The sequence below is a fragment of the Apodemus sylvaticus genome, chromosome 5 (assembly GCF_947179515.1).
Source record: "Apodemus sylvaticus chromosome 5, mApoSyl1.1, whole genome shotgun sequence".
Classification (NCBI taxonomy): Eukaryota; Metazoa; Chordata; class Mammalia; order Rodentia; family Muridae; genus Apodemus; species Apodemus sylvaticus.
Window position 1 is genome coordinate 152,372,846 of NC_067476.1, and position 109,958 is coordinate 152,482,803.

Here is a 109,958-nt window from a genome sequence, read left to right on the forward strand (position 1 = left end):
CAGAGGCAGGCGGATTTCTGAGTTCGAGGCCAGGCAGGTCTACAGAGTGAGTTCCAGGACAGCCAGGGCTACACAGGGAAACCCTGTCTCGAAAAAACCAAATCCAAAAAACCAAAAAAAGGGGGGAAAAAGAGAAAAAAAGTAAAGGTTTTTTTCAATGCTAGTAAAAAGGAGCAAAGTATCCCCAACAGAAAGGATCCTAAACTCAGCATCGCCAAGAAGATTCCTGAAAGAGCCAGAGAGTAGCTGTTGACTAAAAGTTGCCGAGCGATCACGGAGATGAACGAAGAACTTCGGGAAGGGCCAAGTCGCTGGATCCGAGAGGCTCTGTTGAGTAGGGAAAGGTCGGGAGGCGGAACCACAGTAGCAGAGTGAAGCGTGTTGGGGGAACGGTGTTCGTGGCGGAAGAGGCCGGAGGGTTTCCGAAGCGAGCGGAAGCGGCGCGGTCAGGGTCCGAAGGAGCCAAAGGCATGGCTAGCGCGTCCTCGGAGGCGGAGGCTGAGGCGCTGGCCGCGGCGCACGAGCAGAGCCGCCTCTTCCTGAGCGGCCTGGAGCTGCTGCAGCAGGGCGCCGAGGCCCGCGTCTTCCGCGGCCGCTTCCAGGGCCGCGCGGCCGTGGTGAAGCACCGCTTCCCTAAGAGCTACCGGCACCCGGAGCTGGAGGCGCGGCTCGGCCGGCGGCGGACAGTGCAGGAGGCGCGCGCGCTGCTCCGCTGCCGCCGTGCGGGTGAGGAGGACCGGACGGGAGACACGGGGCTCCGGGAGACGGATCGGACGGGAGACACGGGGCTCCGGGAGACGGATCGGACGGGAGACACGGGGCTCCGGGAGACGGATCGGACGGGACAGACGGGGCTCCGGGAGACGGATCGGACGGGACAGACGGGGCTCCGGGAGACGGATCGGGCGGGACAGACGGGGCTCCGGGAGACGGGCCGGACGGGACAGACGGGGCTCCGGGAGTCGGGCTGGACGGGAGACACCGGGCTCCGGGAGACGGATCGGGCGGGAGACACGGGGCTCCGGGAGTCGGGCCGGACGGGAGACACGGGGCTCCGGGAGACGGATCGGGCGGGAGACACGGGGCTCCGAGAGACGGATCGGGCGGGAGACACGGGGCTCCGGGAGACGGATCGGACGGGAGACACGGGGCTCCGGGAGACTGATCGGATGGGAGACACGGGGCTCCGGGAGACGGATCGGATGGGAGACACGGGGCTCCGGGAGACGGGCCGGACGGGAGACACGGGGCTCCGGGAGACGGATCGGACGGGAGAGACTGTATTCAGATTCTCCCCTCAATTTTCTGGGCTATAATTGGAAGTCATAGTCGAGTTCGCATCTCAGGGATGTTGTGAGTGGTTTATACAAACTTGTATATTAACATGGCATTCAATAAATGTCAGACTTCATTAAATCTTTTTTTTTTTGTTTGATTGGTTGGTTTTGTATTTCGAAACGGGGTCTCGGGCTGGTGAGATGGCTCAGCGGTTAAGAGCGCTGACTGCTCTTTCGAACGTCCTGAGTTCAAATCCCAGCAACCACATGGTGGCGCACAACCGTCCATAATGAGATCTGACACCCTCTTCTGGTGTGTCTAAAGGCAGCTACAGTGTACTTACATATAATAATAAATAAATCTTTAAAAAAAATAAAAAAGAAGCCAGGTCTCATTGTGACTGTGGCTTTTCTGGATCTCACTAGGTAGACCAGGCTGATCTATAACTCAGAGATCTGCTTACCACAACTCCCGTCTACTTATTTATTTTTAACACCCATTTGCTACTCCCAGGAAAAAGTGATGTCCTTTAGAGAAACTGAGGCACAACCAGGGAAAGGGCCGGAAGTTTCACAGCCACCAGACGGCCTGACTTGGTGGCTCAGAACTGTGGCCTTTGCTTTAACACTAATGCACTTTTATCCTTAGTGGTTAATAGGTGCCAGGAGACTGGGAAAACTCAGCACTGAACAGGCCTGTACTTTTACTGCCCTAGAGGGGCAGTGGAGTTATAAAGTAGTGTTCATATACGCTCCTTTACCTTTTGTAAGCTTTACCAGACAGGGATGGGGCCTACTGATGCCCATTGATGGGTCTCCGGTTTCTAGGAAAGTGTCCTGAACCTGGTTGGCCTTCAGGAGAGACTCTGGAGTTAACAGGAGGTATTGTTACCATGTTACAGTTGTGGAGACTGAGGCATAGAGTAGCTAAGGAAGTCTTGAGGTTTCACAACTAATAAGGAGGAGCTGGGATTTGAACCTGCCTGTGCCAGAGCAAAGATAGGCCTGTAAGGTGACACCCTGCCAAGCCTCCTGCTGTGTCGTCACATAGAAACTGCTCGGACTGCAGGATGCTTGTCCTCTGGCTTCTCGTTCTGTTTACTTTTAGGAACAGCTATGAAGCGCAGGCCTAAGGAGGCTGAGAAAGGAGGAGCAAGCACTGATGCTTCCAGACTCACCTGGGCTGCTCTCAGGCCGCAGTCCCGGGGCTTTAACGGGGCGAGCGTCCGGATACATTGTATCATTTTCCAAAGTAGGGTTGGCCCGAGAAGCTGTGCACCTGTGCAGGTGAAGGCCGCCTTCATGAGGAACGCAGTCGCTAACACGTGTGTCCGTTGCAGGGATAGCTGCCCCTGTCGTCTTCTTTGTGGACTATGCGTCTAACTGCCTATATATGGAAGAAATTGAAGACTCGGTGACCGTTCGAGACTATATTCAATCCACTATGGAGACTGAAAAAGACCCCCAACGCCTCTTGGACTTGGCCAGGAGGATCGGGCAGGTTCTGGCCAGGATGCATGATGAGGACCTCATTCACGGGGACCTCACCACCTCCAACATGCTCCTCAGGCGGCCCCCGGAGCAGCTGCACATCGTGCTCATCGACTTCGGGCTGAGCTTTGTCTCAGGACTGCCAGAAGATAAAGGCGTCGACCTCTATGTTCTGGAGAAGGCCTTCCTCAGCACGCACCCCCACACCGAGACCGTGTTCGAAGCCTTTCTGAAGAGTTACGGTGCCTCGTCCAAGAAGTCCAGTCCAGTGCTGAAGAAGTTGGATGAGGTGCGCCTGAGGGGGCGAAAGCGGTCCATGGTCGGGTAGCGGAGCTGTGGTGACAGTGAAGGCCGATGTAGACGAGGCTGGACCTCAGCAAAGCATGGGTGGTTGAGTGCTCTGTGATCATCCGTCACCACCATCCATGGCTCACTGTTCTCAGGGGCGTCATGTACACAACAGGGTTTGTTCTAGGCAGAACTGGGTGGGTAGCCCAGGCTAGCCTTAAATTTATGGCAACATCCTGCCTCAGCCTATGGGCCATACCTGACTTTGCACTGATTCTCTAAGAAACAAAACAACTATGATTATACTTATTTTTATATCTTGTATTTCTTTTGTGCGTGTGCGAATGTGTACATAGAGGTCAGAGAAGAACTTTTAGTCAGATCTCTGGTTCTGCATTGTAGAATCTACCATATGGAGTCCAGGAATTGAGTTCAGGTGATCAGGCTTGGCTGTAAAATCCTTTACCCACTGAGCCGTCCCACTGGCTCACAAAACTCTCTTTATATTAATGAGCAGAATGGAGATAGGATGTGGCGTGGTAGCTGGTGGGGATTGGGCAGAATCTGGTTGAAGTAGGGTTGCAGGTAGTGCCTGGACTACATAGCCTGTCATTTGCCAGAGCAGCATGGGTTAACTGCTGAGCCATCTCTTCAGCTCCTATGATTTCTTTCTTTCCTTCTTCCTTCCATCCTTCCTTCTTCCGTCCCTCCCTCCTTCCCTCCGTCTGTCTCCTTCCTTTCTTTCTTTTTGGTTTTTTGAGACAAGGTTTCTCTGTATAGCCCTGGCTGTCCTAGAACTCACTCTGTAGACCAGGCTGGCCTTAAACTCAGAAATCCACCTATCTCTGATTCCCAAGTGCTGGGATTAAAGGTGTGCGCCACCACTGCTTAGCTAAGATTTTTTTTTAATACTATTATACATGTGGATATGCAGGTGCCTTAAGAGGGCACCAGAACCCCTGTAGCCCAAGTTACAATCAGATGTAAGCTGTCCAGTGTAGGTTCTGGGAAACACTATAGTCCTGTGGAAAGGCAGGATGCCAGGAGAAGGAATCAGATTTCATTACAAATGATTATGAGCCACCATGTAGTTTCTAGAAATTGTATTCAGGACCTTTGGAGGAGCAGCCAGTGCTCTTATCCTCTGAACCATCTCTCCAGCCTGTCTAAACATTTTAGCCAACAATATCCCTGCATTCTTCAGTGGAAAATGAAAGTATTACGGAGTTGAGGACTACAGAAATGTAGCTTGTGGGCATGTTCTCCCCTGGGATACCATGAAGTGGGAAAACCAGCGCAGGGTCATCTTCATGGAGTCTCGAGTCTGGAGAGTGGGCGAGGTGGCTGATACCCCAGTCCTGGGGAATCTGAGATGCACAAAACACTCTTCCTTCAGGCTTTCTTCAGGCTCTGAAGGGGATTAGAAAGCCAGGACAGGTGCTTTTAAGAGATGTTTAGAGAGCAGAAGACAGTCTGCATGGTCGTGTTGGGACTGGGGGGTCAGGCCAGCAAAGCTTCCTACAGACTTGGATGGCGGAGATGAACTCCAGACCCAGAGTCTGGGAGACAACTTAGCAGACCAGAGAGGGCCTGCAGCTCCCACAGTCTTGGTTCTTTTGGAGCAGTCTGTGGCCACTGATGTATTCCATTTGGGGCGTCAGTGAAGACTGGGGTTTGGCGTTCTCACCAGGTGAGTGGCTGCGTGAAGACGGGCTGGAAGGCAGTGTTCACATGAAGATGCAGTCTCAAGCCTGAGCCCAGAGTTCCCTTCAGAAGCCAGCTTCTCCTGTGTCCCTGGCTCGCTCACACCCGTCTCACTTTCCTGAGAAACCTCCCGAGACCGCAGGGATGACTCCAGTTAAGAGCTGCTCTTCCAGAGGACCCGGAGACACTTCCCAGCACCACTTAGCAGCTCACAACTGTCAGCAACTCCAGTTCCAAAAAATCTGACATCTTCACACGGATGTACAGGGAAAATACCAAAGCACATTAAAAAAATAAAAAGCCTCCCTTCTCCCCATCTTACAGTGTATACTGCTTCAGCCATTAGAGTCAGAGTCTTCTGCAGAGGCCCTACCAAAATAAAAACCACATCATGACACCTGGCTTCTACGGGGTCTGAAATACCTATACTGGACATGGCTTTAGTGTAATCAGGCACACAGACCTGTAGAAGACAGCTGAGATGGTTGAGGGCGTGAACCAGTGGGTGGTGAAACCAGAATCCTCAAGTCCAGTCACAGTAATAACTGCTGTCTTGAGCCTTCTCTGAACCCCAGTAGGCATGGAGGGGTGTGTTTAAACACTAAAAATTCCGTTGGTGAAATGCCTTGCCCATTGAGAACACATGTACTGCTTTTGCTAAGGACCTTAGTTCTCGATCCCACATTACATAACTCACAACCACCTGTGACCCCCCAACTCCAGGACATCCACCATCCCTTGGACACCATTGACACCTGCACTCACATGTGTACATACCAATACACAGACACTCAAATATGCATTATTTTTAAATCTCTCAGCAGGGCAGTGGTGATGCATGTGTTTAACCCCAGCCCTCAGGAGTCAGGGGCAGGCATCCTGGTCTACAGAGGGAGTTTCAGGACAGCCAGGGCTACCCAGAGAAACCCTCTTCCAGGAAAACAAAAACAAGGCACCATTTGAAGGTGTGGGGAGGGCAGCTGAGCTGATGCAGGGACAGATACCCAGAGAGGCAGAGAGTGTGTGCTGGGGAGGGAGCGCAGGCATGCGCCCAGACACCAGACCTCCAGGACTGGCTTCCTTGCCACGGGGAGACATTACTCAGGAAAGCAGGGGCCCGGAAGATCCTAGGGGCAACTCCAGTACTGATCAGCGGCAAGAGGGAGAAAAAACAATCTGAAAGGTGCTGGATTCTGTCTCACGTGAAAGCTGAGGTGCGCTCCTCAGCGACTGCCTGGCTTTCCAGGGACCCAAATAAATCATTCAAACCTAACCCCTATTAACAAAATGTGTTTATTTGAAAATCACATATTTATGGACAAAAAAAGAAAAAAAATTTCTTGTCTCTCTAACAGTAGAAGGGTTCATTTGTCTTAGAGATTGAAAGGATATAAATCATTTGAAATGTAAATAAATATATCAATAAATGAAAAAAAAAAGAAAGGATATCATTGGTCGTGGGAAGGAGCAAGTTCTGGAGATGACGAGGCCTCTGTAGATGGATGGACACAGAGATGGGGTCTGGTGCTCGACTGTCTCCGTTACATATAATCGGAATGGTGCCAGCGACATTGCATAGGTCTTCCTCCTCAGTTAAACCTTTCTAGAAATGATCCTCACAGACACTCAAAGGTGAGTCTCTCAGGAGATCCCAAATCCAGTCAACTTGGCGATGAACACCGATTGTCAGGGACAAGGGAGAGATGGACAAACAGCACTGTGATCTCAGATGTGTGTGGTAGTTAAAGGCAGACAGAAGAGCCAGTGACTACTCAACTGCACTGGGAGAGAAGGACTGCTGGGAGGAAAATAACCAGGGCTGAGCTGAGGGAAATCCGGCCACAATTCTCCCCAAGTCCACCGAAAGCAAAGAGGTGTTGCTTATGCACAGTGAAGCCCCAGCCCAGGTGAGAAGGAAAGTGTTCAAATACAACTCTTGCTGGTGGCCCAGTGAGATGGCTTCAGCAGGTCATCAGGGATGACTGCGATCATTACGATAGACCAACCCTGCCCTGTGTCCTTTGACCTCCACCCCCACCAGGGAACACACACATGCACTGGCTCAGAAAAGCCATGTTATTTTACAAAAGTTGTTGCTGGAGTTTTGGTCACTGGCACGAGATGAAACCACCAAGAGCAGTCAATTTTCCAGGAGATTGCACTGAGCTCAGTAGAGAGAAGAAAAAAAAAAGGTAGGAGGGAGTTAGGGGCGGATATAATTAGATACATTATATAAGTGCCGGCTAGTTTTATGTCAGCTTGATACAAACTATAATCATCTCAGGAAGGAACCGCAATTGAGAAAATGCTTCCATAGCATTGGGCTGTAGGCAAGCCTGTAGGATTTTTTTCTTAGTGATTGATGTGGGAAGGCCACCCTGTTGTGGGTGGTGCCATCCCTGGGCTGGTGGTCCTGGGTTCTAATAGATAGCTTGTTGAGCAAGCAGGGGCGGGGGGGCGGGGGGGGGGGGGAGAGGGCACGAGGCAGTAAGCAGCACTCTCCATGCCCTCTGCGTCAGCTCCTGTCTCCAGGTTTCTGCCCTGCTTGGGCTCCTGTCCTGACTTCCTTAGATGAACAGTGCCGTGGATGTGTAATAGAACTAAACCCTTTCCTCCCCAGCTTGCTTTTGGTCATGGTGATCATCCCAGCAATAGTAACCCTGACTAAGACAACATACAGGTGTGAAATTGCCAAGAGTACATTTTAAAATATTCTTTTTAAAAAATGCTGCTGGAGCTGGACAGATGAGTACCCAAGTTCAGTTCCCAGCACCCGCCCTGGGCAGCTCATAGCTGACCGTATGAGGATCCGACACCCTCTTCTGGACTCTGGGGCACTTACACTCACACACAGAGACACACAATCAAAAATGAAATCTTTTAAAGCCTTGCTACTGGAGCTCTAGTCTTAAGTCTGCATTCCAGTCTGTGCAACAGAAGAGTATAGGGCACCCACGGACACCCAGTCCGCCAACTGAATCCTTGGGCAACAACCCGGCAGAGAATCTGAAGAGGGGGATTCTTATTCCAGGGGACTGAGCAGAAAACTGGAGTCTATTACTCAGGAAGAACAAAAGAGCACACACTGACACTATTACTTAATCACTCTTGCTTATTTGACGTGATGCCTGGGTCATGGCGTGCTTAGAAGCTGGAATAGCTAGGTGGTTTCATTTTGTTGTGTGTGTGATTTTGTTTTTGTTTTTTGTTTTTTTGTTTTTTCAAGACATAGTTTCCCTGTGTAGCCCTGGCTGTCCTGGAACTCACTCTAGACCAGGCTGGCCTTGAACTCAGAAATCCGCCTGCCTCTGCCTCCTAAGTGCTAGGATTAAAGGCATGTGCCACAACCGCCACTCGGCTTGTTAGTTTTGTTTTGTTTTGTTGGGGGTTGTTTGGTTGGTTTGGTTTGGTTTTATTCTTTTTTTTATATCATTTATTTAATTGTATGATTGAGTTACAGATAGTTGTGAGCTGTCCTGAGGATGCTGGGAATTGAACACAGGTCCTTTGGAAGAACGGATAATGCTCTTAACCACTGAACCATTTCTCCAACCCATTTTTTGTTTGTTTGTTTGTTTGTTTGAGACACGGTCTCTCTATTATGTAGCTCTGGCTGTCCTGAAACTCACAGATCCACACACCTCTGTCTCTGGAGTGCTGAGATCAAATGCTCCACCATGTCTGGTGGCTGACTGAATCTGAAGTAGTCTCACAGACCTTGGACAATTCACCTGAAGCCATTCCTTATATAGAGATGACGACTGTGTGTCCTAGGCAAAGATGTGGAAGTCACACAGCCTGAGAAGTCAGCTAACACATTGTGGAAACATTACCTTGAAGATGGTCCCTGATTATTCCCCAGTGTGTCTGCACTGGTCACTCACTCCAGTGCCATTGTGTGTACACCAGGACAAAGCTGTGTTGTTTGGAATGTAAGTATTGTTCCTCATTGCATGGGCACATCGCCAGCACCCTTACCTATCTTGTATGCGTTGCCAGACTACCCCAGACTCCCCTGTCAGTCTGCAGGGTGAGCAGGTCTGAGGGCTGTTGTGAAGCTCACCTCAGCTTCCCTCTCTGCTCTCTCTCTCTCCCACCCTTGTTTTTGCATATGTCAACAGCTTCCTGCACAGAGGGCTGACCAAGACCTCACACCACTAAGGCCATGGCAGGGGCCTCTGGGAGTTCACCCTCCCAAGAGAACTTTGAACAATGCCTCAAACTCACAACCCATAGGAACTGTGGGGTAATAATGCGCCCCACTCTCATTTTCTTTTTTATTTGGATTTCTTTTGAGTCAGTGTCATACTAGATAGCCCAGGCCAACCTCAAACTTGCAGCAATCCTCCTGCCTCAGCCTCTCAGAGTGCCAGAGTCATAGGTGTGAGCTACCGTGTCTGGTTTTGTTTTTTTCTAATTATCTATTCATTCATTCATTTAGAGACAGGGTCTCTCTTAATGGCTCTGGCTGTCCTGACACTCCCTATGTGGATCAGGTTGTCCTCAAACTCACAGAGATCCGCTTGCCTCTGCCTCCTGAGCTCTGGGATTAAAGGCATGCACCACCACACCCAGTTATTATTGTTATTACTATTGTTGTTGTTCATTTTTTAATCTCACCAAGTTGCCCAAGCCAGCCTTGAACTCACTCTCCTTCTGGTTGGGTTCTGGGTAGCTGGCATCACAGAGGTGCACCACACACACACCCTGATGTATAATTTTAAACTATTAGGCGTTCAGCTCATTTGTCATATAGCAACAGATAATATACAGTGGATAGACACCATCCTTTCAAACTAAGTGCATTGCAAACTAAGAAAGCAAACAGGATGCCATGGGTGCATGTGATGAGAGAGGGGCTTCAGACAGGGCATTGGAGAGGCCCCTTTGTGTGACACTGAGCTGAAAAACTGCATGACAGGCAGGAGCCAGTGGCATGTTTACAGTCTCAGCAGGCAGTACACATCATTTTGTAACCAAAGGGCTCCAGTAACTATTTTGAAAAGAAACTCGCTGGGTGGTGGTGGCGCACGCCTTTAATCCCAGCACTCTGGGAGGCAGAGGCAAGTGGATATCTGAGTTCAAGACCAGCCTGGTCTATAGAGTGAGTTCTAGGACAGTCAGGGCTATACAGAGAAACCCAAATCTAAAAAGCCAAATCTAAAAAAAAAAAAAAAGAAAAAAAGAAAAGGAAAAAAAAGAAACTCATGGATAATAGCATCTTCCTACACTCATAGTTTTTTGTTTTGTTTTTAAGATTTATTTATTATTATATTTAAGTACACTGTTTAGACACTCCAGAAGAGGGCGTTGGATCTCGTTATGAATGGTTGTGAGTCACCATGTGGTTGCTGGGATTTGAACTCAGGACCTCTAGAAGAGCAGTCAGTGCTCTTAACCACTGAGCCATCTCTTCAGCCCTACACTCATAGTTTTAATAAATGATAATGGCTTTAAAAAGATGAGCCAAAAGAAAGCAGTGTGTAAGTTACTAATTTTAATTCAAAGGACAAACAGGCAGGATTCCAGCTGCTGTGGCTGCAGCCCTCCCCGTGGTGTGTGGGATATGTTCTGAGGTCCAGCTGAGGTGCTGAGCCCTCAGCTTCGTCCCTCTCAGGGTGTCCAGGTTCCATGCCCCCACACTGGTCTATAAGGATGAATTAGAGCCCTGAACGGATGGAGTTCTGCAGGATCCAGGGCTGGTTGGGAGTGAGGGCCAGGGGAGAGAGGTGGGGAGAAGGCCTTTTCTGAGCATCTTCCTGTTACAGCTTTTTTAGGTGAAGGCCTCTTTATCCAATAATCTTCAATGAAACAGCTCTCAGAGATGACCTTAGCTTCTGCAGATTTCTTTATTCAGGGTGGGCCTGCACACATAGACTTTATTTGAGGTGAACTAAGGGTTATATAGCTTTAGGGAAGGGGGTAGGAATATCCAGGGAGGGCAAAGGTCATTGGCTAAAGGTTAAGGTACTGAGATGCCTCATTAGCATGGGAGGCATTCTAGGAATCCAGGGTGCTTGCTAAAAGGGTTTCTTATGGGAAGAGAAGGGAGTTAGTTGTATAATTTCACGAAGGCTACGTGACATTCCACAGGTAGAGGACATAGAGGTTTCAGGCTCCCCAGACAAGGTCAGAGAAGGAGAAACCCTGCTGGTGAAGGGAGTTCCCCATTTTGCGCTGAGCTCAGAAGGCCCTGCAGCAGTCACTAGCAGGAACCACGAGGCCCAGGGTTTCAGTGATGCAGTGATAAAGTCTCTGAGGAGAAGCAACTTCGGGGGGAGGGGCTTGTTTCACCTCCCAGCGTGAGAAGGACTACAGTTCATCTTGCTGGGAAGGAGTTGCAGCATGAGCATTTGGCGGTTGATCACACCACATTGGTAGTCCACAGCAGAGAGCAGGGAGAAGGGAGGCCAGTCTGTAAATCCTCAAGGCTCGCCCAGCAACCTGCCTCCCTCAGCAAGGCTTCACGTTGTAAAGATTGCTCAATGCTCTGAAAGAAAGCACACCATGATCATGATCATTGCATGTTCCAACGCCACAGGTGGTAAGCATTATTCTGTGAGATTCCAGACAAAATGCGCGCGTTCCCTTGGCTTAGGACAGCTGTATTTCTGGAAAACTTCATTATAGTAAAACTGTACAGCTGAGAGTAGTGGAGCACACCTGGAACCCCAGCACTTGGTAAATGGAGGCAGGAGAGTCAAGTGTTCAAAACTGCACAGCAAGTTCAAGGCTATGTGAGACTCTTGTCTCTGTAAGGGGTGGGGGATGGACCCAAGCTATGCAAAACACACTGTATGCTTCTGTGCAAAGTAGACTTCATTCCTAAGTCCTGTCTCTGTTTATACATGTCTCAGCTCCAGGGTTGCCCAGTCACATGGCAGGCCTGTAATCCATAGTTCTTTCAGCTTTCTCACATCCAGACTATAACAGTAACAGTATTTCCCTGTAATAGAAACTTTTATTCATCAGATACAATTGTCGCCTTGGAGGATTACTGCAGAATAAGCTCACCCTTTCTGGTTCTTTCTGAGTTCTGGCTGGCTGGTTCATCTCAGCTGTCCTGGCTCAAACTGCTCTCCAAGCTGACTGATTCACTCTGGCTGCTCTCGGCTTCTCACTGAATTGCTCTGCTTGCCGGCCTCAAACTAACTCGGGCAGTTTCTTCTCATCTCCTGGGTCCTCCCTATTCTCTGGCCTCTGCTGCCCTGCACTGCCATGCAGTTCACTGCACGAATCCAGGAACGAACTCAATCCACTGCACCGCACTGACTCCCAACTGGCTGACCAAACCGATTGAATTCCGAGTGCTGTTCTTGAATAGCTTTTCTCCCGAAAGTTGGGTGTATTTTGTCTCTGACTCATTCTGTCAAATCTTTCTCTGATTCATCACTTTGTCTGCCCCTCCATTAGATGTCATTGTTTGGGATTCAAGGTGTGGACTAAGGGCCTGTCTGCATTCAGATCACACAGACCTAGGTCTTTGGTTGTGACTGGAGCATCTATGTTGCTGAATTAAAATTCTTCCAACACGGTTCCCCACACAGTTGCAAAATGCTGGCTATGGCACAGGCCTATAGCCCTGACTGCTCAGGAAGCTGAGACAGGATGTCACAGCTCCAGACTCACCTTGCATTCAAAGCCTAAATTAACTTAATGAGAATCTATCTCAAAATGAAAGGTAAAACAAGGACTGAGGGTATAGCTCAGTGGTTTATCATCTGCCAGGCACTTACAATCCCTATTACCGTACCCCAAACTTCAAAACACCCCTGGGGGACCTCACCTTCCTAAAGAAACACAAGAGGCACAGGAGTACATAAACCAAACCTCTTTTGGATTTGTTTTTTGTTGTTGTTGTTGTTGTTTTTTTGTTTGTTTGTTTTTGTTTTTTTGAGACAGGGTTTCTCTGTGTAGCCCTGGCTGTCCTGGAACTCACTCTGTAGACCAGGCTGGCCTCGAACTCAGAAATCCGCCTGCCTCTGCCTCCCAGAGTACTGGGATTATAGGTGTGTGCCACCACTGCCCGGCTTGTTTTTTTTTTTTTTTAAAGATGTATTTATTTTATGTATATGAGTACACTGTAGCTATACAGATGGTTGTGAGGGAATTGAATTCAGGACCTCTGCTTGTTTTGGTCAGCCCTGTTAGCTCCAGCTCTGCTAGCTCTGGCCAAAAGATTTAATTTATTATATCTAAGTACACTGTAGCTATCTTCAAACACACCAAAAGAGGGTGTCAGATCTCATTATGGATGGTTGTGAGCCACCATATGGTTACTGGGATTTGAACTCAGGACCTTCGGAAGAGCAGTCAGTGTTCTTAATCACTGAGCCATCTCTCCAGCCAGCTTTTTTTTGGGGGGTGGGGGGGAGATAGGGTTTCTGTGTAGCCCTGGTTGTTCTGGAATTCATTCTGTAGACCAGGCTGGCCTTGAACTCACAGAGATCCACCTGCCTTTGCCTCCTGAGTGTGGAGATTAAAGGCATGCGCCACTACTACCTGACTCATGAACCCTTAAAGTTAACACAGAGGAGTCTAGAAGCAGCCCAGCATCCAAGATGGAGGATGAGGCTGAGAGCTTGCAGGGCCAGTGCGAGCTTGTTACCATAGAAGAGTCAGCTCTGCAGTGGTCGGGAAGGCACCTCGACATTTTAAGTAGAGGAGTGGCCTGTTTGTCAGAGTGGATGGCAGATCTTATGGCGTGGAAACAGGAGAAAGGAGACTAAGGTGTGAGACAGGCCAGGTTCCTTTATGTTGATTCAGGCAGAGGAAACCAGGTGCCCAGCCACCTGGCTGGCAAAGGAAACAGCAGGGATTGTGTGTTTGTTTTGAAATTTATTTAAGTATTTTCAGTCCCTCTATTCTCATGTACGCCTGCATGCCAGAAGAGGGCATCAGATCCCATTATAAATGGTAGTGAACCCATAAGTGGTGACTGGGAATTGAACTCAGGACCTTTGGAAGAGCAGACAGTGCTTTTAACCATTTAACCATCTCTCCAGCGCCAGTAAATTGCAGGGTTTTTTGTTCATTTTCTTGAGGGGAGCAGGGTCAGTTTGGTAATTGTCCATTTATTGTTGACATTCTTCTCAGGCTGGGGATGTGGTTCAACCCGTAGAGCACTTGCCAAGCACTCACGAAAGTCTGGGCTTGGTCTCCAGAACCACACAATAGCTTATGCCTGTAATGCCAGCCTTAGAGAGAAAGAGGCACGAGAATCAGAAGTTCAAGGCTAACCTGGGCTATAGGAGACCCTATCTCAAGGATATAGAAAGAGATGTTCTTGTCCACAAACATCTTTGCCTTGTACTTGGTGGACTAAGAGGGCTCAAGAACTGCTACATTGCTTTCGTAGCTGTCGTCTTGTAGGTCTAGGCCTCATGTACGAGTCTGGGCCTTACAGCAAGGCTGAAGAACTAAATTTGAGTTGTCAAGGGCAAGACAGAAGAACCACATGTTGGCTCTGGTGGATGAAATGTCAAGTTTACCCTGGATTATTGTCTTGTGTAAAACTCCCCAATCTATCAGTGAGTCTCCACACAGGCTCAGTAGAGCCTGGCTCAAGGGTTGAGGTAGTTAATTGGGTCATTATGTGTTTTGAAGATGGCACTCCCCCAGAGTTCGTTGTGAGGAACCTACTGGGAGGGAGGCTCGCTATGTATTGGACACTGTGTGAGCTTCCACATTAATGACTGACAGTTAGGTCGACTGACAGAGGTGATTTTGGTTTGGGAGTTTGTCTGTGTGCTCCCGGAGTTGAGCTGGGGACTTAAAGGGCATTGTGTGGAACAAGGTCTCACAGTCCTTGGGGCTCATTCTTGAACCCCCCTTATTTCATTTGGTTTAGTCATGGGGGAATCTTACTTTGTAAAGGGCCTGGGACCCTCCCTGGGGTTTTATGACAAAGTTGTTGAAAGCAGTTAAGGGTTATAGCTTGTTTGCCCCTTGTGTCCTTGCAGTGGCCCCTAAATGCCTCAGTCTGGCCTCCCTGAGGGATGTGGGGTTCAAAATATCACTTGGATGACTGTACTCTGCTTTGAGATCATCACACATTTTGTTCTTTTATTCATTCATTCATTTATTCAATGCATACGGAGTAAAAGATTCCAGGGATTGACTGCTCTGTAACGAGCACCTCCAAGCTATCAAGACTTAAAAGAAGGGTTTGTTGTTTCCTCCGACGTGGGTTTTCTAAGCAAGCCTGCTACCCTCACTCATGTGTCTGCTGCTGTAGCCCCTGGAGCGTTGGCTGAGTATCAGCTAAGGCTGGGAGACCTGGGTTCTCTCTGTGTCCTCTTTATTCTGGGACTCTTCTGAGAAGCACACAGTAGCCCCAGAGAGCAAAGGAAGGTAGGGGACCAGGCCTCCCTGGGCCCAGCTACTCTGTCAGTGATGAGGGTAGCCCAAGTGCAGGAGCATGGAAAAATAGGCTCCCTTTTCTGACAGGAGTGTTTTATTTATTTATTTATTTTTTTCAAGATAGGGTTTCTCTGTGTAGCCATGACTGTCCTGAAACTCACTCTGTAGACCAGGCTGGCTTCAAACTCAGAAATCCGCCTGCCTCTGCCTCCCAAATGCTGTGATTAAAGGCATGCGCCACTACTGCCTGGCAAAAGTATTTGTTGTTCCCACACCGGGATTCGAACCCGGGCCGCCTGGGTGAAAACCAGGAATCCTAACCACTAGACCATGTGGGAACTGATAGGATCAGGGTGTTAAAGTCACATGTAACCAATGGAATTTACAGTCTTGACGTATTCCACCTGGCTCTGGACCAGATCCCCCAGGCAGAGAGCCCAACCAACTGAAAATACAAAAGGTGCGCAAATGCTATTATAAATATCAGCTGGGGGACACAGTGACAAGGGATATTTGAGTTGAGCATTTGAACATGGTGGCATGGGACATTCTGCTTGTGAGACAAAGCATCAGGCAGCCCTGTGGGAAAGCAGGGGCTGAGGCATCAGTGCCGTCCAGACTTGGTACGGTTGTGCCTTGGAGTGGAAGCGGCCCTGGAATTAGGTCCTGTCTTCCGCTCATGTACTGGTCATGCCACACTGGCCAGCTGAGTCAGTTTCTTCTCCTGTCTTGCCCTCCATACAGGAGGCTGATGAAAGCAGACCGGGAAAAGGGGGAGTTGTTGGTAGCATTGCCACAGACTGGCACTGAGAAAGCACATGTTCAGGTGTGGTGGCTTACTCCTTCCATGCCAGCTGAGGAGGGTGGTAAGTTATTTCTCTGCCGGTGAAATGAGCCAATGCAAGACAGATAAGATTATATTAAACACAGGTTTATTGGGAAGCTGCTCACAGGCGAGTTCACAGGAAGGAGGCAGAGAGAGAAAAAGAGAGAAACCAAAATGTCTGAGAGCCTCTGAATGAAGGGATAGGGGAAGGGCAGCCCAACCCACCCTAGGGCTGGAAAGTTCAGGGTTGGGAGCAGGGCATGCCAGGTAGGGACTAAGGAATGCCAGGAGAGGCAGGAGGCCAGGTCGGCTTTGGTATGTGAAATATGCACCTCAGTCCCTCGTCCAGGCCGAAACTAAACAGAGGGGACCTTGAGTTCAAGGTCAAGGCCAGCCTCAGACGCATATCAAAACAACCACAACAACAACAACAAAAAAAAACAAGCTAGTAAGACTCCGTTAAGTAGCGCACGCCTTTAATCCCAGCACTCTGGGAGGCAGAGGCAGGCGGATTTCTGAGTTAGAGAGGTCAGCCTGGTCTACAGAGTGAGTTCCAGGACAGCCAGGACTACACAGAGAAACCCTGTCTCGAAAAAAAAACAAATCCAAAACAACAACAACAACAACAAAAAGACGCTGTTAAGTATCCAAGCACTTGAGAGGCAGAGACAGAAGGATTACTGCTCACAAACTGGCCCCCCAGGAGCTATCTCTCCTGTGGTAACAGGACTGTGCGGATGTCCTAAGGCAGGTTCAGGGCTGGTGTGGTTTGCTGACAGGGACGCAAATCCAGAAGGGATGGACACTGTGAATACACCTTCCCGCCTCCCCTTCTTTTCCTTCCGTCCCCTCCCCTCCTCTCTCCTCTCACCTCCTCTCTCTTACCTTCTGGTTTCATCCTCAGCTCTTGTTCTAAACTTCCCTGAGCCTCCTCTCCGCCCCTGATTTCCCTGCCCTTCCTGGATCCGGCTTCTGACCATCTTTTATTCTCAGTCCCTACTCAGTCACCTCTCTCATTCCATTCTCTTCCTTTTGCCCGTCTCTCTCCTCTCGGCTATTATTACTCTCACTGATTCTTTACACGATTTTTTTTCTTTCCCCTTTACTCCTTCCCTCTTTCGCTTTTCTCAGCATATCTGTCGCATGCTCTTAGTCACCTCTCTTCCTACCTCAGGTCACCTGCACCTTTCCTTCAGGGCTGTCCACTTCTATAGCCTTTGACCTGCATTTTCTTCTCCTTCACAGTTTTCTGTCGCTGACCTGTTCTCTCTACCTGGGCTGTACTAACTGGACACGCCCCGACCAGCCCAACTCGCGTAGGCCCCGCCCCAGCAGCACAGACCACGCCCCCACAAGGCCCCACCCATTCTGGCTCCGCCTCCAGACCAGCCCCCCCCACCCTTGGGGTCACAGGGTCGACCGACGCTCAGTAGACGTAGCGACACCACCAGTCACGTGGTCACGTGACGCGTTGCAACATGGCGACGCCGTGGGGCCGGGGCGTCTCTTCCTGACAGGGCGGCGCGCACGGACGCGGCCGGTGCCGGCCGGGACGCCGGGCCCTCAGCCTCGCTCTCCTGCTCGCTCGCACCGCCGGCTCGCGGGGTTGCCGGCCCCCGCAGGCCGGGGCCATGCAGGAAAGCCAGACCAAGAGCATGTTCGTGTCCCGGGCCCTGGAGAAGATCCTAGCTGACAAGGAGGTGAAGCGGCCCCAGCACTCCCAGCTACGTAGGGCCTGCCAGGTGGCGCTCGGTGAGTGAGCCGCCCCGGCCCGGCCCGCGCCGGCTTCCCCACGCCGGCCGTTACCCTGCGGGCCTGCTGCCCTCCGCTTCTCCCAACCCGAATCCCACCCTCCCGTTCTCTTCCGCTTACTGCCCCCGTGGGGGCCGGTGTCGGGGCGGCCGGGACTGGCGCAAGGTCACCTAGCAAGTTGGTGACAGCCACGGCTGGTTTTCCAGCTTCCCTGCGTAGGGCCCTTGCCAGGACTTCTTGTCCCGTTTCCTGGTTCCTCCCCTCACCACCCCCAAGTCTCCGAAGCGGTAGCTCTAGCTCTTTAAGTTTTGCCTTTATCTGGATTGTGCTGGTTGGGGTTGTCCCACGTGAGCGATCAGAGCAGGTCAGAGAGCTGCCCACTTGGTGTTGAGGAACCCCGGAGGTTTGTTTGGAAATGTTCTTACTAGAGAACATTCGGGCTCCGAGAGCGCTTCACCTGCAAGGGTGGTAGGATGGTCTATATTTCAGCCATTGGCCAGTGTGTAAGACTTCTACTCATTTTAGGGCGGGTCCCTAAAATAAAGGTTCTGCAGAGCAAAGATACTTGTCTGATTTATTCAATGCGGTATCCTGTGCATATATGACAGTGCTTGGCACACAGTAGTTTCTCAGTAAATATTTGCTGGATGAATGGATCCATGGATTATGGAAAGACAGAAGTCTCTAGTTCCTAACTAGCTAAAAGCCTGGGAGTTGACACCAGCATCAGTCTCCTATCTTTAATTACTTGTCAAGCACCTGTGTAGCAGGTACTGAGGAGATGGCCACAGAGGAGAAATGGAGTCCTTGTTTGTCCCAGGGGGTGGGGGGGATCTTCTTATGTTCTGATAGAGCAGACAAAACAATACTAGTAAGTACTGCTGTCAGGCTAAAAGGCCAAGAAGAGATACAGAGGACCTGAGGTCTGCTTTAGGTTGGATGGTCAGGAAAAGTAGTCCTTTCTGATAATGTGACATTTGAGCCCAGTTCTGAAAGGTAAGAAATGTCCACTGTGTGGAGGTTCAAGAGGGAAAAAGTTGTGGGCGGAGAGCATCAAGACATTTGGCTAGAGCTGTCTCCCTGCTAATTCACCACCCTGTGCAATCCTTGGGATTTGGTTAAAAGGCCTGTTGTCCTAAAAGGTTGAGTAAACAGAAAGGCTGTGCTTCTCTTAGTCACTCTTCTCCATGGGTGCAGGAGAGCCCTGGAATGGATTTGTGATCTTTGCACTTCCCTGTGAATAAGGTTCAGGACTCCTGTGGGGAGCATTTGAGAGTCCCTTAGGATAAGAAACTATTGTTGGTAGAGAGGTGCTTAGAGGCCTGTGTAATCCAGAACAGCTAATCTTGTGAAATTCAGCGTTTGTAGAAGGCATTTACTGAGACCTAAATGTTAAAGCTTTTCTGTTTTGAAAACCAGGGCCAAGAGTTGGGTTTTGTTCTCTCAGGAATGTAGGGTAAGCATTAGAAAAGCATCTGTGAGGTAGGAGCCTCACTAGACCCTCCTAGACTCCAGGCTTGCCATAATACTTTGTTTTAATTTATTTTTTAAAGATTTATTTATTCATTTAATGTATATGGGTACACTGTTGCTGTCTTCAGACACACCAGAAGAGGGCATCAGATCTCATTATAGATGGTTGTGAGCCACCATGCGGTTGCTGGGATTTGAACTCAGGACCTCTGGAAGAACAAGTCAGTGTTTTCAACCACTGAGCCATCTCTCCAGCCCAAGTTTTAATTTCTTGTTCAGAAATTTTAGCATCAAACATCACATTGCTGGGATCTACTTATAAAATTGTCCTGTGGGCCATAACACTGATACATTATTAGATTTTTTTTTTTTGGATTACATTTTTGTGTAAAAGTTCAGATTTTTTCCAATGTAGACTGTAGAAATGCACATTTGAATTATATATTTATACACACGTGTTCTCATGTGTGAGCATGCATACTTACTGCATACACACGTGTGTAAGAAATGGCCTTGACAGGAGGTAATTTCACTCTGGGTTATGTGAGATTGGGGGGGGGATGCTTTGTTATTAATGATTAGGGAGTTTGCCCCCAGGGCTGACTTAAAGGAGCTATCATTTGAGATAGGAGCTTTGTGCTTAGTTAGGTGAAAAGACTTTATTTCTGAATAGTAAAAACATTGCAGAGTACCTGTGTCCCCTTACCCTGTATCTCAAGGCCTTGTCTTGGGTCTCAGTAACCTCATTTAAGAAGAGGAATGTGTGGGGCTGGAAGGGTAGCTCAGTGGATAAAGTGCTCACAGCGGAAGTGTAAGGACCAGAGCTTGGCTCCCCGGAACCCATTTGTATTTATAAGTCAGGTATGTGTGGTGGCTGCCTGTAGCACAAGTACTTGGGAGGCAGAGGTAGGGCTTCTTGGGGCAGGCTGGCTCGCTGAGCTGGTGAGCTCTAGTTCAGGGTAAGACACTCACTGCCTTGGATAAGTGGAGAGCAATCAGGAAAGACATCCAACATCAACTTTGGGCCTCTGTGTACAAATGTGTATACACACATAAACACATGAGTATTCTTCCATATTTGGCCATGCATGTATACCACATGTAAGTACAAAAATGAAGAGAAAAGGATAAATGTCTAAGTGAGGGAGTGGGTAAGAAGTATAATGTGTTTATTTTGTTTTTAAACAGAGGGATTTTTTTTGTCTTCTTTGATTTTTTTTTAATAATTTGTTTTTATTTTATGTGCATTGGTGTTTTGCTTGCATGTCTGTCAGTGTGAGGGTGTCAGATCCCTTAGAACTGGAGTTAAAGAACAGACAGATCATTGTGAGCTGCTGTGTGGGTGCTGGAAATTGAACCCAGGTCCTCTAGAACATCCAGTCCTCTTAAGTGCCGAACTATCTCCAAACCAATGAAGAATAATATGTGTTAAGATACTATATAGATTGTCATTAATTTTGATAAGAACTCTTAAGTGACCACTGAAAGCTGGAGCGTTTGATTGACAAAGAGTTATTACTGGAAACTGTTTCTGTGACAGGTTATAGCCAGTTACAGCATGTCAGGAGAGGGCTTCAAGGCTTTATCTCAGGTCTTGAGAAGCCTGAGACTTCTGGGATTCAAGACTTCCTGGATTCAAATCACCTGCCTTCCCTTGCTGTGTTTATAGTTAATCTTACATGTTTGTCAGTGTTACCTTTAAGATAAAGTCGGTTGGCATGTACAAACTCTCGGGGAAAAGTGGCTGCTCAGCAGATGCTTGCTGTTTTGATTTTTACCACAGAATCTGTAAGACTCTGATTCCATGTTTTTAACCTTGGTTAGGTCTTTCAGAAGTCATTTACTGATTTGTTTGGTTTGTAGATACAATAAGAGTGTAATTATGGGACCGGAGAGTTGGCTTCGTGGTTAGGAGCTTTAGGAGTGCTGACTACCCCTGCAGAAGACCTTGGTTTATTCCCAGCACCTGTGTGGTAAGGGGTTCACAGCAGTCTATAACTCCAATGCCAGGGGATCTAACACCCTCTTCTGGGTTCTGTGAGCCCCAGGCACACACATGATATACATACATACATGTAGACAAACACTCACAAAAATAAATAGCTCTGCTCTTAAAAAAAAAAAAAAGAAAAGAAAAGAAAAGAATAAGATTCCGTGGCAGAAGACTGTGTTCCTTACAGTGCTGATTGGTTAGATGTGGTGAAGACAGGAGTTGTCTTTTGTAACAGCAGTGATGAGCAGGGCGGAACAGGATGGAGGGACTCAGTGAGTCATTTCTTCGAGTATCAAATGCATAGGTAGATGACTGTCCAAATCGGGGCTGGTGTCCTGGTCTGGAGAAATCAAGAGCCTGTGAGAGCCAAGGACGCTGCTGCTCTTGTCCCTTTAATGAAGCCTGGACCCGCGTTACTCGTCTTCGGCCTTTCAGCCCCAGCCCTCTGTGGGGAGTTTAAGTCCATTCTTAAAACCTTCCTTTTGTAATTGCCTTATTAAGGCCCATTTTTCTTCATGTCTCTTCAGATTCTGTTCTTAAATTGTATGGAGTTTGGAAGGTTAATCAAAAAAGTAAGAGATAAAAAGTCTTAAGTGTTTTAAATTGAATTTGGAAAATTTTGTCTACAGTTTAACTGAATCAACCTAATGATCCTTGTGTGTGTGTGTATGTGTGTGTGTGTGTGTGTGTGTGTGAGAGAGAGAGAGAGAGAGAGAGAGAGAGAGGAGAGAGGAGAGAGGGGGGGGAAATCCATTTACTAATTTAATATGCACAAAGCATCTGAAAGGGCCAAGTGTCCTGCAGTTGCTAGCTGTCATGCTCAGCCACCGTGAAAGTGTAGGAACAAATGTGTACCTGTTTGTCCTCTGAGATTGACTGTGGTTTCACATTATACAGCATCTATACAGCATCTGCTGTCTACTAAGGCTCTGGATTCCGGGCACTACCGCTGTGAGCTTTAGTTTGGGTCTTACTATTATTATCACGTCCATTAAGGCCTAAGAGTTGAACAAGCTAGCCAGGCGTCACTCATCCAGTGATGATGGAGCCAGTATTTCATTGGAGTCCCCCTGGTAAGGACTCTGTGAAGTCTTTGAAAACAGTCACTGCACTCTGGTGAAATTTCAGTGAAGAGACCGTGTTCTGTAGTTGAAATCTAAGTTACATTTGAAACCTTCTGGTTAAAAAAAATTTTTTTTCTGCAATATTTTTCTCTGTTGTGCTGGGAGGTGGTTTCAGATGAGTGTCACTGAGCTAGGTTTTTCTGATGCGTGTTACCTGCATCAACAGCCCTAGCTCTGTCCTCCAGATTCGGGATTGATGACTGTTTGGGTATTCTTACAGTGGGAAGCAGAGGAGAGTAGTTTGCCCACCCAGACAAACGGGGCCGTGTGTAGCTCCCACTTATCTGAGCTGTGGAGGACGACATCCAGTCTTAGGCACGCTGCACTCTCTGTTTGATATCAGAGTTTAGAAGCTTGTGAGCCAAGGGTGGCCATCCCTGTTTGAGCGGCACACTGCGGGTGGAAGACCGACTGGTGTGGGAGGAGGTGTGGGTGGGAGTTGGGGACAACGTGGGCATAGACAGGGCTTTCTCCAGGGTTAGCTGTACTGTGAAGAGAACGAAGGAGAGGTGGATCATGGGTGGTGGTGGTTGTTTGGTTGGTTGAGCTTGTTTAAATGTCATTCAGAAGAGAAAGGGTTACAAAATATATTTATAAGCCTGAGTTGTGCGTGAATGGTCAGCATTTAGGCCTAGAGACAGTACTCAGTGCCTAGAGTTTGTTAGCATGCATGACGTCCTATTCACAGCACAAAATCCCTTTTTGTCACTGTCAGGAAGAACCTTAAGTGTGAAATCTGAAAAATATTAAAAATATTGCTACTTGCCTCATGTGGCACATACCTGTAATCCCAGCATTCTGGAAGCTGAGGCAGGAGGATCATGAGTGGGAAGCCATGCTCTGCTATTTTTTTGAGCTCCTGTCTTAGAAATGACATATGTGATCAGTCAGGCAGCAGGGTGCACTGCTGTGATGCCAACACTGGAGAGCCAGAGACAGGAGGTTGTTATATTTAAGGCCAGCTTGATTTACAGAGTGAGTTCTGGACCAGCCAAGGCTCTATGGAAAAACTTTTATCTCAAGATCCAAAAATAAATAGAGTAGTTAATTGAAATACTGTCCAGAATAAATCCTTCAATTTTTGTAAATTCTGGTGTCTGGATTAGGGATTTTGTCTGCAAGTGATAATATTTCTTAAAAACTGAACTGGCAAGGCTCATAACCTCTGCAGACCGCTCTTTAAAACAAGCCAGGCAGTGGTGGTGCACACCCTTAATCCCAACACTCAGGAGGCAGGGGCAAACAGATCTCTGAGTTTACACACAAAGTCTGGTCTACAAAGTGAGTTCCAGGACAGTCAGAGCTACACAGAGAAACCCAGTTTCAGTAACAACAACAACAACAAAACCAAAAACACCAAACAAAACAAACTTAAAAAAATCCCCAAACAGAGGGACCTGATTGTTAAGGCCACAGGCTGCTCTGCTGGAGGACTTGAGTTTGACCCCCAGCACCTACCTGGTGGCTCACAGCCATTTGCAGCTACAGCACCGCTCATGGTGCTCAGACATTCAGGCAAAACACCCATGCACACAAAAGAATAAAATTAACTTTCAAAAATACATTTCTTTGTTTTTGTTATTTGAGGCAAAGTTTCTTTTATATGTATCTTTGGTTGTCTGTCTCACACTGTAGACCAGGCTGGTTTCAAACTCACAAAGATCCACCTGCTTCTGCCTTCTGCATTAAAAATAGATTTATTGTGTGTGTGTGTGTGTGTGTGTGTGTGTGTGTGTGTGTGTGCCCACGCATGCATGCTTGTGTATAGGTGCCCCTGAAAGTTAGAAGGCAGCAGCAGATTCCCCAGCGAAAAGTTGTAGGTGCCCGTTATGGGTGCTGGGAACCAAACTCAGATCTTCTGTAGGAAGTTTGTGTTCTTAACTGCTGAGCCATCTCTTCAGCTCCCTGCAGATTGCTCTTTGTTGATAAGTCTTGTAGTCTTTCCAGGAAGGAGCTCTCCTGTAGCCACGGCAGCTGAAAGTTGTGTTGTGTTGATAATTGTGGGACGCTTTGATCCTTTTAGTGATCTAGGTTCTTGGTGCCTTGCTTCTGAGATGATGAGAATACCTATTGACCTGGCTCAAGTGAGCCAGTGCCATCAAGAAGGAGCATAGAATGGAGTTGGTGGTGGCCTGCTGTTTCTCAGGCCTGTGTGGCCGAGGAGGAAGACCTGGGTGCTCACCCTTTTCTGCCTCATGAGTTGGTCTGTGGAGCTGCATCCATGACTCTGATGAGCAAATGAATCCAGACCTATTCTCTGTACTTGTCTCAGGAGACTCTGAAGGCAGCACCCAGGCGAACAGCTAGCCTGTTCCTTATGGAGAAGAGCAGGCCTGTGGAAAGGGGCTTCATCGTAGGAACAGGGAGTCTTCACAGGGACAGCTCGGAGCCAGGTTGCCTTATCACTGTTCTTGGTGCGGACAAGGGACCTACCAGGAGACTGACTGCTCAGTGGTCTTTCCTGTGGGTTATCTCAGAAAATAGTTTTACGTTTGCTGACTCATGCTCGGAGTCTTCTTGTCAGGCTACTTACGGTTAGTTTGGGGTGTTTTGCTACAGTTAGTGGGGAGAACAGGCCTTCTGTGGAAGGATGGAAAGGTTGGCTTCCTCTCAGTGCTAGAGTTGTCAGTGCATATCTGTTGCTGTTTACCAACCTCTCCTTCAGAGGGATGTCCTTGGGTGTCACAGCTGGCCTTCTGATGCCAGAGGAGAAAACAAACAAGGACTGTGCCCTGAGGCAGCCACAGTCACACCCTGTGGCCACCGCAAGAGGCCTGCCCCTGTAAGAGCACTGGACACTTACTTGAGCATGCCCGTCCCCGCTGAGAAGGGCGCTGGCAGTGATGAATGCAGGCACAGAAGCTGGGGTGGGAGGCAGCGCAGCAGAGAGGCCAGCATAAGCCAAGGCTCTGTGAGGGCAGTGTGCTTGTGAGGAGGTAGGGGAGGATGGTCAGAGCCCACAGGGTCATGGTCAGGAACAGTTGGCTGACACAAGAGTTTGAAAAGGGTGCTGGCTCGGTCAGGCCGGGCCACTGTGCACACATCTTACAGGGAGACTAGGGGGATTGCTGCAGCTCGGGTAAGAGGCAGTTAGCATCATGCTGGTGGGTTGGAGTGATGGCCGCACGAGTAAAGTTGAGGGCGCCTGGGTAAAACACAAGAACTGGAGGGAGTGGGTCAGTCAGCTGCCGGTGGGAAGGAAGGCCACCGGAGGTACGGGGAGGGGAGGGCCCATCTGCTGAAACTAGGTGTGCCTGGGACGCCTTGGTCAGTGTCTCGCTGCTGCGGCAAGTGTCTTAGAGGAATTCCTGAGAGGCGGAACCGCTGGGACGCTGGTCTAGCAGCTTCGGCTCCTTGCTGGCTAGTTTCATTGCTTTGGTCTGAGATGCGGAAGAGCATCAGGGTGGAAGGATGTGATAGGTCAGGGGACAGAGAGATAGAGACAGACAGACAGACAAACAGAGACATAGAGGCCTGGCCCTAACTGCTCTGCTCCCTGCAGCCAGGCCCAGCTGGGTTTGCTCACTCAGCGCTGCGGTTAGCCTGTTGATAGAGTCAGTGCCCTCATGAGCTCATCACCCCTGCACAGTTGGCTCCACCATCTAGGGAAGCACATCTTTAAAATGTGGGCCCTGCAGAGGACATCCCATCTACACACCGTATCAAGCACTATCCAGTTAGACGAGTGAAGTCGCGTGAAGTCGGAGGTGACTGCATAGATAAGCCTGGGATTCCTAGAGGCTGGTCTAGAGTCTGGACCGTGTGGTCAGGGCCTAGTGCCAGAACCTGCATCTCTTTCTGCCTGGGCAGAGGAGGCGGGGTGTGCAGAGGGAGCCAGGGCAGAGACAGGTGGGAAGCACAGGGCAGATGCAGAGAAGAATTCTGGGATTGTGGGCTTGGTAAGTGGGATGCTGAGGGAGGCTAGTAAGGTGGAGCATGGAGGGAGGACGGGAGGGGGCAACAGCTGGAATGTGAATAAAAAGATGGCGCATGGCAGGCCTGCCAGGTTAGAGAAGTGGTCACTAATGGCCTCTCGAGCTGTTCTGGTGGAGTGCTGCAGGTGGAATCCAGATGGGAGGGTGCAGGCAGAAGGGAGAAGACAGAGGAGAGGGGAGGGGAGGGGAGGGGGAGGGGGAAAGGGAGAGGGAGAGGGAGAGGAGCCCAGCAGGGAGTGCAGGCTGTGTCTGGGTGTGCTGTCAGGAGGAGAGGGTGTGGTCCTCGGAAGGTTTTGAGGTAGATTCCTGCTCTGTAGTAGTGGTTGGCCTGGCACTTGTGGCAGCTGTGCTCCAGCCTCCTGAATGCTGGGCCTACAGGTGTGCTACCACGCACACCATTAGTTTTCTTTCCTTAAGGTAGAAGACACTTGGAATTTTCTAAATGTCACTGAAAAGGAATAGGAAAGGAAAAGGAGGACTTACACAGGTGTCCAACACACACCGAGCATGCGCGCGCCTGCCCACCCGCCCGCTCCTGTCTGCTGACACTCTAGTGCATAGCACAGGCTGGCTTGCAGAGCGGTCCTACTCTGCTGGGGAAGCAGGTAAGGGAGCCGACACAGTATGTCAGGGGTGACCAGTCAGTACTGTGAAGAAAGCTGAGAGTGACCCGGAGTGAAATGCACAAGGTGTCAGGGATGTGCAGTGCTTCCGGTGGCAGCTGGTGGGGTACTGAAAGGCACCTCTGATGTGGTGACGTGTGGGCTGTGGGCTATGGCGGGGAGTGAAGTGCTGTCCAGGGTTGTGGAGACCAGTGTGGTGCCTGGAGCCATAAGGATTCTGAGCTTCGTGCTGTTGGAGAGTTGAGCGAATGCAGGCCATTGGCTCCCCTCAGGGTGAGCCCCTTCCCACATTGCCTGTCTCCTTGCTGCCTCAAATCAGCTTCCAGAAGGAAGAGTTTGTTTCGGTTCATGGTTTGATGGGATGGCACACTGTGGCGGGAGCTTGCGGCCTTAGTCACATGTCCACAGTCAGGAGGGAGTGCTGGATGGGCGTTCTGCTTTCTCTTTTGTTCAGGACTTTCTCTCTAAGCTCAGGACTCCAGAAGTGGTGCTGCCCACAGTTAAAGTGATTCCTCCTTCCTCACCTAGTCTAATGTCGGCGGGCTCACGGGCATGCCCAGAGACTTGTCTACTGGGTGACTTTAGATCCTAACAAGGTGAGTGGGCAGTGATGTAGCCTGTGAGTAGAAGAGTGGCCAGTTCTGAGAACTTGACGTCCCCAGGCAAGCAGTAGGGCTAGGTGGGCATGAGGGGCGTCTTCTTCCTGCCGCCAGAACAAGGGATCATAGGGTGCACACAGACTTGCCAAGAGGAAGTTGAGAGAGTCTCCTTGTGCTGGCATCTAACTGCTCCGTGACGGGAGGCTGTTACAGCAGCCGTGAGGGAAGGATGTGGTGATGCCAGTCAGTGAGAGACTGGGGAGAGCGATGTATGGTCCACATGGGGCAGAGATAGGGTAGAGAGACAGACTGACTATTCAGGTTCCCTCTGAGGCTAATGATGGCAGCATCATAGACCTGTCTGCTGTTGGATGTCTGCCTAGGTGGCGACAGGTCACCAGAGGGTGGGATTGTTATCTTAGGATGGGATTTTCCCAGAAATTGAGACCAAAGGTCAGAAGTGATGGCTGTTGAGTGTCTCTCACTCTGTCAGCAGTCCTGCTGAAGGGCTCCACCTGGAAAATGCAGGAAGAGGCAAGCTGATGGGTCAGTCCTGGGGAGGTCTGGCCGGCCAGAGCAAGGTCCTCTGGGTGCATTTGTGTAGGTAGGCTAGCTGGAGAGAGACCAGCAAGGAGCTGGAAGTGCCCCGGTTCCACCCAGGCCAAGATTTGGAATATGACCAGCCTCTGTAGGAGGGTTTGGGGTGGAGCAGCAGGTGGTTGAGGGCCGTGAGGGGGACAGGACTGAGCTGGGTAGGAGGGATGTGTGGCTGTCGTATTGGAAGGATGCTGCGGTCTGAGGGAATTAGCCGGTGATAACTGTTGGGCAGGGTCGGCTGTGAGGATCTTGGTGGCCATTGATGGGATGGAGAGGCTGGCAACTGGGGGTGCTGCTTTCACAGATAATACAACACCCAGAATCCATCTCTGCAGAAGTCTGTGGGAGTCTTTGTAGCTGCAGCTGCCCTAGCGCAGGCCTATCTCCCTCCTTTGTGACCTGTTCCCTTATTGCTGCTGGCTGCCCCCTTGGCCTCTGTGAGTGCAATGCTGTTAGCACAGGAAGCCGTGAGTGCAGGGTGAGTCCCACCAGCCACGTCTCCCAGCCATCCTCCCTGTCTTCCTCTTGAGTGGTGATGGGGTGTGGCCTGCCTGGAGGTCCTCACTGAGAATGTACCTTGTTCTGCCACCCAGGACAACAGTGAGTGATGTTGCTAAGTCCAGCCTGGGACGCTCAGCCGCTCTCCTGAGCAACAATGGAGACTGCATTCCCACTGGCTTTTGGTTTGAGATAAGAGCTAAAGACATGGCGCTGCCACCTGCTGTGCACCTGCCTTGCCCCTGTCACATTGTGGCAAGACTTCTTCCCTGGGGTTGTTCATACAGCAGCCACACCGAGTCCTCTTGCAGTCTGTGGGGTCTTACAGAGGGAAGTCAAGATTCTGGAGGTTTGATGAGCTACCAGTCGGCTGACAGGTGTCGGTGTGTGGCTTGTAACCTGGCTGTGTTTAATCTGTCATGAGATTCTACCTCGCACTTGCCCTGGTTCCTTATTCTCCCTCTTTTTTATTATTGGGAAAACAATTGTGTTCTCTAAATATATCCAGTGCCCATCTCAACCAGAACCATGGGATGGTACATCTCAAGCCCGTCTCAGCCAGAGCCATGGGATGGTACATCTCAAGCCCGTCTCAGCCAGAGCCATAGTATATCAGGGTCCATCTCTCAGCTGGAACTGAGGCCTATTGAGGGCCTATCAGTCATCTGGAATTATGGTACCTATAGCCCCACGCCTCCAGTCAGCTAGAATCCTGGATGCCGGAGCTGTTCCTTGGACATTTCCAGCCTGTGAGACTGGTTTTGGCAGCCCATTTGCTGATGCTTCTTGCCTGGATGGTTTGCACACGGCCCAGAGCACTGACTGGCCTGTGTGGTTAGCGCCTGACTAACCGTGGCTTCTGTCCTGACCTTCTCTCTCCACACTCAGTGAAAGCTGCCCCACGGCAGTCAGCCTCAGAGGCCTCCTGTGTCTACAGAGGTGTGTGCTGTCTGTCTGTCTGTGCCACTGGTGAGCCCAGTGAACAGGATTTCGGGGTGGGTTTTTTCTCCTCAATAAAAATAGTGTAGAAAGTGCAATAATTCCTAATTCTTAGCACTTAAGGGTAAATTAAAAGTCTGATTGTGATTTGCTTTTTGTTTTGTTTTGTCTTGGTTTGTTTTTGTTGTAGACAAGGTCTCTATATGTAGATCCCATTTGGACTTCTTGGCGTAGACCAGGCTGGCTACAAACTCAGAGAGATCCATCTGGCCTCCTGAGTGCCGGATTAAAGGTGTGCACCACCGTGCCCAGCCACCTGAGATTTCTTGAACTCCTGGTAGCAGTATTTCATGGGAGAGGCCTTCTGTTTCCCCTTACTGCTCCATGGAGTGTATGCCCCTGGTAGACTGCGTGCTAACATATGGAAGATCATAGGCTCTATCCCCAGTACCCCAGGCTAACTAGAATGTACTTTTGCTTAGTCTTGGTAGAAAAGGTGATTGGGAAATTCCATAAGTAGTTTTAAACCAGCTTCCAGCTAAAGAACACACCTATGTTTTGAATTGTTAGCAAAACTTTCTGGCTTTGTGCATATATGTTGTTTTGTTTATAGTTTGAAAATCAATTCTCTGTGCATGCTTTGAGAACTAGGGACATATGAGCTTCTGAACGTGGGCTCTCTAGACTGGGTTCCTGGATTCATCCCAGCTCTCCCCGGAAAGTTGTCTGGCTCTCATTTCCTAGTCTGTGAGGTTTGTACAGACTGGCTTGGGTTCTGGCCTGCTTCTCTCGCTGCTCTTCAGCTGAGCCCCTGAGCTTGGGCAGAGCCTGCATCGTGTCCTCAGTTGAGGATTGGATGACTCAAGGCCGCCTTTCTCACTGCACATGCTTTCCTGCAGCCAGTGAAGCATTGCTTCTGAGTTCTTCCCATTCCTTGAAAGAGAATCTGTGAGCTGGTAGCTCCGTGGCCAGGGCAGCCAGGAGATCAGTCTTATCTGGGCATAGTTATTATGGAAAGGCTGTATTTGCTTTGAGTTGATCTGAGCTCTCCTGTAAAGTCTGGGTTTGCCCACTGAGATAATCAGAGCAACCAACACCCTGGGTCTCTAGAGCTGCCAGTGTCAGCCATTGAAGGCTGCTGCTCTGCTCCCCTAGGATCTCTTCTCCCCAGTGCCTCTCCTGACATTTCCTGATTGTCATGCATAGGTCTTCTGGTGTGTAGCCTGTTGGGTTCGGTGCTCTCATGGACAGTGAGAGGCTGTACTGGTGACATTTCTGTACCACTGGCTTATCACCGGTGCTGTCCAGAACCGATGGTTGGAGACTCAGACCACCCACCTCTGGCATGGTCTTGGCTGTATCTGGTGCATCTGACTGAGCCCTGAGAGTGCTGCTCCTGACCAGAAGGAAACCTTACACTTGAGTGGGCAGCAGGGCGCATCCGGTGTGTCATAGGAACTTGTCATCTAAGCAAAGCCGTTGTGTTACGAAGTTGATGGAAGCCACATCCTGTAGGCCAGTCTTGTAGACTTCTGTTGGAGATGGGGCCCTACTCTTGGATGATTTATGTCCTTTAAGGACAGGGTCCATGTTGACTGTTCCTTTCACAAGCTCAAGTGTCACAGGCCTCGTGGGCAGTTCTCTGCTGTTTTGTTAGGCATGCAACAAGAATGTGTAGGCCAGCCAGAAGGTTAGACATCACCACCTCTAGCTAGCCCAGTTCCTTGATTTTCCAAGCAAATGGAACTTAGAACCTCTGAAGTGTGTTTTGGTGCTGTTAGGATGGCTATTGCCCTTACCCAGACTGCTTGCTCTTAAGAGAGTGTATGGAAAGGCTGTGGTGTGTCCCTCCCTGCCTCCCTGCCTCCCTGCCTCCATCCCACCCTCTCTCTCTTCCTCCCTTCCTCCTGGCTTCTCCCCTTCCTGCCTCCCTCCTTCACCTTAGATACTACCTGTGCCTGGGGGCCCAACCTACAGGGGGGAGGGGGGTACACGGAGTAGATTGGTGGGTGGGGTCAGGAGTGTTTGGATAAGGTACTCTCTTGTTTTAATGGTCCAAGGAGCTGGGAAGATGCCTCAGCAGCCTAGAGCTCTGAATGCCCTTCCAGAGGGCCTGGCTTTGATTCTGAGCACCCACACTGAGGCTTCGAACTGGCTGCAGCTCCAGTTGCAATGGAGTTTGGGCATCAGGCACACATGTACACAGATATACATACAGCCAAAATGCCCATACACATAAAAGAAAAAGAAAAAATATGAAAAAAGGAACAGGGGCCAGTGCAGTGACTTAGTAGGTGAAGATGCTTGCTGCCAAGCCTGATGGCCCGAGTTCAATACCTGGGAACCGCATGGTGGAAGCAGTGAACCAGCACTGACAGTTGCTCTGGTCCTCACTGATGCCCCTCCCCCAGTTAACTAAGTGTAATTAAAAAGAACCAAACATCACCACAACACTATTTAAGTAACTTCCAATATTTGCCTAACTCATTTCAGTATTTTCTTAAGTGGTTTCCAGTCTCCTGTGTATGGTTTTGCATAGTTGATGCAAACTGTTGATACATAGAGTGATAGTTGATGTTAACTGTTTTAACATACACCTGCTCTACAGAGACGGTAGAGAGAGCAGAGACCACAGAGCAAGACCTAGGTTCAGATTCTTGCTCCCCATTTCTTTTTTTTTTTCCTCTGAGGCTCTGAATGACTTTACTCTTCAATGCCTTTACCTTTTCATAGCTCCAGGTGAGCACCCAGGCAACTTTCTCTCCATTGCCCGAACGGATGAATCACCAAGGGAAACAGGCAGGATTTTGGCCGTTTAGTGGGGGCCCTTTATAGATACAGTAAAAGGTGCTTGGAGTCAGCCTGAAAGGGTGAGGAAATGGAGTAGACATGGGTAAGGAGGGTCTGTGCTTCAATCACAGGGTAAGTGCAGGTAGAAATGGACTGCTACAATTTCCAACCTAAGGGGGGCTCTGGGAGGGGGAGATGAATTCAGAGGAGCTACAGCGCTTTTCAGAGGAGCGCATAGAAGAACTTCTTCTCCTGGAAGGGGTTCTCCGAAGTGGGCACAGGAGTGATGAGGGGATCCTCACACGTGTGGGCATCACAGTAAGTCCTCAGGTCTGCTGCTGCCTTAGATACCTTTATCCGGCACGAGCTGGCCTCCATCTTAAGCTGTTCCACCATTTTGCATGCTTGGCCAGTACTCATAGTGCTGTTAACAGGGGTCTCCCCTTTCATCCTGAAGTGACAGCAGCAGCAGCCAGGGATGTAAGGTCAGTGGGTAGGGGGCACCAAACCCTGCCTCAGATAAGTGTCCCACCCTGCCAGGACTTGGAGCTAAAAATATCTGTAGCACTGACAGTTAATGCAGAGAAGGTCACTAGAGATGCTCAGACTGGAGACCCTTGGAGGGGTGGTCTTAATTTCCACAGCTTAAGCGCTACCCAGATGGCTGGTACCTGAAGGATGGAGGATGCTAGAAGGCTCCCCCAGTTCTTAAGGAGTAATGTGGAGACATTCCCTTTTCTCGTGATGTCTGTGTTCCCTCATTGAAATCATTCGTTTTCACTGAGGGAGTTTGCTCAGGGAACATTTGGTATTCAAGACTATGGGAGAGCATGCTGGTACCTCCCAGCAGCACTTTACAGGCTGAGGCAGGAGGATCATGAGTGTCCAGTTAGCCTTGGCTATGTAGTGAGACCTTATCACAAAGCATAACACAACACTACAGGGGCAGGAAATGCTGCTGTCATCTAGAGGGTAGAGGCACACAGGACGGCCCCAGTGTGTCAGTGGTGAGAGGGAACAGTCGTGCCTACCCATACCCACCCACAGGGTCCTGTGGGCACTAAATGAAAGCAACATGAACTTACACGCATGCCTAGCACGGTGACTCCCATGGGCCACCATTACTGCTGTGATAAGTTTTTTGCTTCACGTTATATCAAAATCTGAGTGTCCCACAATCTTATAAAGACTCTTTTCAATGGTTTCTAGATACTTTGTAGCAAGCCTTCCTTTTCTGTAGTGTTGCTTGCTCCTAATGTGCTTTTTCTTCTTCCACCAGATGAAATTAAAGCAGAACTAGAAAAGCAGAGGTAAGCAGCCGTGCTTCCTCCTTTTGGGGGTGCAGCAGGTGGTGGCAATGGGAACCCCTTTCCATGTGTGTTCGCTCTCATGTTTAAAGGGGCAGCACACACTCTGTGGGCCCAGCACTCACACAGCGGGGCTCCGGGCTAGGCGGATGACTGGGTCAGCGCTACATGTGTGCTTGGCGGGATGATTAAAGAAGGCCAAGCAGAGCCTTTCTACTGTCCCTTGAGAAGGAGGCAGAACCCTTGTCTCATGGCAAGGGGCAGCCTCTCTGGTGGGGCTTGGGTGCTTGCGCCTTCTTGATGGGAGTCAGCAGTCCCAGCCCAGAAACGTGGGCCTGGCGTGGCTCAGCAGATTCTGCCCAGTGCCAGCGAGCCCCCTCACAAGTCAGAGCTCTTGCTTTCTGCAGGTGCTCCAGGCTGGTGCTTCTAGCACTCCTAACTAAGTGCTTCCAGTCACGGTGGGAACATGGAGTAAGATGGAGAGAAGCAAGTTTCTTGTTCCTCATTCTTCCTCTTGGCCTTTCCTGCTTTTCCCTAGGCTAGGCGCTGCGGCTCCACCAAAGGCAAACTTCATTGAAGCTGACAAGTATTTCCTTCCATTCGAGCTGGCCTGCCAATCCAAGTCCCCTCGGGTGGTCAGCACATCCCTGGACTGCTTGCAGGTACCATGTTTAGACTTGGTGTGTGGGGTCCTTGGTGTGAGCACTCCATTACCCACAACTATGCTGCCCTGGTGCTACCCTAGTGCTGAGGATGCCCCTAGAGGTGGTGCAGGAGCAGTCCAAAGCTCCCTTGGTGAAGATGTCCTGGTGGGAAGGGGCTTGCACTTCTTAGCTACAGTCACATTTCTCCAGCGGAAAAATTGTAGTCAACTGTAGGTTGACTGATTGATATACATGGCGTATGGTGTGTTCCTAGTCTCGTCATTGATGTGTTAATGTGTACTCTCAGGCATAGAAACAGGTACAGCCACACCTGATTATTTGTGGCAGTTCTGATCTGCAGTCGCTATGAACATGAACTAACCAGCCCCAAGAAGTGCGGGCTTGGGTTCCCAGTTCTCCGTGCTCTCCATTTTGGACCAGCTGGTCAGTGTACACGTTCCTTCTCTGTGTGTTTCTATTTAAGGACACCTCTTCATAGACGTCACTGGCACATCAACATGGAGTTCACAGCAGCAGCTTCAATAGCGTGCTTGAGCCAAGTTTATTTGATACCTGCAGTTTCTTGTAAGGCAGTCCAGCCTCCTCTTCCTTAGCCCTAGGCAGCGCCTTGTCACACAGTAGGGAGGTGCTTTAAGAGCATAAAGGATAAAACTGTGGAAGCCACATAGTGAAAACACCACAGAAAAAAAAAAAAACACTTGAAGTGGATAGAAAGCCATCCATGTCTCCTGATAATCCTCAGCTATGATTCAGGGTCTTACCGTTCTGTGTACTTCTACAAGTAACCATGTTCTGACAGGGGCTTTCAGATGCTTCTGAGCAAGCGAGTGAGTGGGTGTGTGAGTGAGCGAGGGAGTACACTTGAGGCCAGCGGTCTACGAACGATGAGGATTGGCTGTGGTGGGAGCTTTCTCAGTGATGCTCTGTAACTGCTGACGACAGACTGCAGTGATGGGAGCCTGTCCTACAGTCTAAGAGACAGGGTAGCCCGGGTGCCTTAGTTCCCAAGCCAGACTGGTTTTTCTCTAGATAGCTCCAAACTTCTTAACCTTAGTGGGCAGTCCCATCAGTGGAAGAAGTTTTGGATGTTATTGAAGTTACCAGCGACTCCTGGAACAGGAAACAAAACAGACGATTCTGTTAGGGTTGTTGAGAGCGTTGTGTTACAAGGCCCTAGAAGCCTCCTGCAGATTTACATTTCTTCACAAAGAATGTTGTCATCTATTGGTTCTATATGCCAAGGCATAGAACTGCAAAGCAGCATCCTGGGTCTAATATTTACTCCATTATATCTTTTTCCAGTATGCATACACTTTAGAGTTGGTGACAGTTATTTTCACAGAAGCAGTTCTTTCAAATGAAGAATTGTTTCTCTCGTTCCAGATAATTCTGTACATGTCCTATTTGAAGCGTCTAATGAGCCAAGAATTCTCAAATGGCAAGCTCAGTCTTACTTCATCCTAAAATACTTGATGCTGTGAATGCTTTCTGAGGAAATTTGAAATCAGCTTAATTTTAATTGTTTGCTTCCCATGATGATGCTTAGTTTGGGAGCAGTCCCGATGGCTAACACATTAATGTCCTCATCGTGAGAGCTCTCACCCTCCCTGGGCCATCAGCCCACCCAGGTGCTTCGTCCCCATCACCCTGTTTAAGCTTCAGAAGAATCCTTGTTCTTGTTTTTGTTTTCTTTTGTTTGTTTTTTGGGACAGGGTTTCTTCTGCATAGCCTTGGCTCTTTCTGGAACTCACTCTTAGACCAGGCTGGCCTTGAACTTGTATATCTGCCTGCATCTGCCTCTGACTGCTGCTTCATTCTTGATTTAGAGGCTTAGATGATGAAGTGCTGGCTCAGCTCAGAGTCTCCTGTCCAGTATGTGGGGCTTCTGTGGGCGGTAGGACCTCCTAGCCCACACTTGCAGTGTGATCTGATGTCTGCTGTCGTGGATAGTTGTATGGGAGCACAATGGTCTCATCTTGGGCTGTGATAACAGAGTCTCTCACAGCTCTGGAGGGTGGGCAGTCCAAGGTCGAGACCTTGATGATTTGGTGAGGACCCTGGCTCACCTTGTAGAATGCCATATTCTCACTGTGCCTTAGTGTATTAGAGAACAAGCAAGCCCCCTGGTCTGTTCTTACAGAGCACAGACTCCCTCGTGGCCTTAGGTCTGTTTAGCTCCCACAGGCCCAACATTTTAATGGTCACTTTTGGTTCTGGGACTTGAGAATATGGATGTAGGGCACATAACTTTGAGTCATAGCAATAGAGGAGCGTGTGTTTACTTATTGAGCCTTCTTACCATTGTGGCCTCAGTGAGTCGTTGCAGCGGAGACTACCTGAGCCTTGTGCTCAGTTACTGGTCCTGAATACTCTTACCTGTCACCGTGACCTGGCTTCCTCAGTGAGGCGTTAGTGTCTTCCCTCTGTGTGCATGCATGACTTTAAATACCTTGGAGCTCTGTTTCACTTCCGCCCACTGGGAGCCTTGACACGCAAGGTGTGAGGGTCTCCTTTTGAATGGACTCCTCTGGAATTTAATAGGGATGCTAGGATCTCCTTGCTTAGTGTAAAAGGTATAAAGTGCACTTCTTTTTATGACTTTAGAAATAGATGGGCACTGGAAGACTGAGTGGAAAAGGAACTCACCCTCTGCCGCCCAGCTAAGCCTGTCTGACTGGAATTTCCTGGCAGTAAAGGAAGCTCATGCCTTGGAAACCAAAGGCCAGAATCTGAGGTGAAGTCTGACTCTGGCAGAAGCGGAGCCAGCTGAAGTCGCCTACACTGTGCCTTGTCACCCATTTCTGTTGGAGGTGACAGGGACATAGGTGCTTTTAGGGTTTGCTTTGTAAGGAGCACAGTTGGCACAGATGCCCCTCCCTGCTCGGAGAAGCCTAGAGATGTCGTGTGTGGCTTCTGCAGCTGCTTCCTTCAGCACCTGGTGGCCCACACTGCCTAGGGCCAGAGCCTGCCTTTCCTAAGTTAATGGTTTTTTACTGGATGCATAGTAATATTTTTAGAATATAATTTAACTTAAAATTAACATATATATGAACTTTGTTCATTATAAAATATACAAAAATAGAATTTTTGTGGGGGGGATTTCAAGACAGGGTCTAACTCTGTAGCCTCTGGCTGTCCTGGAATTGTGTAGATCAAGCTGGCCTTGAATTCACAGAGATCCACCTGCCTCTGCCTCCTAAGTGCTGGGATGAAGGCATCCGCCACTGCACCTGTCTTCAAAAATAAAATTTTTAAAGATCAAGATAAAAATTAAATACAAGCCAAGCGGTGGTGGCGCACACCTGTAATCCCAGCACTCTGGGAGGCAGAAGCAGGCAAATTTCTCAGTTCGAGGTCAGCCTGGTCCACAGAGTGAGTTCCAGGACAGCCAGGGCTATACAGAGAAACCCTGTCTCGAAAAAAACAAAAACAAACAAACAAACAAAAAATTAGGTACAAGTTGTGTGTGTAGGCAGACACAAGTGGAATTCTGTGATGGAGGCTAGCCAGGGCTGCCCAGTGAGACCCTGTCTCAAATAACGGACAATAGCATTGGGGGAGGAGAGATGGTTTGTCTGTGAGTGGCTCACAACCATCTATAACTTCAGTTCCAGGAGATCTGATGTCCTCTTCTACCCTCCACAGGCATACATGTACGCAAAACAGTCCTACACATAAAAAATATAATAATAACTATTTTTTAGTTAGGCACTATATTTGTGCTAGAACTTTTGTGGTAGACTACTTGTCTAGCTCGCATGAGATCCAGTACAATATCGAATGCTCAGGAGACAGAGGTTTGGGTATAGAAGTCTGTCTGAAAAGAAGGAAAAAGATTGAAAAATAGAATACCAGCCGGGCAGTGGTGGCGCACGCTTTTAATCCTGGCACTTGGGAGGCAGAGGCAGGTGCATTTCTGAGTTCAAGGCCAGCCTGGTCTACAGAGTGAGTTCCAGGACAGCCAAGGCTATACAGAAAAACTCTGTCTCGAAAAAACAAAACAAAACAAAACAAAAAAGAATACCGTTTTCTCTTTATTAACAGTGAAGCTTGTAAGAAATGATTGGCCCAGATTGTCCTGTTTATATTACATATGTTGTGTTTTAGCTTTCTGTTGGTAGGCTCTGTGTGGGGTATAGGTTGTGTGTGGGTTCGTGGTGGCATGCGTGGATGTATTGGGTCCATATAGAAGTCTGAGATGATCCCTATTCTTCAGGAGCTGTCCACCTTGGTTTTAGAGACAGGGTCTCTCACTGGCACCTGGGGATCTGCCTGTCTCACCTCCTGGGAACTGGAATTACAAGGGCATGCCATCCTCCATACCTAGCTTTTTACATGGGTGCTGGGGATAAATTCAGGTCTTCATCCTTGCATGGCAAGCATTTAGTGACTAAACTATTTCCCCAGCCCTTAACTAAAGTTAATTATTTAGTATTATTATTTTTGAGGCAGAATCTGATTGTCTGTTACTTATTAGCATGGACCTTGCTGTGTAGACCAGAGATCTGCCTGCTTCTGTCTTCCAGGTCCTGAGATTCAAAGTATGGCCAGCCCTGTTTTTGTTTTCAGATTCATGATTTTCTGCCTCATCTTCCCTGTAGCCATGTCCATCTTGAAGCCCGTCCTCTCTTTTTTGGTGCTTGGGATGGAACAGAACCCAGGTGTGATTCCAAGGCAGCGCACTGCTTCCTGGTCCCAGAGAACCTCCTTTTCAACAGTGTTGAGATAGTCACTCACCTAATCATTGCCCAGTGCTCACAGCAGAACTTAAATCCTACTGTCAGGAGGAAGGAGCACTGTCAGAAGTTGACACTTGTCCAGGAGCCCAAGCGGGTCGGGGTGAGTGAGGATGGGCAGCTCTGGCCTGTCCTCTTTTCTACCCACTTCCTTCTGAGTCACAGACTGGGCTTGAATGGCAGAGGGGCAGGCAGTCTGTTCTGTCTTATTCCTGCTTTTTGAATGAAGGTACTTTGTAGCTAGTGCTGTAGAAAGCCACTCGGAAATGATGTAAGCGTCTGCGGCGTAACCCCCTCTCCCCTAGGACAGCGGGCGAGCTCAGGAGTGCTTGCTTATCTACTTGTGTAGGCAGGCAGGGGTGTGAGCAGCCAGAAGCACAGTTGCACACAACACAGAAGCGCAGCATGTCCGCATCTCCCCAGCTGCCTGAACGAAGCACAGTGTGCCCCAGAAGGCTGGGCCTTGTGCTGGGCCGACCTGGGAATAAGCTACAGGGGAGAAATAACTGACTCCTATGCTTCTGCCTCACAACTCCTAGTTCAGCAGGTCCAGGTTGCAGTCCAGGAAACTGCATTTTTGGTATTTCTTCCAGATGATTCTTAATCTCAGCCAAGTGTATGTAGCGCTCACTCTGATCTCCGTCTCTCAAGTTTCTCTCTGTGCCAAGGTCCAGGTTGGATATGAGGTGGCACTGGCAGGTAGCCTCTGGGAGGCAGCCTGCCTACTGGGGGGTGGTAAAGGTCATGCTCAGAACAGCTGTGCTTGCCTGGCTCCTGGGAGTGACTGCTGCCATGGGAACCAGAAGTTCAAGGCCACCCTCCCTCCTGTCTTGTCCAGCCAAGCAGGATCTTGTAACTTGCTCTTTTGTGTACAGAAACTCATCGCATACGGGCACATCACTGGCAATGCCCCTGACAGCGGAGCTCCTGGGAAGCGGCTGATTGACAGGATTGTTGAAACCATTTGCAACTGTTTTCAGGGCCCTCAGACAGATGAAGGGGTTCAGCTACAAATAATTAAGGTATTTCTGTGTGCCTGGTCTGGGTTTGCGAGTGCGGGTTTTAACTTACTGTGTGTTAGTTGAGTGGTGTGGAGCTGGAACAGAAGAGTTAGATGCATTCCTTCACTTTTCTGTTAGTGTCGTGACGTGGACACGTGATCAGGTGTGTCCCAAGTAAACAGTCCCATTAACGATGGGATCATTGTGAGTTCCTTTGCTTGAGATTGTCTGGGCTCTGCTGGAAATTCTCTGTTCCAGCTGACCATCGATTACCACTGTACAGGTCTTCATTGCTGTTCTTAACACCTGAACCTGCTGCTGTCCCCTGTCTTCCTGGCTCTTCCCTCTTCTGCGTCTGCCACCAGGAAGGGCTTGGCGTGAGCTAGTACTGCCAGTGTGCCAGGGAATGGATGAGTGGGTGGACCAAGGCTTCCCTCCTGATCTTAGGTGCTGGGTAGCTCAGCTATGTGGTATGGGCTCTGTGTGTTTTGTGAGAGAGAGGTCTAGTTTTCATTTTAGGTTTTTACTTTTTTTTCACTTTAGATTTTTTTTCAATCAATATTAACATTCAGAATTTTCAGCGTTTTCTCTAAAACTTTTAAGAAAAATTTTAGCAAGCACTAGAACACCTACTTCAGCACAGCATAATTACTTAAAATGATGTGAGTTTTAGGGAATCAGCAATTGCTTTTTAACTCCAAACAGTAGGAAATCAGCTCTGGGTACTAATCAGTCAGATGGGCTGGCAGGACTGTCTGGGAATTTAGAAAAACCAGGCAGGTATGTTGGTACCACGTGTAATCTTAGCACTTGGGAGAGAGAGGCAGGAGAAGTGCTCAAAGTTTGAGGCCAGCCTGTATATAACCAGGTTCAGGACAGCCAGGATTACTGACTGAGACTTACTTTCAGAAAAAAAGGTAGGGGGGATGGGGACCAACCCCTCAACTGTTGAGGAAAGTTTGCCCAGGAGAAACACGGGCATGCGGGAAGGTGGCCATTTCTGATCTGTCTTAGGCTCTTCTGACTGCTGTGACTTCCCCACACATTGAAATCCATGAGGGCACCATCCTGCAGACGGTGAGGACATGCTACAATATCTATCTGGCCAGCAAAAACCTCATCAATCAAACCACCGCCAAGGCCACGCTCACCCAGATGCTGAATGTCATCTTCACCCGCATGGAAAACCAAGTGGTGAGTGGCATCTGGGCTGGCCCCACGTCCTGCTGAATCAGCCCACGCATGGCACTGGAGGAGTCGTCTTTCCTGAGACTTCTGATTTTAAAAGCAGATTGCAACTCTAGCATGGGTTTTGAAGTTTGGTCATCACAGTCTAAGTTTAATTTGGACTTAACTTCTTTTTGAAAACTTTATTCTGGGCTGGGATATAGCATAGCAGAAGAGCCCTCCCCAGGATACACAGGCCTTAGGTTAATCCTAACACCCAGGAAAACAACAAAAGTTGGATCAGCTGCTTGAAATATTTTAAAAACAATAGTTTGGTGTAATTTTTTTCTTAATAAATAGCTAGAACTGTTTAGATGGAATCCCTTCTCTCTTGTGTTTTAGTTACAGGAGGCCAGAGAATTGGAAAAACCAATCCAGTCAAAACCTCAGTCTCCGGTGATCCAGGCCACAGCAGGGTCTCCCAAGTTCAGCCGCCTGAAGCAGAGCCAGGCCCAGAGCAAACCAACGACTCCTGAAAAGTCAGAATTGCCCAATGGTGACCATGCCAGGAGTGGCCTAGGAGAAGTGAGCTCAGAAAATGGAGAGGCTCACCAAGAAAGAGGCTCACCAATCTCTGGCAGAGCCGAGCCCTCTAGGGGTGAGCTGGGTCTTCCTGGGGTTGTGGGACACGCTGGGAAGTGCTGCCTGGTGGTTAAGGAAACCTGGTGTGTGTGTGTGTGTGTGTGTCTGTCTGTTACTCTGTCTGTGTGTCTGTGTGTTCCGGGCCTGGCCTTGCCTTCCCCCTTTCTCTGACTACACGGGCACAGCCAGTGAGGCCTGATGGGAGCCCTGGAGTGGAGCCAGCTGCTGCTGCTTCCTGTCAGCCATGGTGCAGCTGGGGCATTTGGGCTCCACAGGGAATTAAGGTGGTGACTACTCAGTTAGTACTTGACAGTCGGGTGCCATGCATGGATCCCTGTGAAGGCTGGAACACAGGCGGGAAAGCATGGGAACGGCCAGCTAGATGGCACACAGACGGGAACGGTCAGCTAGATGGCACACAGGCGGGAACGGCCACCTAGATGGCACACAGGCGGGAACGGCCCGCTAGATGGCACACAGGCGGATACGGTCAGCTAGATGGCAGGGCCATAGCCTTGTTGTTCTTCCAGTCATCAAACAGAATCCACTCGATTCTTCTGTGGGGGGGAGGGTTGCTTAATTTTTAGAATATTCGTTTGTGTGTTTGTGTGCACTTGCTTATGAGCATGGATATTCATGTGCCATAGGGCACCTAGAGAGGTTAGACTACGACTCATAGGAGTCATTTCTCTCAGAGGGTAGAACTAACTCATGGAGCCAGGCTTGGCACGAAGCACATTTACTTGCTGAGCTATCTTATTGGCCCTTTGTTTCCATTTTAAGCAAAATAATATGCCAGGGCTGGTCATAATCAGACAGTTAATTTATTAAGCATACAATTTTGATGACTTGGGATTACATCTCCTCCTGACATTGGTATGAACCAGATCCAAAAGTCTTCAGCCACCACGACCTTGTCTTTCCTGGTTGGTTCTAGTTCTTCACTCACATTCTTCGCTCTACATATTTCCAGTTGATGTCACCTCTGCCTCAGTTACCTGACTGATAATGCCTTCAGACAGGAGCAGCTCCTGCCAGGGTACACATATCGAACGTCTTGTTAAAGTGCAGTAGTAATTGTAGCTGGGCAAACAGAAGAGAAGCCGGCTCTGGGCTGCACCAAAGTGCTTTCTCTGTGTTATGTCTTGGGTGCAGCTGAGCTGCTGCTTTAAAAGCCTGAGTGAGGTCCCAACCTCCTCTATGCAAAACCCTCTGATAGCTCCCCATTCTCCCATTCTCTACCAGTCAGAGCAAAAGCTATGTCCTTCCTGCGCTGACTGCTTGCAGAGCCTGGTGAGACTGATCTTGCCTGCCTCTCTGTCCTTTTCTTTAGATTTAAATTTTCCCCTTTCCCCTTTATCCCCTCCTACCCCGCCTTTCTGGGTGAAGTGTTTGCAAGTATTTGGGATGTGTGCCCGCAGAGGCCAGAGGATGGCATCACGTGTCCTCCTCTGTCAATTCCTGTTCCTTTGCACCCAGAGCACCAGAAAGTCCTGGCAATCACCCAGTCTCCTGCATCCACTTCTGGAGCATTAGGACTACAGGTGTGGACACACATCCTGGCTATTTATATAGTGCTTGGGGCTAGGCTCAGGGTGGGGTGCATACCAGCAGATATTTGGCTATGGGGACCACAGCCTGAGCTCTTGGCTCTCTTTATATTATTTGTTTGTTGTTTTTAGATTTTTGAGACAGGGTCTCTCTACAGAACCCTGGCTGTCCTGGAACGCACACTATGTAAACTAGGCTGAACTCCAACTCCGAGATCTCCTTGCCTCTGCCTACTGAGTGCTAGGATTAAAGGAACCACACCCCTACACCTGGCCTTTGTCTGTCTTTTATAAGCACATCTTTCTTGAGATGCGGTTTGCATTATAGAGATCCATTTGAAATGCACAATTAGAAACTAGGTGAGAGGGGCTGGAGAGATGGCTCAGCAGTTAAGAGCACTGACTGCTTTTCCAAGGGTCTCAAGTTCAAATCCCAGCAACCACATGGTGGCATACCAACATCTGTAAAGAAATCTGACACCTTCTTCTAGTGTGTCTGAAGACAGCTACAGAGTACTTACATGTAATAATAAATAAATGAATCTTTAAAAGCTAGGTGGAATGTATACTTGCAATCTTGGCACTTGGGAGCCTGGGGCAGGAAGATCACTGTAAGTTTAAGGCCAGCCTAGGCTATAGAGATCCTTTCTTAAAAAATAAAAACAATAGCCAGGTATGATGCACAGAGATCCTTTCTTAAAAAATAAAAACAATAGCCAGGTATGATGCACACCCTTTTAGTCTCTGCATTTGGGAGGCAGAGGCAGGAGGATCTCTGTGAGTTCAAGGCCAGCCTGGTGTGTGTAGTGAGTTCCAAAACAGTTGGGTAAAAAAATGAGACCCTTTCTTGCGGGGGCGGGGGGGGGGGGGGGGGCGCGCGGAAAGAAACAGACTTAAGTGACATTCAGAAGAAGCATCAAGCTGGAGCCCTGCCTGGGGTGGGGGGGGCTTTTCCTTAGCCGCTGTGTCCACAGGAGCCATTGATGTTGGGGTTAGGCCTTCCTGGCCTGAGAACATAGTGCCCTTAAGTACTCCCAAAGATCCTTCTGTGATTGATCCATGGTTTAGAATGGCTTAATAGAGCTGATGAGATGGGCTCGGTGGGTAACGCACTACCCACCAAGGCTGGAGACCTGAGTTTGAGTCCAGGACCCACACAGGGGAAAGAGAACCAACTCCACAAGTTGTCCTGTGTGCTCCTTACGTTGTGCCGTGGCATGTGTGTCCTCACACACACACACACACACACACACACACACATCATATATCCACACAGTGAATAAAGTGACATATTATGGTATTTCCATAGAACTGCTTACACCCTCTCACACACTTCATTTTGAGCAGAAGGAGAAGTGAGGCTCCAGCAGGGGAAGAGGCCCGAGGAGACACACTACTGTCATTTTTATTCTTTTTTCAGTTATAAAGAAAAGAGGTTTTATTTGATTTATAGTCCTAGACCAAGGTTAAGGGGGACCGTCCGTCATCTGGTGATGGCCTTCTTGCTGTGGTGATACAGAGAGAGCCTCAGGTGGGCAGGTATTCTTCTGTAGCAAGACTCAGAAAAGGGCAAGGCTTAAAGCTATTTACATGGAAAAGTTTCAGGAAGGAGAGGCCTATGTGGATGTGGTAATTGTATTTTTCTGTTTGGAAATGAAAGTGTGGAGGCTTTAGCTAATTGAAAGTGCTTTCTCTGTTTAATTGGAAATTTTCATTATGGACTTAGTCTCTGGGGCCAGGGAAGTGACAGGAGTGGGCAGTGCCCCTAAGGAGATGCGGGAGTGCTGTCTCCTGGGACACTGCTCACACTTGAAGCTCAGGAGTCACACTGGAATGCTTTTCAGGGACCAGCCACAGGGCTTACAGGTGAGGGAATGGAGGCTTGGGAGCCTGAGGGACGGAAATCCCCACACTGGGCGCTGGGCCAGGCTCGCTGTCTGCAGGGCCTCTATTCCGCCCTCCTGAGTCTGTGTTCGTGGCAAGCAGCTCTCACTGGTCTTTTTTAAACAAACAACAACAAAAACCTTTTTCTTTTTCTTCTCTTTCTATCACCGATACCTCCCCTTCTTTATCCATTTATCTTTTTTCTCATCCTCCTTTGTGTGTGTGTGTGTGTGTGTGTGTGTGTGCGCGCAGAATGTTACTTTTTAGCTCTGGCAGGCCTGGCACCTAAAGAGAGCCATCTGTTTCTGTTCCTCGAGTGCTGGAATCGAGGGGTCTTTTAAGTTGTGATTTTTCTGCTTTAAGCATTTCTATAGGGGGCTGGAGAGATGGCTCAGTGGTTAAGAGCACTGACTTCTCTTCCAGAGGTCCTGAGTTCAAATCCCAGAAACCACATGGTGACTCACAACCATCTGTAATGAGATCCGGTGCCCTCTTCTGGTGTTTTTTTTTTTCTTACCCCCCCCCCCTTTATTTTTATTTTTTTATTTTTTTATTTTTTTTTTTGAGACAGGGTTTCTCTGTACCTCTGGCTGTCCTGGAACTTACTCTGTAGACCAGGCGGGCCTTGAACTTAGAAATCCGCCTGCCTCTGCCTCCCAAGTGATGGGATTAAAGGTGCACGCCACCACTGCCCCGAGGTATTTCTAAAGACAGTGGCACTGTATTCATATACATAAAATAAATAAATCTTTAAAAAAAAGTGTATCTCTGTAGCTAGTGCTGCAGCGCCCTCCCCTCGGGGCTTCAGAGTTTACACTGCTGTTGTTTGTTTTGAGTTCGTCTCTTTTTTTTCTTTTCTTATTTTTTTTTCTACCTGAGACAGGGCCTCACTATGTAGCCCTGGTTGTCCTGGAACTCACTCTGCAGACCACGCTGGCCTCGAACTCACAGAGATCCTCCTGACCCTGCCTCCCCAGTTCTGGGACTAAAGGCATGTGTTACTAACACCTGGCCTAGCTTTAGGATTTTTAATAAAAGCAAGATGTATTACTGACTGAGTAACCTCTCAGTTAACAATGATGAGCGGCTGATTCGAGTGTTTTAAGAAGCAGTTGGTGGCAAACAACACACACCTGCCAGCCTGCATGTATCAGCCATCACTTTGTGGCCTCTGGTCACACTGAGCCACCCAGGCCTCTGGGACCATGACTCTACTGTCTTAGGTGTTGACTGTGGACAGTGTCCTGTGCAGCACAATGTACAGATCAGAAATGGTGAGCATAATTTTATCAAGTCATAGCTTCAGTGGGTTGGAACTAAATAGGAACTTAGTCACGGGCCGGGGTGGAGCCCATGGTAGAGCACTTGTTCATTCGGTGTGTATGAGGCCTTAAGGCCTGCTTCAATCCTAGTGCCAGAGAGGGAAAGCAGCTCTGAAATATCTGGCCTTGGTGTCTGTAAATTATGGTGTAGCTGATTCTGTGGGTGTTATGTGCCAGTTTTTAATAGTTACATGTTTATTTTAGCATGTGTTACTACAGTATAACTAGCACTTCTTAAGTTGGTATTTGTAGATGTCGTTGTGCCTGTGTGGTGATCTAAGTGCAGCCTAAGTGGGGCAGAGGTCACAAAGGTGGGAAAACCAACAGAGGTCTAGGTAACTGTCTAAGTCATGGTTTTGAGGGAAGTAAATTAATTTAGAAGATTTGGTTGTGGTAGGATTGTCCCTCATTTTCCATTCAGATTCTGTTTTGCTTTCTAAGAAAAAGTTATGATGTCAGTAATCTCATCTGAGGGAACCTGGTTATAGGTGTACAGTGACAGTTGAAAATGAAAATCCTTAGCACTGTTCTCCAGAATCTCAGCGGCTGTGCCCAGAACTGGTGGATGGCGGTGCTATTGGACGGAGAGTCCTCACCGAGGCATGCGTACACTGTCTGTGGTGTTGCTTACTCGAGATGATGGCTTTTGCCCAGTGAGGTGTGTTCTAACTGGTGACGTCACCACCACACACCTGTCCTGAGCCTGTTCACTCTGTTCACTCCAAAGCTCTTCTTTGGGACTAATTTTCTAAAAAATAAGCAATTCATGATTAGAGATGTTGGACCTTTTCCACTAAACATTTCCTGTTTGGCAGGATATTTTCATCTGAAATAGAGTCCATCTTCAAGTGTGAGGTTAGGAGGCTCGCACTGAATTCTGGGCTTGCTTGACTTGGAGATCCCAGCGTGCTGCTCCTCGCCTGAGCTCCGCAGAGGCCCAGAGAAGCTCATCCTTGTTTCTGCCGGGATGGGCCGATCAGCTCATGCTCTGGGTGGGGTGGGGGTGGGGCTGGCCCGGGCTGAGCAGCTGGCCCTTGGGAGGGAGGAAAGGTGCTCTTGAGAGTAAGCCTTGAGCTTCCCTTGGGTTCAGCAGCTGAGGGATCCTCTCCACTGGTAGATTTGCTGGTGGAGGGAACACATCGGTGCCTTTAGAACAGGACTCTGGAAAGCCATTGTCATAATCTTTTCCCCCTTCTTTTCTTGTCCCTGGCAACACCTTATGTGTGTTTGTGTGTTTGGGATGTGTGCAGGCACTGACAATGGAGCCCAGGAGGTGGTGAAGGACATCTTAGAGGACGTGGTCACATCTGCTGTGAAAGGTGAGTGCTGAGGAGAGCCACCTTTCCTCAGGCCTCTTCCCTTGCCTGTGGAGCCCCTCAGGCAGCATCTGGTAGGTGTTCTGCTCCTCACTGACTCACGCACGGGTTCTGTTCTGTGTAGGTCAAGGCCTCTGTCTGTGTAGACCATAGTCTACATAGGAGTATGAGGTGCTCCATCTGAAGACACACAGGTCCGTTCCATATGTCTTCTACATCAGAGCTGCTAAGATGTCAAGGCCAGACACGATGTGTGGTCACACAGCAGCAGGTGTTAGGCACTCATTGTGAGCTTGCAGTCCTCCTCAGGCTTCACTCAGTCTGTCAGCCTTCAGATCTAGCCCTGAAGGTGTTTCCTTTGTCTTTGCTTCAGACTCAGTCAGTGGCTGCTTGTTGAGCGCTATGCCAGTGCCATTAATTGGAAAGAAACTTAGAAATGGCAGTAGGTCACAATCAGCATTTTTTAAATGGAAGAAATAAAGTAGAATATAGATGATTATATGTTTGAGTTCATGGGGCATGGAAATTCTCATTCTTTTTCATAAAACATTGCAGTTCTTTACTTTTACATTTTAAATGTATATTTTGCCTAATTCAGTTGTCCTCTCCCAGACTTACTGCTGCCACGTCCTAACCTAGGTCAACTCCTGGAAGCTTCTAGCCCCTGTCAATCTAATGTGAGGCTAGAAGGTTTTCAGCCTCAGACTTAACTGCTGAATAAGCTCTAGTTCTTTCTGAATTCTGTCTGCCTGGTTCAGCTTAGCTGCTCTGACTCAAACTCTTCTCCAAGCTGACTGATTCAATCTGGCTTTTTTCTCGATGCCTCTCCTGAATTGTTCTCTTTGACCACAAACTAACACTAGCAATCTATTCTAATCTTCTGGTTCCTTCTCATTCTATGATTTGTTCTGTCTTCATCTATATCTAGTTTGTTCTCTCTACCACTAGTTTCTGTACAACTGTCCTGGTAAAACCTCCTCTTCTGTCGCCCTCCCTCTCTCACTGTCTCTTAAGTAGCTTCCCTTTCCTGTCTCTCCTTATGAGAGTTGGGCATATTCTGTTCTGTCAAATCTTTCTCTGATTCGTCACTTTGTCTGACACTCAATTAGACAACACTTTCAAACTTGGGTACTTCCTTCCATAAGCCAAGTTTACCTTCATTGTTTGGGACTAAAGGTGAGTATTGAGGGCAGGTCCATATTCCAGCCAGAGGGATTAAAGATGTGTGCTAAGAGCCAGGCAGTGGTGGCACACGCCTGTAATCCCAGCACTCTGGGAGGCAGAGGCAGGCGGATTTCTGAGTTCGAGGACAGCCAGGGCTACACAGAGAAACCCTGTCTCGAAAAAACCAAAAAAAAAAAAAAAAAAAGATGTGTACTAAGGGCTAAACCACAAGTTATTTTCAGTAAATAATGCAATCTTGGCTGGAGAGATGGCTCATTGGTTACCGCTGTTCTTCTAGAGGTCCTGAGTTCAATTCCCAGCAACCACATGGTGGCTCACAACCATCTATAATGGGCTGATGCCCTCTTCTGGTGTGTCTGAAGACAGCGACAGTGTACTCACATACATAAAATAAATAAATCTCATACACATACACAGTGCGTGTGTGTGTGTGTGTGTGTGTGTATGTGTGTGTGTGTGTGTGTGTGTGTGTGTGTGTGTGAGTGAACTCTATTCATCAGGCGTGGTGGCAGATACACATGTCCCTGCTATGCAGTCTCAATGGCTACAACAGTTTTAAAAGCATATATTTACTGGACACATTATTTAGCCAGTGCTACTCCACAACAGGCTGAAGTGTGACAAGGTGATGGACGACAAATGCTACTGTTTGTTTTTGTTTTGTTTTGTTTTGTTTTCTGAGACAGGGTTTCTCTGTATAGCCCTGACTGTCCTGGAACTCACTCTGTAGACCAGGCTGGCCTCCAACTCAGAATTCAGCTGTTCTTGCCTTCCAAGTGGTGGGATTAAAGGTGTGCACCGGCCGTTTAACTGTCTCTTAACTGTTGGGTTATTTATTAACTCTTTAAATAGAATCTCTGTTTCTCATGCTTTGCTCCTTCCGATCTGTTTTTCAGAAGTAGAGAGATGGTGAGGGCTGCTGCGTGTCACAGCTTTGTGTGTGGCAGGAGTGGACTCCTGCGTGGAATGTGGCCCTGGCAGCGAGGCTGTGGCTGGGAGTTGGCAGCAAGCCTAAGCACCGCTGTGTTGAGGGCTAGGGGAAGAGGGGCGCACAGTGTGAGTGTGGATGAGTTCTGTGTGGTTAGCAGTGTTTGGGATACACAGTCTTTGACTTTGAACTTATGTCTTAAGAAGCAGCAGAAAAGCGTGGTCTGACGGAGCCTGACCAAGTCCTGGGTGCCCTAGAATGCCAGGAATGCAGTGTTCCTCCAGGAGTTGATGAAAACTCACAGACCAATGGCATAGCAGACGACAGGCAGTCCCTGTCCTCGGCAGATAATCTGGTACGTCACTGCTCACACCCTTCCATTTGCATGTTTTTAGAAGATGCAGAATTAGGCTCTGTTAGAGAAGTGAGCGTCACAAGAGGGCCCTGCGGGGGTCACTCCTGCTCTCCTCCTCTGCCCAGCAGGGCTCCCTTTTCTGATACTGGTGATGTAGACAGTGCATCTTAACTTCTTAACTGTATAGCTTGGCTAGCCTCATGATGAGAGATCTATCTGCCTCTACCTCTTATATGCATATTATTCCCCAGTCCTGTGTGTGTGTGTGTGTGTGTGTGTGTGTGTGGCCTATGCTTATGTGAAGGTCAGAGGTCAATGCCAGATATCTTTCTCTGTTCTCCACCTTACTTTTTTGAGAGAAAGTCTCTGAGTCTGGAGCTCAGCAAGCAGTTGGCTAGACTGTGAGGTAGGACCTGCCTGTACCCCTCCCAGCCCAGGAGTGACTGGCAGTCCACACCATGCCTGACCCTGTAAAATTCTCTAAACAGCACTCTTGGGTTAGGACTTGGAAGCTCTGGGATGGGGAATTAGCCCAGGTGCACGATTGTCTAGCATGAGCCAAGTTCGAATCCAGAGTAAAAGTTTTTAAGATGAATTTTTATGTATGAATTTAATTTTTTAAAAAGTGTATATTTGAATCTGCACAGAGCAGGAGAGGAGGTCTTTTAACTGAGCACGGTGACAGCGGCCCGGCAGGCCGGTACTTCAGAGGCTGCAGCAGGGCCTAGTTCAAGGCTGCGGTGGGCTGTAGATGGAAAGATGAATGATTTGGAAGCGGTCACCTTTGGTCCCTTGGGACGGCTACTCACATCCTGCCCACCCCCCTTAGTCTGGTGAAAGCCATTTTCTCTCCTTGTGTTAAAATTGAGTGACATCATTCATTTAAATCTTTATATTCTGACAAGCCCATGCTAATGGCAGTAATAACATTACTTAGGTTTAATTTTCATTTGGCTTTCTTAGCAATTATTTATTCATGCTTTTTGCCCAATTTTTATTATCGTGAAAGGTTCCCATCTTTTCTTAATAGATTCTAAGAACCTCTGTGTGTAAAAGCTATTGAGCTTTATTATGCCTTGTAAATATTTATTATATTTAAATGTAATTTTTAAAAATGTATTTTTATATGTATGAGTGTCTGGGAGAATGTATGTACCATGTGGAAGCCTGGTGCCTGGGCAGGGCAGAAGACATCGGATTCTCTGGCATCAGAGTGAAAGAAGGTTGTGAGCCTCCATGTGGTGCTGGAAGCCAAACCCTAGTCCCTGGAAGAGCATCGAGTTCCCCTAACCACTGAGCCAACTCTCTCTCCCCTAAATGTATTGATTTACATTTACTTTTTGAGAGTATCTCTGAGTATCTCTGGCTGTAGAATGGAACTTACTATATAGATGAGGTTGGCCTCTAAGTCACAGAGATTCTCCTGACTCTGCATCTGAATGCAGGAATTAAGGGATGGGCCACCGCACAGGGCTAAAGGTCATGTTTTAAAGTTGATTTTGAAATGTTTGTCACTTTTCTCCAGTTACTCGGCTTCAGAATTCTTACAAATACCTTTCTTTTCTTCCTTTTTTTGTTTTTGTTTTTCAAGACAGAGTAGCCCTGGCTGTGTAGCCCTGGCTGTCCTGGAACTCACTTTGTAGACCAGGCTGGCCTTGAACTCAGAGATCTGCCTGCCTCTGCCTCCTGAGTGCTGGGATTAAAGCTATGTGCCACCATGGCCTGCACCAAGAACATATAATTGCCTTTGTAGATTATATTAACAAGTAGATTAATTAACTTTGGATTTTGGTTATTTTAAACCACCTCTATCCACATGAATTCTGCAGAGCCCACTCCGAGTGGTCCTGCCTCTGCCTGGGCAGACCGTCAGGAAGCTGAGCTTCATCCTAAGCCTTTGTCTTAGTCAGGGTTTCTATTCCTGCACAAACATCATGACCAAGAAGCAGGTTGGGGAGGAAAGGTTTATTGAGCTCACACTTCCACAGTGTAACAGCCTGGCTGTCCTTGACTCACTTTGTTGACCAGGCTGGCTTTGAACTCACAGAGATCCTCCTGCCTCTTGCTCTAGAGTGCTAGGCCTAAAGGCTTGTACCACACCCAGCCTGCTTTTGTTTTTTGAGACAGTTTCTTCTATATCCCAGGTTGACCTAAAATGTACTGTGTAGCTGAGGAGAACCTTGCACTCACCTCCTCAGTCTCAACTCCCAGTGTTGGAATGACAGGCATGTGTCCAGACCTGGTTTCATAAAGACTTTAAAGAGTAAATGACAAGGTTCACAGTTTCTCTGATGACAGAGCTGTGGCACCTTATCTGTGTCTTCTCCCCCTAGGTCTCAGGTGAGCATGAACATATACAAGAATTTCAGTTTCCCTGAAGTGATTCCTTCTCTCCTTGGACTTTCTTTTTGTTTCTACCTTAGGAACCAGACATTCAAGGGCATCAAGCGGCCACTAGGTTCTCTCACGTTCTCCAGAAAGACGCCTTCCTGGTGTTCCGCTCCCTGTGCAAGCTGTCCATGAAGCCCCTCGGGGAAGGGCCACCAGACCCAAAGTAAGCCCTCAGCAGCTCTGGCAATCTGTCCCCGTGAACCTGTGGTCCCCACAGTGCTGGTGAGGGGTGGCTTCACTTTCCACCGCAGGCAGTCTCCACCCCTCCCATCTCCACTATCCAGAATCTTGCCCAGGTTTGATCTTGGTTTGTATATTGAAAACAGTCAGCATAGGGAACTTGTGGTGCTTTTCCCTGACTTGGACTTACTGTCCTGTGGGGGGGGCTGTGGAGAGGCAAGGTGCCGGCAGACTCCCCGAGTCACCCCTCTGAGTACCAGAGTGACAGGACTTTACTCCCACGCCCAGCTAGGAAACCTTCTTCTCTCCTTATTGCTCTCTTAGTTTTATTTATTTTACTTGTACATATGAATGTTTTGCCTGTATGTGTGTATACACACATGTGTGTGCCTCCTGGGTCCTCTGGGACTGCAGTTATTGATGGTTGTGAACCACCATGTGGATGCTGGGAATTGAACCACCCACTGCAAAAGCAACAAATGGCCCTGAACCATCTCTCCAGCCCTCAAGATTTGTTTATTTTATGTTATGTATGTATGTGTTTGGCCTGCAACTCTTGTATTTTTATGTACCATGTGTGTCCCTAGTGATCTCGGAGCTCTGAAGAGTGTTGGATTGAACTGGGTGGTACACACCTTTATTGCCGGCACTGCAGGTGGATCTCTGTGAGTTTAAGGCCAAACAGGGCTACACAGAGAAACCCTGTCTTGGGAAAAAAAAAGTGTCAGATCCCCTGGAACTGGAGTTACAGATAGATGGTTGAGAGCCACTATATAGATGCTGGAATGGAGCCTGAGTTTTCAAGCAACGAGTGCTCTTAATCACCGAGCCATTGGTCCAGCAGATCTTTTTATTTTTGTTTGTTTTTTGATTGAGTCTCACTTTGTAGCCCTGACTGGCCTGGATTGTTCTATAGACCAGGCTGGCCTGTTAACTCACAAAGATCCAACTGCCACTGCTATCCAAGTGCTAGTATTAGAGATGTGTAACCACTGTGCCTGACACATTTTTGGCTTTTTATATGTGGCTTGATATAGTGGTAAGGGGATTCTTTAAGGCTGATGGATAAAGTCCCCTGGATTGGGTACTTTTGTAATTGCTATGACAAAATTCTTGAATTAAAAGTTTATTTTATTTGGTTTATTTGGGCTCCCAGTATGAGGGCCCAGTTGTTCATGATGGTGGGAGGGTGTGGGGGCAAGAGCTTTGTGGCTGGTCACTCTGCACCTGGTTAGGAGGTAGAGCATGGTGAATCCTGAGGCTTGTCTCCATCCTTCCTTCTATGCAGTCAGGGACTCTCGCCCATGGAATGGCACCACAAATGTTACGGGTCAGTCTTCTTCCCCTAAATGAGCTTAATCCGAAATTCCTCAGTCATGCCCGAAGGCTGATCTCCTAGGTGACTCTAGATCCTGTGAGGTTGTGACAATTAACCATCATAAGGCCGTGCTCATGGCGGACACAGAGTGAAGAGTACAGGGCTGACCTGTGAAGTTACTGCATGGACACAGCCCAGCGCTGGCTCTGCAGGCTCAGCCCTCGTCCTGGTGCTGCCCGCTATCCACTCTGTTGGGAGAGGCAAAAAGGAGCAGGGAATGGCCATTCTTGTTCCAGAGGGCTAGCCTGCAGGTGGTGGTTCTTCTTCTTCTTCTTCCTCCTCCTCCTCCATTTATTCTTATATGTTAAGTATACTGAGGCTGTCTTCAGACACACCAGAAGAAGGCGTTGGATCTCATTACAGATGGTTGTGAGCCACCATGTGGTTGCTGGGATTTGAACTCAGAACCTTCGGAAGAACAGTCAGTGCTCTTAACTGCTGAGCCATCTCACTAGCCCCGTCATCTGCAGGTTCTGATGCACCCCTCCTGTGCCCTCTGCCTTCATCCTGTTGGCATGTAGGGGCTGGTTTTTTGTTGTTGTTGTTGTTATTTGTTTGTTTGTTTTTGTTTTTCAAGACAGGGTTTCTCTGTGTAGTCTTGACTGTCCTGGAACTCACTCTGTAGACCAGGATGGCCTCGAACTCAGATGCCTGCCTCTGCCTCCCAAGTGCTGGGATTACAGGTGTGCGCCACCACCGCCTGGCGTGTAGGGGCTGTTTTTATTTCTTAAATCATTGGCCTCAGGAGGCTCTGCTTGGCTGGGCACAGTGTGTATTCCTGTAATATCAGTCTTTGAGTGGTAGAGGCAGGAAAGTCTGGAGTTAAAGGTCATTTTTGGTCATATAGTAGCTGGTAAAAGAGCAGAGGCTTTTCAGGGAACGTACAGTTTTTGTTTGTGCCCAGTATTTTGCAGGCAGAGGCAGGGTCCTGGGCTCCGGGTCAGCTGTACACAGTGAGACCCGTCTAAAACAGGAACGAAAAGCAGCCTTCTGTCAGGCATTCCACACCCTGTGCACCATCAGTGTCGTTCGTTCTCTCTGCAGGTCCCACGAGCTTCGTTCCAAGGTGGTTTCCCTGCAGCTGCTGCTCTCTGTGCTGCAGAATGCTGGCCCAGTCTTCAGGAGCCACGAGATGTTTGTCACCGCCATTAAGCAGTACCTGTGTGTGGCCCTTTCCAAGAACGGCGTGTCCTCAGTGCCTGATGTCTTTGAACTCTCGCTTGCTATTTTTCTTACTCTTCTTTCAAACTTCAAGATGCATTTGAAAATGCAGATAGAGGTACATACTTCCACTCATGTTTTTGTTTGTTTTTGTTTTAATGCTAGATGATAAGCTGCTTGTGAGCAGGCATGACACATGCCTGCAATCCCAAGTACTCTTGAGCTAGAAACAAGGCAACCAGGAAGTCAGGGCCAGCCTCGGCTGTGTAGTTCACTTGGGTCCTGACTGGGCTATATGAGAACATGTCTCAAAAAAACACATCAAACAGGGGCTGGGGAGATGGCTCACCTGTTAAGAGCACTGACTGCTCTTCTAGAGGTCCTGAGTTCAATTCTCAGCAACCACATGGTGGCTCACAACCATCTATAACGGGATCTGAGCTGGGCAGTGATGGCGCACGCCTGTAATCCCAGAACTCTGGGAGGCAGAGGCACGCGGATTTCTGAGTTCGAGGCCAGCCTGGTCTACAGAGTGAGTTCTAGAACAGCCAGGGCTACACAGAGAAACCCTGTCTTGGAAAAAAACAAAAACAAAAACCCAGGATCTTTCGCCTTCTTCTGGTGTGTCTGAAGAGAGCAACAGTGTACTTGCGTAAAATAAATAAATGTTTAAAAAAAACAACAAACAAAACAAAAAATCCCATGCACTTAAGTGGTGAGGTCCCTTTTACTTGACAGCCCTCCTAGTGGGACTTCTGAATGAGTGGCAAACACCATGTCGGAAGAGTTCTTCTGTCTACCAAAGGTTTATGGTCAGGATCTGTGTTCTCTCAGAACAGACAACCCCATGTCTGTCTGAGCCAGAATTGTTTGAAATAATTTGAATTGTCAGACTGAGAAATTCCATTGCACAAATACAAATTTCTGGTTTCTTTTAGATGGTAGCACATGTGTGCCCTGTTGTAGTTCCTCAGCTCTGGGTGGAGTCACCAACCAGGCTGGGCTCCCATGGTCCTCAGCAAGTGGGAGCCCGGCTTTGCCCTCTGCCCAAGCTGACTCACTTACTACATGATGTGCCTAGGCGTGGAGGCCTCTTGAGGCCTAAACCGAGACTGCTCATTGCTCTTCCCTTGTCTTTGTGCTGCACAGGTCTTTTTCAAAGAGATTTTCCTGAACATTTTAGAAACATCCACAAGTTCTTTTGAGCACCGCTGGATGGTCATTCAGACCCTGACGAGGATTTGTGCAGGTATGGTCACCTGGAACATTCAGAATAGCTTCTGAAGCTTTTGTCTACCGAGCACAAGTCAGTCTGCATTCCTCTTTGTGGTGTTTTAAATGAAGAATTGAGACGATCCGTTAAAGCATCCTTCACAGGGTGGAGTGGCACTCAGCTGGTGAGAGCCCTAGCCCTCCCGGCTCTTTTTTTCCTTCTTAAGACAGGGTTTCTCCATGTAGTCCTGGCTGCCCTGAAACTCTGCAGATGAGGCTGGCCTCAACTCAGAGATCTGCCTTCTGCCTTCCCAGTGCTGGGATTAGAGGCATGCCCCACCACAGCCCAGCTCCTTCCTCCTCTTAGGGAAGACCTGGGTTTGGTTACCAGCAGCCATATCAGGTGACTCACAACTGCCTGTAACTCTAGCTCCAGGGCATCTAACGCCCTCTTCTGGCCACTGTAGGCGCTGCACCCATGTGCATAAACCTTCACACTTATATAGACACATTTTTTTTTTTTTCCTTTTTGAGACTGAGTCTAACCATGTAGCAGCCCTGGCTGACTTCCCACTCTCAGAGATGCCCCTGCCTCTGCCTCCCAAGTGCTGGGGTTAAAAGCATGTACTACCACACCTAGCTTACACATACAGAAAGAAAGAAAGAAAGAAAGAAAGAAAGAAAGAAAGAAAGAAAGAAAGAAAGGAAGGAAGGAAGGAAGGAAGGAAGGAAGGAAGGAAGGAAGGAAGGAAGGAAGGAAGGAAGGAAGGAAAGAAGGAAGGAAAGAAAGAAGGAAAGAAAGAAAGAGTCTAGGTGGTAGTGGCTTTTAATCCCAGCACTTAGGGAGGCAGAAGCAGTGAGATCTCCTTGAGTATGAGGCCAGCCTGGTCTACAAAGCAAGTGACAACAGGCAGGGCTACATCGAGAAACTCTGTCTCAAAAACAAACAAACAAAAAGAATTTTAAAAATTTCAAAAAAAAAAAAGTTTCGCCCCACCCCTAAGCTTCCAACATTATTCCTACTTAGAGTGTGGCCACCTTGGACAAAAGTGGGCTGAGTGTATTTTTGGCAGAGAAGCTTCGTTTAATAAGAAAGCATAGCTGGAGCCAGGGGTGGTGGCACACGCCTTTTATCCCAGGCCTTGGGAGGCAGACCCAGGCAGGACAGGCAGAGTACACAGAGAAACCCTGTCTCACAAAAGAAAAAAGTAAGCATAGCCGGGCTTAAGCAATAGAGCTCTCGTGTGGCACAGAAAGCCCTGGGTTCAGTTCAGCACCCAACCTGAGAGAGACAGACAGGCAGGCAGGCAGGCAGACAGACAGACAGACAGACAGACAGACTATATGATCTTTTGTCTCTGTCCAAGTTTCTAATACATGCGTGTTATCTTCCAAGATGCCCAGTGTGTCGTGGACATTTATGTCAACTACGACTGTGACTTAAATGCTGCTAACATTTTCGAGCGTCTAGTAAATGACTTATCCAAAATCGCTCAGGGAAGAAGTGGACATGAGCTGGGGATGACGCCCCTACAGGTAAACCACCAAAGAACATGGTTGTCCTTAAAGGTCACTCACTTCAGTAACCATCATGGAGAGCTGTCACTAGGTCTGCAGCTACACTGGGGACAAAAGGCACAAACACAGCTTCTCCTGACAGGAAGGAAGGACATCGTGTGTTAGGGGACCGTCCCCACCAGCGTGCCCTAGACAAGCAGTTCTGGGTCCCTGAGTAATACATGCAGTCTTGGCATCTGGGCTTTTCCCTGGAGGAAGGCCAGAGCTGTCCTTAGGCCACAGGAGGACTTGTGCTGCCTAAAGCCTTGTGAGTCTAAATATTTGCTTTGTGGTTTGTTTTGTTTTGTTTTTGTTTTTTACATCATTTGGAACTTATGCTCATTTTTTAAATATAAGAAATTGTATTTATATGACGAGGTGGCATTGGCCTGTCTCCTGGCTCTCAGGAGGGAGAAGGCCCATAACTCCCAAGCAGGCCTTCCCTGTAGATGGAGGCACTACCCAAAAATAAACCCTAATTAAGAAGAATCTGTGTTCTCACTCATCTTAAATGAAATACACTTACCGGTCTTTAGGGTGTTTGTCCTATCCTGAATCATTCATGTGCTAAATGATTGATTGTGTTTTTCTGAATCAAAGGTAAGAATTTTTTATTTAAAATATTTTCAGGTTTTTGTTTACCTGCTGGTATCTTATCCCACAAGTAGTGAATGGAGCGATCTTTCCCTCTTTCCTTTTTTCCCCTTCTGATGTCCTCCTGCGTCACACCCTGCCTGTTCTTTGAGGCTGCGTCTCTCTTGTACCTGGGGCTCTTATTTTCTTGGCTAGGCAGGAAGGCAGCATCTCCATCCAGCCTCTTGTCTTGCCCCTCGTGAAGCCAGGGTTACAGTTAATGGTGCTGAGGTCTGAATCTGGTTCTCACAACTGCACAGCAAATACTCTTAATTACTGGGGGCACCTAAGAGCCAGCCCTAAACTCTTTTGAAAATGCAGTTAATGGGGTGGAGAGATGGCTGTTGGTGAAGTGCTTGCCTTGAAAGCATGCAGACCTGCGATTAACCACAGAGCTCCTGTCAAAGCTCAGCATGACACCAGGCAGTTAGAGCCCCAGTGTGTGGGGATGGACGCAGGCAGATCCCCTGAGTTTGCTGACCAGCGTGCACCTTAATTAGTGAGCTCCAGGGCCAGGAGAGACTCGAAGGGGGAGAATGGGAGTTTTGACAATGATACTCAGAGCATTCCTCTGGTATCCACAGGTGTGCGCACATGTACACGCAGACGTGCACACAGGGATACAGGCAGTCACACAGGTCACACTGGACTTAACACTGACTCACACCGTTAGGGATGTCTAGGCTTTCTGATGTCCCGTTAACAGTTCCCTGGGTTTGTCTGTAGTACTGAATGTTAGTGATTTCCTGGACGCCTCACACGACGGCTCAAGAGCCCGGGAATGCCCGTGGCTAAGTGTGTACTTCTCACTTCGGCCCTCTAGGAGCTCAGTCTGAGGAAGAAAGGCCTGGAGTGTCTGGTGTCTATTCTCAAGTGCATGGTGGAATGGAGCAAGGACCTGTATGTGAATCCCAACCACCAGGCCACCCTGGGTGAGTGAACTCTGCCAAGCTGTGTTTCCTAAATGCCTGCCATTGCTGTAAAGCTTGAGTGTTTCAAAACATGGGAATGTGGGGAGTTCAATCCATCTTCCTGTAGCTGTGGATGCGGCTAAAGCATGTGAGGGAGGAAGGTGAGGGGTGTTGGCTTCTCAAGACAGGCTCCTCCCTTGAGCTCACTGAGATCCATCTACCTCTGCCTCCCAAGTGCTGGGATTAAAGGCCTGTGCCGCCTCTACCTGGCTAGGTTGTTTTATTTTTAGTTTTTTGTGGTATTAAAGATTGAACCTAGAACCTCATGTATGCTAGCAAAGTGATTTACCACTGAGCTGCTCAGCCAAAGGATTTAGTTTATTTCATCTTCATCATCATCATCATCATCAATTATTATTATTATTATTAATTGGGTGTTTTGCCCACCTTGGAGGTCAGAAAAGGTGGACAGATTCCCTGAAACTGGTGTTACAGAAAGTTAGGGGGCCACCATGTGGGTGCTGGGAATTGAACCCAGGTCCTCTGTGAGAACAGCTAGTGCTCTTAATCACTGAACCATCTCTCCAGCCCTCATTTGTTTATTTTTAAGGTTTTATTTTTGTTCTCTGTGTATCTGTATGCCATGTGTGTGTGGGTGCCACACGAGGCCAGATCCCTTGAACTGGAGTAAATTGCTTGATATAGAACTTAAACCTGGGCCTCTGGAAGAGCAGTGACTGCTCTTAACTGCTGAGCCAGCTCTCCAGTCCTGCTATTTTTTTTTTAGACTTAAAAAATACTCTGTGTGTGTGTATATATGAGTATATGCACATACATGTAGGTTCCCATGGCAGACAGAAGAGGCTTCAGTACTTGGAGTTAGAGTTTCATGAAGGAAGACCTTACAGGCCTCCCTTTTCGTGCCATGACCTGGCCCCGCCTACACTTCCATTTCTGACCTCATTCCTGCCACCCCCCTGAGTCGGTTCTGGTTCAGAATGTGGCTGAATCTTCCTGTTCTCATCCTCTCGTTTGTCCATGCTCACACAAACGCCACACTCCTTGAGCTATGTAGAGTTGTGGAAGTTTGTATTTTGGTAAGACAAGCCCTTCTGCTCATTTTAAATGCCTTGTTTTTGCATTTTCTTGTGAATTTTAGAATTAGTATGAGTTGTGTGTAACATAAATTTCTGCATGAAGCTGAGAAATGTATGTAAGTGATAGTCTTGGCTCCTGTGCCCCTTGGTGCAAACCCGCTGCTGTGGCAGATGTGAAGAAGGGGCGCCAAGCCAGAGCTCACTCGTCGGTTCCAGCTGCTTAGTTGGTTCTGTTTGTGTTTATGTCACTGCAGGTCAGGAGAGGCTACCAGATCAGGAAATGGGGGACGGAAAAGGCATTGACATGGCAAGACGGTGCAGCGTGACATCAGTGGAGTCCACAGTGTCCTCAGGGACCCAGACAGCCGTTCAGGATGACCCAGAGCAGTTTGAGGTCATCAAACAACAGAAGGAAATCATTGAGCACGGCATTGAGCTGTGAGTGTGGCCGCTGTGCTGGGCCTTCTCTCAAGGCCTTTGGGAAAGCACCTGGAGGCTGACTCCAGGTCAAGTGCCTCTGCAGGGGCCTTGCTGTCTCCAGGGAAGAACTTGGGGTGCCTGAGAGGAGGAGGGTGCTCTGGATGGAGAAGCCTTTGTGTTACTCAGCAGGCCTTTATTTCCTGTTCTGATGTAAAAACACTTTACAAAACGGCCAGGCATAGAGGTTTAGGATTGTAATCCTAGTCCTTAGGAGGCTGAGGCAGGAGGATGGCCTTGAGTGCAAAGCTATATTGGGCTACACTGTAAACTCAGTAAACAAAGCCACCAAAAAAATAAAACGGGCTGTTAGATGGCTCATTGGTTAAGAGCACTGGCTGCTCTGCCAGAGGACGGCTCAGGCTCAGTGCTCAGCAAACCATCTGTAGCTCTCTTCCCAGAGGCTTTGAGGCCCTCTTCTGGCCTCTGAGGGTTACTGCATGCACGTGGCTTGCAGACATACATGTAGCAGAACACCTATACACATAAAATAGCAATAAATAAAATCTCAAAGAAAGTACAGACAAAACAAAGTGAAGGCCCCTGCTGTCTGGAGCGTGTCTGTGCCCTGAAGCTTCACTGTGTCGGCTTTCCTCAGCCACGTGTAATTTGTAGCTGTCACCATACTTTGACACTCAGGTTTGAAACTTAAGTGCTCTGCACATCTCCTTTCCTTCTCCCGGTGTTTTGTGCACCTCAGCACTTCATCTTCTGTGCTGTTTATATTTGAGGGACGAGCAGGCCCCTTACCTTACCAGTTGAAGTGAAGCACTCAGGCTTTGAGTGGCAGTGCTGAGCTGGGTCCCTCTCTCCCCACCCTGGGGTGGTTGGTTTTCCCCAGAACAACTGAGGGAGCGTTTTTTCCTGAGTTCACTGCAGCACAGTGAGCGATGGCTGAACTTGACGACATGATCTAAGCCCCACAGCTTCCCTGCCCACTCCCTGCAGGCTTCCTGTTCTGTGGTGAGCTGGCCTCCCTCCCTGGCTCACCCCTGACAGTGCTGGCCCACTGTCCTGTTTTCAGTCTTCTGGTCGCCGTGGTGAAGAGCTCTCCCCTTTCAGTGCTCTGTTCATTTTAATCCCCCAGACATGGCACGCAATCCTTCCTCTAGAGGCCTCGGAAGCCACGCTGGCTACACAAGTCTCATTTCCTGTCCTTACCGATTCGTGTCTTCATGGCCCTGGCTCACCTGTCTATCCCCCTCCCATGCAGGAGCTAGCAAATGTCCACTTACCCATTAGTTAGCTCTGCCTCTCCTTACTAGAAACCTAAACTGTATATTTAGCAAAGGATGGAGATGTCAGTGTGGTCATTTGAGGCTGTTAGGAGGGCTCCTGGTCATCTGTGGTCCATTTGTCATTTCAGATGACTGTGGCAGTGTCATCAGCTATCACACATGCTAGAGGAAGGAAGGCAGAAAGAACACACCCCATCTGACTCTGTCCTCTTTCTTGGGGTTAGAGTGATGACTCAGTGGTTAAGAGCACTGGCTGCTCTTCCAGAGGACCTGAGTTCAAATCCCAGCAACCACTTAGCAGCTCATAACTCCCTGTAACTCTAGTTCCTAGGGATCTAACAGACACATATGTTAGCAAAACACTAATACACATAAAATAAAACAAATTAAGAAAAATCCCCTTTAAGCCAGGTGGTGGTGACAGAGCACGCCTGCAATCCCAGCATTCTGGGAGGCAGAGACAGGCGGATTTCTGAGTTTGAGGCCAGCCTGGTCCACAGAGTGAGTTCCAGGACAGCCAGGGCTATACAGAGAAGCCCTGTCTTGCAAAAAACAAATCCAAACAAAACAAAACAAACAAACAAAAAAAATCCCCTTACTTGCCGCTGCCTCATGGCTGGTTTGAACTTTGTATTACCACCATCCTGTGTCCCAGGTGGCTCTGTGCCCAACTCAGTGCCCCGAGTTCTATTACTGTAAACACGGGGAGAGTGAACATGAGTGACAGGCAGCTAAATCTGCAGTTGCAGGGTCAGAAATTAAGAGTTGCCAAGGTACGGAGGTACACTGTGGTCTCAGAACTTGGGAGACTTTGACAGGGGGATTTCCTTGGGTCTAAGGCTAGCCTGGGTCATATACTGAGGACCACGTCTCAACAAAATACAAGGCTAGGTATAGTGATACACACCTTTATCCTAGTGCTCCAGAGGCAGAGGCAGGTAGACTTCAGTGAATCTGAAGCCATCTTAGGCTGCAAAGTGAGACCCTGTCTCAAAGAACCATTTTTTTTTTTTTTTTTGGTTTTTTGAGACAGGGTTTTTCTGTATAACCCTGGCTGTCTCCTGGAACTCACTCTGTAGACCAGGCTGGCCTTGAACTCAGAAATTCACCTGCCTCTGCCTCCCAAATGCTGGGATTACAGGCATGCGCCACCACCGCTCGGCTTCAAAGAACCTTAAACAAAGCCAGAACAGAGCTGTGAGATGGTTCTGTGGGGAAAGGCGCTTGCTGCCAGTCTTGGTGACTGAAGGTTCTGGAGAATCAAGTCTTGCAGTGTCCTTTAGTCTCCATACTTGGTCACACACGCACACATGTAAATAAATAATGAGCAAGTGGGAAAACTTTGATGGTGGAATTTGGGAAAGCTATGCAATACTTGCTTTCCCGCTGGCTCACGAGACGGCTTCTTCAATGTGCTCTGTAGCCATTTTCCTTGGGGCTAGTTTTCTCTCTGCTCCAGACTGTTAAGTAAATCACCTGGGTTCTGTCTCCTCTTGATACAGCTTCAATAAGAAGCCCAAGCGAGGAATCCAGTTTCTCCAAGAGCAAGGCATGCTGGGAGCAGCTGTAGAAGACATTGCCCAGTTTCTGCACCAGGAGGAGCGGCTGGATTCTGTAAGTCGGGGCGTGGTATGGCCTATTGCCCTGTGGCTGATGTTGCATCTCCCTGGCTTGCACCTCCTGCTTGCCTGACCCTGAGTGCAGCCTGCTCTGTGCCCTGCTCCTGCCCCCTCGCTCTCTTTGCTGCTGTATGGAATCCCTTGTGAGAAGAGTCAGCTTTGAGGGACCACTAGAAGCCATTCTCTGGCTGAGTGTCTAGGGCCCTCCAGACGTAAGCCTCATTTTCTTCCTCCTCTTCCCCTCTCTCTGACAGGCTGTCCTGCATATGGAAGCAGAGCCAATCTTTCTCTCCTTCCCCACAGTCGGCTGCCATGGGCACTTAGGGCCTCTGTATTTCAGCCACTGCCAACCTCATCCACCCCATCAGGGGTTTTTGCTGCAGGCCATATTTGGCAGTTTCTCGAAGTGAGTGTGTGTTTGTATTTCAGACCCAGGTTGGCGAGTTTCTGGGAGATAGCACGAGGTTTAACAAGGAGGTGATGTATGCCTATGTGGACCAACTGGATTTCTGTGAAAAAGAGTTCGTCTCGGCCCTGAGGACATTCCTGGAGGGCTTCCGCCTGCCCGGGGAAGCCCAGAAGATTGACCGGTTAATGGAGAAGTTTGCTGCACGATACATAGAGTGTAACCAAGGGTGAGCACCGTGGCAGCTGAGGCTTCCTTTTTGCGGACACTGTTCTCGACTCGAGGTTTGGGTTTGGTCCTTGCTATTCTGCTAAGGCACTAACATGTCTGTTCACTATGTGCCAGGCTCTGCTGAGTCTATGAGATTCTGCAGCAACCTTGTGTCCATGTACTACAGACCAGATAGGTTAAGTAACTTGTCTAAGGTCTCATGGCTGGCCGGGCACACCGGCACTGAAGGGTGGAAGCAGGAAAGGTGAGAGTCAGAGGCCCGGGCTATAGCTCGCTGGTAGAGCACTTGCCCTGGATACATACGGCCTTTAATTCAGCCTCCATCACGGAGGGGAGCAGGTACAGACGAAGCGTACAGACAAAGAGTGGTACTTCTTCCCTAACAGTGAGCATGGAGCGGAATGCATGGTTTTCTTTCACTACCTACATGAAGTACAGAAGTGGCTGCGGAACCTAATAAAACCTACCAACAAGTCCTTGGTTTTGTTTTGTTTTTTTTCTTTTGTTTTTTTTTGGGTTTTGTTATTTTGTTTTTTTGGATTTGTTTTTTTTCGAGACAGGGTTTCTCTGTATAGCCCTGGCTGTCCTGGAACTCACTCTGTCGACCAGGCTGGCCTTGAACTCAGAAATCCGCCTGCCTCTGCCTCCCAAGTGCTGGGATTACAGGCCTCCTTGGTTTTATCTTGGATTTTAAAATGTTTATTTTGCTTATTATTGTGTGTGTGTATGTGTGTATGTGTGTATGTGTGTCATGGAGCTGGGCTTGTGGGCCACAACATGGGTGTGGCGGTTAAAGGACAACTGCAGAGCCAGCTTAATCCTTCTGCTTTTATGTGATTCTGGGAATTGAACTCAGGTAACCAAGGCAAATGCCTTTACCTGTGGAGCCATCTCCCCAGCCCCAGCCCAGGTTGCTAACAGTCGGTTGCTGTTTTTATAGGAAGCTGAGAAGCTCTGCCCTAACAGGGTGAGGGGTGGCAAGAGTGCACGTGGATGCAGTGACCCCTGGCAGAAGTGAGGACGACAGGGAAAGGGGGAGAAGGAGCTGGAGGGAGGCAGGCCTCATGGCGAGCTGAAAACAGAATACACTGACTGTGTGACAGAGAAGCTTGGCCAGGCCTCTTGCTTTGTGTGCTGACTCAGACTTAAAAAGAAAGGGGCCGTCCTTAAACCCTGCTGCGCCTGCCTTCATCTTGCTGAGTCAGTGCCAGGCCTGTTATGGTGTTACAGGAGGGAAACTGAGGCCCCAATAGCTTTAGCATCCCAGTTCAAAATTAGTCACTAAGAAGTAGCCAAGTCAAGATGTCTGAGGCGTCATGGGCTTCTCTCTGCAGAGGCAGCTGTGAGTGTCTGAATGCTGGACAGCTCTGTCCTAGGTCAAGTCCATTGTTATAGTGATGAGTCCCGGCCCTGCCAGTGTGTCATTGGAACCTAACTTATGGCCGCCTGATAAGAAGATGAGATAGATGGTTTGCTGCTCTCTTCAGCCTGCGCTCCATGGACCTGGAGGGTGCGCTCCTGCCCCAGCCAGTCGGTTCCGGCCCCATCAGCTCCCCTTTTGCTGTATTTCCTGGGTTTCTCTTCCTGGTGAGGCAGTTTGTACAGAGGCGTTTCCAGCTTCAGTTCACACGTAATGACTTAGTGTCTACTTTCCCTACCTAGAACAGAAAGGCTGTATGGCATGTGCTTTACAGCAGTATAAATAGTCTGCTCTGTATTTCTCTGTGAAGTACCACAATGGATAATAGAAACAGGATATAACTAATTACCAAAAAGGAATTCATGTGGTGCCTCAGTGCCAGAGTTAAGGCGCTCAAGTGGAGGCCCAAGGGGCCCCTGGCATGGGAAGGGTCAGGAGTTGTCCACCCAGGATGACCCACCCGTAGCGGGCTTGGCCCCTTTGAGAGCGTCTCTTGGCGTCCTGTGCTCTCCTGCTGCTCTCTTGGCCCAGGATGCTCCTTCCATCCTTTTGAAAAAATTACTCGAAGCCACTCAACCCAGAGAGGCCCACGCTCTGATGCATGGGCTCAGTGAGCTCCCAGCCAGCTCCCCTTGTGGCCGAACTGTCAACTCTTGTTTGCTGATAACTCTTGTTCAGAAGACCCTTCCCTGTCCGCATCATATGGTTCTGTAGGCCTGCTCTCGGTGGCCTGTGTTCCTACTGTGCTGCTCTGTGGCCTGCTCTGGGTGGCCCGTGTCCCCACTGTGCCACTCTGTGGCCTGCTTTGGGTGGCCCATGTCCCCACTGTGCCGCTCTGTGGCTGTGTTCCTTATCTGGGCTCTTCCCTTCCAGGCAAGCCCTGTTTGCTAGCGCTGACACCGCATATGTGCTGGCCTACTCCATTATCATGCTGACTACAGACTTGCACAGTCCTCAGGTAAAACACACTATGGTTTGTAGATTGTGGCCCAGACATGGCAGAATTTGTTGGAGCATTTCGGGGTTTTAAAAATGTGCTTCTTTTTCTTTTTCTCTTTCTCTGTCTCTTTCTTTTTCTTTTTCTTTTAATTTCAGGTAAAGAATAAGATGACGAAAGAGCAGTATATTAAAATGAACCGGGGTATCAATGACAGCAAGGACCTGCCTGAGGAGTATCTGTCCAGCATCTACGAAGAGATAGAGGGCAAGAAGATCGCGATGAAGGAGACGAAGGAGCACACCATTGCGGCCAAATCCACCAAGCAGAGTAAGGCCGGCCTACTACACGCCTGCTGCGCCTAACACCCTTCACTCCCTTCCCTTCCTCCTTACTGCCCCACCAGCTCTTCCCCTCACTCTTTCTCAGATTCGTGGTGGCTTTCTTTAAATTGTTACTGTTACATAGACATACACATAAAAACACACGGATGTATAAGCAGGCCTGCCGAGGCCATTTAATGTGGCTTGTCAGTACATGATTTCAGAGCTGACGCCCCATCCCCAGGAGGCAAGGCCTCTCCAGAGCAGTCCTCAGTCGCTTGTAGGTCTATGTCTAGGGGGCAGGCTCACCTCTGCCTTTGGGGTACATCAGAAAGTATGATTAAGTATGCTGCTGGTAATCAATGTAATTTGCATATCTAGATACCTGAATAGTGATATGATTAAATTAATTATGATGATTATATGCTTCCTTCATAATGTGGTTCCTGTAATTAAGAACAAGAAAGAATTTAAACTATGTAATCTATGAGCTAAACTGTCCTCCCCAGACTTAACTCAGGATGATTGTGTCAGTTGTGACTAGACCTCCTCGTGAGCCCCATGGTACTGTCAGTCTCTGAGAAGTTCACGCCAGTGCCTTGGAGCACAGGATCTGCAGACTGACTCCTTGGGCCTTGTTACTTACAAGACCCACCACTACCCCCACCTCTACCCACCCCCACCCTGGGTAAGGAGGCCCTCCTAACCATTCTGCCTCATCATCCTCATCTGTAAAACGGTAATATTTGTAACAGGTTCACAAAGCTAATTGGGGAGATCTGTCAGTTAATTAGGCTTTTGAGGCAGTTCCTGTCACATGACAATCACACTCTATGTGTCTTGTTTTCTTGCAGATGTAGCTAGTGAAAAGCAGAGGCGGCTGCTCTATAATGTGGAGATGGAGCAGATGGCTAAAACAGCCAAAGCTCTGATGGAGGCCGTGAGCCACGCCAAAGCTCCATTTACCAGTGCTACACACTTGGACCATGTCCGGCCAATGTTTAAAGTGAGTGTCCTGGGAAGTTAGCGTGTTGCCACGCCTGATTCTGCAGCTGGCCTGCTGTAAAGTGTATGGCAGATCCCAGTGGGAGAGAATGGAGAGGACCAGGGACTGGTTTCTGCCGGTGCCAGCTGTCATGGCCTCTGCTGTCCAGCTGTCTTGGTTTGAATCTTGGCTTTGCTACTGTGTTACCATGTGACCTTGGTCAGGTAGTTCTCTCTCAGTCTGTTCATTTTCTGTCAGTGGGGATGAGGATGGCTAGAGGGGAGTGGAATGTCACTCTGGGAGGGCTGTTAGTCTTTAGAATGACTTGTTATGGGGGTGCACAACTGGACTGTAGGGTGAGGTGGCAGCCTACAGGAATGAGTGCTTCTCTACCATATGGGCCCCGGATCGATATTAGGCCTCAGGCCTGGAGGAAGTGCCCTTACTCACCGGGCCTCTCCCAGCCCTACCGGCCAGTTTTAGGGTGACATCTCACCTTATTGTCTTTAAGGGGAGATGCAGTGCAAGAAAAGACATGGTCTGAACATATTCAAATGTTTAGAAAAGACACACCCATAAATGAGTAATGTGACCTTTAAAGTGGGGATGTGTGTTTGCCCTTTCCCAGCCTGCCTGTGGAATTCAGAGCACAGCACATGGAGGCAGGTCTGCTCTCACCGTGGGAATTCCCTGCACTGAATTTGGGTTGTCTGGAGTGATAGACAAGTGTTTACCCATAGAGCTATTCTCCAACATCTTTTTCTCTGTTTTCGTTTCCTTTTGTTTTTTTTTGAGACAGAGCCTCACTACATGTCCTTGGCTGGCCTGGAGCTGTTATGTAGACCAGGCTAGCCTCTGACTAACAGAGATCCACTTAGTTTTACTGATGAAAGGCAGCTCACTCACATGCTGAGTCTGCATGCCAGCTTCAGATTGTCTCTGCTGTGTAGAGAACTGACTCTATGGGCCATGAGACTGCCTGCTCAGCACTTCAGTGCACTGGCTGCTCTTGCAGAGGGTCAGGGGTCAGGGATTGTTCCTAGTAGCCATCTACAGCTCCTGTGTCAGGGGATATGATACTGTCATCTACCTCCGTGGTCCCCAGGCACTAACAGGACATAGACATACATGTCAACAAAACACTCAAGTGCATGAAATAAATCTTAAAAGAAACAAACCTGATTCTTAATCCCTGTATACATTCAGGAAGGAACGAGACCACCTTTGAGCTACTAGTGATGTGTGCTATAGGTGCAATGTGAAATGCCCGCTCAGTAAATAGGACATCTATCGTGTCCATAGTTTATAAGAACTGTCTTGTATTGTAAATAGAATAGATCACAGTCAGGCTGCAGTGGACTTGGCATCCTGGCTATCCCTGTAGTGGACACAGTATACTCTGAGTGCTCTTTGCCATGCTGAAATTCTGAAATGCTGAAATTGAAACTTGCTTCCTTGGCAGTTGGTGTGGACACCGCTGCTGGCAGCCTATAGCATCGGCCTGCAGAACTGTGACGACACAGAGGTGGCCTCCCTGTGTTTGGAAGGCATCAGGTGTGCAGTCCGCATTGCCTGCATCTTTGGAATGCAGGTAGGTAGAAGTGAGCATGTGTGTCTTTAGATTGTGAAAGCTTTGAAACTACCAGGAATTTCCAGTTGACCAGTGTTTCAGCAAACCCCTTATTCATTCCCACTGAGAAACAACCCACCATTTGTGCTAACAATGGCTCCAGTGGAAAGAGTCCTGGGGGTCCAATTAAAACTGACTATCAGTGACAAAAGAGCCCCTTGGTCCACCTGCCACACTGGCCTGCCCTGATGCTTACTTGTCTGGCTGAGGCAGGCCATAGCTCCCTACAACTGTGTGGTGTGATCAGCCAGCTAAAGCTCTCCTTCATCCTCAGCATTCCCACAGTGGCTGCTGCTTTGTGTAACCCATCATTTCTGTGACCTCCCTGTCTCCCAGCATGCTCTGGGAAAGGAGATGGTTGAATGCAACGTTGATGTTTCTATAAACCTTGCTTGAATTCTGAAGCATTAGACCAATCAATGCAATCTTTGAGCTGCTTTGCAGTCCCAAGGTTGGTCCTTCCTACTCATTGCTTTTAGGTCAGGGAGAATCTGCCCATTAGTTTGTTCAGAAAACTTTAGTCTTCCATCCCCACCCACCTTTCTTTTGATGGCTCTGAAGGTTCTAAAGGCAGGGTTTCAAAGTCCACTTTGGTACTTCTCCAAAAGTACCAAATGCTGTTGGCCCTCCAAACGCAAAGTCATTGCTTGTCTCCTCTTTTATACCCCCTTACAGGACTGCTGTAAATGTTAGCACTTATTCCATAGTCTTGGCATCCAGCAGGGACGTTGGAACACAGGACAGATAGACAGTGCATGAGGTCACTGTGGAGAGCTAGTTCTCAAGGGTAGTTGTGCACAGCAAGCCTCAGGTGGTCAAGTGGTGGAAGCATGCCAGCATGGAATGGCTGAATCCTGGTGCACCGAAAGCCTACTGTGTGCATTTGGAAGTAGCAGGGAAACTCGGTGCACCAGCCCACCATATGAGTGGCCGCGCTGTGGGAGGAGTCACAGTGCTCCTGGGCCTCTCTTTCAGCTGGAACGTGACGCCTATGTTCAGGCCCTCGCTCGCTTTTCCCTGCTGACAGCCAGCTCCAGCATCACGGAGATGAAGCAGAAAAACATTGACACCATAAAGACACTCATCACTGTGGCTCACACCGACGGCAACTACCTTGGCAACTCCTGGCATGAGGTACGTGTCTCTGCCTTTTCTCAAGATGACTCTAGGCCTCTGATTCCTTTATCTCCAGCTCACTTCTAGGGTTGGTAATGTGATGCCTTCCTTTACCTCATGAATCTAAAGTCCGCCCATGAAGACAGAGTTCGTGCCTTTTCTGCACTGTGTGCAGAGTCGGAGGAAGAGAGTTGGGGAGCAGGAACCAAGCCCGCGAGAGCACACAGACTGAGTGGCGTGGCAACAGCCCCTGCTCCAGCCCGTCTGTCTTTGTTGAGCACTCAGTGAAGTTTGCAAATGCCCGTGCAATTGTTTATGTGTGGGACCCAGCTTCCAGCTCTCCTCTGTTGCTCATGTTTGTTTGTGGCAGGGTTTCTCTGTGTAGCCCTAGCTATCCTGGAACTCTGTAGACCAGCCTGTCCTCAAACTCAGAGATCCACCTACCTTCTTGTGCCTACTGAGCGCTGGGGTTAAGGGCATGTGCCACCACTGCCTGGCTTAAGTTTTATTCTTAGTGTAAAATGTGCATGTTCCAGAAAACAGTGACTGACAGAAGACTGCAGGTCCTCTTAGTGACCATGAAGCAAGGCTCCACGCCTCCCTCCTTCTCTTTCACAGATCTTGAAGTGCATCAGCCAGCTGGAGCTTGCTCAGCTGATAGGAACTGGGGTGAAGACTCGCTACCTCTCTGGCTCTGGGCGGGAACGAGAAGGGAGCCTGAAGGGCCACAGTCTTGCGGGAGAAGAATTCATGGGTCTTGGCCTCGGTAAGATGCCAGCCCCAGTTGGGCAGCACAGAATGGCAAGAGTGATGAAGCTCTTCTTGTCATACCAGGACTGTCCTGTGCAGTGTCCTCTTCTTCTTGTGCGGCTGATAGCGTGTCTGTTAATTCCATGGGCGTGTGCTTCCCCTGTCTCATTGTGATTGAGTAAAAGCACCTGTTTTCCCAGCGTGAACATGGTACTTCCCATTCCTTCTCCCCCCAGGGCCACACTGAGGACCCTGCAGTAGGGGCTTCACTGTCCTGCCTGTGTCTCTACTGTCTTTACTTTGGAAAGGTTGGATCGTCTCCACATTTCGTCTGTGGTCTCAGAGTAATCGTTGTTCCCACCTCTGCTGAGTTGAAGGACTCTGGTCCGTGATGTAGTGATAATAGTGAATATGGCCAGTAAATGTCAGGCCACATTCTGAGTATGCACTTAGAGATCTGAGCTCGTGTGATTCCCAGAATGCTCCAGCCAGATGAGCACTGCTACCTGCCCTTGTGTAAACTGGGACACCGAAGCTTGGGAAGTGACATGACAGGTCACGTAGTGGGGTGGTAGCCTAGGGTGCAAGTACAGTGCAGCTCAAGTTCTGGGGGCATGACAGCACCTGCTTCTCACAGTGTCACACAAGAGCCACTTGTTCTCAGAGCCCTCGGCTACTCACTTGCTTCAAGTTTGTCTCCTAAGCGTTGGGGATTGCCTACAAGTCTATGCTAATCCCAGGGTGTAAGATCCTTACTCTGTCTGCAGTGGAGCTGTGTCTGTTCTTAGGAGCTGTTTTTGTATGATTTACTTTTTTTTTTTTTTTTTTTTTTGGAGCCTGAGCTGGCCTCAGACTTACTATGTAGCAGAGGCTGGCCTTGAACTCTGTATCCTGCCAGGCAGTGGTGGCGCATGCCTTTAATTCCAGCACTTGGGAGACAGAGGCAGGTGGATTTCTGAGTTCAAGGCCAGTCTGGTCTACAGAGTGAGTTCCAGGACAGCCAGGGTTACACAGAGGAAAAAAAAAAAAAGACCTTGTGATCCTGATGCCCCTGCCTCCTGAGTGCTCAGGATACACGTGCGCACCATTCTCAGCCTGGGTACTTGGTTCTAAACCCTTCTGGAGTCCTGCTGACTTCCTGTGTTCTATTCTAGGTAACTTGGTGAGTGGTGGTGTGGACAAAAGACAGATGGCCAGCTTCCAGGAGTCTGTTGGTGAAACCAGCTCACAGAGTGTGGTTGTCGCAGTTGACAGGTGATGATTTTGCTCACCAGTGATGCTGCACCCGTTGTGTCTGGCTTCGCTCGTTAGCTTCTGGGTGTGGTAGATTCTAATCTGTGGAACTGTTAATGTTTCCTCTCTGCCTTTTCTGAGTACTTGAGAAATTTCAATTTCTCCCCCTAGAATTTTTACTGGCTCTACCAGACTGGATGGAAATGCAATAGGTATGTGTCTTGACTTTAGAGCCAACAATATATGCCTCCCATTGTGAGTGCGAGTGTCTCTCACTGGGCTTCCTGTGTTCCTGGCTCTTCCTGTAGTTGACTTTGTCCGCTGGCTGTGTGCTGTGTCCATGGACGAGCTGGCTTCTCCCCACCATCCTCGAATGTTCAGCCTGCAGAAGATTGTGGAGATATCATACTACAACATGAACCGGATCCGGTTGCAGTGGTCTCGGATATGGCATGTCATTGGCGATCACTTCAATAAGGTAACTGCCTGCATCTGGGACCACTTTAGCAGCTGCTGAAAGAAAGCACAATGAATGTAATGGGAGGAGTTGGCACCCTCCTGGGGTTGTTATCTATTCATTTTTCCTGTGAAATCATGAACAGTTTGATAGGAGTGATGTCACTCTTATATCTAGATAGGTATCATTTAGAATAAATGAAGTCCCTGGTGGGCTGGAGCGATGGCCCAGCAGTCAGGAGCACTGACTGCTCTTCTAGAGGTCCTGAGTTCAGTTCCCAGCAACCACATGGTGGCTCATAATCATCTGTAATGGGATCTCACGCCCTCTTCTGGTATATCTGAAGACAGCTACAGTGTACTCACATGCATAAAATAAATAAAAATGCCGGGCAGTGGTGGCGCACGCCTGTAATCCCAGCACTCTAGGAGGCAGGGGCAGGCGGATTTCTGAGTTTGAGGCTAGCCTGGTCTACAGAATGAGTTCCAGGACAACTAGGGGCTATACAGAGAAGCCCTGTCTCGAAAAAAAACCAAAATCAAATAAATAAATGAATGAATGAATGAATGAATGAATAAATAAATAAATAAATAAATAAATAAATAAATAAAATGTTAAACTAACCATATCCATGGCTGGGACTATATCTCAGTTGATAGAGTGCTTGCCTACCATGCACAAAGTCCTGAGTTCAGTCCCCAGCACTGCAGAAATAGGACATGGTGGTGTATGCCTGTAATCCAACATGGAACTGACATCATCAGTGGCCGTGGAGCAAATTCTAGGCCAGCCTGGATACATGACCCCTCCCTCCTTCCTCTTTTCTTTTCTTTCTTTTTTTAAAGGTCTTTGAGGCAGTTTCACTGTGTATCTCTGCCTGTCCTAGATCTCATCATATAGATCATGTTGACTTCATACTCACAGAGATCCTCCTGCCTCTCTCCCAAGTGTTGGGATTAGGGGCATGCAGCACCATGCACAGCCAACCTGCACACACTGTTGCTCCTCTGTTTTAAAAATAACACCTATCCAGGACAGGCTACCACCACAATGGTGCTGCAATGTGGCTGGACACCCTGCCGGGGCTTGGTGGCATGCGGAGCCCTCTAGTCTCCTCCTACGCCCCCATGGTAAAGCCGTGATCACACACTCTTAAGCATCAGAATTCCTTACACACAGGCCCCCACTGCTACTTTTAAAACTGTCACTTGTTTATAAGTCAGAGACAAGCCAGAAGACATCCAGGACAGCCATTCTAAAACAGTTAGCTGCTGACGCTGACGTAGGCCAGCGTAGCTTTACTTCTTTATTCAAGGTTTCATTCTATTCAGAGGGCTGGAGCCATGACCCAGTCTCAAGTTCTTGCCGGGCAAGCATGAGCAACTGCGTTTGATCTGGAAAAGCCACATAGAGGCTGGACTAGGCAGTGCACATCTGCAACCCCAGGTAGTGGCAGACACAAGCTCCTTAGAGATCACTGGCCAGCGTTCTAACCAATCAGTGGGCTCAGGGTTGGCGAGCATACATACCCAAAGTAACAAGTACCTAAGAGGAAAGAAGGAACAATCCCATGCAGGCATGTGAGGCACACGCGTGATCCCAGCCAGGGAAGGAGGCAGGAGGCTTACTCGTCGTTCACCGTGGCCCCGGCCCAGCATTGGCCAGGTCTCAGCCAGGAAGCAGAGTTTCTGTCTGAAGATGTGCCTCCTGCAGAGATTGCAGGCCTGCCTGCCTTTGCTGTGCTGCTGAACCTGCTTTCCCTTCCTATCCTGCCAGGTCGGCTGTAACCCCAATGAAGATGTGGCCATCTTCGCTGTGGACTCACTGCGGCAACTCTCCATGAAGTTTCTGGAGAAGGGAGAATTAGCCAACTTCCGATTTCAGAAGGATTTTCTAAGGCCATTTGAACATATTATGAAGAAAAACAGGTAGTGCACATTTGTGAAGACCCTGATTCTCATTCCCTGTCGGTGTCTAAAAGTCTATCCCACCACTAACTGGATGATGAATTCTCTTCTGTCTTCTTGGTGGTAGTGTTGAACAAATGGATAAATACTCCTTTTATCAATACATAGTTCAAGGGGGGTTGGGATTATCTTAGCCCCTGCTTAGAATGTCTTCAGTCCTGTTCCCAGCATATATCTCTCCCACATATACACATAGATATATGTACATCTATGTGTACATGTATAAATATATATAAATACACATCCACACACACATACATCTCCAAGAAATTTGAAAATTCTGTATAGAAAACAAGTAGGCATCCTGTTTTATGAGGTTTCGAAGTTGGCTGTATAGGAGGGCAGCCCTTCTTTCTGCAGGTCACATCTTTACTTGGTGGGCTTTCTCTTTGCCTTCTGAGTGGCCGCTATGTGGCCAGTGAACACCAGCCTGCACAGCCTGCTTCTTCACACTCGTGAGAGAACAGTTTCCCCATGACTGTGTGTTCCCGGCTTTGCAGGCGTGTACACAAGCACTCAGACTACGCTCTGTGCCTCACCTTGCCACTGTGGCCAGGATGGAGCCACTTACCCTATCATCACGTACAATTACAATTAAAATATCACGTCTCCAGTCCTTGCTGTGTGCTTAGCATGAACATATACCTTGCCTCAAAGGTTTGGTAGCATGATGACTCACTGACTGAAACAAGGGCGGGGCAGAAAAGCTGACAGGGCTTCAGCCACAGGCAGCGTATTGTTAAGCAAGAAGTCAGAGATAGCCAGCCCCAGCTCTGGCTCCACAGCCCAAATCCTTATAAACCCAGATTCCTCCATCCATGGCTCTGTCTGGCTCTGAGAAGCACCTTCCGCTTCACCTTTCGGTTGCAGGGTGGTCACTCTGAGCTCAGGGAGTATGCATTGCGGTGTGCCTTTCAACAGTTTTCTAATGTGCCTCATGAGGGGCAGAGTGTCTCTATCTTCCCACCCTCCCGCCTCTTGCCAGGTCCCCAACCATCCGGGACATGGTGATCCGATGCATCGCCCAGATGGTGAGCTCCCAGGCAGCCAACATCCGCTCCGGCTGGAAGAACATCTTTGCTGTGTTCCACCAGGCCGCCTCTGACCACGATGGGAACATTGTGGAGCTGGCTTTCCAAACCACAGGCCACATCGTCTGTAAGTGTCCCTCCTGTGTGACATCTCACTTGAAGTCTAGCAGGTGGCCTCTTCTTCGGTGTCCATCTTACTATTGTGGGACCTCCTTGCTCGGGTTCTGCCATGATAGCGATGGGATGGACACGCCGGGCAGGGCTGCAGGCATCTTTACAACAGTCTAGTGAATGAAGCGCAGTCAGGTCTCAGGCCTAGCAGCTTCGTGTTGGGAGCTGCCAGCTCACTCAAGGTCGACCTACCCCACCGCTCTCCCTCGGCTTTTGTGGTCATACAAGAGTATGCAGAACAGCAGAGAACCCAGGTCATCAGGGAGCTGAGGGTAGACCAAGGGGGCTCTCCCATCACGGCACGCCGAGGTCCTTTCTGCAGTCTGCCACATGCCATCGTTCTCGGGTTTTCATGCTTTCTCTTGGTGGTTACACACTGAAAGTGGCCTGGAGCGTGATGCTGAGTCTGGAGTGCGTACTGCTGTGTCTTGTGTAGAAAGACAAGCCTGCTGCAGGCGGGAGTGGCGGTGCTCCTGGCTGTTAGTTTAGTGCTGATGTCTTAATAGTGCCTTGTTACACAGGCATCAAGAGCACGGACAAGGTCACTGGTTGGGGAGGACGACAGGCTCCAGGAAGCTTCTGTCTCTCTGGCACAGATGTTTAGTATTCCATAGTTGTGCTCATGGACATTGTAAACAGAACTGCTGAGATTTTGTTTCCTCCATTTTATCAAAGAGAAAATTGAGGCACAAAGGGAGTATGTCAGCTCTGAGAAGCCTGCTGCGGCAGCCCTGGTGGATTGGGTCGTGAAGGCAGTTCTCCCGGACCTCCCTTTCCCAGCCTGCTGCCTTGTGTCTCCCCAGCAACCGTCTTCCAGCACCACTTCCCTGCGGCCATCGACTCCTTCCAGGACGCTGTGAAGTGCTTGTCTGAGTTCGCCTGCAACGCAGCTTTCCCTGACACCAGCATGGAGGCCATCCGGCTCATCCGCTTCTGTGGGAAATACGTCTCAGAGAGGCCGCGGGTGTGTCTCCACCCTTGCTTCTGCGGGTGGGCCAGAAAGTCATGGGGCCAAAACTACTGACAAAGCTCTTTCCACTGGTGCTGGGTGTGCATGCCTCAAACTTAAGGCAATCCTCCTGCCTCACTCTGCTGAGTGCTAGGATTCCAGGCATTTACCATTACACCTGGCAGTTGTTCATACTGGGCTTTTTTCCACAGACTGTCCTCCTAAAAGGTGACAGTGTCCTAGCTGTCGTGTTTAGGCAGAATGGTCGAGAAGCTAGCTGTTCCTTATGAAGGAAAGGAAACAGTAGGACTTGGGTGACGTGGTGGAGACGAGTGTTTGCTGAGGACCTGAGTGTGGTCCCAGCACCGCCCACATTGTATAGCTCTCAGCTGCCTGTAACTCCAGCTCCAGAGGATCAGACAGCTTCTGGCCCTGCAAGCTAATACTCAGTGCACACTCTAGAGACACAGTGTTAAATAGAAACCAGGAGTGAAGGCCCGCACCTGTAATCCCAGGACTCAGGAGGCAGAGGCAGTGCGATGTCTGAGAGTTCAAGGCCAGCCTGGTCTACAGAGTGAGCTCCAGGACAGCCAGGGCTATATAACGAGACCTTTTCTCAAAAACAAAAAAGAAAGTCTCCCTTTTAAGAAATGGATTACAGTTCTAAATCGCAAAGCTCTGTGACAGAGCTTTGCTTGCAGCAGAGCCTACCCTACAGCCACCCTCTCTAAAAGGAAAGAAGAAAGGAAAGGAAGGAAGAAGGCGCCTCCTGTTTGCGTTTGAAGGTGTTTAGGATTTTTTTTATATGTCTCATCTTTGCGGTGAGACTTGTGAACAGTTAAGGGTTGGTTCCAAAGCACTGAAGTGCTGGGAGCACGGACAGCATAGTCCATGCGGGGCTTTGTACCACACCAGCTAGCGGGCTGTGGAAAGCCTCCCAGGCCCACTACACAATGGACAACCACTGAGGTGTTAGGTGTCAGCGCCCGTGCTGCCTGTGCACGCGGCTTGTCAGTGAACTGGGCACACGGCAGGCGCTCTGTTAACTGTGACTGCTGCTACTGAGTACTTTGTTGCAGTAATTTCTGGGTACTTAGCTAGCAGCCATTATCATTAGCATGTTTCTTTTTTTTTTTAAGATTTATATTTATCTGTTTGTTTGTTTTATATATGTGAGTACACCATTACTCTTTTCAGACACACCAGAAGAGGGCCTTAGTTCCCATTACAGATGGTCGTGAGCCACCGTGTGGTTGCTGGGAATTGAACTCAGGACCTCTAGAAAAGCAGTCAGTGCTCTTAACCACTGAGCCACCTCTCCAGCCCATTAGCATGTTTCTTAATGTAACAGTCTGTCCCAGCGCTCTTGTGAGCTGCCTCACTCTGGTCTGTAGATTCACGGGGCTGACACCTTCAGTGGGCAGGGCAATGGCTCTCTCAGGCCCTGGGATTCTCCCTTCTGTCCTGCTGAAGAGAGTGGGGAAAAGGTTGTGTAGCGCCTCAGTCTTTGTGTGATCCCTCCCGCTTGCTTAGGCTACATCTGAGACATGACTGTCATTTCAGGTACTGCAAGAGTACACGAGTGATGACATGAATGTGGCTCCTGGTGACAGGGTCTGGGTCAGAGGCTGGTTTCCCATCCTGTTTGAGCTCTCCTGCGTCATTAACAGATGCAAGTTAGATGTACGCACAAGGTAACTGGGTCCTCGGGGCAGCTGGACATGGGTGTCACTAAAATGAGTGGCTTCTTGCCCTACCCCCAGGTTCATGCCTCCCCTCCCCCACCCCTGCCTCCATCTCAGTTTGGCAGTTTTCTTCCTCACCTGCTCCCCGTTCTCCTTTATTTTTCCTCCAGGGGCCTCACGGTCATGTTTGAGATCATGAAGAGCTATGGCCACACCTTTGCAAAGCACTGGTGGCAGGACCTGTTCAGAATCGTGTTTCGAATTTTTGACAACATGAAACTCCCTGAACAGCAGTCAGAGGTGGGTGATGTCTGCAGCATGGCCTGTGAGTGGATGTTTGTCCACCGTGGCCTGTGAGTGCATGGGATAGACCCAAGGCTGGTTGGCCTCCTTGGGGTTGTCTTGCCAGACACAGGGGTTTGAAACACACAGTATTTAAGGTGCTTCTACAAGTGGATAGAAGCATTGTCCCTTTTAGACTAGTGTCAGCTAGTTGTGGGAGATCCCTTTCTGGGAAGGGGAGAGGAAGTTCCCCTGGTTGGCCCTCCTGGGCCTGGACCCTGGCTGCCAGCTCTGCAGCTCGCAGCTGCTCCTTTCCTGTGTTCCACACTCCACCTGGTCTCACAGGACTCATAGCGGAGCAACAGTGGCAGTGGAGGCACATGGTCAAGACGGGCGCAGCCCTCCTCTTTAGTTTCCTTTTCTGTTTTTTCTATGTGGCCCTGGCTGCCTGGAACTTAGTTCGCAGAACAGCCTGGCCTCGAAGTCCTAGATATCCACCTGCCTCTGCCCATGAGTGCTGAAGTTACAAGTGTGCGCTGCCACCACCACCTGACTGGACCTTTGTTAATATTATTTCCGGAACATCATTTCTTCCTCACACCAGCATAAAAATAACATGCACTAGATGAAATAGTCTGGATACACAGAGTTCACACCTTTATCACATAGAAACCAAAGCTACCACAATGTTGTGTTTTCCTACTTAAACAGTATATACAGTTGAAGTCATAGTGTAGAAATTTGTCCTGTTCTTAATGTTAGAGTAAATTTTTTTCTCATCATAAAATAGATAAACATTTCAGGAAAATGCTTGGCTGGCATGCAGGCAGCACGTGGTACACACATGTAATCTAGATCCAGTGTTTTATTTCTGCAACCCCCAGCCCCAGCACTGGCTTTTTACATAGATTCTAGGGATTGAACTCAGTCCTCACGCTCCTTCTCAGCTCTAAAGCGATCCTTCCTAAAATCCCTTGCACTTGGATTCTCATTTCTTGAGGACAAGAAGCCTGCAGGCCTTCCTTTGCACTTATGTAAGCCCCTGCGTGTCTGTCAGCAGAGAGTGCGGATTCCTGCTTCTCCACCCCACTCCAGCCCCTTCAGTGCTCTGCACACGCAGAGGCTCTTCCTGGCTGGCTAGATCACATGTGTCCTGTCACCACTGGTCACCATGTTCTTCCTATTGTGACCTGGCTTTTTGTCCTGTGTCATTGGCCTTTTCCCAGTTGCTTCCTCTTCTGTTTGTTGAGGGGCTGGATTTGGTGGGTTTTTTATTTGTGTGTTTGCTTTTTGAGACATGGTCTCATCCTCTAGCCTGGATGGGCCTGGAGGTCACTTTGGAGTCTTAGTTTTTCATTGGTGTCTTTATTTTCTTTTTATTTAGTTTTTTATGTATGGGGGGATGGGAAGGATGCTATTGAGATGGGGGTCTTTTTTTCTGTGTAACAGCCCTGGCTGTCCTGGAACTCCATATGTGGATCAAGCTAGCCTCAAACTCTCAAAAATCTGCCTGCTTCTGCCTCCCAGATGCTGGTATTAAAGATGTACACCACCAATGTCCAGCTTAAAGCTTTTCTCACACAATATATTTTGATTGTGTTTTTCCCTCTTCTAACTGTCCCCACATTCTTCCTGCATACCCAACTCTGTCCTTTCTCTTTGTCTTAAAAAATACATACACACATGCACAGGCATGCACACACTCATGTGACTCCTATACCCTGCGTCGATCCATTGAGGAAAGTGGATTTCCCCTTCCCTGGCAGCTGTCAGGCTTCTTGGTGAGGGGTGAGGCCCTGATGGCTAACACCTGTGCTGGTCTTTATTTAAGCTAAGTTACCAGGTCTTCAGTTTTGTTTCCTTCTGGCTTTTGAGAACCCTATTAGTGTCACTTCCCTTTTCTGTGATTGTGTAATCATTTTTATATTTCTCTGGTACTTTTATGCAGTCATATTTTAAAAAAAAAAGTGTGTGTGTGTGTGTGTGTGTGTGAATGTTTGTGTGTGAGTGTGTGTGTGCACATTCACGCACACACACATAAGGTGTTGGGTGGCCTCTTCTTTCATAGTCTACTATTACTTTGAGTCACGTTCTCATGGTGAATGTGAGCCTCCCTTTTTCTGCACTCGGCAAGCCTCGTTGCTGTGTTGCCTTCAGCCCTTTCCACAGACATGGGGAGACAGGTGCCTGGACAGCAGGCTGGTCCCAAGGATGCAGGATCTGAACCCCAGCTCACAATGGCCTAGCAAGTGCTCTCAGTGGCTGAGCCATCTCGCTCGCCCGTATGCAGTTGGCTTTATTTTCCTGTATTATTTTAAGGGACAGTTTAGTATTTGTGAGTCCGCAGTGCAGTGGATCACACCATGCAGTTTTCAGAATGTGAATGCTGCAGTGGTGGCCATCTTTGGCAAACATTTGCTCACACACCTGACTGTTTCTGTAGGATCTGACCATGGAGAGAGTGGTTCTGAGTGAGCGGATGTGGACAGTTTTGAGATGTTGATACTTACTGTAAATGACAGTCTCGCTTACAAGAGTAGCCACCTCACCCAGAGATGTTGGCTTTGCAGATTCCTCTTTTTTTCCTTTCAGAAATCAGAGTGGATGACGACCACCTGCAACCATGCGCTGTATGCGATCTGCGACGTGTTCACCCAGTTCTATGAGGCTTTGAATGAAGTGCTTCTCTCCGACGTGTTCGCACAGCTGCAGTGGTGCGTGAAACAAGGTATTCATTAAGTGGGGGAGGGAGCAGTGTTTCCTTTCACACAGTCTTTGTGAGACACCAGTTCTCTGTTTATGAAAGTATAAATGCAATGCCAAGGGACACTGTGCAATCTAATCCACTTGTCCCTTCCCAGGTTGGTTTATAAGATGGATTTTGTTGTTTGTGTTTTAAAAGGCGAGATGCACTTTAGTGCTTTAAAGGTTTTTTTTTAAATTCCTGTCCCTCCTTCCTCTCTTCCCAGCCTATGTCTGTCCATCCGTGTGTCCACACACCATTCCAACTCCCTTCTTTCAAGTTTTATGTGTGTATAATTTTTTGTAGTAAACTATATTTTAAAGCACTTCTGGAGTTACCACTGCCGGCTTCACCGGTGGACATCCTTTTGAGTGGTTGTGTGTCCATGTTCTTGTATGCCAGCTAAAGACCATGGATCCTCAGACCTGGACCCCATTTTGGCCTAGGGCAAAGTTAAATTCAGTTAAGATTTTTTTGAAAAGTGACTCCTTTTTTCTCTGTTCTCTGTGTAACCCTGGCTGTACTGGAACTCGATTTGTAAAACCAGACTGGCCTCAGAGTCACAGAGATCCACCTACCTCTGCATCCCAGGTGCTGGGGTCAAAGGTGTGCGCCACCATGCTCTTTTGGCGAAAATGACTGCGTTTTAAAGGAACCATCAAATAGTTGTTCTATTTTGAGAGCAAAAATTGGAAAGGTAGTTAGTGATTAATTCAGAAACGCTATTTTTATTACTTTTTTTTAAATAAACAAACTGGAGAACTTTCTTGAGTCCACTCTTCCCAAATTGGGCTAAAGGAAGAGGGTCCCTTTGGGGTTGGCCAATTTGTTTTTTTTTTTAAAGATTTATTTATTTAATGTATGTGAGTACACTATAGCTGTCTTCAGACACACCAGAAGAGGGCACTAGATCCCATTACAGATGGTTGTGAGCCACCATATGGTTGCTGGGAATTGAATTCAGGATCTCTGGAGGAGCAGCCAGTGCTCTTAACCACTGAGCCATCTCTCCAGCCCAGAAACACTATTTTTAGGCATCTTACGCCATTTCCTGTATGTGAGCCAGTTAAAGTAACACCCTCCCCCCCCCAGCAAAACTGACTGAATCATTGTACTTCTTTAAAAAAATTTTTTTATTTTTTAAATTATATGTGCATGGGTATACTTCCTACATGTATATCTGTGCACCATGTGTGTGCACCATGTGTGTGCCGAATGTCCACGAAGGCCAGGAGATCCCCTGGGATGGCATCCTTCAGCTGTAACAGTTGACTCTTCATAGCCTGGCTTCATCAAAGCTGACAGACCTCCAGATACAATCCCCCCCTCACAGTGCCAGATAGAGACCATGGACCCTAGCCGGGCAGTGGTGGCGCATGCCTGTAATCCCAGCACTCTGGGAGGCAGAGGCAGGTGGATTTCTGAGTTCGAGGCCAGCCTGGTCTACAGAGTGAGTTCCAGGATAGCCAGGGCTACACAGAGAAACTCTGTCTCGAAAAAACCAAATCCAAAAACAAAAACAAAAAAAAAGAGACCATGGACCCATCAGATCTGGAGTCTGTTCAGTTGGTATCAGGACAACAGTTAAAGTTAACGACAGATGCTGTTGAATTTTGCAGATAATGAGCAGTTGGCCCGATCAGGTACGAACTGCTTAGAGAACCTAGTGATATCCAATGGAGAGAAGTTCAGCCCTGCTGTCTGGGATGAGACCTGCAATTGCATGTTGGATATTTTCAAAACCACCATCCCACACGTGTGAGTGCTAAGGGGTGCGGGGTGTGTTCGTGCCCCCCCCGGGGGGGTGTCCGTGCCCCTGGGGGGGGGGTGCCCGTATCACCTGGGGCTGTCTGTCTCCTGGCTCCCGGGTGCAGGGGATGCTGACCTCTGCTCTCTCTCCGCTTCCCTTAAGTTTGCTGACGTGGAGACCTGCGGGGATGGAGGAAGAGGTGTCAGATAGACATCTGGTAGGTTCCTTTATTCTCTTCTCGAGTCTCAATATGGTTCATCAGCCTAGGTGATGAGATGGCTCAGTGGGTAAGGGGCTTACCACCCAGCCAGTGACCTGAGTTTAGTACCCTAGACCCACATGGTGGAGAGGAAAGTGACTCATGCAAGCTGTCCCCGGGAACCCCCCCCCCCCCAGGCACAAGGCCCCTCCTGCACCACCCCAATACAGAAAATAGGCAATAAAATGCAATTTAAAACAGTAGTCAGCCTATGTGTTTTGAAGCTTTCTTATGGGAATGAAAATGTTTACATAGTCTAACATTGATATGCCCCTTGGGTGTGGTGGTGCACACCTTTGATCTCAGCGCTTACGGCAGAAGCAGGCAGATCTCTGAGTTCTGGGCCAGCCAGGAGGCGCCTCGTGAGCCTCTCTGCCCCCAGGAGAATCAGCAGGCGTTCATCATTTCCTACAGAGGACAGAAAGGATTCTCAGAATAGTCTCCTGTGGGCAGTGGGGGCACGCCTGTAATCCCAGCACTCTGGGAGGCAGAGTTCGAGGCCAGCCTGGTCTATAGAACAAGTTCCAGGACAGCCAAGGTTACCCTGTCTCAGAACAAAGCAAAGCAAGAGTCTCCTTGTGCAGGAGAAAACACTGTGCCCATTTCCTGCTTGTCCCCCATGTCTGCGCTTGCTGTGTGCTCTGCTCAGTCAGCGTGAAGAGGGGCGGGCGCAGCCTGTGAGCATGTGCCTGTCTTTAAACTTTGTGAAGAGTGGCCTTCTCTAGAGCCGCTGGTTGCCTTGCTGCTCTTTGTTCTCTCTGGAAACAGCTCTGTGGAATGTTGTGACCGGCGCCTTGCTTGTTGTCCCAAGTTAACAGTGCTCTACTCACCAAAGAGATGATCACTTTAGAGTTAGTGTCACATAAATCACATAAATTCTGATTTCAAAAAACTGTAATTACGTATATATGTGTGAGTGTGGATTTGTGTGTGAGAGTGCAGAAAAGGCATTGGATCCCCTGGAACTGGAGTTACAGGAGGTTGGGAAGCCACTGTGTGGGTGCTGGGATCCTCACTGTGGTCCTCTGTACGAACGGTCAGTGCTCTTAACCACGAAGCCAGCTCTTCAGCCCTCAAAGTTCTAAATTAAATCTCACATTAAAAGTCTTTGTTTTACACTTCTGCATGAAGGTATGTGAATTTGAGAATTACTGATTTGCATTCCCAAATAAAACTAAGATTTCAAAATAACCATTAGATTTGAAAAGGATTTAGGGCTTAAACTTGAAGATGGGTGAAGTCAAAATGTATTCAATTTTTATTTTTGAAGTTTTCGAAAATTGTGTGTGTATGTGTGTATGTGTATGTGGTGTATATGTGGTCTGTGTATGTGTATGGTGTGTGTGTGTGGTGTGTGTGTGTATGTGTGTGTGTGTGTGGTGTAGGCTAGAGGACAGCTAGAGGGATTGGTTCTTGGCTTCACCATGTGGTGTTCCAGAGATAACCTAGGCCATCATACACAGTGGCAAGTGATTGTATCTACTGAGCATCTCACTGGCCAAGAGCTTATTCAGTTTAAAGTAAAGCACGCTGTTTAAACATCTTCTGGTTTTCCTGGGTATGGTGGTACTCGCCTCCTGGCACTCAGGAGGCCAGGGCAGAGGGATGTCTGTGAGTTCAAGCCCGGCCCAATCTATAGAGTGATCAGGGCTGTGTGGCTGTGTGTGTGAGGGAGAGGGAGAGGGAGAGGGAAAGAGGAAGGAAGGAAGGAAGGAAGGAAGGAAGGAAGGAAGGAAGGAAGGAAGGAAGGAAGGAAGGAAGGGAAGGAAGGAAGGAAGGAAGGAAGGAAGGAAGGAAGGAAGGAAGGATGGATGGATGGATATGCCTACTTGGGACACTTGTGGAGGTGAAAAGAAACCTTGCAGGAAAAGTTCTTCATTTCCATCACGTGGGTCTTGGGGATGAGATTTGGGTCATGAGGCTCAGCAGCAGGCACTTTCGCTTACCTGCTGTGCCATCTTGTTGGCCTTTCTTTTTTTCTTAAGAAGGACATCATTTAATTGGGGCTGGCTCACAGGTTCAGAAGTTCAGTCCGTTATCATCAAGGCAGGAAGCCTGGCAGTGTCCAGGGAGAGATGGTGCTGAAGGAGATGAGAGTTCTGTGTCTTGTTCCAAAGGGAATCAATCCAGAACTTTTTTTTTTTTAATTCTGTTTTTAAATTTTCATTTTTTTGGGGGGGGGGGATTTGTTATTTTGGTTGTGTTATAAAACTTGTGGGTCATAATCCATGTCTCAAGTGACGTCTGGCCACCCATCTTCAAGCTCAGACTTCCCTTGTGATAAACCCTCTTTTTTTGTTTGTTTGTTTTTTGTTTTTCAAGATAGGGTTTCTCTGTGTAGCCCTGGCTGTCCTGGAACTCACTCTGTAGACCAGGCTGGCCTTGAACTCAGAAATCCACCTGCCTCTGCCTCCCAGAGTGCTGGGATCACAGGCGTGCGCCACCACCGCCCGGCTTTAAATTTTCATTTTAATATTAGTAAAGAAAAACAAATAGCTACAACATTGCTGATTTAACTTTGAACTTGACCTAGTTTCTATCTGTGACACTCAGGCCTGGTGGTGGTGGCCCATGCCTTTAATCACAGCACTCGGGAGGCAGGGGCAGGTAGATCTGTAAGTTCAAGCCCAGCCTGGTCTACAGAGTGAACTCTAGGACAGTCAAAGCTGAAACCCTGTTTGGGGAGTGGGGGGTAGTGGAAAGACGGACAGGAAGGAAGGAAGGGAGGGAGGGAGGGAGGGAGGGAGGGAGGGAGGGAGGGAGGGAGGGAAATCTGTCCCACTGATCTCTATAATGTGTAGAGAAATGCCTTGAATTGGAATAGGAGAATGTGAGATTTAACTGAATTTAACACAGAGCCTTGATGTTGAGCGTCGTGTCTGTTCTGCACCCTGAGGAGCAGTGCACATTGTCCTTTCTTTCTGGTCTGCATTAGGATGTGGACCTGGACCGCCAGTCTTTAAGCAGCATGGACAGAAACGCCTCCGAGAGAGGGCAGAGCCAGCTGTCCAACCCCACCGACGACAGCTGGAAAGGAGCTCCATATGCAAGTAAGAACTTCCTTCTGGGTGTGTTTCGTTGACTTACTTTAATTGGACAGCACATTTATGTGATTCATGTGCTGGGAAAGCACAGCGGTGCCAGGGGATGCCCTCCCACCCACGCCTCTCTCTCCTGTGCCTCAGTGTTGCCAGGCTTTCTCTGACACGCCTGCAAATTCATGCATATACACGTTCACATGTGTACCAGCACATGCGCCCCTCCCCTTTCAGGCGAGACATAAGGTTTGCACATTCTTCCATACTGTTGCCTGCTATCCCAACAGATGCATCTTTGTTTAAGTCTTAATAATGGACACTTGTGGCTTTGTTACTTCATTTGTTACTATCGCCCTGTTAACTGTTCTGCGTGACATATTTTAATACACCATTAATTAGAAAATCCCTAGAAATTAACTAGCCCCTAGCCAGGTGGTGGTGGCACACGCCTTTAATACCAGCCCTTGGGAGACAGAGGCAGGCAGATTTCTGAGTTCAAGACTAGCCTGGTCTACAGAGTGAGTTCCAGGACAGCCAGGGCTACACAGAGAAACCCTGTCTCAAAAAACAAAAACAACAAAACTAACTAGCCCTGGGGTGGGGGTGACAAGAGCATTTGACAGATCTTTCCAAATTGCCATCTGTTAAGGTTACACCTGTTTGCATGATCTTTGGGAATACCTCAATAAAATCATATATCTTTGGAATGATTTTCTGTTTTAAATTATGGTTGACTGGAGGCTTTTTCCATGTGTGTGAGAGCCCACTGTGCGTCTGTCACACCCACCTGGGGCTGTGGGTGCTCTGCAAACCAGTCACAGTTATTTCTCTGGTTTGTCTCTTAATGTTGCTCATGGGGAATTTTACTCTCTTTCTGAAAAGTAGCTTTAAGAACTGGAATGTGGACTGGAGAGACGGCTCAGTGGTTAAGAGCACTATTCACTCTTCAGAGATCCTAGATCCCCAGCACCAACATGGTGGCCCACAGCCATCTATAATGGTAGTCGCATGGGATCCACTTCCCTCTTCTGGTGTGCAGACATAACACCCACACACATAAAATAAATAAATCTTGGAAAAAAAGAACTGGACTTGACGTAGAACGTGCTGATGCATGCCTTAAATGCTGGCAGGCCGATCTCTGAGGCTGATGCCTCTACCCTGCTCGTGTAGCCAGTTCCCAGCCATCCTGGGCTGCCCTGTCAGACCCTGTGATGGGATGTGCCAGGCACTGTCTTTACTCTTCTGCTGGCCTTTGAAGAAGCCACTTGCATTTGAGTGACAAGTGGTATACCTTACCACTATGCAGTAGACAGGGCCGCATACACATGCCGCTGGCAGACTGAGGAACCAGAACTTCAAAGTATTCTGTTCTTTCTGAAGTTGGGTCCCCTATCCTTTGTCTTCACAACAGTCCCACCCCGCTCTTCACAGGCCAGGTTGTCCCACAGTAGGGTAAAGCAGACTGTGATCCATTGTCTTTTGAAGGAATGTAAGTCACCTTGAAATCCATTAAAAAGGCTCCTGGGTCTGAGGTTCTGTCCTTTGGAAACTGCTCACAGCCAATCCCCTCCACATTCAGGGGAGAAGGGTGTCTGGTTTTTCATCAACCCTAGCTAAGGTCATTAGTGGGACAGGGTCAAGTGTAAACCCCTTCCCATAGAGCACTCAGAGCGCCTGGATGTCTGTATCTGGAGAGGCATTTTAGCCCTGCTGTGCCTCCAGCCCACAGTTACTTCTTTCTCCTGCCTTCCTCACCCCACCTCCCTTCTGAGCCCTGGATTTTTACAGTTTCTTTTTTGTTTTGTTTTTGAGACAGAATCTAACATCATAGTCCAACTGGCCTGAACCTGCAGTCCCCCCTTCTGCCTCAGCCTCCAGAGTGATATGGCCACCACACCCTGGCTATATAGTGTGGTGGTGGTAGTGGTGTGTGTGTGTGTGTGTGTGTGTGTGAGAGAGAGAGAGAGAGAGAGAGAGACAGACAGACAGACAGAGCCTCTCTATGTAGTCCTGGCTGTCCTGGATCTTGCCCTTTAGGCCAGGATGACTTTGCTCCCACAGAACTCCATCCGCCTGTGCTTCCCAAGTGCAGGGATTAGAGTATGCCACCACTCTCCACTCCAGGCTAGTTTCAGAGTTAAAATTCATTAGGGGCTGGAGAGATGACTCAGCAGTTAAGAGCACTGGCTGCTCTTATAGAGGACCCGAATTTGGTTCTCATTTCTGCATGGAGGTTCATAACCCTCTGTGACTCCAGTTCTGGTGTCCTCTTCTTGGCTCTGTGAGCACCAGGCATGCACATGGGAAACAGACATACATGCAGGTGAAACACTCACACAGTCAGCAACAAAAAACGATTTCAGGTGTTGCTGGGGACTGAAGCCACGAATTCACATGTCAGGGAAACACTCTAGCACAGAACTGAATCCTCACCCTCTCAAAAGTGGGAGCACTTGTATAGAGGAAAATTCCGTAGTTGTAGACTGTTACACCCATGTTTCCAAACTAGAAGACCACTGCTTTCTAGCTTTCTCTCGCTACAGCTGTACAGAACTCCCCCATTTTAGCTCTCATCCACTGGGAGAAAGTCTATCATTGTACCGCAGTGGGTCATAAGTCAGCTGACATTTGTGAGGATCATGAGTCAGCTGACACTTTCAGCTCCTTAAAGCTCTGGAGTTGGAGACACAAGGGTGGATGGAGTCAGTCTTCAGTGGCAGAAGTGTCATTGTGGATGTAAACAGGGAAGCCAGGATAAAGAACTCTGACCAGAGCAGCGCTGTGGTGGCGCACGCCTGTAATCCCATCTCTCTGGGAGGCAGAGGCAGGCGGATTTCTGAGTTCAAGGCCAGCCTGATCTACAGAGTGAGTTCTAGGATTCCAGGACTACACAGAGAAACCCTATCTTGAAAAGAGCTCTGGCCAGTGGAAGCTTCTTCACCACCCCACAGAGCACTCCTCATACCCTCCCCAGGGATGTGAATCAAACCCAGACCCTCATGGGTTCAGTGCCGAGAGAGCAGATGCAGAGAAATAGGACATGCAGAAGGCCACACTGGAAAAGCAGTGGCCCAGAAACTAAGAATTTAGAAGAGCTCCCCTACCCCTTCCCTCCCACGCTGAGGAGAGTCTGACTAGCTAGCATTGGCACCCTGCCCCCACTTCCTGCAAGGGTGCACTGTACACTGTGATGTCCAATAGCTGTGGCTGACAGCGAAACTTGCTGATGACCCGGGGTCTACAGTCAGCTCTGCTGCAGACCTTGCAGTTTCTTTTCTTTCCTTTCCAATTTTCCTTAATTTCCCTCTTCTCCCTCATCCCTTTTTCTTTTTCTCCTTTTGTTGTTTCATAACCATATTTTGGGCAGACATTTCCTGGCATTGTATTTAAACTTGCGGTTCAACCCGATGCTCCTCTCTGCCCCGTCCACCATGTCAGCGGGCGTCACTCTCAGGTCTTAGCTCGTGTCTCCAGTGATCGGATGGGGGGCAGGGTTCTCATCCCGGGCCTTGCCCCAGCATTGAGAAGTGATGGCGCACAGGAGGAACTCAGTGAAGAGTGCTAAGTCCTCCCTGTCAGGGTTAATCCTTATCGTCTGATACAGATCAGAAGCTGCTGGCCAGCCTCCTCATCAAGTGCGTGGTTCAGCTGGAGCTGATACAGACCATCGACAACATCGTCTTCTACCCTGCGACCAGTAAAAAGGAGGACGCGGAGCACATGGTTGCTGCCCAGGTGAGCACCCAGGGCGGAGCTGGAGCAGCAGCAGGAGCAGCAGGTGCTGGACCAGCACAGATGGTCAGTCCTGAGCTCACCATCCTCACCTTTCTCCAACCTCACATTTAGAAACATTGTGTCAGTCCCTGGAGACTGGGCACCAGGAAACAACATACACCAGAAACAGAACACTGAAAATCAAAGGTCTGTAATCCCTGACCCACAGCACTGTTCAGATGCCACCCTCCTTTGGTGCTAGGGAGAGTGTTACTTAATCTCAGGGACGACTTTCTACTGTCACTGTATGATTTCTCCATGTATTAACTGGGAAGCCCTGTGAGAGCACATGCCTGTGATCCCAGCACTCAGTAGGCTAAGAATCCAGCCGTAAGCTCAAGGCCTGCCCGGGCTACAGAGTGAGACCTTTCTTTTTTAAAACGACAACCAAAAAATGTGAGGGGAGCTCGATCCCAGTAGTAGGGAGGTGGAAGCAGGGAGGATCATAAGCCAAAGGCCACAGTTTGAGGCTAGTCTGAGCTACATTTGAGACCTTGTTTCAAAAATCACAAACAGAAAATTAAGCCAGAGGATGAAAACAAAACAAAACAAAATGTGAAACGGACAGTGTGCATAGAGAAGGCCCTGAAGCCATCTGTGAGCCATGCGCCTCCGTGGGTAAGCATTTGCTGTCAACCTGCCAACTGAGTGTGACCCCAAGAGTGTGTGACGAAAAGCAGGGAACCAGCTCCTGGCTGAGCTTCTTCACATGCTGTAGCCCCTCAGAGGCCATCAAGCTCCTAGCGAGGGGCTGCAGTCAACCAGAAACCTATAGCAGGCAGAGCCTGAGGCCACTCCCCTGCTTCAGCCCTGCTGTCATCCAAGAGGATAAGTACTACTGACCTTAATACATCTGCATGTTCAAGTCTGTCCATTTTCTGTCTTCTTCCTGTTTATTCTTTTTTGTTTTTGCTTTTCCAGACAGGGTTTCTCTGTGTAGCCCTGACTGTCCTGGAGCTCGCTTTGTAGACCAGACTGGCCTCAAACTCAGAAATCTGCCTCCCTCTGCTCCCAAGTGCTGGGATTAAAGGAGTGCTTTCATTTTTCTTTGTTAACTGTTCAGATAAGTCATTTGTTTTTACAAGGGTGTGCAGACACTGCCACTATCATTTGAGAATATGTTGACTCCCGTGAGAACAACACTGTGGCCATCAGTGTCCCTCCTTCCTGACCCTGAGATGAGTTACTCCTCGACGTTCTGTCTCTGGACTTGCCTGTTGAGAGCATCTCATATAGAGTGTGTGATTTCATTAGCCTCGAAGAATGTCCTGGGTTTATTTGGATTATACAGAACAGCAGCATTTTTCTTACACGTGGGTGACTTACCATTCTCCTTTGGCCATTCCATAGCACAGCTGCTCCTCTGGCTGTTGTGGCTGACCCTGGGTATAGCAGGATTCCATATCTGGAGGTTGGGCTCCTTACAACCCAGCACTCCTGAAGCTAAAACAGGCCACTGCATAGCAGTACTCTTATTTATTAAAAAAGAAAAATGAACCCTGACCCCAACCTTTAATGCCTGCACTTGAGAGGCAGAGGCATGCGGATCTCTGTGAGTTTGAGGTCAGCATGGTCTCGAGTGAGTTCCAGGACGGGCAGAGCTACACAGAGAAACCCTGTCTCAAAACAAAACAAAACAAAACAAAACAAAAAGAAGAAAAGAACAAAGAAAGCTATAAACATTCATTTATGTACATTTTATATCAGGTGTTTGTTACTTAATTTTTATTTATTCCCGTATATTCATGTGTGTGAGCTCCCTGTCTTCCTACATATCAGAAGGGGGCATCAGATCCCATTACAGATGGTTGTGAGCCACCATGTGGGTGCTGGGAATTGAGCCTGAGTTCTTAACTGCTGAGCCATCTCTCCAGACTTATTATATCAGTTTTTCAATGGACATGTTTCTTGGGGTAGATCCTACGAGCTGAATCCCTTGATCATGTGATAATTATGTTTTTCTGTGAAGTTTCAAAAGTTTACAAATTTTGAGAAAGTGGGGACATGGGTTCACACTCCGAACACATCATGTGGGGCTCTCTTCTGCAGCACCCTCCAGTGACTGCTGCCTCCCTGTCTCACAGTTTTCACCCCCATAGTTGATCCTCTTCATGCTCTCCTGCAGCTGTCAGTCACCCTCTCCTGCCCCGCCCACTCCCAACTCAGTAAATCCCTCTTCCGCTTCTGTGTCTTTTCTTTCTCTTCCTCACCATTTTAAACGTACTGCTTTACTGTTGGGCCATCAGGTGGGAACTGCACATGCGCATTCCTGCTGGAGAAATGAACTCTTCTGTCCCTGTGTATGTGTGTTTTCCATTTCTTTCTTTTGAATATTTTTTTTCTTTCTTTCTTTCTTTTTTTCTTTTCTTTTCTTTTTTTTTTTTTTTTTTTTTTTTTTTTTTTTTTTTTGAGACAGGTTTTCTCTGTGTAGCCCTGGCTATCCTGGAACTCATTCAATAGACCAGGCCAGCCTAGAACTCAGAAATCCACCTGCCTCTGCCTCCCAAGTGTTGGGATTAGAAGTGTGTACCACCGTATTTGACCACTTAAACCTTTTAAAGAGGCAGGAAGAGGGCTCAGTGGTTGAAGAGCCCAGCCTGGGTCCTAACACCCACATGGCAGCTCACAACTGGTTGTAACTCTACTTCCAAGGGATCTGCTGCCCTCTTCTAGCTTCCTTGGGTAGCAGGTATGCACTAAGTGTGCAGGCAAAGTACCTACACACATAAAATTCAAAAAAAAAAAAAGAAAAGAAAGAAAACCCCACAAACCTATAGCTGAGCTGAGCTGGTGCTGTGCGGCTGTGACTGCACTGGGGCCGTACAGGCAGGTGGACTGAACGACAACAAACCCAACAAACCCCCAAACAACCAGACAGCTGTCAGCCTCAATCTGTGCACTTGAAGGAGAATGATTTCCTACATCTGACATCAAAACTACAAAGGACAAAGAGAACTGGGGACCCTGAGCCTCTTTCCTTTACTTTTTTTTTGTGTGTGTGTGTTTCAAAGACTGTCAAGAAACTGAAAATGAGCTCGGCACGGTGACACACACCTTTAATCCCAGGCCTCCGGAGGCAGAGGCAGGCGGATCTCTGTGGGTTCGAGGCCAACCTGGTCTACAGAGTGAGTTCTAGGAGAGCCAGAGCTATGTAGAAAAAGACCCAGTCTCAAGGGGTCAAAAAGAGCGCTTTATATAAAGTTTTCTCTTAGACCTTTGAATATATTATCGTTTTTGTTAATGGTATAAGGCGGGACCTGGCTTTTATCTCTGGCGTGTGAGGGCAGCATGTCCTCAGTACTGTCTGATAGTCTTTGCTTTCCCTGGCAAATTTCCCTGGCACTTGTGTTAGAAGTCAGATTACTATCAGTATCAGAGCTATTTCTCATGTCTCCAGGCTGGCCAATCCCCTGTGTCAGCACCACATTACCCTGACTACTGGAGCTTTTCAGCATTTGTTTTGGGAGCCGAGCGTGCCATCCGTCTAGTGTTTCTCAGTATCAGCCCTCCAGTATACGGCCACGTTTACCTGCCAGTCCAGATCAGGTGTGGAATTTAACATCAGCTGTATAAAATAGGGTCTCGGGCTGGAGAGATGGCTCAGTTGTTAAGAGCACTGACTGCTCTTCTGAAGGTCCCAAGTTCAAATCTCAGCAACCACATGGTGGCTCACAACCATCCGTAATGAGATCTGACTCCCTCTTCTGGAGTGTCTGAAGATAGCTACAGTGTACTTACATAGAATAATAAATAAATCTTAAAAAAAAAAATAAGCCAGGCAGTGGTGGCGCACGCCTGTAATCCCAGCACTCTGGGAGGCAGGGGCAGGCGGATTTCTGAGTTCGAGGCCAGCCTGGTCTACAGAGTGAGTTCCAGGACAGCCAAGGCTACACAGAGAAACCCTGTCTCGGAAAAAAAAAAAAGCCTAAAAAAAAAAAAATAAAATAAAATCGGGTCTCACTGTATAGGTCAGGCTGGCCTGGAACTCCAGGTGTAGCCCAGGCTATCCTTGCTGTGAGTGCAATCATCATGTCTCAGCTGGGACAACAGGTTTGTGTCTGCACGTGTAGCATCAGCTGAGATTTTGATAAAGGACTGCTTCATAGTTACAGATCAACTCAGGAAACTTTACTGTCTTCTCTCTTCAGTCTCTTATGAAGGTTACAGCTGATTCTTAAAAGTCTCTAGAAATACAGAACTCTCTGGGCATGTCTCAGATTTTAGGCTCCACACTGACTAACAGTTTGGAGCACTGTATACATGTTTGGCTGCTCCTTCCTTTGGCAGTGGCCACAGGCTTGAGAGACCTCTGAGCGCTGAAGGCCAGCTAGGCTCGGCTTCAATTCCCTGCTGCTCAGCTGCACTTGGGACTCAGGCCTTCTGTCACCCACGGAGCTGTGTGAGAGGCTGAGAGCACACCCTGCCTATGCCACAGAGACAGCACAGGAGCGTGGGCCTCCGAGCCCACCACACACAGCCTCTCAGCCAGAGAAAGCCTGAGTGGAAACGGTTCCAAGGATGGCTCTGGGAGAGCTGCAGGGCCTTGTCTGCCTTTCCCAGAATGCCTCGGTCCCCACTAAGCTCCTCACTTGCCATCTTGTCTCTTCCCCTCCAGCAAGACACACTAGATGCAGATATCCGCATCGAGACGGAGGATCAGGGCATGTACAAGTTTATGTCCTCCCAGCACCTCTTCAAGCTGCTGGACTGCCTGCAGGAGTCCCATTCCTTCTCCAAGGCCTTCAATTCCAACTATGAGCAGCGGACTGTCCTCTGGCGAGCTGGTGAGGCACACAGGCTCATGACAGGCCACACTGGCTGCAGCCCTGAACACCAAAGCCTTTGGAGGATTCTGATACTTCAATATGCTTTTGATCTCAGTTTTTTTTTTTTTTTTACACGTGTGTGAGTGTTTTGCCTACATTTATGTCTGTGTCCTACATGCCCGGAGTCGGAGGTTAGAAGAGGGGACCGTATCCCTGGGAAATGGGAGTTTCAGAGTTGTGAGCCTCCATGTGTGTACTGGGGACTGACCCTGAGTGTTCTGGAGGAGCAACCAGTACCCTGAACTGCTGAGCCGTCTCTCCAGCCTGTATTTTTATGTAATATTTGTTTTTCTAAGGGTGGAAAGTGTTAGAGTTTTATTATTCTGAGCTTTGCAGAGACACATTACAGACTTTGTTACCATCCCTTAACATTCTCCCCAGATGCCTTGTTTTGTTGAAACAAAATTGTTTTTTGCCATCACCCTGGCTAACCTAGAATTTGCTGGTAGCTCAGGCTAGAAACCCACAGTAGTCCTCCTGTCTCAGCCTCCTGATTACTGGAATTACAGGTGTGTGCCACTATGCTCACCCAGAGGCGTTTGTTTTTTGACACAGACTTTCTCTGTGTAGCTCTGGCCGTCCTGGGACTCACTCTGTAGACCAGGCTGGCCTCCACCTTAGAGATCCACCTGCCTCCTGAGTGCTGGGATTAAAGGCATGAGCCACCAGGCCTGGCTTAAGTCACTGTTTTAAACCACACTTAGAATATCTTTGTCCCTGTGGGAAGGTTTGTCCATGCCACTGTCTTTGAAGATTTTTGTTCAGAGTGTTTGGCACATCTCTGGCTGATTGGGATTCTTATGCTTTTTTCTTTTTAAATTGTGTTTTTATATGTGTACTTTATAGGCAAATATTATTTTAAAAGCCATTAACTTAAAAAGGGTGCTAGCATTCTTTTTTAAAATTTAAACATTTAAATTTAAAAATTTAAAATATGTGCATGACATCAGTGTGTGCACACGCCGTAGCATGTGTGTTGGGGAGTCAGTTCTCTCCTTCGACTTTTCTGTGGGTTCTGGGGATCTAGCTCAGGTCTCCAGTAACACAGTAAGTGCTGAGACCTCTAGCTGCCTTGAACACTAGCAGTCTTAAGAGAGACTTACTATGAGATAGCTTACCAAGCACATGAAGAACTACGGGGTCTGCACAGGTCTGCATGGGCACAGTCTGGCACCCACGGCCTTCTGCTCAATACTGTCCTGGCTGGTAACATGCCCTGATGTGATTGCCTTATCTCTAGGCTTCAAGGGCAAGTCCAAACCCAATCTTCTCAAACAAGAAACCAGCAGCCTGGCCTGTTGCCTAAGGATCCTGTTTAGAATGTATGTTGATGAGAACCGCAGGGATTCCTGGGGTGAAATACAGCAGCGACTTCTAAGGTAAGATTGTTTTTATACCCTAATTGTGTGAATGGAAAAGAGTCACAGAGCCAGGTGTGGTGGCACACAGGGGCAGAAGCAATGGATCTCTTTGAGTTGCAGGCCAGCCAGGACTACATACAAAAAAGTAGGTGAGAAATACCTGCTCAGTAAGGAGCCCCGGCTGGCGCCTTCCTTCTGCTGCCTTATCCCTTTCACGTTGGAGAATCCCGAGCAGAGTGGGCAGGGCCCCCCGAGCAGAGTGGGCAGGGCTACTGCTTTGATTTCAGCTCCTCCCTGGGGCTGACCTCTGAGTTCCAAGAGAGAGGGTAGGTTAAGTCCTTTCTGGGTGGAGCCCTGGCTCCCTTTTGTTCCTTCTTTCTAGGAAGAGGGGATCATAGGGTCAGCGGGGTCAGCACACAGGTGCCGCAATGCAGGCAGTAGGCTGCCAGTTTCCACCCACTAGGCTTCACCAGAAGGCTGGGGAGCCTGGCGTTGTGGTTTTCTTTGATGCTGGCCTGTGAACGAGGCCTTGTGCATGTTCTGTTGCTAACTCTGGACTCTGAGTCCCACAAGCCTTCTTGCACTCCTAAAACATTAGCACACAGCGCTGACCTTGCAGGAAGTCAGCAGTCTCCAGCACAGCACAGCACGGCAGCACTCAGGAGGTCATTCAGTGATCTTAACTGTCAAGTGGCTGTATCAATTATTAATATATCAGTGTTGGTGTATTCTATAATGGAACATTGACAGCCATTAGGGGAGGAAGGCTGGGTGCAAAGTACAATAATAGAGGACTTGCCTACCATCCGTGGCACTCAATGTTCATCTCCTGCATTATACATGCTTGCGCGCACGTGCACACATCACACACAACCCTATAAACAGAGAGGGGCGAGGAGACTAGGCTACAATATTCATATGTCCTCTAAATACTGGAATTCTTTCCTTCTTTTTTACAGTTATAATCAGTTGTCTTACAGTGAGAATAGACTTTTGTTTGGTCTTTTGAGATAGGGTCTCACGTAGCCCAGGCTGACCTCAGACTGACCATCAAGCCAAGGATGGCATTGAATTCCTGGTCCCCTGCCTCCATCTTCTAAGTGTTGAGATTACATGTGTGCACCTCTATGTGTGTACCACCACACCCAGCACTAATAAGTCTTGGCTGAAAGAATTGTTTAATTAAAAGAAAGAAAATGGTTATTTCCCACTCTTCCCTGTGATAGTTTCCCTATGACCTCAGGCTGGTCTTGAACTCAGAATTCTCCTGCCTCACTCTCCCCATTCCCAGGTCATTTCTAACTCAAGCCTAGACGGTAATCACCCACATAGGCTCCTAGCTTCTCTAGTCGGGGGTGCGGTGTAACATTTTAATCTGGGAGCAGTCTGACGTGGCTACGGAGCGAGGAAGGAGTCAGAAATAGTGAAGGGCGCTACCGTGCTGCAGACTGATGGGCCGGGCTGCACTAGCCATTCCAGAGCCATTCTGTCTTTTGACAGAAGTGAGAGCCTGGTGTGCTGCCCAGGTCATCACAGCCAGTATGGGATTCAGCAGACTGCAGAAGGGGTCTGGCTGTCCTCTGGGTGTGAAGTGCCAGCTCCTGTCTTGACATGACTGTCTCTTCCCCTAGTGTGTGCAGTGAAGCACTTGCCTACTTCATTACTGTGAACTCTGAGAGCCACCGGGAAGCATGGACGAGCCTCCTGCTGTTACTGCTGACCAAAACCCTCAAGATAAATGATGAGAAGGTACAAAGTGAACTCTTCTCCTCCGGGAGGCTCTGCCACAGGGGCGGGGGCGCTTTTCCTCCATTTGAGATGGCTGCTGGAGACAGTTCTTTAGGAAAATGGTGCCTTCAGATAACTGCTCTTCCCAAGAACCCCAGTGAGAAGGGATGGAGTGTGGGCGTGTGTGGCTGTGGGGATCGTGCTGATGCTCTCCGTCCAGGAAAAGAGGCTCAAGGGCTGGAGAGATGGCGGAGACTAAAGCCCACTTTACAGAATGAAAAGAAGCCTAGTGAGGACAGCAAGACTTCTATAAAAAGAAATTCAATATCATTAAAATGGGAGGTTGTTGGTGGGTGTTTTGTGTCAGGGTTACTTTATGTAGCCCTGGGGATTGAACGCAAGGCTTCCTATGTGTCAGGAAGCGCTCTCCCGACTGAGCCACACCCAAGGCCTATGTCATGAGTCTTGCTGTAGCCCAGCCTGGACAGCAACTTGCAATCTTCCTGGTTTAGTCATTACCACACCGCCCACCTAGAATAAGTTTCAGTAGCAAGAAAGAGCAGCAGCAGTGCTCCAGGGTGCCATAGCTTAGGCCAGTGGACGCGTCTGGAAGATGGGTGCAGGGGCAGGTCCGTGGCTAACCTGGCTTTCTGCTTTCTCCTACAAGTTCAAAGCACATGCGTCGATGTACTACCCCTACCTGTGTGAGATTATGCAGTTTGACCTGATCCCCGAGCTCCGAGCGGTTCTGCGAAAGTTCTTCCTGCGGATAGGCCTGGTGTATAAGATATGGATTCCAGAAGAGCCGTCGCAAGTGCCAGCAGCACTGTCACCGACCTGGTAGCACTGGCTCCGTAGCCACTGCTGTGGTTCTGCAGCACATCCGCCATACTGTCCCAGCTGGCAGACGAGGAGCCACCCACCATGTTGGGGTCTGGACCTGGAGAGCAGTGGCCTGGACGCTGGTCAGCACAGTGCCCACCGGAGGCTCACAGGGTCTCATTAAACCATCACACACCAGTAACTTGGTGGGCGGGGAGTCTGTTCGTCTGCCATTCCATTCTGCTGACTGAACTGTCAGATCTGTCCTTGCGAATGCCACCATTTCCTCGACGACCTCTAAGACTGGCCATAAAAGTCTTGTTGGAGGAAGTCACTCTCCTGGGAAGCAAAGAGCATTGCTGTATAGGTTCGTGTTTATTAGAGTATGTTAATAAAATTCCTTGTAACGGCTCACGGCCACCTAAGTGCGCTCGGTGCTTTGTTGTTTGACTGTTAGAGAAGTTTGAATGTTTGTGTCAGTTTTGGGTCAGCCTAGATAAAGATAGGAAAAGAGGGAGTGTTCCTTCTGTCTTGTTTTGTAATTGTTTGAGTGATTTCTAAAATATTTTACAAAGATATATTATTAAAAATCTGATTAATGGCAGAGTTTAGTAGACTTAAGAGCTTGCAAGGTGTAAAGAAAACGTAGTGCCTCGTGGCTCCCTGGTTAGTGCCCTGGGGAGACAAAGCCTGTAGGAAAAAAGTAATCTAAAAAAGGCGTTAGCCTCCCTTGAAGTGTTTGTGGGTGGATGTTCCGTTAAGTTTCCCAGAATGCATCGTACATCTTTCTGAAGTCTAGACTATGAAAAGGTGACAAAAATGAAGTAACTGACCCAGAGTTGGTTTATCTTTGAGTAAACCTTTTTAGTTTTTACCTCAGCAGAGTGTTAGCATGGCTGCTTTGCAGTCCCTGCTAAGGGGACCATCAGAGGGAGGGACAGTTGGTGCACCCCTCTCAGCCACGTATCAGGAGTGGAACTGGAGCCCCTGTGGGACTAGCACAGCTGGGCTGTGACAGTGGCCGAGGTGGCAACCAGAGCTTCTGTCAACTGGAGCCAGGAGCTGGATTCTTTGGCAAGGTTAGATTCTGGGATTCTTATGTTGGTAATGGTGCCGGGCCCAGAACCACAGGAGAGTGAAATTCTGAGCACTCCCACGCAGCATAGTGGATTCGGGGCCCACGAGAAAAAGAACACATGAGATTCCTCATCTGCTCTGGCCCTTCCACCTGGAGCATCACTGAGAGGCTAAACTGTGTCAGGAACCGCATTGGAAACAGTCAGACTTCTGCCTACTTCGAGTCCTACGAATTGGGGTTGTACTGATGTCAACTCTGGTGCCTTAGAAGTTAGTCCTCATTGGGAACGTGTCTGTGAGACTGGACCCTTTTTTTCTTTCTAGAGAGGGATTCCTGGTGCTTTTGCTGTTTTCTCTTCTTGTTTTTGACAGCCTTGGCACATGCTCAGTTTGGCCCGCAGAACTTGTATTTATGCTTTTTTTTTCCCCAAAAGTATTTTAATTTCTCTACCAAAGGGGGACAATCAAGCAGGCTGAGGTTATTAGCACTAACACCCTCAGCTGAGAGGGCTGTGTACCTCGAAGGGAGGGCCTGTGGGAGAGTGTTCCTGAGTGGAGAAAGTGAACACATTTGACTGACACGTCCTGGAATCCGGTGTATCTTTTCACGGCACAGCGCCGAGCCACACTCCCTGGTGTTGCTGCCCAGCAGGCCCTCAGCCGTCCATGCTTCCTGCAGCATCTGTACCTTGAGTGTAATCCGGGAACAAGCATGCACACTCAGTGGGTGTATTCCACCTTAGCTGTGTCCCTGACTGGTGGCTTTCCTTCCGTCATGTGGCATTCCACTCATCTACACTAGCCCATGCCCCCACTGTCCCCTGCCTCCTCTGTAATTGTTGCCCCTTACAGAGTAGGGAATGTGTCAGCATTTTCTTCTTGCTGAGATTCTCAGCTCAAATTTCTTTATAATTTTGTCCTGTAAAAGATGAACATTTAAACCGAGCGATGCATTTAAACCGTCTAGCAATAGATCTTTAAAAACGATATAAAACCATTCAGGGTAATTTTCCTTGTCAGTGGCCAGTGGCATCCCTGACCTCCAGAAACAAGCCATGCAGTATAAATTTCTTGTGGTGAACGAGTCTTTTCATGGCAAATGTGGCTCGAGGCCACCAGACAGCAGCGCAGAGCCGGACGGCTGTGTACACTTGGATGCTGCCCCGCTGTAGCACAGGGGCAGTGGTGTGGTGTCTTCCAAGGCCTTACTTCTTTTTCAGAATGCTTTAAGTGTCGGCTGTATGTGCTGGGTTCTTTATAAAGAAGTTTCTGTTCCCAAGCTGCTGTTCCGAGCAGTTTTGTTCTTGTCTGTTAAGGAAATCACCAGCTTTGGCATCTGACCAACAAACAGTGAGTGGGAGACGTGATTTCCGACGTGCGTCTTCAGAGTCAAACACACTCCCTCGTGTACAACCAAAGAGCAGACATTATGAGATTGTATAGTCATATCTGGAAATGACTTTCCCCCAACCTGTGACTTTTGTATAAAATTCAGAGAATCTGTAAAGAACCCCTCTTCAAAAAGCCTAAACACTTTTTGTTGTTCTTTTGTGATTAGAGCTGTATATTTAGTTGTCTTTCTGGTTGTCAAGAGAATGTGCTGACACAGGTAGGCGTGGGCGCCCCACTCAGGTGTTTGTTGTTGAGATGCTAATGGCTGCTGGGCCGTAGCCTTCTGAACCCAGTTCCACTGTTTGTGGTTGAGGTGGATACAACTGGAGTTCTCGCGCACCCTGGGGCAGCTGTGCCACCAGCAGCGTTGAGGTCTGGGAAGCAGAAACGCCAAAGTTGAGCATCGTAAAGAATGAATCCCTCTGGAAACCCTTACTCTCAGAAAATGACACTCTTCAAACGTGTGGCTTTTCTCAGTGTTCTAATTTTTTTTTAAAAAAATTTTATCTTGCATATTTGCATCAAACATTTCTTTATGTGCAAAATGTATGTTTTTGCTCTTTAAAAATGTCTCAGTTACCAGCTTCTTTGATTTCATCTATACACAATGATTAAGTGCATTTAATATTGGTAATTTAATGAAAAGCATTCCTTGCCCAATGGATGTAAACATTTTTGAAAGAATAAAGCAGAATTATATAATATGAAACGCTATGTAAAGTTTTCTATGTAAAAATATTATGTATAATACTGTTAAATAACCCATGCTTTGATCAGGTGGAAAATCAATAAAGTTTTAAAAAGTAAAGCTGGCGCCAGTGTCCTCATTTATATCCTACCAAGCCATCGGTTGGGCTAATTTAAGTTTGTTGGCATGGCAGACACACACTCGTAGTTTCCGGTTGGGAGTAGGATTTGGCACCAGGCAGAGAAAATGGCTTAGGTAAAAGTGCTTGTCCTGCAAGCCTGGTGACCTGGGTCTGACCTCTGGGCCCATGCAAAGGGGAAAACAGAGAACTCACTCCACAAAGGTCCCTCTGCCCTCCACACTGGGTACTCCCACACACCCACACAAGCATGAAATAACTGAAGTAGAAGGCAAGAAGTGGTCATAATGGCAGTTCTGGCCGGGGTGTGGGCCCACCAGCCTTGACCCTCCCTCCTTTTCTCAGGTCCACTCCATTGCAAGGTGGTCTAACAAGTCTGGGGGGTGTCGGGAGGGTCCCCGGGAGGGCTCCCGGTCCTCACCAGCGCCTTCTCCAGCTCCTAATCCCCTCTGTGCTCCTCCATGGTGGTTCCCTAGGGTTGCAGGGAAATGATATTAAGGACCGTTCTTGGGAGGTGAACGCCAGAGCAAAGGCAAGGCGGGTGCTTTGCCACACTTAGAGCCCCCACCTTTTTTTTTTTTTTTTTTTTTTGGCAATGATTTGTTTGTTTGTTTGTTTTTTGGATTTGGTTTTCTCAAGACAGGGTTTCTCTGTATAACCCTGGATGTCCTGGAACTCACTCTGTAGACCAGGCAGGCCTCGAACTCAGAAATCCACCTGCCTCTGCCTCCCAGAGTGCTGGGATTACAGGTGTGCACCACCACCGCCTGGCTTGTGATGATTTTATATAGCCCAGGTTAGGCTTGAACTTGCTCGGTATCAGAGGATAACCTTGAACTTGCAATTCTCCTGCCCCCACAGACCTAGTACTGGTATTATGAGTGCACTGCACTGGTTTTTATGTAGTTCTGGGGTTCAAATCCAAGATATGCATGTTAGTTGCGTGCGCATGTGTGTGTATGTGTGTGTGTGTGTGTGTGTATGTCCCTTTTCACATTCACTGCCAACTACCCCTCTTTCTCCCAGCACCCCACCCCCACTCCTAGAAGTAGGTGAGCAAGAGGTCTTCAGGAACCCATGTGACTTCAGGGAAGCCTCAAAGAGTCCACACTCTGGGAGCTCACCTGTTTGGCCTGTAGGCAGATTGCCTGTGGGGAGGGAGGCTCTAGAAAAGGGCTGTAATGAAGCCCTCTAAGAAGGGAGCTGGCTTCGGGCTATACTCCTGGTGGAAATGAGGATGTGGGAATAATGGTATCGGGAAGGGGGTCAGGAAAAGTATGATGGACCTGGGGCATTTGTAGCTCAACAAGAACACATGCTTTTGGACGCATTGAGATCCTGTGTTTAAACTCTTAACACTACAAAAACAAACAAACAAAAACCAAGCCTGGTGGTGAAAGCCGGGCAACCTCAGCTACTCCATTTATTTGGTTGGTTGCTTGTGTCTGGGTCTTAGTCTGTAACCAGGCTGGCCTTGAACTCAGTGATTCCTGTAACTCTATGTTTCAAGTGCAGAACTGCAGGAGCACACCACCCACCAGCCCTGGTTTCCTGGAGTGCTGAGAATGAAATCCGGAGGTCAGTTTATGCTCGACAGGCATTCTACAAACTGAGATACATCTGCAGCCGCTAAAAACTATTTTCAAAATAACTTTTTTTTTTTTGAGAGGGTTTCTCTATGTTTCCCTGGCTGTCCTGGAACTTGCTCTGTAGACCAGGCTGGCCTTGAACTCAAGAGATCTACCTGCCTCTGCTTCCCAAGTGCTGGGATCACAGGTGTGCGCCACCACAGCCTGGAGTTTTTGTTTTTTTGTTTTTTTTGGGTTTTTTTTTTGGGGGGGGGGAGGGAGTTATGGATTTGGTTTTTTCGATACAGGGTTTCTCTATACAGCCCTGGCTGTCCTGGAACTCACTCTGTAGACCAGGCTGGCCTCGAACTCAGAAATCCACCTGCCTCTGCCTCCCAAGTACTAGGATTACAGGCATGCGCCACCACCGCCCTGCTTTTAAGTTTTATTCTTATTCGATGTGAAAGGATGTTTTGCCTGAAGTTATTTGTGAGCTTCACATGCATGCAGTGCCTGTAGCGGTCAGCAGGGGGCATCAGCCACCCTGGAACAGAGCAGTTGTAAGTACCTTGTGAGTACTGGGATCTGAACCTGGCTGAAAAACAGCAACAGATTTTAACTATTGGGCTGTCTTTCTAGCCCACTGCCTCTCTTTAAAAAACAAAAAAACAGCCAGGTGGTGGTGGCGCACGCCTGTAATCCCAGCACTCTGAGAGGCAGAGGCAAGTGGATTTCTGAGTTCGAGGCCAGCCTGGTCTACAGAGTGAGTTCCAGAACTGCCAGGGCTACACAGAGAAACCCTGTCTTGAAAAAACCAAATCCAAAAAACCAAAAAAAAAAAAAAAAAAAAAAAAAACCCAACAACAACAAACATCAGTTTGTTTTTAGCTATGACCGCTCTTTTCTTCTCACTGGGGTCAAAGGACACTTGTTCTCTGCAAGTACAACAAGCAGATGTGCCCACATCCCTCTGAATCGAAATAAAACATGGTCCTCCCGTAGGGCACATAGGAGATGCATCTTTTCAGAATGATTTTCCACGCGGTAGAGACATTGTTTCCTTAGTCATTGGAAACAAAGGAAACATTATGAAGGAATACTTAGAATTCGGTTATCTGTGTTTCCAACGCAATCATCAGCAGTTGTAGCCAACACTAAGAACAGGTAGTGGAACTTGCAGATGAGCCTTTCCAAAGTACCCACTACAAGGCTCTTCTGCTGCTGCACAGAGACTTCGTGTGTGCTGGGTGTGCTCATCCTCAAACAGACCTGGTGGTCCTCTTGCTTCAGCCTCTGGGCTTTCACACTGGTGTTAGCTGCAGGGGTACCAGCCTGCATCTGGGGTATGTGGTGTGTGTGTGTGTGTGTGTAGGGTTTATGTTGTTTGTATGTATATATTTGTATGTTTGTGATATGTATGTGTAGTGTGTGTGTATATGTGTGTGTGGTATGTGTGTGATATTGGGACTGGACATCAAATAGTAAGAAACATGAAGATTGCGCAGGGCGGTGGTGGCGTATGCCTGTAATCCTAGCACTTGGGAGGCAGAGGCAGGTGGATTTCTGAGTTCGAGGCCAGCCTGGTCTACAGAGTGAGTTCCAGGACAGCCAGGGCTACACAGAGAGATCCTGTCTCGGAAAAAAACAAAACAAAAAACAAAAAAAAAAAACAAAGAAACATAAAGATTCTTTTTTATCATACAGTATAAAATTTATCTTTATAAGAAATTCACCAAAAAAAAAAAAAAAGAACCCCACCTCCTTATTTATAGCCGGGTGGTGGTGGCGCACGCCTGTAATCCCAGCACTCTGGGAGGCAGAGGCAGGCAGATTTCTGAGTTCAAGGCCAGCCTGGTCTACAGAGTGAGTTCCAGGACAGCCAGGGCTATACAGAGAAACCCGGTCTCAGAAAAAACTACCACCCCCCAAAAAAAGAAATTCAAATATTTTATCCTCCCTGACCTTGTAAGATTTTATATAAATGGTTTAGTCTCCTTACCCTGTAAAATCTTTGTTTAAGTAAAGGCCACATTGCTTTCTTGGAACTCCCCCGCCCCCAGACAGGGTTTCTCTGTGTAGTCATAGCTGTCCTGGAACTCACTCTGTAGACCAGGCTGGCCTTGAACTCAGAAATCTGCCTGCCTTGGCCTCCCAAGTGCTGGGATTAAAGGTGTGCCCACCACTGCCAGGCTTTTCTTGGAACTTAAATAAAGAGCCCAACTCTTTCCTCTCTCCTTCCTGTCTTTTGTTTTCTTGTTTTGTTTTGTTTTGTTGAGACAGGGTTCCTCTGTCCAGGAGCTTCCTCAGTAGACCAGGTTGACCTTGATGAGGATTAAAGGCAGGTACCACCTTGGTCAGTTCTTCATTTCCTCTTGGAACTAGCCAATCGAGAGGTGTAAGGTCAGACACCAGCCAATGGCGAAAAGACATGACCGATCCCACCTGCATCAGAAAATGTTCTTCCACTTTGTGAGCAATGCACTCTAGAATCTAGAACTACTGTTCTCCCATGGGGCTCACCTAAGACCATTGGAAAACAGATATTTTACATTGTATTATTATATTAATAACAGGAGCAAAATTACAGTTATGAAATAAAAACAAAAAATAATTTTTTTTTCCCGAGACAGGGTTTCTCTGTATAGCCCTGGCTGTCCTGGAACTCACTCGGTAGACCAGGCTGGCTTCGAACTCAGAAATCCGCCTGCCTCTGCCTCCCAGAGTGCTGGGATTACAGGCATGTGCCACCAACCGCCCGGCTAACAAAAAATAATTTTATGATTGGAGAGGTCACCACAACTTTCAGAACAGTATTAAAGGATCACAGTGTTAGGAAGGCTGAGAACCACTGTTCTAGTCTAGGGTCTAGATCAATGTAAAGTCTTGCCTTGTTAAAACATTTCAAATGGAATGGTGGTCTCATTCTTGAGAACCTTGAACTTATTTCTAACAAAATCCAGGGCCTTTCTTTACGTATAAACAACATTTCACCTATACAGATGTGCATACCCAACACCCAGGGAGGGGCAGGAGAGATGTTCCTCTGAGGGTAAAAGCACTGGCTGCTCTTCCAGAATACTCAGGTAGTTTCCAGCTTGCATCTGTGACCTCCAGTTCTGTGGGAAACAATGCCCTCTTCTGGCCTCTTTGGGCACTGCATGCATGTGGTGCACAGAAAATTAAAAAAAAAAAGTTAACCTTTAAAAAAATTATCTAGCTGGGCGGTGGTGGCGCATGCCTTTAATCCCAGCACTTGGGAGGCAGAGGCAGGTGGATTTCTGAGTTTGAGACCAGCCTGGTCTACAGAGTTCCAGGACAGCCAGGGCTACACAGAGAAACCCTGTCTCGAAAAACCAAACCAAAAATAAAAAAAAAATCTATCTGGACTGGAGAGAAGGCTCAGAGGTTAAGAGCACTGTCTGCTCTTCCAGAGGTCCTGGGTTCAATTCCCAGTATCCATATGGTGGCTCATAACCATCCACAATGAGATCTGGTGCCCTCTTCTGGCTTGCAAGCATACATGCAGGCAGACTGTTGTATACATAATCAATCAATCAATCAATCTAAAAAAAATTACCTAGCAACACAGCCTGGTGGTGGTGGGTACGGCACACCTTTAATCTCAACATTTGGGAGATGGAGTCAAGCAGATCTCTGTGAGTTCGAGACAAGCCTGGTCTACAGAGTGAGTTCCAGGACAGCTATGGCTACAGGGAGAACTGCTCTCCCTCCCCAAGTCTTGAAAAACCAAAACCAAACCAAACCAATCAACCCCCCCCCCCAGTACTTCTTTATTGATCAGCTGGTGTGTCCTGAGTGCTGCAGGCGTAGCTCTGCAGAAGAGCAGTGAGCCCTAAGCTCTTTGTAAGAGTCCTCGGGCTGCTAGTGGGCAACAATGAATTCCAGAAACTTACACGCCTTGCAGACAGCATAAAGGAAGGCTGAGGGTAAAAGCCCTGACTGCCAAGACTGAGGACCAGAGTTCAATCCCTGGGACCCACAGGCTGGTGAGAACTGACTTCACACATGTACCCCTCCTGTTACATAAATTAGCTCAGAATGATATAATGAAACCAAGCCAACTAGATAAGATACAGAATACCCAGTTTAATGTGCTAAACAATTTAAGGGTAAGTGTTCCCATGAAATATCTATTATAAAAATGAGTGTTTGTTACCTGGAATTCACATCAAGTTGAGCAGCCTGTGTCTTACTGGCTAAAACGCAAAGGGAGCCAGCTACAACTGGACCATGGAGAGGTAGGAACAAATATCTGTGCTGTAAAGTGGGGTAAGCCTGTAGCTGGCAGGGACAGAGAAGGCACGCTGAGCAGCTGCTGAGGCCCTTCCTCCTCAGCCTGGTCTCATGCCAGACACTGCACTAGGCCTCAGCCTCGATCAAGCTATTCTTCCCAGTGCTTGCCACGACTGTCTCCTGGCTTTTGAAAAGGTTAAGTTTTCTCTTGTTCAAGAGCCAACTGAACATCCCAGTTATCTTTAAGTTGCCACCAACTACATCGACTGAAAGAATTTTATTTTATATTTTATTTTATTTTTTATTATTTTTGAGAAAGGCTCTCACTGTGTAGCTATGCCTGGCTTCTGTGTAGGCCATGTTGGGCTCAAATAAAGGGCTATTCTCTTGCCGCTGCCTCTCAAGTGCCATGTGTCATGGTGATCAGTTTCTGAAATCATTTTACACTTCTAAAATCATGTGTATGGGGGGTTGTCTTCCTCACTTGCTCCCCTCTTTTAGTTTTCAAGGCTGGCTCTCTTATGGAAACGGGATCTCACCAATTAGCTACACTGGCTGGACAGTACGGCCCAGAGATCTTCCTGGGTCTGCCTCTCCAGGGACGGAATTGCAGGCAGGTTGGCTTCTATGTGGGTGCTGGGAATTCGAACTCATGTCTTCTTGCTTGCGCAGCTATTACTGACTAAACCAAACGAGCTATCCCCTAGCTTGAAATCCTTACTCGTTCGTTTATTCTGCTTGTCCTAGAACAGACGCTCTGCTCTCTCCCTTCTCGCTGAC

General features: G+C 48.4%; 3 protein-coding genes and 1 non-coding gene across 6 annotated transcripts; 2 read left to right on the plus strand and 2 right to left on the minus strand.

Moving 5' to 3' along the window:
* The first annotated feature begins 371 nt into the window (after positions 1-371).
* LOC127686277 (EKC/KEOPS complex subunit Tp53rkb-like) lies at positions 372-3,380 on the plus strand. Its single transcript, XM_052184331.1, has 2 exons — positions 372-726; positions 2,618-3,380. The coding sequence occupies exons 1-2, from the start codon at positions 471-473 to the stop codon at positions 3,094-3,096; spliced, it is 735 nt and encodes a 244-aa protein (XP_052040291.1). The 5' UTR covers positions 372-470; the 3' UTR covers positions 3,097-3,380.
* A 12,008-nt stretch (positions 3,381-15,388) lies between these two features.
* Trnae-uuc (transfer RNA glutamic acid (anticodon UUC)) lies at positions 15,389-15,460 on the minus strand. The gene has a single exon. It is a non-coding gene; the product is annotated as a tRNA-Glu (tRNA).
* Positions 15,461-17,398: 1,938 nt separating this feature from the next.
* Positions 17,399-103,337, plus strand: Arfgef2 (ADP ribosylation factor guanine nucleotide exchange factor 2). 3 transcript variants are annotated; one of them, XM_052184325.1, is made up of 39 exons: positions 17,399-17,700; positions 33,551-33,581; positions 34,117-34,240; positions 39,855-40,001; positions 40,995-41,174; positions 41,550-41,805; positions 47,796-47,864; positions 50,178-50,329; positions 52,753-52,883; positions 55,323-55,557; positions 56,589-56,688; positions 58,048-58,187; positions 59,665-59,773; positions 61,104-61,287; positions 64,067-64,178; positions 64,613-64,818; positions 67,114-67,198; positions 67,336-67,507; positions 68,355-68,506; positions 69,948-70,076; positions 71,091-71,249; positions 71,850-71,997; positions 73,136-73,235; positions 73,386-73,426; positions 73,523-73,692; positions 75,448-75,599; positions 76,624-76,796; positions 77,644-77,804; positions 79,353-79,483; positions 79,645-79,774; positions 82,349-82,484; positions 84,119-84,257; positions 84,412-84,466; positions 87,444-87,558; positions 91,154-91,284; positions 95,939-96,107; positions 97,390-97,528; positions 99,142-99,259; positions 99,906-103,337. In XM_052184325.1, the coding sequence occupies exons 1-39, from the start codon at positions 17,580-17,582 to the stop codon at positions 100,080-100,082; spliced, it is 5,379 nt and encodes a 1,792-aa protein (XP_052040285.1). In that variant the 5' UTR covers positions 17,399-17,579; the 3' UTR covers positions 100,083-103,337. The 3 variants fall into 3 exon arrangements, with proteins under 3 accessions (XP_052040285.1, XP_052040286.1, XP_052040287.1); XM_052184326.1 differs by having other exon boundaries at positions 50,181-50,329; XM_052184327.1 differs by lacking the exons at positions 17,399-17,700; positions 33,551-33,581 and adding an exon at positions 38,845-39,082 and having other exon boundaries at positions 34,157-34,240.
* On the minus strand, positions 32,478-32,769 carry LOC127686278 (guanine nucleotide-binding protein G(I)/G(S)/G(O) subunit gamma-3-like). The gene has a single exon (XM_052184333.1). The coding sequence runs from the start codon at positions 32,719-32,721 to the stop codon at positions 32,494-32,496; it is 228 nt and encodes a 75-aa protein (XP_052040293.1). The 5' UTR covers positions 32,722-32,769; the 3' UTR covers positions 32,478-32,493.
* Positions 103,338-109,958: the final 6,621 nt, after the last annotated feature.

What these genes read in the sequence shown, in the direction of transcription:
- LOC127686277 (XM_052184331.1), top strand. Translation starts at nt 471, where the DNA reads ATGGCTAGCGCGTCCTCGGAGGCGGAGGCTGAGGCGCTGGCCGCGGCG. An exon ending in GCTCCGCTGCCGCCGTGCGG is followed by an intron (nt 727 to 2,617) that starts GTGAGGAGGACC and finishes TGTCCGTTGCAG; the next exon opens with GGATAGCTGCCCCTGTCGTC.
- Arfgef2 (XM_052184325.1), top strand. Translation starts at nt 17,580, where the DNA reads ATGCAGGAAAGCCAGACCAAGAGCATGTTCGTGTCCCGGGCCCTGGAG. An exon ending in AAGTTAGATGTACGCACAAG is followed by an intron (nt 79,484 to 79,644) that starts GTAACTGGGTCC and finishes TTTTTCCTCCAG; the next exon opens with GGGCCTCACGGTCATGTTTG. An exon ending in ATACAGCAGCGACTTCTAAG is followed by an intron (nt 97,529 to 99,141) that starts GTAAGATTGTTT and finishes CTCTTCCCCTAG; the next exon opens with TGTGTGCAGTGAAGCACTTG.
- LOC127686278 (XM_052184333.1), bottom strand. Translation starts at nt 32,721, where the DNA reads ATGAAAGGGGAGACCCCTGTTAACAGCACTATGAGTACTGGCCAAGCA.